This window comes from Arachis hypogaea, chromosome 17 (assembly GCF_003086295.3).
Source record: "Arachis hypogaea cultivar Tifrunner chromosome 17, arahy.Tifrunner.gnm2.J5K5, whole genome shotgun sequence".
Classification (NCBI taxonomy): Eukaryota; Viridiplantae; Streptophyta; class Magnoliopsida; order Fabales; family Fabaceae; genus Arachis; species Arachis hypogaea.
In genome coordinates, this window is record NC_092052.1 from 32,426,614 (window position 1) to 32,570,792 (window position 144,179).

Sequence of the window (144,179 nt, forward strand, 5' to 3'; positions counted from 1 at the left end):
CGCCGCCATGGCCATCTCCTTATTGCATTCTTTTTTGCTGTGTCCTATAACCCCACAGTTCATGCAGTAACAATCTTGAAGGCGCTCATATTTAAAATGAACCTAGATATTGGGGAGGTTTTCCCTAGCCATATAAAAACCTGTGACTAAAGGCTTGAGAATATCCACGGCTACCCTTACCCTTACGGCTACCCTTACCCTTAGAAAAGTTTTCATGAGTACATGGTTCCTCATCGGATCCTCCACATCAATAACAATCTCCATCATGTCTCCAAACTGTTTCACTATTCATGTTCTCCAAGGGTAGCCCATGTATCTGAACCCAAAACTCCATATATTGATGGCTGACCTCCGATATTGATTCATGCTGTGACCATAATTGGAGATTTAGGAGATGACCTTTTATACTCCATGGCCCCCCTTTCAATATCTGTAGAGCTTTTCACATATCCTTGAAATTTATCAGAACTTTGTTACGTCCCACTTCAGAGATGGAAACTCCTTCTGGATTTTTCCAGATTTCCATAATGGCGTTTTTGCTTCTTCTAAATGGGACCTCCTTGCTTGATATGATTTGTCCTACTAAATTGATTTTGTCAACTTTACGTTCCTTTTGGCTGTTTAGTTTGATAGTGATTGTTTTTCCTTCTATTGGCTCCCTTTCGAAGTTTGGCATGTTTTGTGACATATTGTGTATCTTCTTATTGATGCAGTGCTGCTGGTGAAATATGTGGTTGTTGGTTTATTGACTAGCGTGGTAAACTAGTTTGAAAAGAGGAGTGAATGTGTGATCACAGGCATTGGGTTGTGAGGTGGAGGTGATGGAAGGTTAAGATTTGTATGGTATTTAATGTAACTGTTTATGTTTTGGTTGAAATTGAAATTGAAGCAACTCCCTAATTGGAGTAACCCTGTAGTGGTACTCTCCTGTAGAGAGGAAAGGTGCTCTCCTGTTGAGAGAATCTCCATTTAGGATCCTTGATGCATGCTTAACAACATCAACAATCTTCCAATCAAAATAGTGTAGAAGAGAGGCCAAGATGAAATGCACTGTTCTATGAGCAAGTGGAAGTGCTGGACACATTCTTCTTCCAGCCCCAAATGGAATGAGCCCAATATCAAAACTCTTAACATCCATTTTGGACTCTAAGAACCTTTCTGACACAAAGGAATTTGGGTCACTCCAAGTGCTAGAATTTCGTCCAATGGCCCATAAGTTAATTAGAACTTGTGTGTCCTTGGGAACTTTGAAGCCACATATTTCTACCATAGACTTTGATTTGTGTTGTAAAACTAAAAAGGGAACTGGTGGCTGCAACCGAAATGTTTCCTTCACAATTGCATTTATGTAATGAAATTCAGAGATATTTGATTCATGTGGCTTGCCATCTTTGCCAAGGACTTGTAGGAGCTCCTCTTTGACTCTAGCCATCTTTTTAGGGTTGTGCACCAATTCTGTCATTGCCCATTCTATTGTGCTTGTTGTTGTTTCTATCTCAGCAACAAATAAATCCTGGTACATCAATACAACAAATTATATATTATGTGCATTCATAGATGTATATAAATATATAATTTTCTCTTTATTTTTTTTGTTAATAATTGTCCTAAATTTGCATTCAATAACTTAATTAAAATTTGTCTGAAAAACTAAGAATAAGAATTCATTCAAAAATTGAATTCTTTTCCATTTTAAAGCAAACAAAAGTTAATAATTTCAATTTCAATTAGAATAATTCTCATATTTATTCTATTTATAAATTAGACCAACTTGGTCTAATTTTCAATTCCAGTCTCATGGTTATAATTTTAAAAATTGAAAAATTTTAAATATCCTTACAAAAGTATTCAATCTTTTTTGTAGTTAAGGACAAATTAGTAAAATCAAAATAAAAAAATTCAATTCTATTAAAATTATGTATCATTCTAAATTATGGATTTGAATTAAAAATAGAATTGAATTCTTTTTTTAATAGAATTATAATTCTTTTCTCTAAAAAAAACTTTTCAAACACACTCCAAACATTTCAAAAGGAAAAGAATTTTGTGTAAAAATACTCACCACAAATAAATGTAGTAAATAATGACAACTTAATTCTGTCAAACTATTTTCCTTGACGATATTAATAAAAGAATCCAATACATCATCGTATACTTTAAAATTCTTATTTGATGAAGTTTTTAGTAGCATTCTTTTATCGAAAATATCACCAAAAACTTTCAACAACTTCTGAGTATCGTCATCTCCCCTCTTTCGGATGCCTTGTGGATCAAGAAATTGAAGAAGTGGAAAAAGATCCGCCATATTTGCCTTCCCAGCATCTATCATTATGGACTCTATGTCACGGTTTTAGTTTTCACCTATGCCTTTTTTCAGAAATAAAATAAAAAAAAATATATTTCCCCAACACGATTTTTGAACTTTAATTCTTCAAATACGATTTTTTTTTTTTTTTTCCGAGCAAGTTCGCCCCACCCCGGCGAACTCTTTTTTATAGAGTTCGCTTTACCCTCCGGCGAACTCCACTCAAGTTTTATTTTATTTCTGAATAAAAAAAAACCCTAAAGACATATTCCATTATCTTTTAATTTTCTTCATCCAAGATGAGATAAGCAATTTCATAACTTGTTAGACCCGGAAATATATATATATATATATATATATATTTTTTTTTTTTAATGTGCACATGCTATCTGATCTCAAGTCTCAATAACAATACTCTTAGTGGCTCTGTCCTTTCATCTTCTCAGCACTTTGCAAGTGATATCTTAACTTGCACATCAAACTACCTCTTCCCCACTATGTTCCTACAATCCTACCACCATTTTATAGTCTGATTTACTTTGGATGCAACATCTGACCCATTGACGAGATAATTGATAGTTTCAGATCTAATAAGCTAAAATTATATGCGAAACTACCGATATAATCTTAAACTGTTAATTTTCTTATCAACCGTTCAGATGCAACACTGAACCTGAATAGGTCCAAATCCTTAGAGGGCAGTCCGGTGTACAAATGTCCTGTTAATGCAAAGTCCGAGAAAGGACTGCACTAAAGGGTGTAATGTAAATAGCTTAACCTGATAATTGCATTGGTAGTTAATTCTAGGCTTGAATCCTTGATCTTAAAGTCACACAGAGACAATTCAACCGTTGCTCCAAGGCTCCCCTTCCATAGATCCAAACCCTATATTTTGCTAAAATTTCATTATTAATAAAGCTAGAAGAGCATACACACCTAGAACTGTTACTGAAGAGATACAAAAGCATCCCTCTAGAAATTAGGAGACTGCTATAGCAATATTAATACACACCATCTACTATGATCAGATTAGACCTGAATGTAAGAGAAACATAATTCTAAAAAAGAATGTAAATAAAACCAGATCAAGGGGCCAAGGCAAGTACTATAAAGGTCATTCACACTTGTATACATTCCTACACGTCACCGTTACCTTGCTGAGCCTTTGACTCGTAAAAGAGCCTCACAGTAGAATAAATGGTAGCTGGTTCAGCCATTGCACCATTGCCATAATCACCACAAGCTAACCTCTTTGTAACCGGGGGGATGAGAGATATACCGAGCTCGTCAATGGCAATGAGATGTCGTTCCGTGAAAGGATTGTTCCACATGAAAGTGTTCATGGCTGGTGCAACAAAGAATGGCTTACTGTAGTCCCATGCTCGAACAATACATGTCAGTAGATTGTCACACAACCCTCCGGCAATCTAGAACAGCACATATGATCGCGAAATAAGAAAAATAATAAAGCAATGATTGCCGATTGCTTATGCTGAAATAGAAATATATTTGTAAACTAATAAGATGCATAGTAAAACAAAAGATCATGGTTACAGTCGGAGACTATCCCGGGACAGAATATGAAGACTTTGAAAGCCACTAACTTGTTTGCAAAGAGATCGACACAAAGATAGGTGAAATGTTTCTGTCCCAGAACATGGTTTCTCTGTCTTTTCTATCCATCTAATATAGAGACAATGTGTACAGATTTTCTCCATGTATACTGTCCCAGTGCCTCTATGCTGAGACAGTTACCAAACGAGGCCCATGTGATGCATCGGAACACAGATAATATTGTGTAAACTTGCTAGAAATGTAATTTAAAGTCAAAGAGAAACTAGCTTTAAATTCCACATACGATAAAATATATTTTGGGTTTAGGGAGAAAATGTGCCAACATGTATAAATCTAATTACCTTGCCAAGAGTGTTTGCTGATAATGGAGCGATGACCATGATATCAGCCCATTTGCGAAGCTCAATGTGAAGCACACTATCTCCTAGTTTCGTCCAACTTGACCATTCATTCTCGTCGGTATATAAAATTATATCCTTAGGAATTGCTTCTCTGTCAATAAAATGCAGTGACGCACTCGTTGCAACTGCTCTTACTTCTGCCCACTCAGAAAAACAATGACAGAGATTTGCAAATTTGACAGCAGCCACACTCCCACTAGCGGCGAGTAGAATCCGAGGCTTCCTTGATCCATTATCTACCGACATATTATCTCCTACTGAACTTACAGCTTCTGAGCGCGCCATCATCCAGAGATTTCAACAACGATCTTGAATATCCATGATATAAACAAGATTTTTCATCTTTACTCATTAAAAACCTCCAGATTGTAAACTAGAAAATTTCTGTTCATGCCACATCAATGCAAAAAAGGAGAAATTTCCTTTGTTGTTCAAAAACGCCACAATAATACATCTAATTCATATAGCATATATGTGACTATGGCCCTGAATTGTTAACATATAATCATATATCTCCAAATCCATATAAATGCAACAAATCAGTGAACCCGTGATAACAATTTTCATTGAGAATAAGGAAAAAGAAAGAAGCAGTACACGAATTCAAACCAGATTTGAGACAACATTGTATAGAAACCGGAAAGGGGTTAACTTGAACATATTGTCAAACACGTAGTGGGAATAAAAAAAACCCATGATTTCTATTTTCAGGAAACGCGGAAACCCCAACAAAAGATCCAATTTTTACTCTCTAAAATTTTTAAAAGAGTAACAGAATGCATGAGTATCAGACCCTAAAAGGAAAACGAGGAATAGGAAGTGGCACCAACCTGTGAAATCTTGTCACAGACACAAAATCCTAAGTACTCAGCTTGAACCTCAGACCGAAACCTCGAGCTCTTGCCTCATGCGCGTGTTTTGTGCTGTTGAGAAGAGACAATTTGAGACAACATATGAACATAGAACAAACATAGTAAAAGTCGAAAACACGGGGTGTGTTTGGTAAACACGATGGGGGAGGAGAGAAGCCCGTTTGAGTTTTTTTAAAGTTTTATTTTGATGTGTGGCAATTTTTATTTTTCTAAAAGCAGAATTGATTCTGTCTTTGAACCACGTTTAGGAGAAGCTAAAATTTGTAGTTTTTACATTTTACGTTTTTGGTTGTTGATTATTATTAGAAAATTAGGTAAAAAAAATTTTTTTTTTTTTTACCAACCCTACCCTTCATTTTCTTCTATAAGAATGATACCAGTAACTATTATCTTTACAATCGTTTTTTGTAGTTCTTTTTACTTCTTCATAGTTTTTTCGTTCCAATTTTTTTCATCAAAATCGTTCAGATTTATTTCAATTACTAGAAAATTGAATATTTTAATTTTTTATTATTTTTAATACTCATTTTCATGTTTTAATTTTTATATTTTTTTATTGTATTTTTTATTTATATTTTTTTATTATATTTTTATTTATATGATAAATATTTTTATATTATTGGTGTAAGTCTTCTGATTTCTCATGTTATGTATTTATATGAGTTTTTTTATCATTTATTATATTATTTTTTATATGTATATTTTTTATGAAATCTTTTTTTTTATTTTTAGTTGGCTTTGTTTATATAATTTTTTATTTATTTTATTGTATTTCTTTTATTCATATGATAAATGTTTTTGACTTTTTTTTATTTTTTATAGTGTTTTAATTTTTCAGGTATTTTATTAATTTTTATTATTTTTTCATATGAATTTTTTTTCCTATCATTTACTGCATTGTATTTATGCTGTGTGTATGAAATTTTTTTATTTTTTATTTGATTTTATTCATATGAATTTTATTTACGTTTTATGATATTTTTTTGTTCATATGGTATATGTTGTTGGTTTTATGAAATTTTTATTATTTCTTATCTATATGATTTTTTTTTCTTTTCTTTGATGTACTTTATTTTGTTTTGTATTAATTTTTTTTATTTTTATTAATTCTATAAATAATGAAAATTTATAGTCTAAAATAATACTAAATTAAAGAGTACTGACGATACTAAAAAAATTTATAGAATATTTTTTTTGTCTGACATTATAAAATTTATAATACTCTCTTTTATATTTTTATTTTTTATTGTATTTATTTTATTTATATAATAAATATTTTTTATATTATTTTTTATAGTATTTAGATTTTGCAGGTATATAAAATTGATATCTCTTTTAGTAATTTTTCATCTAAAAGTGATTTTGAATAGTATAATCCAAACAACATTTATTTTACTATAATCAATTTTGATATAAAGATTGCCAAACATAAATCACGTTAACTCAAACTAACTTATCATCAAAATCAATTTTATACAAACTCTCATTTACAAACTGTAATCCAAACACACACCGAGGCTTTTATAACTTATAAGTCATAACGACTCAACCTCTGTTTCGGTTTTGCTATTGACTCAGGTCCACATGGACATTCAGCTGAATGATACACAATAAATTTTACTTTGGTTTTGAATACGTTTTTAAAATATTTTACTTTTGATATAAAAAAAACTTACGATTTGGCCGCGAAGTAAACAATATATATTGTAATTTATAACTATCAATTAGTCATTATTAATATTTTTAATGATGTAAAATTATATTTAATAATGTAGAATTGCTCACATTTCTTTTGATGGTTAAGTACTAACCAAATTTTAATAAAACTATTGACCCCTAGACTTTCTCTATTAACTATTGAGTATTAACACAAATTTATCTTGATCAATTTTTTATCAAAAAAATATCGTAATTAATTTATGTATATCAAAGAGTTAAAAAAATATTAAAAATGAATAATTTGTAGTTTGAGATAAAAATCATAAAGGCATTGTTAAAGTTCTTTTATGATAATTTATAATTTATAGTTTCGTAATTTTTTTATGGAGGAGTTTTTCGTCTATAACTCTATCATTATATCCATTTTTTCTGAATTTATACACATGCCATGCGCTTAAGCTAAAAAGTATGTTTGTGAAAGAAATTTTTAAATCCTCTATAGTCTATAGTGCATGTTTTTTCTTCTTTATATCATCAAAGTTCTAAGAACCAGACTGATTATCGAACCATTCTAACCACTAGTTTATTGGTTCATTAGTCCAACCAGTCCAAACGTGATTCAACTGAAAAATCGTTTTAGAATAAAATAATAAATAAATTATAAATAAACATCCTAAAATATAGCTCTACTCATTTTTGTCTCATGACAACACTATCATTGAGACAACAATATCTCTTTCATCTCTTTCCTAATGCAAAGAATTAAAAAAGATCAAACAAATTGAACAAATCTTGTAATACTAATGGTGAATCCATCTCCTTAATATTACAAATAATAGGAATTCATCACATAAATTCATTACTATTACAAAATATACTAATATACTTGACAAATAGGTAAGACATAATACAACAGTGTCTTTTGATAGATTTTAGAATACGTCAAGCAACATGTAGAGATGAATTAATAGCATAAAAATAGATAAGAAGACAACACTGGAGATTCAAATAATCATTGAATACAAACAACTTATTCACTAAGATCTCACATTATACAAACAACTTTCATGATTTATAGTACAAACAATTGTAACCAGTGTTATTTTTTATTTTACGATAATATGTACAAATCATTTATAGTACAAAACTACAAACTAACTGGAAATAGATATGAACTTGGATGCATGATTATATAGTGTAGTGAGGTGAATTTTGTTCTATGTTGTACGATAACTTGAATGCTTTCCTTGTGGATTTGTCTCCAAAAAACATAATATTCATGAATTCACAAATTTTTTACTCTAAGGAATAGAGAGCGTATATACTGGACTAGGCAAGTAATGTTTAACTACTTTGAATAAATTTGCATGGCCTTGACCATCACCACGAGAAAATTCAGTCGTAAATTTGTCTATGTCCCGAGTGGCATAAGATGCTAAGAGGCTGCAAGCACAGAGGAATCGTGAATGATTTTGACTAATAACACATATACAAATATGCATTGAAAATGTACAAAATTTCAATAAACATTACTAAACAGAGCCAAGAAAGAACAATCATCATTCAGCAACAAACATTACAAAACAGCAACAAGTAATCACACTACCAAATTTAAAAAGAATGAAAACTAAATAAACCCAATAATAAATACCATTACCAAATTAAATAAAAAATCAACCAAAAATCACCTTGCAAATCCAATTAAAAACAGCTTTTCACTTTGTACCCTAAACACCAATTAAATCACATGAACCAAAATTAATTTGAGGGAAAACACTAAACCTTCACCCAGCAAAACCAGCAAAACCAGCAACTACAAAACAAAGCCATTAGTAATTTTGAACAAAAAAATTAGGAGCCATCAGCAACTAGTAAAACACTATCAGAGCCATCGAGCACTTAGAAAACACTAAAGCAGAGTAACAGAGCCATCGAGCCATCAGTAAATTTGAAAAAAAATCTTACAAACATCAGCAACCAGCAAATACAAGACCAATCCATCAGCAACAGGCAATTACAATTTACAAAACAGTACAAGAAAAATGGAAAAAAATGGAAGAAGAAGACCGAAGAACAACAATTTCAGAACTTCAAACCAAAAAGAAGACCGAACATTCAGCGAAGATGAAGACGAGAAGCCACTAACCTGGGTTCCGTGCCGAGAAGCCAGCGAAGATGAAGACGACGTGCCGAGCTACTGGGTTCCAGACACAGGGAAGAGGAAGAAGCGGCGGCGCTGAGGACCTGGGGACGGCGGCGGCGCTGAGGACCTAGGAACGGCAGCGGTGATGAAGGGCTAGGGTTTTCCCTTTGCTTCAGAGTTCTTCAGGGAGTGACTAATGATTGGAGAAAAAGGGGGAAATGGATCATCTCCAGTTTTTCTAACACTTGAGGAAATGCAGTGTGATCTCTTACCATTAAATTTATAAGTGGGACCAAAATTAAATATGAGAGAGAGAGAACAATGAAGGGTGAGAGATCACAACAGTTTTTTCTTCACTGGAGAGGATCCACTCCCGGAAGAAGGGGGGATTGATTCACGAATGGATCTGCTTCTGTTTTGTTTTTTTTTTCAAATCAACAAAACGACGTTGTTTAATTCGAACCGGCCGGTTACCGATCTGATCCAACCGGCCGGTTCGGTGGTTTTCAAGTAGTTTTTCCTCCAACGGTTATAAGCAGCGGACCGAACCATTTTTATTGTCGGTTTTCGGTTCGATCAGTCGGTCCGATCCGGTTTTCATAACCATGATATTGATACTAATTATCATGGTTCTAAAAATCGAATCGGGCCGATTGGTCGAACCGATCCAACCGGAAACCGCCAACAATTTCGATTCGGTTTAATAGGTAAAACCGGCAATTTAAAAACCGTTCTGAAACTGTTGAACCGGCCAAAAACCGGCTGGTCGGACCGAACCGGGACCCGGCCGGTTTTCACTTTTCTGCCAAAAACATCACCGTTTTGGTATTAGAAGAAAAGGGAACCAGCCTTTCGGTCTCACGCATTTGCTTCCCTCTCTCAAACCTTAGCCTCATCACTCTCCTCTTAAAGCTGTGTCACCGCCGCCGTCCTACCGCCGCCGTCGAATTTGGTCCAGTCGTCGTCCCTACTGTTTCAGCGTCGTCGCAGCTCATCTCTGCGGTCGCGTCGCGCCGCATATGCTCCACCCTCTTCTGCTCGAACAATCACAGCTTATTCCTCAATTCGGTCTCAGTCCTCGTCTTTGTCTGCTTCGTCGCGCTACTGCCGCCGTCCATCGTCGTCGTAGTCATCGTTAAGTGACGAGAGAGAGAATGCGCTGCGAATGGGAAAGAAGGGTGGAGGTCGCAGGAGGAGGCGCGCGAAGGGTGAAGCCTTTGCTTCTTCCGTCGTGTTTGAGCTCGAAGACGGCCGCCAGTGCTGTTGCCTCTGTCGTGCCTTGCCATCATGTTACCACTGATTTCAAATGCCCTCATTCTTGTTCTACTTCAAAATCATGCTAAATTTGTGAGTGTCCCTCCTTTTTGAATGTATATAAATAATAATATTATACATTGATTTTTCTAATTATGGTTTTGGTCTGAATTTGATCTTGTTTAAATTTCATGATTTTGTTACTGTCTCCTAAAAGTTGAGTTTCTTTTTCTAATATACTTACCATTCTTTTTGTTTTTTTTTTTTGCTTGAATTTTAGAAGAAAGAGCAATGTAACAGTTGAGTTTCTTTTTCTAATATACTTACCATTCCTTTTTGTTTTTGCTTGAATTTTAGAAGAAAGAGCAATGTAATGTATTCCTATTTATGATTCTATAAGACCAAGGTTAAATTAACAATTCAAGTGGAGTTGAATTTTGTTTATGAGTAATTAAATGCAGGAAACAGGAATATAGTTGCCAATTTCTTTTGTGACTTTCATTGTTCTTTTCCCCTTGTTGGGCTGCTGTTTTGTTAACGCACTGTGATTCTGCTATCACTGATGAATGTTTTGAATTTGGAATTTCTGATTAGTGACTTGTTAAGCTGCTGATGTTGTTATGCTGCTGTTTTGTTATGGCACTGTGATTGTGTGATCACTTCGAATTTGGAATTTGTGATTAATGACTTGTTATGGCACTATTGTTGTTATGATGTTGTTTTGTTATGGCACTGTTGTTGTTATGCTGCTGTTTTGTAATGGTTGTTGCTGAATGCTAAATATGAAAATCAAATCAAATGCTGGTTGTTGCTGAATGAGTAGGGCAGCTATCTACCAATGCCATATATAAATAAACTGATGAATGATGATGATGGCAATGGAAGGAGAGTCAAAGTGTATAGGTAATTGGTGATATGTTATGCTTTCTTATTCAATGACTACTTGTTATGTTGATACCTCAACTTGGAAACAACACTAGATTCCGTTTATGGCTTGCTCAGCAAGAAGAATCTGTTGCTAAGAGAGCTCTCTTACAAGGTAAGAGGTGCATCCTTGGCTTAGCCAACCAAGGTGGGTTCTTGGCTACTTTCACCATAGTGGGGTTGTTAACCTCGCCAAGATTGGTGGCCCAAGCAGACGTCCTGGCGTCATTGATGTTGAGAAAAATTGGGAGGAAAGGTGCGAGCAACCAAGTAATTGGCAATAGGTGCATACCAAGGGATCACTTCGGATATTGCTAGCAAGACCTCAAGAGGAAATGTATTATTAATAGGAGTGGGATCGCCCTTTGTGTGCTCAAGGCGACTCAAGTGGTCCGCCACTAAGTTTTGCAAACCACTCCTATCTTTGATTTCTAGGTCAAATTCTTGCAATAGCAACACCCATCGGATTAACCTTGGTTTCAATTCCTTTTTGGCCAACAAATATTTCAATGCCGCATGATCCGAGTACACTACCACCTTAGAGCCAAGTAGATAAACCCAGAATTTATCCAAGGCAAAGACAATGGCTAACAACTCCTTCTCGGTGGTAGTATAATTGGATTGCGCTCCATCTAAAGTTTTAGAGGCATAGGCAATGACATAAGGATTTTTACCATCGCTCTGAGCTAGCGCCGCTCCCACTGTATAGTTTGAGGCATCACACATAATCTCGAATGGTCTAGTCCAGTCCGGCCCTCTCACTATGGGAGCTTGGATCAAAGCAATCTTGAGCTTATCAAAGGCCTCCATGCACTCTACACTCAAATCAAATTCCACATTCTTTTGCAACAATCGAGAGAGAGGTAGTGCCACCTTACTAAAGTCCTTAATGAATCGCCGGTAAAAACCTGCATGGCCAAGAAATGCATGGACTTCCCTCACAGAAGAGGGGTAAGGCATACTAGAAATAACATTGACCTTTTTTGGATCAACATAGATCCCTTAATTAGAGACAATGTGCCCTAAAACAATACCTTGTCTAACCATAAAATGGCATTTCTCAAAATTTAACACAAGGTTTGATTTAGTACACCTCTCTAATACTTTTGCAAGATTGTCTAGACAAAGATCAAAGGAATCCCCATAGACACTAAAATCGTCCATGAACACCTCCATGCAATGCTCCAAAATATTCGCAAATATACTCATCATACACCTTTGGAACGTTGCCGGTGCGTTGCACAAGCCAAATGGCATTCTTTTATACGCATACGTTCCGAAAGGGCATGTGAAGGTAGTTTTCTCTTGATCTTCCGGAGCAATGTGGATTTGAAAATATCTGAAATAGCCATCTAAGAAACAGTAATGAGATTTACTGCATAGGCGATCAAAAGAGATTTTTGATGAAGAGATTTTTGATGGTATAGAATTTCACAAATGAAATCTCGTTGCAAGTATAGTTTCTAAACCAACAAATAATCCTCTCATGCAAAAAATTGTTTGTCATAAGTACAAACCCCAATAAAAATAACCGAAGTATTCAAACCACGGGTCATCTCTCAAAGGAATTGCAGGGAAGTGTTCTTGCTATTGGTTATGGATAGTATATTTTGGGGTTTTGGATAAGAGACATGAAAGATAAATTGCAAAAGGGGTAAACTAATAACTAAGAAAGCTCTTGGCAAGGAATGAGAATTAGAAGTCCTATCCTCATTATCATCATCAATTGTGATAAAAATTGTCTATTGCTCCCACTTAGTCAACCTCTAACTATGAAAGAAAGTCAAGTGGATAAATCAGCTTGAGTTCACAAGTCCTAGTCAAATCATAGTGAAAGACTAGCTTTAGTGAACTTCAAGTCAACTAGCAACTTCCAATTATCAATCAACAAAAGAGTTTGATAACTCAAGAGTCTCTAATTACTCAACCAAAGCCAAGAGGAGAAAAATCTATACTAACATCCTTCCAAGCATTTAATCAAACACTTGGAAGGCATAAAAGGAAAGCAAAATAAGATTGCAAGAAAAGTAGATCTACAACTACTAATTGCAAGGAATTAAACATCAACAATTCAAATCAACAATAAAAGAAATAAAAAATGAAATTGCATAAAGAGAAGTAGAAGAAACAAGATTGCATCAACAATAAGGTAAACAATTACAAGAATTCAAATGCTAAACTAGGAAAGCAAAGGTAGAAGAACAAGAAATTGTAAAGGAAAAGTAAATCAAAGCATGAATTAAACCTAGATCTAAGAAATTCCAATCTACCTCTAACCTAATTTTAGAGAGAAGAGAGAGCTTCTCTCTCTAGAAACTAACTAAAGCATCATCCCAAACTCAACTATGTGTGTCCTCCCTTGACTCCTCTTGATTTCTGCTTGTAATAGGCTCTGGAATGAGTTAGATTTGGGCCTGGGAAGCCCAGAAATTGCCCCCAGCGTTTTCACTTTAATGAGGTCACGTGCGAGTATCGACGCGCACGCGTGGGTCACGAGTACGCGTCGTTTGGCATTTTTGCTCTCCACGCGTACGCGTCATGTACGCGTACGCGTCGCCATGCGACTTCATATTCCATGCGTGCGCGTCAGCTACACGTGCGCGTCGATGAGTGCATCCCAAATCCTTGATTTTCCATGGTTTCTCCACTTTGCATGGTTTTCTCTTCACTCCTTGGATCCATTCGTAACCTTTTCAATCTGAAATCACTAACACACACATCAAGGCATCTAGTGGAACCAAATGTGAATTAAAATTAACCAATTAAGGGCCTAAAAAGCATGTTTTCACACTTAAGCACAAATTAAGGAGAATTTATAAAATCATGCTATTTTATGGAACAAATATAGAAAAAGGGTGATAAAATCCCCTAAATTCAGTATAGAATGCACCACCAAATAATGGTGCATCAACTATCATAAGAATCATCTTCCAATGATTCTATTTTGAATCTTAGGGACACTCCTTTCTTTTTTGTGTCTTGGGTGAAGTGTATGGTTTCATAGGCTAAACATTTTTCACTCAACTCATTATAGGTCATTTTGTCAATTGTTACTCTCAACTATGATAGTACTTTTGGTTTTTCACTCTTTTGTAAGGCTTCTAAGAATTTTTCTCAGTAGCACCTGCTCATAATGAGCCATTCTTATAGCATCCAAATTATTTACTAGTGATTAATCTTTTATAATTAATATTTAAAAATATTTATTTAAAATTAATAGCAATTTGGTTTTTCCTATCATAATAATTAATAATAGGTTTAATTATTCTGTCGATACCTATAGTTTCACTGAATTTTCAATTAGGTCCCTATACTTTTTTTTCTTTTCAATTGGGTTTCTATACCATATTAAATTTTATAATTAAGTCTCTACGGTGACAAAAAAATTAATGTTAACAGAATATTCATTAAATAAAGGAATATACAACCTATAAAACAAGAAACACCTAAATCTTATTTCCTAAATTACAGAAAAACCCTTTACTCAAAGGCACCACGACTCTCCTCCCTTCTCAACCCATCAATCCCACTCTTGGCAGCATCCCATTTCCCTTTCTCTTCCAATAACCCACACTTCTCAGCTTCCAATTTAATGTTTCTCTTCATAAGATCCTCAACAACACCTCTCTGATTAGTCCATTTCTTCTTCTCTTCCAAGAGTTCAGACTTTTCAAACTACAACTGCATGTTCCTATCCCTAAGAGGCTCACTCACACCCTTCTCTTTTTCCAATTCATTCTTCATCTCCAAACAATGCATATACTTTCCAGCACCAATTGAATCAGAACCAACATTCTCCTCTTTCTTAGCCTCAACGACTATTTTTGATTTTTCATTTCTGAACTTCTTGTGCTGCAATTTAAGGGACGTGATTTCGTTATCCTTCTCTTGAATCGCCGCAATGAGGCGTTATTCCCTTTCAAGCAAGGCGCGTTCGACTCGGTCAAAATCGCGAGTGGTGGCTCGCAACTCGGACACGAGGCTGGGAATGGTGGTATCATTTTGGTTGGTGTGAGTGTCGTTTTGATTGGTGAGAGGCGAATTCTTTGAACATAGGACTGAAAGTGAGGCAAGCTAGTTCGAGCTCGACTCATTAATAGTTTGATAAGGAGAATTCATAAACTGGTAAGCCGAATTTGAATTTGAAATTGAGCTTATAAATTAAATAAGTTGAGTTTGAGCTTGGATAAGCTCAACTCATTAACTCATGAGTTAGCTTGATTATATATATAATATTAAAAGTTTAGATTGAATTCATGTAGAATATACGTATTAATAATTTAATATATATATAAAATAATAATATATAATTTTATATATATATATATATATTAATATTTTTATTTATTTAAAATTTTATAGTCATATTTTATAAATATAAAATATAAATAAAAAATTTATAATTAATAAATAAATAATATATAAAATTTATTTTTTAATATATATAATTATAATTTATTAATATAAAATTATAGATTATATTTTTATTATTTAAACCAACTCTAAGTTCGAATCAATTTATAAACTTTAATTAAACTGAACTTAAGTTTACAAAATAGACTTAATGAACCGATCTTTGAAACAAACTTCATTTTTGTAGCTCGCTCACTTCTAGCCTTATTTGGACACCCATTTGGGTATTACTTTACTTTATCACCTTGAAACTTCATCGAGCTCTTTGTCCTGTTAGCCATTTCTGCCTCAAGAGTCAAGATGCTGCTGCTTCAGTCCTCTTTGCATAAAGCCCTTTCCCTTTCATATGCCGTCTCTTATTCCACTGCTCTTCCCTCTAAAATTCCCACTCTCTCCATTGGATGTAGGGGTGTCACGTGCTTTCAGGGGCTCTCTGTCACGTGCTCCATCTCAAAGATCCATAGTTATGGCACCGTGGACTACGAGCGCAGACCCATCGTCAGGTGGAATGATATATACAAGAGAATATCGTTGATGCAGAACCCTGAAATCGGTTCCGCCGCTGTGTTAGAACAGTGGGAAGATGAAGGAAAGAGCTTTACTAAATGGGAGCTGTGTAGGGTTATCAAAGAGCTGAGAAAGTATAAAAGATATAAAAGAGCCCTTGAGGTAAGAATAATAAGGTATATTATCCAATGATTGATTTATTTATTTGGTACCTCTTTTCTGAATGGATAATGACATGCTTCTTATTTAGGAATTGAATGATGCTTTAGATGTTTTGATTATGTTACAATGAACAACCATGCCAGATGCACAAGAAAAATCAGCCATTGGTATAGAATACATATTAAAATACAAAATACTCATTAAAAATGAGTTAAAAAATATATAGCGGCTAATTTGGTGGCTGGTTTTTGGTGTGCTCGTAGCATTTTTGTATAACGAATGCCTGACTTCGCGTATTAGGTTATGGGATGTAGAGAGTAAGGCTCTTTGAGTATACAAATATGACGATAGAATTCGCAATGTTAACTGAAGCTAATAGGAGGAATTTGATTATCTTGTGCTTTGTTGTGGAAATATGCTAAACCAACAGTGTTTTCTGAATTTTCCTATATATATATATATTGAATGAAATCAAATCAATCATTTACAATATTTTGTCTCCCTAGCTTTAAGTATTTGTACAAGCATTCCTTTATTATCCTTTTGTATTGTAAATTATAAATTTTGCAATACTTACAATGCCATTTTTCCCACTTTTCTATTAAATGGAATGCTTCCTTTGAAATTTTGTGATTACAGATTTGTCTCTGCCTCATAATGTTTTAATATTAGCTGTTTATGAAAGCAATTTGTGTAATGTTACAGGTTTATGGTTGGATGAACAACAAACCAGAGAGGTTTAGTGTATCTTCAAGTGATGCAGCAATTCAGTTAGATCTGATTTCCAAGGTTCATGGAGTTTCGAGTGCAGAAGAGTATTTTCTGAGTCTGGCTGATAAGTTAACAGATAGAAGGACCTATGGAGCCCTTTTGAATGTATACGTGCGATATAGAATGAAGGAAAAGGCAGAGGCATTATTTGACAAAATGAGGAGTAAAGGTTATGCAGTACATTCGCTACCATTTAATGTAATGATGACTCTGTATGTGAACCTTAAGGTTTATGATAAAGTTGATATGTTGGCTTCAGAAATGAGAGGGAAAAACATACGGCTCGATATCTATTCATATAATATCTGGCTATCTTCATGTGGTTCTCGAGGATCAATAGAAAAGATGGAGGAGGTGTTTGACCAGATGGTGAAGGACCCGAAGATTGTTCCTAATTGGACTACATTCAGCACAATGGCTACAATGTATATAAATATGAATATGTTTGAAAAAGCAGTAGGCTGCTTAAGAAAGGTTGAGAGTAGAATCAAAGGCCGGGATAGAGTACCATTTCATTATCTTCTGAGCTTATATGGAAGTGTTGGAAAGAAAGACGACGTTTATCGTGTGTGGAGTACTTATAAATCAATGTTTGCCACTATACCAAACTTGGGATACCATGCTATTATTGCTTCTCTGGTTAAACTGGATGATATTGAGGGTGCAGAAAAAATTTATGAGGAATGGCTTTCAACAAGTTCGACTTATGATCCGAGAATAACAAACCTTCTGATAGGCTGTTATGTCAAGAAAGGCAATACTGACAAAGCTCTGGGTTTCTTTAGACAAATGACTGAGGGTGGTGGAATTCCGAATTCAAAAACTTGGGAGATTATTTGTTCTGGGCATATCGCTGATGAGAGGATTTCGGATGCTCTGTCCTGCTTTAAAGAAGCTTTTGTGGCCGATGTTTTAAACAAATGGAGACCAAGGGCGACAAACTTTTCTGCATTCTTTAAACTTTGTCAGGACAAAGATGATACTACAAGTGCTGAAGTGTTAACTGGGTTGTTGAGACAGTCTAGATTTATCAAGAATGAAGTTTTTGTGTCACTCATTGGCTTGTCAGAATCCGATGGTACCATCAACAATGGCGAATTGTGGACCGAAGTTGATACCGCGGATATAACTGATGATAACGATGATGGTGAAAATGCAGTTGATGACTCTCAAATGTTCAACCAATTGGAGAGTACCTTGTGATACACAATGTCTTTTTCCATTTGAAAAATGCAGAAAATGCATTGCTAGAAGTGTAGTTAGTCATTGAAGATGATCTTGTTCAGGATGCATAGTTTACATGACTAACCATGATAATGATGAGGAGGTAGCTAATGCTTAAAGTACAGAGCATGGAATTTATGTTGGCTTTTCAATTTCAAATTATTCATAAGGAAAGAGGCTTTATTAAACTGGTATCCATTTCTATCAAGGCCATTTTAAACAAACTAATAATATATGACCCTCCACCACCTTCCCAATTAGTGTTTGGAGAGAAATTCTTATCTACGGTGTTTTCTGCAGATATAGACAATTTTTGTAAATGTATCTTTAAGGGGATCATGCCTGCTAGGCTGGTGGAAATTATATTATTATTTTTTTAAAAAAAGCTTAGCTATATAGAATTAATAATATTTAGGGTCTGTTTAGATAGGTTTATAAGTAATTTTTTTTTAATTTTTAATTTATGAAAATGTATATTATTAATGTCTGATACAATTTTTAAAATTAAATTGTGACTTTTTAAGAAGCTATTTAAATACTTATGGAAAAATTAAAAAAATTTATTTCTCTCATAATAAAATTTTTTTTATTACATTTCGTTTAAAACAAGCACTTTTAGAATTAAAAAAATCGAACATAAAAACATAAGTATTTATTGTTTAAACTATTTTTTTAAAAAGAGTTTAATTAAACTTTTTACCCAAACTAGACCTTAGTTGTTTTTAGTTTCTTTTTGCGATTTTGAGGCAAAGTTGATGTCATGGAGATGATAATTTTATGATAAAGTAAATAATGATAATTTTATGATAAAGTAAATAATTATAAGAGGTGTCATTATTTTTTTATATTTAATGTGAATATTATAATGAATTTATTATTTTCAAAATTTGAATTCAAGATATTTTATTTAAATTAAAAATTATTTGTCATCTAAACTAATTCAATCTTTATTACTTTTATACACATTTAATAAACAAGAGAACAAATGAATATGATACATTAGTATTATATAATTGACGTGAGGTGCCAAAACATGTCAACACTATTGAGTGACGATTTTCTCATGTCTTTGTTGAGCGACATGCTTGGAGTTAATCTGGTTTCTCTAATGTTTTTCTTCTCTTCGTTTCACTATAAGTATTGCAATGGAATCAGGATTGGAAACACAGGCATGGAACTATGGAAGGAAGAGTCATAAAATGCCCTGTTTTCTTGAAAAATAAATAAAAATGTAAAACGATTCTAAGTTAGTACTAGATTAAAGGTGGGGCTGATTAAGGTCAAGGTGAGTAGGCGATTACGTTCCACGCGCCATATCACTTATTCACTTATGAGTTATGGTTATGACTTACCTCATCCATGTGTCTGACCGAAGCCGTAAAGACATAAACACCACACAACGACGCCGTTTGAAGGGCTTTAAATTAATAACTAAATTCAACGCATTCGTGTGTTAACAGTCAGAACCCAGAACCCTGATTCATCATCTTCTTCCATCTCTTGCCAGTTCCAATTTGAAGGAAGAAAAGAGATGCCTTCTCAACCGGAAGAGGCTTCGTCACGTCCAGTGAGTAGATTACTTCTAATTCTTTCTTGATTTTCGTAATGTTTGTAAACTTGGCTAATCTTCAACTACTCATTTTTGTAATGTCGCTATACTCCTGTGTGTCCCATTCTTCTTCTATCTCCTTGAATCTTTCTAAAATGTTTAACTGCATTTTCCTTGTTGATAGTAATTTAATTACTTTGATTATACCATATTTTCTGTACGGCAATAAGGTTTGAACGTATAACCAAAATTGCAGATTTTAGTGAATTGATATCTCAGTTAAATGCATGCTGTCTTAGTTTTTTCTTATTTTGTTTTTCTTCAACACTTGCTTCTCAGAGTGCTTCCCTTGCGAATGATATTGCTGTGGAGTGGAAGCAGAAATTAATCACACTTTTAGATGATGAGAGTAAGCAAGAGTTGATCTCGAGAGAGAAGAAGGATAGGCGTGAGTTCCAGCAAATAGCAGCTTTGGCAAGCAAAATGGGATTGTACAGGTGTGTGTGCGTTTTTCAACTATTAATGCTGGAGTTATTACACTTGCTCTGTTGTGGGGGAACTCAATTACATTTCCATCTAGCAGCCATGTGTATGCAAAAGTTGTTGTCATCAGTAAGGTTCCACTTCCCAACTACAGACCTGATTTGGATGATCGACGTCCGCTGAGGGAGGTATAGTTTTGTATTCATTGATGTGCCCTGTACTTTCTTGAACCATTTTGTTGAGGACAAAAAAGAAGAAAAAAAGAAAAATCTGAAGTGTATGTAATTCAGAAAATGTTGACAGAGATATGACAAAATGTCTATTTGTGCCTCCACTATTCCTAGGTTTTGGGTCCATAGAAAATTGGCAAATTTTATCTCAAGACAGAGAAATTTTGCTTCATTCTGTATTAGCCTTTTCTCCAAACATGTTATGTCTCCAAGGCTCTGTTTGGAAATTGTTTGGACTTTGGAGAAGGCAAAGGATACAGAAAAGGCAATCCAGGACAATGAAGCAGGATCAAAGACAAAATTTCTTTGTCTTGTCTCTATATTCTGCCTTGAGAAACTAACAAAATACAACAGAGTGTTCTCTACATTTATGTTCTAGGATAGTTACCAAACTGACCCTAAATGTTCTTTCTCTTCTAGCCTCTATTGTCTCAGTCACGACCTTATAAGATTTATATCTTGTTCCTTAGTACTAGTTTTAGCCTATATTTGGAAAATGGTTATAATTGATAGTGTTTCAGAGTAGATAGAAAGTGAGAGAAGGAAAGAACAGAAAGAAGATGGAGAAACTGAGAATTGTAGAAAATGAGAGTATCTTCACATCAGAGTGCTGAGTCAGTATTTATACATAGATAACAAGAGTGTTCAGCACTCTAGAACAAGGGGGTAAAAAGGTCTTTACAAACTTAAGTTAGTTAGGGACTGTTAGGGGGAATCTATCCTAGTTGGCAGCTCTTACAACTGCTCTTAAGAGTTTCTAGTTTCTAGGCTCTTCTAGATCCTTTAGTCAGCTTACTCTATCAATAATTAAGTTAGCATTTTGTTTTTGTTATTTTATATTTATTATTAAAATAAAAGTGTTCCTGAAATAAGTCATTTTGTTGGGCTAAAGAAAAGAAGCAAAGGGTTTATCAGAAATGCTAGAATTTTAATTTGAAAAATGTCTTTACTTATAAGCAAGTTTTTTTAGCTTTTGATTTTTAGTCAGATATATTTCTTTAGAATTACTTTTATGCTAATACATCTGAGAATAAATGACTTTTAGGTTAATACATTTAACTGGAAATTGATTTTCGCATAATCAATCTTACAAAATATACCTTAGTTAAAATCAAGTATTGAAATAATTTTAATATCATAATTTACCCAAATATACTCTTATTCTGTTGGACATCTTATCTCATAGAAATAAGCCTAAGTAAGGGTTTTTGGAATTACCAGGTAAGCATACCTATTTCTATGTTAAGGCGAGTTGATGCTTATCTTGAAGAATACCAAACCCAAAAATCCAGAATGAAGGAAACTTTTCCAGATTTGTCATTTGCAAGATCAACAAATAACGATAGTATTGGTGTGGATGAAAGGTTATTTGAGAAACCTCAGTTGCCAGCATTGAATAAGGCTGCTTTGGAGAAAATTCTCCGGCAGAGAAGCTTGCAAATGCGTGATCAGCAACAAGCTTGGCAGGTTGTCTTAATAAAAATATATGGTCATGGCAAATTGTTATTGTAATTTGAATTTGATATTTTATTTTAATATTTTTATTTTATCATCTCTGCTTAATAAATTTAGATATGCACCATTTTCTTTTGCAACTTATGTTTGCAGCTATATGAATTCTTTTACTCCCAAAAAAGGACGGTCACATGACTTTTATTCTTATTTTTATGCATTCCTTGTAAGATGCTGCAAATAGTTTTCCTTTGGATTTTCCGAGGGTAAAAGAAAAAGAAAGCTCACCTATGTTTAATGTATTGATGTGCATTGAATTTTGAGTTAGAACATGAAAGATTGCTATAAAAAAAATTGTAGTGCTGGTCTGTGAGTGATACATGAGGAAGATGGTATGAGGAGAGTAGTTTTTGAGGATATTGCAATCAGTGTATTCTATTTCTTTCTCTCCAAGGAATTTTGTATATTTTGCATATTAAGTAGAAATTTCATTAAGATTCACCTTTGAGTGGTTCAGGTAGTCATTCCATGTTTCAGCTTTATCTGAGTTTGACTATGAATCCACAATTTTCTTTTGTAGCCTTAGGAAATAGCTAAATGTTTGATGGGAACTAGAAGACTGATTGGTAGCAAAGAAATTCCTTGGTAGTTATGAAGGTAGGTGGTGTAATATAAGGTAGAGTTCATGAGCTGAAGTTGTTGGGCTACAATTTCTCTCATAAAAGTGAGGGTGGAAACTTGTTCAGGTTATCCATCGAGCACCACCATCGGAATCATTGTTATGTGAATTATTAGTTGCAGCAGCCTGTTGATGTGTGAGGTGCACATCCTGCTATCAAGGGCTCTATCCATCATGGGGCCAGTACCATTCTTCTTGCAGGTGCCTTCTAATTTGTTTCATTTCACGTGGTTTGTCATTTGAATCAGGCCTTTGTTTTTGGTAATATTTAGTTGCAAGGTTCTGCTGTCCTAGTAGAATCATGGCTGATGGGTTCTATTATTTCCTTTGGTTCAAATATTACTGAGTTTTAGGAGTACCCGTGGCTAAGGCTGCCAACTAATCTTTGTTCTCCATTACACTTCTTCATACAGAGAACCCTACAGCTTGTATTTCTCATTCTGGTAGTTGTCCAAGTCATGGGAGTACTTCAATTGGTATCTTTGGCATATGCGGGTATGTTCTAGAACTTTAGACTAGTTCCTGTTGAGTGGGTTTTATAGATTTGGGAAGGAAAGAAGCCTAACCTGTGTGCAATACACAGTCAATGCTACCATTTGGAGTTCTTTTGTCAAAGTGTAATTGATGACAGATTATCAGAAAAGTCAGTCTTGTGGGATGAGTTTATATGTTGACTGCTATTTCATGTAAAAGCTCATTGTCTTTTTAGAGGGATATGCTGAGAGAATGGAAAGCCTTGCTGTTTTCTCTCGTTAGCTATTGTTCTTTAAAAGTATCTCTTTTCTTCCTTTGTCTTTGTACTCTTCCTTTTGTTGTCTTAACTAATTTAATCTTTTAAGATGATGCTTCTCTGATCATGCTGCTAGTAGCTGATTTCATTTTACCTCTTTCTCCATGTTTTTCCTTTATTTATCAAAAGTTCCTGCTGAAGGAATTGGTCAAGTCTCACTTATTGAATTCAAATCTTTAACTAAGTTCTACATGTCCCTTGGAATCCTTTTAATTTAATTTCTTTCAATTATTTTATCACTCTATTCATTGTCCCATCACTTGTAATTTTGAATTCTTAATTACATAGTACCGACATATGGTCAAATGTGTGGGGAAGGACATAAATGTTACCATATGAGTGACTACTTAGATTTTATAGTGATAAAAAATTGTGTAATTATTTAATATATGCTTTATGTAATTTATTCTTCATTTATGTGAAAGATTGAGTTTTCCTCTTCTATTATATTAAAAATTAGTTCATATGAGGTGAAATTTATTGAAAAAGAAAATTATATATAATAGGTGTACTTGTAACCCACTTCTTACAAAATTTTTGTATCCCTTTTGCATATCCGTTCCAGGTACTGCTACCATAGCTCTGCCTATCTAACATATCCTTTCTTTTAGTATAGATAAGCTGTTAAGTGTGTCTTTCTTGTGTATTTTTTTTGGCAGCGAAATGAATATGAATATTATTTTTCCTATTACACACCCTTAATATACATTTTTAGACATTTCCTTATTTGAAGACATGTAGTTTGAACTTTCCATTGAGCTTATTCTAATTTCCAACAATTTACCTGTTCATTACCCTTTTCCCCCTTGAAAGTAAAGTTAGTGAAATCCCAAGAACTTTGAGCAACGTCACTTGGGATAAGTCATGAGAGTCCACCTCTATGGCCTCTCTTTACCTATAATATGCTCTCAGATATGCCTCCCGGTACCTTGAGGAAGAGCCTTATAGTGTAAATATGTCCAACTCCAACAACTTTCTTAGTGTCTATTGTTGGCCTCCCTATTTCTATTCAGAAAGGTCTTTGATTCACTAGGAATTGTCATCCAATGCCTTACCTCATAGGTTTTCAACATTTATGTATATTATACATTAGGCTTATATTCCTCTTCTGCAAAATGGCAAGTTCCACTTTTTTCCAGGGAAAAACATTGTTGGTTGCTGCTGGATCTATGCTGTCAAGGTTTGCTAGATGGTTAAATAGATTGTCTTAAGTCCTTTTAGATGCTAAGGGATATACATAGACCTGTGCTCTAGATTACAGAGATACTTGGTGCTCATTGTTGTAAGCATGTGGTCCATATTACTTTCTGGGTGGAACATGCTCATATTTTAAGGAGGATTATTTGGCTGACCAACTAATTCGGGATATGATATTCGGCTTCTCAACAGATATGTGTAGAGACGTTGTTTCTCATATTTTTATGGTGTTGGTGTTGTCTCTTGATATTGAGGATGTATTATCTTCCACTTTCCTTATTATATCCTTCTATTGTTTTGATGACTTCATTACCCAAAAATGAATAACAGTTGTTGTCTGGGTCTATGACAATTAGTCATCCTCTCCCATATTCTGTACAAATGCTTGCGGATAGAGGTTTTAGCACAGTTATTTGGTTCAAAAATGGGATCCTCTTAGTTCTTCATCTTAATTATTTACAGAGATCTCAACAGATATATCTGAAATACAAGAAGACTTCTTGATGTCTTAACTTTTCATTTCAGGAGTCGGCAGAAGGTAGAAGAATGCTAGAATTTCGTAGAAGTCTCCCTGCTTATAAAGAGAAGGAAGCAATATTGTCAACAATATTGAGGAATCAGGTTTGTTGAATATATGTATTTTGTTATTGATTGGGTATTAGTCATTAGTTAATAACAGCTTAGGTATATTACTAGGGCTATTTTCTTTCTTTAGTTTTAAAAAAGAAAAAAATGTTTAAGAGCCCAGTATGCCCGTTTGAGTTATGCTAAATTTTTTATGAGTTAATATGTTGTATTCTTCCATTGAGTTAGGAAATGCTTTCCTAAAAATCTCTCCAAATCCCAGCATGAATCTTATTCAAATCTTGTAATCATTGTGATTAGAATCTATTAGAATATGTACTTGGGGAAATTATCTATTTGTATTTGTGCATTTATTTCATATTGTCTATATATTCTCTTTTTCTTCCTCTTAACACATATCTTCGGCTTGCATATTTGATTCATCTGTGCCAGCTGGTCTGTTGTAAAAGTAGTTTGTAGTTGATTTCAATATCTCAAGGCTTGGCATTTTCAAATTCAAAGTTGTTAAGTGGCATCTTTTACAGGTGGTTATCATTTCGGGACAAACAGGATGTGGGAAGACAACACAACTCCCACAGTTTATTTTAGAATGTGAGATAGAATCTCTTCAGGGAGCTGCTTGTAATATCATATGCACACAACCAAGGCGCATATCAGCGATATCTGTTTCTGAGAGGGTTGCGCTTGAGAGAGGGGAGAAATTGGGTGAATCTGTGAGATTCTTTTAAAATAATTACTGTGAATGATTCCATCGACACATTTCTTCTAGTATAATGTGTTCAGGTTTTAAAATATGCCTTCTCTTTCACTCTGTTGTTCATCAAAGGTTGGATATAAGGTTAGATTGGAGGGTATAAAAGGGAGAGATACCAGGCTTCTCTTTTGCACAACAGGCATCTTATTAAGAAGATTAATAGCTGATAGAAAATTAAAAGATGTAACTCATATTATTGTGGATGAAATTCATGAGCGTGGGATGAATGAAGGTAGAAATTTTAAACTGATTGAGTCATTGATTTCTAAATTGATTGTTGATTTCATGTTCTTTCATTCTCCTGTGACAGATTTTCTTCTCATTGTCCTTAAAGATCTCCTACCTCGCCGACCAGAAATGAAACTGATTTTAATGAGTGCTACCCTTGATGCGGAGCTCTTCTCCTCATACTTTAATGGAGCTGCAATAATCAAGATTCCGGTGCGTTTAAAAAAAATTGAACTATATGAAGGGGGAAAACTTTATCTTTGTGAATTTATTATGATAAATGAACAAAATATTAGCGGACAAAAATATGAGTGTAATGGTGCAAGTTAGGGTTCATGTCACCTACAATGTTAATGGAATAACTGAAGAATCCTTGAAGAAAATTTCCACTAATTTCTTCTGTTATAGTAAATTCTTTTTCTCTGTCTTCTTCTTTTTAACAAAGTGTGGGGACTTGCGAGGTTTTAAATGGGATGGAGGTTCTAAATTATGTTTCTGGTATAGGATCAAAAGGAATCTTCATATATTTAGTTGGAGGTACTGAGCATTGCTATTTGTGTGCCAAAAGCTAAAAGTTCTCCGTTCTTTATTGATATTGATGTATGTCATTGATAATTTAGGGTTTCACGCACCCTGTCAGAACCTGTTTTTTGGAGGACGTTTTGGAATTGTCAGGCTACAGATTGACTCCTGATAATCAAATTGATGATTATGGTCAAGAAAGGATTTGGAAAATGAACAAACAGGCCCCTAGAAAAAGGAAAAGCCAAATTGCTTCTGTTGTAGAGGTATTGAAAATATCCAAACTATAATTGCTCCATTTCTTGACATTTTCCCCGTTTAATTAAGTTCATTTGCGGAAAATATTACCAGGATTCTTTAAGGGAAGCTGATTTCAAAGATTACGATCCACAAACACGAGAATCTTTGTCATGTTGGAATCCTGATTGCATGGGTTTTAACTTCATAGAATATATTTTATGCCATATATGTGAGGATGAAAGGCCAGGTGCTGTGTTGGTTTTTATGATTGGATGGGATGATATAAGTGCACTGAAAGAGAAGCTCCTTTTACATCCTCTTTTGGGAGATCAAAGCCGAGTTTTGCTTCTTATATGCCATGGATCAATGGCAAGCTCTGAGCAGGTAATTTGTTCCCTGTTGATGGCAGTTGACTTAACAATCTGCATACATTCCTTAGCATTTCATGCGCTCTATGCAAGCAATAAAAGTTACAATTTATGGTTAGAATAAATAAGAATAATGATGATGTTTCTAGAGACATGTTTACTCTTCAGAAATTTCTTGCATGCATAATCCTGTGTAGATGAAAGAAACATGTCAGATGTGCCTTACTGTCCTGCATACAAGTCATACTTGGATAATATCTTGTATATTGAATTTACAGAGATTAATATTTGAAGAACCTGAAGATGGAGTGCGAAAAATAGTGTTAGCAACAAATATTGCTGAAACGAGTATCACAATAAACGATGTTGTTTTCGTTCTTGACTGTGGAAAGGAAAAAGAATCATCATATGATGCTCTTAATAACACACCTTGTTTGCTTCCAACCTGGATCTCTAAGGTTTCTGCCCAACAAGTAAGGATATCTTCTAGTTGTTTTTCATCTTTGGCATTCATTATGTATAATGTGCTCAATATTACCAAAAAGCAATTTGCTTCTGCCATCTTTGATATATTTATACTGGGTTCTTTTCATGTTATTCTTTTCCTAGAGAACTTTGTGCAAAAGATCCATGTAATTCTGTAACTGTTGTGTTGGCTGAATGCTATCTTAACTGGGATACGCTATATAGACAATGTCCTAGTTTGTGTACGGATTCTTACATCACAACTCTTCATATTTGTGCTGCTATAGGCTTGGTTCATATTTAGTGAATAAGTAGGCATTGGGATGAGGGTAGCAGCCAGTTCTACTTGAATAGCAAGATTGGGGGGAAAGATACATACAAATAAATTAATAATCATGATACTCTTTCTTTTTAGATTTATATGATAAGTGATACTATTTGTATGTAATTATTATTATCATCTACGTTCAAGAAAATGAAGTGCCAATTACATAGAAAGGTATCAATCTACTTTCAGAGGCAAGGCATGGGGGGTGGGGGAACCGATATATAAGAGAGAAAGTTGGAGTAGGGTCTATTGTAGAAAAGATGGTAGAACCTCGTCTCAGGTGGTTTGGACATGTGGGAAGAAGATTAGCAGAGCACTTGGTTAGGAAGGTGGACAGGTGGCGAATGGTAGAGGAAGACCTAAAAAAATCATACATGAGGTGGTCAAAGAAAATATACGTGTCAACAGTCTCACTGTAGACATGATACATGATAGAGCACAGTGGCGTCATTTGATCTATGTAGCCGATCCCACCTAGTGGGATAAGGCTTTGTTGTTGTTGTTGTAGTTGTATTCTATTTTATTTGAAGCATATTGTGTGCATAAAGTATTCATGGAAAATGATATTGTATTCATGAACATCTAGGCAGATGCCAGTATAATTTTTGGGCCTAATTGAAGTTTCTCATTATCTGCTTAAAATGCCAGCTGCAGCCTAATTTATCAACTTTGTGGCAAACCTCAAATGCACCCAGTCCACTGAAACTTACTATCTAGTTTATTATCCTTATGAATATATATGATATAATATAACGTGAATCTTTGGGTTATAATGTTAAGCTATCTAACTGATTGCTTTGTTTGTGCCATTTTATAAAAGAGGAAATTGCCATTGGACTCAGATAGCATTATCTAAGTGCAATTGCCATCCTGGATATGAAGTGAGAAGTTTTTAGATCTCAAATGCTGATTTTATTGTCTTTTTAACTTGAAATTTTTATAGAGAAGAGGAAGAGCTGGTCGAGTTCAACCAGGAGAATGTTACCATCTCTATCCTAGATGTGTTTATGATGCTTTTGCAGAGTATCAATTGCCGGAAATTTTGAGAACACCTTTGCAATCTCTCTGCTTGCAAATTAAAAGTTTAAAACTTGGACCGATATCAGAGTTCTTGTCTAAGGCATTACAGTCTCCAGAGATTCTTGCAGTAAGGATAAAATAATAACCTCCGTTTCAGTTCTATCATTTTATCTCCAGCTGTACATGTGCAGTTTTTTACTCACTATTTCTGAAATGAATTTGCTTGTTCACGCTGTGTTGATTATTTGCGTTTGTATCTGCTTTGTTTACTTATTTTATTCACAGGTGCAAAATGCAATTGAATATTTAAAAATAATTGGAGCTTTTGATGACAATGAGAATCTGACTCTTCTAGGTTAATCTCTTACCAATACATGAAAGTCTGGCTTATTAATTGTTATTATTCAATTTGAAGCCTCATAGTTGATCTGTCAATTGATAGGGCACTACCTGACAATGTTTCCGATGGAACCCAAACTAGGGAAGATGCTTATATTGGGTGCTATCTTCAATTGCCTGGATCCCATATTAACTGTCACTGCCAGCCTGAGTGTGAGAGATCCATTTCTAGCACCGTTGGACCAAAAAGATGTAAGTTGTACTTGTGTTGAATGATTGCAGCTTTATCCTTTCAATAAGAGGTCATTTGACTCTCGCTTGTGTTTCTATGTTCCTCGGTTCTTCGGTTCTGGATTTCTACAGAAACATACAATTGAAGTGTTTGAATGTATTATATTATCAAATGTACAGGAAATCAGCCTCTTTATAGAGGAATTATAGAAATAGAAATAACTAGAAAATAGGAAAGAAGAAAAAAATACTAGCCTAAAATAAAGGAAAGATTTCTAATCATAAAATCTCTAAAATTAAGCTAAATCCAAAAAGGAAAAGATTTATAATTAATTCTATTTACATAGAAGATTCATGAAAGGAATTAAGAATCTGATTTTGATTTGATTTAGTCAACACTTCCCCTCAAGCTGGCTTGAAGATATCATTCATTGACAGCTTGCTTATTATGCTATCAAAAGTCTTCTTGGGTAATCCTTTAGTTAGAATATCTGCTAATTGTTCCGTGGTTGGAACATATGAGATGCAAATCTGTCCTCTCTCAATCTTTTCCCTGATAAAATGCTTGTCAACTTCAACATGTTTAGTTCTATCATGCAACACTGGATTATGAGAAATGAAAATTGCAGATTTGTTGTCACAATACAACCTCATTGGTGGAGAAATGGAAACTTTTAGTTCTTGTAGGATTTTCTCTACCCATATTGCTTCACATATTCCATGAGCCACTGCTCTAAACTCAGCTTCTGCACTACTTCGTGCCACAACACTCTGTTTTTTACTCCTCCAACTAACCAGGTTTCCGCCAACAAAAGTACAATACCCAGATGTTGACCTTCTATCCATGACATTCCCAGCCCAATCTGCATCTGTATAAGCTTCTACTTGAAGATGTCCATGCTTTTTATAGAGTAACCCTTTCCCAGGCGACCCTTTCAAGTACCTTAGGATTCTAAAGACAGCATCCATGTGTTCTTGACCAGGTGAATGCATAAACTGGCTTACCATGCTCACAGCAAAGGCTATATCCGGGCGTGTATGGGATAAATAGATTAGCCTCCCTACCAACTGCTGATATCTCCCTTTGTCCATGACATTTTCTGGTTCAGCTGGCTTCAATTTTAAGTTAGGCTCTATAGGTGTTTCAGCAGCTTTACAACCAAGTAATCCCATCTCTTTTAAAAGATCTAGGATATACTTTCGTTGGTTCATAAAAATGCCTTCCTTAGACTTTGCAAAATCAATTCCAAGGAAGTATTTTAATGAGCCAAGTTCTTTGATTTCAAATGCTTTGGCAAGCTTCTCCTTCAAGTCTTTTAGCTCCAAACAGTCATCACCTGTCAGAATAATGTCATCCACATATACAATTAAGATGGCAGTTTTATTAGCTGCTGAATGCTTATAGAAAAGTGTATGGTCAGCTTGGCTTTGAGTATAACCAAGTCCCTTCACCACCGTTCCAAGTCGTTCAAACCAAGCTCCTTGGGGATTGTTTCAATCCATAGAGAGATTTCTTTAGTTTGCACACTTTATTCCTCCCTAGTTCAGTTTCAAATCCAGGTGGAAGTTTCATAAACACCTCTTCCTCTAGTTCCCCATTCAGGAAAGCATTCTTTATATCCAATTGGTGTAAAGGCCAATTGTAATTCGCAGCAAGAGATAAGAGAATTTGCACAGAACTGAGTTTGGCAACTGGAGCAAAAGTCTCTCGATAGTCTACTCCATAGGTTTGTGTATATCCCCTAGCTACTAACCTAGCTTTATACCTCTCTATGTTTCCATCAGCATTGCACTTGATGGTAAAAACCCACCTGCAGCCAACCAACTTTATATTCTGTGGCAGATCTACAATCTCCCAAGTTTCATTTTTCTTGAGTGCATGCCACTCTTCCATCACTGCTAATTTCCAGTTGGGATCATCTAGTGCTTCCTCTATGTTCCTAGGCTCAAACAGATTTGTAATTTTAGAAGTAAAAGCTCGATGTTTTTGAGAGAGATTTTGGTAAGAGACATAATTGGAAATAGGATGGTTGGTGCTGGTTTTAAGTACCTTTTTGGTGCAGGTTCTGGTTTCTTTCCTAAGGGCTATTGGCAAATTATTATTAGAAGTGACAATTTCAGATTTACCTGGAAGTTCCTGAAGAGTTGGGCCGTCTTCCGGGTTTTCAGATTGGGTTGGTACAGAGATGATGGGCTGGTCTCTAGTCTTCTTGGGATATTTCCGAACATAACACCGAAGCTCCTTTTCTTGTGGTATTTCTTTTCCTGTTTGGATTCCAACTAATTCTGGCACAATTTCAGAATTGGTTTTCACATCTTGTTTTGCAATTGTTTCAGAATTTACTTGATTAGTGAAAGTTGTATCCTCAATATGTAAGATAGGAGTGGGTAAAGGTTCATGCAAAAAATTTTCTTCCCTTAGACTCTCCCCTTGAAGAAAATTTTTCTGAAAAAAGGTTTCATGTTCCAAAAAAGTAACATCCATTCTTACATGAAATTTCTTGGTGTGTGGATTGAAACATTTATAACCCTTTTGACTTGGGGAATAGCCTATAAAAATGCATTTTTCTGTCCTTGGATCAAGTTTACTTCGATATGAAGGTGTATGTAAAAACACAGTGCAACCAAATACTTTTAAAGGTAAGTCAGAATGCAACCTGCATGCTGGAAAATTCTTTTTGAAAGTATCCAACGGTGTGCAGTAATTTAACACACGTGTGGGCATTCGATTTATGAGATAGGCTGCTGTTAGAACAGTATCTCCCCATAAATACTTTGGAACATTACCCTCAAACATAATGGCACGTGCTACTTCAAGAAGGTGTTTATTCTTCCTTTCAGCAATGCCATTTTGTTGGGGTGTATTAAGGCATGTAGATTAATGTTGAATACCTTTTTTTTGAAGAAATTCTCCAAGATTTTTGTTAAAGTATTTAGTGCCATTATCACTTCTTAATATTGAAATTTGTGTGTCAAATTGTGTTTCTACCATTGTTGAAAAATACTGAAAAATTTTAGAAACCTCAGATTTTTCATGCATGAGATAGATCCAACATAGTCGTGTGTGGTCATCAATAAAAGTTACAAACCATTTTTTTCCAAATTGAGTTGTTATTTTCGATGGACCCCATACATCACTATGAATCAAGTGGAAAGGTTTAGATGCATGATAAGGTTGAGAGTAATAAGGAGCTCTATGACTCTTTGAACGAATACAACTTTCACATTTAAGTAAGGAAGAATCAATATTTTTAAACAAACTTGGAAACAAGTGTTTGAGATATGGAAAACTAGGGTGTCCTAGTCTATTGTGCCAGAGAATTATTTGGTCCTTTATAGGCATAGAACTTATACCACTAAATCCTTGAGCTATTTTATCCTCCGAAATATCCTCAAAGTGATAAAGCCCATCCATCATCTTAGCACTGCCAATCATCTTCCCCGAAGTCCGGTCCTGAAAAATACCATGAGTGTCAAAGAATGTCACAGCACAATTGGAATCCTTGCAAATTTTACTAATAGAGAGAAGATTACAAGAAAGCTTTGGTACATGTAGGACATTTCTTAGGTCAATGTTTTTGGATAGTTTAATTGTACCTTTTCCAGCAATAGATGAAAAACTACCATCAGCAACTCTAATTTTTTCATTTTCAAAGCAAGGAGAATAAGTTTTAAATAAAGGGGAGAGGCTGGTCATATGGTCAGATGCACCTGAATCGACAATCCATGGTGCATTCAAGTTTGAGGTGCAGTTAAGGAACATAGGAATACTAAAATTACCTGTTTGAGCCAAAGAACAACTAGGAGTACTAGACACAGAACTGGAATTTAACAGCCTTATGAGCTGCTCAACCTGTTCCTTACTCAATGATGATTTTTCAGCCTCATGAGCAGTTGGGGTAGGGCGTATTTTGGGACCAGGTTTGCTGCCTTTAAGATGTGCTGGTTTTCCATGAATCTTCCAGCAGGTTTCTCGGGTGTGACGAGGTTTGTTGCAGTGGTCACACCAAAGATTGGAGGGGTGCTTCTGATTTGATGAACTTTTAAGTGCAGCAGGTGCCACTAAAAGTGCATTAGACTCCAAAGAGGTCTGTTCAGTCTTGCCTTTTCCCATCATCACAGCTCTACGAGTTTCTTCTCTTCTAACTTCAGCAAATACTTCTCCAATTGAGGGTAGGATTGCTCTTCCAATAATTCTGCCACGAACTTCATCTAGCTCCACGTTGAGGCCTGCAAGAAACTGGAATATCCTCCCTTCTTCCACTGTTTGTTGGTGGTGTTTGGCATCAGCGGCTGAATTCCACTTGTAGTTATTGAAGTGGTCAAGATCCTGCCACACCCGCTTCAATGTGTGGAAATATTTGGTGACATTGTCACTCCCTTGTTGAATTTCTCTAGCTTTTAGAGTAAGTTCATAAATCTGGGATTTATTCCCAAGATCAGAGTACATCTCCTTGACACTATCCCACAATTCTTTGGCTATGGTATAGTACATGTAGTTACTGCTGATATCCTCCTCCATTGAGTTCACCAGCCATGTCATCACCATGGAATTTTCGGTATCCCACACATGATATTGTGGGTCAGTGATGTTAGGCTGGCTTCGCTCACCGGTGAGATATCCAATCTTCCCTCTTCCACGGATATACATCTGAGCTGATTGAGACCACCTAAGGTAGTTTGACCCATTGAGTCGAAATGTGGTGATCTGAACTGAATGGGAGTCACCACTAACTAGTATCCGTTGCTCAGATTTTAAATCTGATGGAGTAGGAGTGGTGTTCTCCTTCTGTTCAGGATTAATGACTGAGGAACTGTCAGCCATAGCTATAAATCAGAGGCACAGTGCAGAGTTCCTGCTCTGATACCAAATTGAAGTGTTTGAATGTATTATATTATCAAATGTACAGGGAATCAGCCTCTTTATAGAGGAATTATAGAAATAGAAATAACTAGAAAATAGGAAAGAAGAAAAAAATACTAGCCTAAAATAAAGGAAAGATTTCTAATCATAAAATCTCTAAAATTAAGCTAAACCCAAAAAGGAAAAGATTTATAATTAATTCTATTTACATAGAAGATTCATGAAAGGAATTAGGAATCTGATTTTGATTTGATTTAGTCAACACATACGGCATAATAATGAATTGGGAACTTTTTATGTTTGTTTTATATTTCAAACTTGAAACACCAAATTCAATTAAAATTATAAAATGGCAAACCAACTCTACCTATGTTATGTTCCTTTGTTGCATAGCTTTACATAATAAATCCTAAGGTTTGATAAATGAGGAGTTATGTTAGTTAGTCCTAGCCATGCAAGGCTTTGTTGATGCTTCATAATATGGATCACTAATGTCATAGTGTTAATGTTAGCATTGGTACCAGTGAGAATTAGGAGAATATAGGAATGTGTAGCAGGTGTAAGAATGGAGACATAAAAATTCTCATTAACTGCTTTTGTAAATAGTGGTGTTGATTAATATTTCTTGGGTATTCACTTACACCAGGGGTATGTCGTGAACTTCCATCCTCCAATAACTCATACGCTATGAGCTCCATTAATACAATTGAATTGAGACATTTCACCTTATTGATCAATTTTTAAAATTTCGTCAAAATTTTATCACCACCTACCCGTTTATTGGAGCTAATTAAAGCCAGTAAGCAGTGGCTATTTAGCTTCCGTTTAAGGGCCAACAATAATCTCACTTGGAAATGAATGCTTCTAAAATTGTTGTTTCTATGGGTGGTCAGTGATACTAGAATCAGTTTATGTTTTTTCTGACATTTTCTCAGTGTAAAGAGTTAGTTAAAAAGAGTAATATTTCAGTTCCGTTTAAATTATTCAATTTTGGACAGTATCACTACAGCAACAAGCATTGGTCCCTTAGGCTTGTCAGTCAGTGCTCAAGGACCTTATTACGAGGTTTTTATCTGGTATTTGATTTATCAAGTTTTTCATTATAGGTTGCAGCTGCAGCGAAGTCTCAATTCTCCCATGATTATAGTGATCATCTTGCCCTTGTGAGGGCTTATGATGGCTGGAAAGATGCTGAAATAGACCTCGCTGGACAAGAATACTGCTGGGCAAATTTCCTTTCTTCACAATCCATGAAAGCTATTGATGCCCTTCGGATGGAATTCTTATCCCTTCTCAAGGATATTGGAATAGTTGATAGCAATGCAACAAACTGCAATGCGTGGAGCTATGATGTGCATCTTATACGAGCAGTTATTTTTTATGGGCTATATCCTGGAATTTGCTCTATTGTGGTATTTTTTTTCTTTTTTCCTTTATTATTTTATATTTATATTGCATAAATAGTATAATTTATTATGGAAAGTAGAAACTTTTTAGCGAGTGTTCAAATTGCATATGGAGTCCATGTCTATGCGGTAGGTAATTAACTATGATATATTTTCATTTGCAGCATAAAGAGAAGTCATTTTCTCTGAAGACAATGGAGGATGGTAAAGTGCATCTTCATTTGGTTAGTCCATTCAAATTTATTAATTTGCCATGGGTTATAAAACTGTAGGCGTGTTTTAGATGTCATCATTTCAACCTTCTGTTCTTATTTTTTCCCATATTGATTACGTGTTTGTTTCATTTCCCTAGAATTCAGTGAATGCTCGAGAAAGCAAAATTCCATATCCGTGGCTTGTTTTTAATGAGAAGATAAAAGTGAATTCGGTGTTCCTTCGTGACTCAACTGCTGTGTCTGACTCAGTGGTGCTTCTTTTTGGTGGAAAGATCTCAAAAGATGGTGTTAGTTCCTTTTCTTTTTCTTGGGGTGCTCGTGTTTATTTTATAAAATATTGCAGTTTGGAATTAACCTCTAAAATGTTCTGTAGTGTTTTATATTGTTTACATTCCTGTTCTGGCAGGATGGTCAATTAAAAATGTTAGGAGGGTATCTGGAGTTCTTAATGAAACCTGCTGTTGCTGAAATGTTTCAGAGCATAAGGAGGAAACTAGATGACATCATTCAGAGCAAAGTAGGTGCAAATTTATTTCATTCTCATACAAACTACGTTGATGAAATTGAGTTAAAATTTTAATATACTATTGAACTTTGCAGCTACTGTTTCCGATGATGGGAATACACTTATTTCACGAGCTGCTTTCTGCTGTACGGTTGCTGATTTCCAAAGATAAATGTGAGGGCAGATTTGTGTTTAGCTGCCAGGTCATTAAACCATCGAAACCATCTGTGATGACCTTGCAACCAGCATTGGTTTCAAGGACAGACAGTGGACCTGGTGGCGATAATTCTAAAGGTCAGCTCCAAACTCTTCTGGCTCGTGCTGGATGTGCTGCACCCATCTACAAGACTATGCAAATACAGAACAATCAGTTTCAGGCTGCGGTCGAGTTTAATGGTATACAGATAATGGGCCAACCTTGTCACAATAAAAGGACTGCGGAAAAAGACGCCGCGGCTGAGGCACTGCAATGGCTTATGGGTAAAAGACAGGCAGAAAACGAGTACATGGATCACAATGCAGTGATGCTAAAGAAAAGCAAGAGGGATCATAATTAAGCAATCAACTGTAATGGGTTTTCTGTGAGGGTAACAAACGGTCCAAGATGGATGTACTTGTCTAGATTTTTAAGGTCCTTGCTCAAGTCTTTGAACTCCAGAAAAAATGGATTAGTTCCATTGTTGATATATAGCTCCGGGGCTTGAGCCAATTCATGCTCATACAACAACAATCTCCAATTTAGCGTGCATTGTGTTGATTCAATCCGAGGTTGGAGTTGCCTACCCTTGATCAAAGCAAATCATGGATGATTTATGAGCCTGAAGAAATAAATTGTGAATTGAAAGCCTAAGATAACAGTCTAATCTGAGCCGTTTGACAAAGGAAAATTTTTTGCAACTGTTCATGTTGTTGAGTTAATTTTGGGATAAGGTTCTTCTAAAGTGTTTTTATATTCAACATGACAAATTCGAAGGTCTCTTAGCTACACTCAATCAGTATTGTACACGAGAAATGTGAAGACTAATTTGATATCTTCTGCAACAGAAAGAGCTTCCATTCTATATTTAGGTGAAACATGTATGTGAAAATATAAAGAATGAATTTTTAAAGTATGTTTGGAATTGATATTCAATGAACTTGGCGAGGGAAACAAATTTTGGTCAAGCAGGAGTTCGCATTAATGTGATCTATGTTGCTTCACTTTCTTTTCCTTTTTTTTTTTTCGGTTTTCACGTCTGATTGTGATTTCTGTTTGAGAAATAATTTAGGTATAATGAATGTTATTTCGGCAGCGATAATTAAAAAGGAAAAGACTAAGATTAGGGGGCAGCAATTTTGTTAAATTATGGCTTGCATGTAACTAGCAAAAAAAAAATGAGTCACTGGATGAAATCTCACACCAATTTCACACCATTAAAACCATTATTGATGACTATTTGATGACTACAAATCACAAAAGTTGTTAGCCCCTAACATTTCTCAATTAAAAATTGTCTGGTTAAAAAGGGGCTTGGGCTTCATAGTGCATTGTTTGTATTGTCCTGTAATTTTTTTTTCATTTCATTGTCTTCAAGATATACTGTAACGAAGCGTGATTATGTTTTATAGTCACTTCTATTACTTATAAATGAAAATTCATAAAATTTGTCCAGTTCATTGTTCTCTTATGTTTATATTTTCATCATTTCACCACTTAACTTTTAGGATGCATCACTTGGAATATACTTCTAAAATATTTTAACTATTTTAGATACAAATACAATTTGTAGACAAATAAATTAAAGAAATATTAAAACAAGTTGATCACAAATCGTTTTAGGCACTGTCTTTAAAAATTTACTACCGTCTTACCTATAGATGGAATAACTTCGACAAAAATCTTTTAATATTAGATGTGGATCATTAAAATATAGTCTATACCAATATTCTCAAAACACTTTAACGATGCTCAACCAATCATTATTAATATTCAACCAACCAACTATCATTAATGTTTTCCAACGTTCATATTGCTTAGCTAGAATTCATTAATTTTTTTTTTTTTTTGGTAAGTTAGAATTCATTAATTTATTTTTATCAAATTAGCAAAATAGAGTCCCAATCTATCCATGTGCATGTGAGAACCATCAGCCATTCAGCCTATTTAATCAAGAATAGGGTACACACTAATATTCTCGAATACCTTTAGTTCATATTGCTTTTAGTTGGAATTCATTAATTTTTTGTTTTGGTAATTCATTAATTTTTTTGTTCAATTAGCACAATCAAAGCCTAATACCTAAGCAAGCCCAATCCATTCATGTGCTGTGAAAGCCCATCAACCTATTTTAATTTCATTGCCTGTAAGCATCACATTTTTTTCACTGACCCAGAAAATAAAAGCATCCCATTCCGTAAAGGTTAACTAGACCAGTCATCATATTCTGGGTTAAGTACTTTTTTCGTCTTTAAAGTTCGGGATGAAAATTCAAATTGTTTCCAACCTTTTTTTGTTATTAAAATTATCCTCAACGTTATAAAATGTTATAAAATCATCATTTTATCCATAAACAACATTTTAAAGACAATTTATCCTCTAAAAAAAAACCCTTCCCTTCCCCACTAATCCCCAACCCCCCTTCAGACTTCATCATCATAACCGAGCTTCTTTCTCTCTCTCTCTCTCTCTTTCTTTCAGTCTCCTTTTCTCCCTTATGACTAACTCCTAACCACTTTTTTCATCATCACCGAGCCTCTTTCTCTTTCTCTTTGTCCCAATCTCTTTCTCTTCCTCACCACTAATCCCACTCATCTTCTTCTCATCACCATCACCATCACCATTATCATAATCACCATCACCATTATCACAGAAACAAAGATTGAATCACATCACCATCACCATTATCCATCACCATCACCATTATCCACGGCGGAATTAAACGACGAATTGGAAGCATTTTTTTGAGAAGAAGGTTACTGAATTGAGAAATGAGAGAACGACTCTGGGAGGGGGCTATTGCGAATAGAAAGGGGATGACAAGTTCAGTTTCTGTCTCACTCCAAACTCGAAGAAAAAAACTGCTTTCGCATGTCATCGATGACAGTTTTGATCTTCTCCTATAAAGTTTCTTGTGATATTTTTAGCAGAGAGATTATATCAGTGAGCATCTTTGAAAGAGATGATGGATTTTCTTGTGGTTAATTTGAACAACATTCTTTGTGTTCACCTGAAGAACGAGAAGGGCACTAAAGAAAAGAAAAAAAAGGGTCGTTACTCTCTCAAAAGGGGGCTCTCTTTCTCTCTTTTTTGTTCTTCCTTTTTTTCTTATTTTTTTTTAATTTTTAAAGAACATATACATAATTTTTTTTTTAAATTTTTTTAATTTATGTTATTGCTAATTTTGTGGATCTTGTTGTTATTATTGGATTGTTAATTTATTTTGTGGTTAGATTTATGGTGTAATCACAGTGATGATAATGAAGCAGATTTATTTTGTTGTTATGGTGTAATTATGGTGATGATGAAATGGGATTTAATTTTTTTTGGGAGCTGATGATGGTGGTGGGATGGGATTTGGGATGGGTGGGAGGAAGGGAATTGGGGGGTGTGGGGAGGGGGGAGAGACGAAGAGATACTGGGAGTGGGGTGGGGTAGGTTTTTTTAATATTATCTTTATTAATAATTAAGGGTAATTTGGTCAAAAAATATAATTGAAGTAAAAAAAGACGATTTTATAACGTTTTATAACATTGAGGATGATTTTAATAACAAAAAAATATTGGGGACAATTTTGATTTTGGCCTTAGACCTTAAGGACGAAAAAAATACTTAAACCAACTATTCTAGTAACTGATTTACTGATTTATTAGTCTAACCGGTTCAACCGTAATTTAACCAGAATAACTATTTTATAATAAAATAATAAATAAAATATAAATAAACACACTAAAATTAACAAAAATTAACTATATTTAACTAAGATTAACAAAATTTTCAAACATAATTTTAACAAGATCAGCACAATAATTAACATGCTTCAACAAAAATTAACAAAATTTTCAAACTAATTTTAACAAGTTCAGCATAATGATTAACAGAAAAAAAGGCACTGAATGAACACTGTCAACTCTGCAATTGCTTTGTTTTTTAGAACGATAGTTCTGGAATAACCTCCTTTCCTTCCCAACAGCTTCAAAGTAATCTCTACCTCATCCCACAATAAGTTATATCCATTAGAAATGATCAAACCACATTCATTTTGTATGAAAAATAGTTTTAAGCATATCTTACACCCTGAACATGGAAAGCTTCATTGCAAGAAGTGCGGAGCTGCATACGACCGGACGAAGACACGGTGGTGTCTGAGAACAACGCACGGCGGTACTGAGTGAGACCCTTGCGACGGTAGGGGAGTAACCTAGTGCTTGTGTTTTGGGGGTAGGGGCTGTATACTTGTATAGGAGAAGGAGAAGTGGGAAACCTACGCTGCCCTGCTTGAGGGGAAGGAGAAAGGGTTTCTTTTTTCTTTTTAAAGAAAGTGCAAAATGGAGAGCAGATGAAGACGACAGCTAGCACGATGGCAAGACGACGAACGCTCGAGGAAGAAGCTGCGCGCTTGCGATTGGTGAGTCTGAGAGCGAATAAGGGTTGGAGAGGGTTACAGTGGAAGCTCGACAGACGGTGGCAATGCTCACTCCTTATGACGGCAGTGGAGGATAGGGTTACGGGTAGCTCGTTGTTGTTGCTTACTTGCTTTGAAGGAACTAGGAACTAGGAAGAGGTTTGGGGCAGGGCCATGGCATCTCCTTTTTTTTCTAGAAAGCATAAGAAACGGCATCGTTTTGATGAAACCGGCTAGTTCCGATTCTGGTTCGACCGATCGGTTCCTGACCAGTTTAGCGATTCAAATCCAATTTTTGATGGAACAATTTTAGACAATAAACTGAACCGTTAATACTACCAATTTACGGTTAAATTAGTCTGACCGGCTAATCCGGTCTGGTTTTTTAGAACCATGCATTCCATAATATCAAGACAGAATGATGGGGGATAGTCCAAGGCCTGAACCTAGTTTGGGAGTTAGGGCTAAAGCAAATAATTCTTGAAAGTGACTCCAGTGTTGTGATTAACCTGATAAATGGAGAGAAATGTTATGAGAAACAATGCAATTATCAGAATAATTTATGAGATGAATAGAAGAAATTGGACAATTCTTTTTGTACATACATTTAGAGAAGGCAATAGGAGTGTTAATTGCCTAGTATTAAAAATGAGCATACATTTGGAGAAGGGATTTTTGTTTTGGAATAATCCCATTTAGAATTTATTACTATTCTCTTGGAGGATGTTAAAGGTAGGGGTGTTCATGGTCCAACCCGACCCGAAGACCCGCTCCGGCCCCGAACCTTTTAGGGGCTAATTTGGTGTGATTTCACCAAGTCTAGGGTCGGGTAAGGGTCTCAAAAATAGACCCGGTCATTATTTTGGGTCGGGTCCGAGCCATAGCTCAGGTCACCCGAACTTGGCCCGGTGGCCCGGTCATCATACACAATTAATATTTTGTGTTATTAGTGATGGATGATGGCTATTCTTATGTGGAATTTAAGTATTATAAATCTTAATATTTTGTGTTATTAGTCATTATAAGACTATAAGTTAATTTTTTATGTTTAAAATGCATAAGACTTTAGACTAATGCATAATATTATATTATTTGTATTGATTTAAATATTTGGTGTTATTAGACAATATTAGTATTGATTGTGGTTATGCTTTAATTTTAGGAAAGGGTTAGTTCTTGTTATATTTTTCCAAGTGAATTTTACCATGTCCAATAATGGTTGGAGTCTTGGAAATTTAGATATTTTCACATGCTAGCTTACAAGAAAGTAATGTTAACGGCTCGGTTTTCACCCGGTTTTTACTCGGTATAATTATGGCCCGAAAGTGTGTAGGTTTTCTCGGGTCTAGGGCCGGGTTTGGGTCTAACAAATAGGCCCGATATATATTTCAGGTCGAATCTGAGTCACATCAAATCCGGTTTCACCCGGCCTATAAACACCCCTAGTTAAAGGAGCTACCTTATCTCGTCTTATTTGTAATTAGTTTTTTTTTTTTTACTTCTATTCCGTTTTAATACCAAAAAAGAAAAGATTTTAAGGTTTCATAATTCCCTTTTATATAGGACTAAGTTTAAAACACAATTACAATATTAGTGCATTTCAGTAATTCAAGTTTGCTTAGTGATTTAAGTACAAGTCAGAAAAAAGTTTGAAACTACGTTGCATAGGCAACCAAGGCGTATCTCTCTCTGAAAAACAAGAACGAAGCCCCTTGAGGGCCGCCGCCGCCTCAGTTTGGACTGCAGTGACCCTCCTCTACTTCCTTCCCTCTTTAAATCTTCTTCCATCTCTACTCTTCTTCTTTTCTTTCCCCTCCATAACTATCCATCATCTTCCTTTTTTACTATGTCACTCTCACATTTCGCCAATCACACTTTTTACCACTGTCATTCTTTTTCGTTGTCCACATCTTTCTACCATCGTTTTCTTGTTATCACCCATCTTTTTCCTCTCCTTCGTATCCCTTTTTTGTTTATTGTTTATTGTTCTGTGCTTGTTCTTTTTTTTTTTCAGAGATCTAAATTAAAGATCCAGATCTAGATCTAAAATAATTCGTTTGCAGTTGTTCTCTTTTTTTTGTGGTGTATTGGTCCTATTTATAGGTGTTTTAGATATGGTATTACAGATCTGAGATGAAGATTCAACGAGAAAAATTTTTTGTCTATGAAATTCGAAAAGCCTTTAGATCTATTTAGAAAAGAAGAAGAAAGGATATTTTTCTGTGTTACATTTTCTATGTAAAATTTAAAACAAAAGAGATTGTGATTCATCTTTGTTTCTATTTTATAAGATTATTTGTAATCAAACTCTGTGTTTCTTCTCAAATCATAATTCAACATAAAATTTATCTTATTTTCTTATTTAGTTTTAGATTTAATGTGTATTCTATAATTTATAAGTGTCTTGACTATTTCTTTAAATTAAAGTTTTTTTCCATAAAAAAAAGTTTGAAACACAATAACACAAGCGCATCACTAATTTAATTTATTTTAGTTACTTTTGGAGAGAAATTTTTTTGTATCTTTTGGACAATAACCGTAAAAACAATATCACATTGCTAAAAACAATTTTGACGAAATATAGCTGATGTGGCTGAAAATTACTCTAAAGATTTGTTCACAACTTAGATCTAATAGAAGCTTTTGTAAACCAACCAAGATCACCAATATCATGAACACATAGTTAATAAGGTAAATCTTTCCATTTGAAGTTAAAAGAGTAACTTTTTCTATTAATAACTAAAGTGCTCTAGTAGATGATGGGTACACAAATACTTTCTTTCAACATTATTGGGACATAATATTCTTAGGTACTGATGTTTATTCGGTAATTAAAAATTTTTTCTTTGGTGAAAAATTGCTAAAAAGCTTTAACTATACACAAATAAAGTTAATAGCGCTCAAGATATGATAGAAACTCCACCCATTAGTTTGAGTATAGTAACCTACAACTACAAGATAATCGCAAAGTTCATGGCTCCCAGGTTATAGAAATTCATTCACAAAATCATTAGTCTCAACCAAAGTATTTTTGTGAAAAGGTAGATTAATATTTCCTAACATTTTAATAGCCCTGGACTCATGAGTGCATGTATTATTTAAAAGAAAAAAGAAAAATAGAAATGAATAATGTGTTGAAATAGATATAAAGTTAGGTATGACTGAAATCTATGATTGCGTTGGATAAAGATTCTTAAAATTTATGATGAAGAAAATATACTTTGACTAATGTTTTTTTTTTAGAGAAAAAACAAATTTTCATTCATAAAAATAGCCAAACGACATTTATAAATAATAGAAAAAAACTTAATTTTACAACTAAAAAATAAGATAAATATCTTTTTATGTTAAAGTTAAACTATAAAATGGGAGGAGGCGCAATGTTCGATTACAAAGAATTTTAAATGATAAAAATGGAGACAAATTAAAATTTTTCTTGTTTCTAGAACTACACAGATGTGTTACAACATAGTTGGATATTTTGTCTTCTCCTCGTCAGAGTAAATCTGAACATTTTTCTGATTTGTAAACATCTTTATGGAAAAATTTTTTTTCTCTAAATTTTGTTCTCGCATATATGAAGATTTGCCACAACCAAAACACTCATAAAAAGGGACACCACAAAAAAAAGCATATTAACCACAAGAGGGTTATTGAAAACTAGATTCCTAAAAAAGAGACTGAAAACATAAACAGAGATAAAGAAAAACAAAAAAACAAAAGAAGAAAAAAGAGTAGGAAGAAAAGGATAGAACATAGGAGTAAAAATAAGAGAAGAAAGTGGATGAAAAGTGAAAATCTTTATATTGAAAATGCCCAAAGAACATGGAAGAAGGAAGAAGGGAACAAAGGGAATAAGGGAGAAGGTGAGAGATGAGAGAAATAAGGCAGAGAAGGTGGAGACTTGAGGGAGAGGAGGGAGAGTGAAGGGCCACCGCTGTCAAGGTAGGGGTGGCGGCGGCAGCCCTCTCACAGCAGCTGACTATGTGTTACCAGGAGAGAGAAGAGAGCTTTAGCCAAGAGAGTAAAGGAAGCTCTTCTAGTCAGTTGCTTTGATCGATGTTGAATAAAGGTTCTATGGAACGTATTTCTACTATTTCTTTTTCTGTGATAGTTGAAAGTCAACTATTTAATATTTTTCTAACCAAATAAGAGTATTTGTTAAGATAATCCTTTATCTTGGCAGCAAATTAAATGAAAGTTTTAATGGATAAAAAATTAATTTAAAAAAATCAGCATGCTTTTTTAACAAAAATATTCTTCACAAACATCGTACACAATTAGTGAATCTAATAAAAATTTTGTATGTTGGATCATAAGATAGATATGTAAGATTACACTAACAATTGACAATTAAAAAAATCTTTAACTTTATCTGTAATAAGGTGAATCAAAAGTTGCTAAGTTGGAAATGTAGTTTATACCCTAATGGTATATCAAATATCCTAATACAAGTAGTAAAAAATACAATCATGTATATACCATTTCATGTTTTAAACTACTACCTAATGAAATTGATAATTTACATAGGACTATGACTAAATTTTAAAAGGGTCACAGCGGTGATGAAAGAAGAATGATATGGGAGAGACGGGAAAAGACGATGAAATTAATAAATTTGTATAAAAAGAAGGTTGAATTGTATTTATAATTTTTTTTTTAAAATTTGAGATAAACACTTTAAAAACTTTTTAAATCTTAACACTATATTTGGATCAAAGAAATTTGAAAGGAAAGAAAATATAAAGAAGAAAAATAAATAAAAAAAAAAGTTTTTCTTTAATTGGATGAGAAGAGAAATTAGATGAAAAATAAAAAATGTGATGTGGAGTCCATGTCAAATTTTTCACCTCAACCATACAAAGAAAATTGATAGAGAGTTAGCAAATAAGAGTAAAATTACAGACTTACTCTTTGTGTAACATAGAAAAAGTAATAATAAATTATAATTTATATATAATATAAGTAAAAATATTAATGTAATTTTACTCTATTATAATTTTCTTTCTTCTTATTTTTCCTTTCAACTAAGTAAAAGAAATTTTTTTTTCTATTTTTTTTATTCATTTTCTTTTCATCCAAACAAAAAAAAAAAAAAAATTCACTTTTCTTTCTATTTTTTTTTTCTCATTTTTCATCTTATATCCAAACAATGTGTAATAATAGTTTGCAATGGAAAATGTTACAGCGTAAGTTCGAAAATTTTGTATAAGATTTTTTAAACTAAATATGAGATATATACTTATGTTTTAAAGCAAAATTTCCTAACGTATCTTAATAAAAAATAAAATGTACTTCCGAATTCAATATAAAAGATAAGTTATAAAAACAAATATATAAGGATGTGTTTGTTCCTAAGAATAGGATAAGACAAAACATTGAAAATAAGACATAAAAGATAGAGACACACAATTTAGTATTCTTGTATTCTATTTGATGATAAAATAGAATAAACTATAAAAATTTAATTTATTATCTTTTTTTTCATTCAAAAATTTGAGAAGAAAAATATAATAATAAAAATATAATTATAAAAAATTGACAAAAATAATAAAAAAAGAATAAAAAATAAGTTATTTCCCTTATTAATGTCTTTGTGTCCTTCTTGTTAGGATGGACACAAAATACACTAATTTAATGTCTCTAGATACAATATCTCTATTCATGTCTCATCTATCAAACATGATTTTGTGTCTCAGTGTCCCGTCTTTATAAATAAACGCAGCTTAAGAATTTAGATGTATGATGTATAGTGCTTTGGCCTAAAATATCTACTTTTAGTACTCAAGTAACTTGAGAATTTTACTATTAGAATGAGTATACATAAGATATTCTTTTCTTTTTTTTTTTGGTGACTATAAGATATTCTTTTCTTAAGTCTTCTTGGATTAAATTCTTACTTAGAGTAAATTACAACCTAACCTAAAAATCCTAGGGTGTATTCTCATTTTCTGTTTTTATTTTCAATATTTTTTATTTTCTGGATTTTGTAAAGGAAAAAAAATAAAAAAAATAAAAATCTATTTTCTGTTTTTACCTTCTATTTTCTCTTTTTTCTTTATAAAAATCTAAAAATAGAAATAGAAACAACCACCAATAGTTTTGCTACCCAATCGCATGTTGGTTTCTCGTAGTGCGTCTGGAAATTTCGAAGGCAACCACCAATCGGATCTCCATTTATACACAACCAAAGATGATATGTCACATCCTGGAGTGTGATGGAACACCATCCCATGATAGGTAAAACGTGTGCGTATTCGAATGCCATCTCTCCACAAATATGGATATCGGGGTGTTGCTGAAACAAAAGTCCCTGAGCCTTATCGCATGCTCAAATCCAGCCTCTCTAAAGTACGATAAGAGAATATTTGAAGGAGCCATGGTGTGAGAAATTTGCCTAAAATGAAGCACTCTCGGTTGCAAACATATCAAATAACTAAAGAATTCAGTTTCTTTAAAAAAAAAATAAAACTAATGCAAATAATAATAATAATAATAATAATAATAATAATAATTAAATAACATAAATTAAAACAAGTAATTTGTTTTATATTTACTAAAAATATAAAATAAAAACAAAAAATACTAAATATCTGAATCAAATATTTCAAACTCTTCGTTTAAAATAATATAAAGAAATAAATACTCTTTTGGTCCTGGTTTAGGATGAAAATTAAAATTGTCCTTAATGTTACAATTATTTTTAAAATTATCTTTTTATAAAAAATAATTTTTGGATAGATTTACTCTTTATAAAAATTAATAATTACAATTTTCTTAAAAAATGGCCATCGTCGTCGTTGTCCAGGCGTCCTTCCAACATAATCATCGCCCTTCCATCACCTTCATTCCATTATTAATACCTCAACACCAGGCGCGGCCCCAGAATTACCTCTCACCAACAGCAATAACAAAAGAAAAGTGAAAAAGGAAGAAGAAGACGCAGTGGTGGTATAGTAAAAATTGCCTGCAATTGTGGCCATGAGGAGAGAGATAGCTCAAAGAGAGATTGAGAAAGAGAAAGAGAGAAGCAAAGAACGGAGAAGTGAGTGAGGAAGAAATTGAAGAAGAGGGATGAAGAGGGCGTCGCCACCAACTGTCTCCCAGTGTCGCCCTTCTTGATGAGCTACTTCTTAAGCTTCGACATAAACAACAACTGCCCTCTCGGAGTTTGTGAGCGCTTGCGGCATCGCCAATCACCACCATCGCCTTCGTCCTCGTAATAATCAAGGAACGCATCGTCGTAATCAATCAAGGGTTCTCCATTCTCAACAATAGATTGTGATACTTTGCCTTAGGAGGCATGCATAGTAATCTATCAAGGATTCTCCACATCGAGGAGCTTATAATCATCAAGGTTGCATTTGTTTTATGGGTCTGGGCTGAGACTGAGGACTAGAACTGAGTATTGTGTTTAGTAATTAGAGACTGGAACTAAAATTTTAATTTTGGGACACAAAATTTCAGTCCCTTCAGTACCTCCAGAAATTGGAGACACATGGAACTAAAATTTTTAGGGATAAAGACTAAAATTTTTTTAAATTTTTTTTCTAAAATACTCTCATTTAACTTTTTAAATTCCAAATCTACCCCTCAATTTGTATATTTATCTTAAACCAAACATGATATTGAGACATAACTCAATCTAGTATACTTTACACTAAACACAATATAGAGATTTAATTTAGTATCTATCTTTGAGTTTCTGTCTCCAACTCTCTATCTCTCAGTCCTGGGAGAGGTCTCCCTTCCAAACGCAACCCAAAGGTTCTTTGTCGTAATCTTTTGCTTTGCGATTTCATATTTTTTATTAATTTTGCAATAGATTGTGATACTTTACTTGATACATATTCAATAATCTTCTGTATTGGTTCAAGTTTGCAGAGGCATTGAGAGGGGGGGGGTTGATCCTACTAAGGTGGATTGGTGATGCATCCGCATCTTTAGTTATTTTTCCTTTAGAATTTTATTCAATAAGCTAATGATTCTTGATAGAAAAGCAATGTTTTCATGATTTAATGTGCATTACTTTGAGTTAGTTTGAATTCATTTGTTATAGGAGAGTTTGGAGGAGAATTAGCAAAGATCAAGGAGGAAGAAGAGGTTAGGAATCATCATAAAGAAGAGACATAAGAAGGAGAATCAAATAGAGAATTCTATGGACCGAACAGAGATCTCCCTAGATAAGAAATCACCAAAGGAAGCTATGCGTGCAACATGGGAGGCCATGCGTGCAACATGAACATCAAACAGAGACCAATTGGTGCAAAGAAAAGCCATGCGTTGCACGTGGGACTCCATGCGTTGCACTTGAGGACCAAACAGAGGGCAATTGTACCAAGGGAAGCTATGCGTGCAATGTGAGACTCCATGTGTTGTACTTGGGGCATCAAACAGAGGCAAATTATGCTAAATAGAGCCATGCATGCAATGTGGATGATGGTGCATTGCACTTGGGGCATCAAATAGAGGCCAACTATGCCAAGGAAAGGCCATGTGTTGCACACATGAAGGGGTGCATTCCACGCACCAAATGGGCCACTCCCAGGGGCCTTAATTCACTCACCAAATTCTCTAATTCTTCAAACACTTAAGTGGGTAATTCAAGGCTTAACATAAGTCCATGAAGTCAAGAATTAATTGCAAATTATGGAGAAGATTAAGGGAGCTTATCTTGAAGAAAAAACTCTAAGAGAAGACTTAATTAATGAGATTTGATTTGATTTAATTTCCTTTTGGGGAATTAGTTTTGAATTCTGAATTCACTTTAGGGTTAGTATAAAAAGAAAAGGAGCCATATACATGGGTGGCTTCTTCCGGACATTTTACAATCTGAATTCTAGGTTTCTTTTTTATCATGAGCAATTAATCTCCTCTTGTTAAGGTTAAGAGCTTTGTTTATTATCATCGATTAATGTTATTACTTTTCTATTGTTGGTCTATGCATTGCTTTTTTTTAAAAATTTAGTTTTTGTTCTTCATGACAAGGGTTTCAATTTATTGGAAAATAGCTTGAATCTGAATTAAATTCTATGTGCATCTTGAAAAGGATTGTTTAATAGAATTAGGCTTGAAAACCTCTTCTAGTCTTCTCTCAATTCTAAAAGTTTTGAACTTGGCTTGATAAGTGACATTGAATCAATTGGGATTAAATCTTAAGAATTGTGTGGCTTATGAATCAGTACGTAGGCTTTATCTCTTATCATAATTGATGGATCAAGGAATTGACGATTTCTCAAGTTAAGAAAAACCGGATTGCCAAGGAATTAGGGTTTGGTTAATTAGGGTTCACCGTAAGATACATATATGCATGATCAAGATAGATAGTGAAAAATATTTTTCTTGAAGTTTTAAACATCTCTGAAACCTTAGCATTCCATTCATACTATTTTCTCAACAGTTTATAAATTGCCTTCATTTAATATCTTGTTTTTGCTATTTGATATTACTGAAACCCTAATTTGCAATTGTCTAATTAGAATAATCGATTAACTCTTGTGTGCTCAGTCCGTTAATCCTCGTTGGAACGATAACCCACTCCTGTAGTATTACTTGATACAATTCGGTACACTTGTCGAGTTATGGTTTTTGTGAAATTCAGCATCAAATTTTTGGCGCCGTTGCTGGGGATTAACCGAGATTGACATCAAACCGGTTAATGATTGCCTACATTAGACCTTTATTTTTCTGTCTTTTTAATTTTTTATCTTACTCGAAATTTTCTTCACTGTGACATTGGGAATTCTACCTTTTTTATTTGCTTTTTCTCACTTTTGCATGCAGAGAAACAAAGACAAATCCTTCAGCAATTAAGGAAGAAATCTAGAATTCAAGATGAAAAAATTCAAGAGGAACTTGAGCAAGAAAGCATGGCAAACAACAATGCCAATGCAAGGAAGACTCTTGGAGACTTTGTTACCCCCACAAGTAATATTTGTGGGAGTAGCATAGTGAAGCCCACTGTGGAGGCAAATAACTTTGAGTTGAATCTTCAACTCATCACTCTGGCACAACAAAATTGCCAATTCAGTGGGAGTCCTCAAGAAGATCCTAATTTGTTCATTTTTAAATTTCTACAAATATGTGACATAGTCAAATCCAATGGCGTCTTGGTTGAAGCTTATCATTTGATGTTGTTCCCATTCTCTGTAAGGGACCAAGCCAAGCAGTGGCTTGAAACTCAATCGAAGGAGAGCATTGCAACATGGGATGATTTGATCAATAAGTTCTTAACCAAATTCTTTCCACCACATAGGTTGGCAAAGCTGAGACATGATATCTAGACTTTCACTCAGAAAGATGGAGAATCTCTCTATGAAGCTTGGAAAAGGTACAAAGAAATGTCGAGAAAGTACCCTTAAAATATGTTTGCTGATTGGGTACAACTCTAAATCTTCTATGATGGACTCACTCCTGCTTCTAGAATTTTATTGGATTACTCAGCTGGAGGATCCATGCATATGAAGGTCACTAAAGATGCTTTGGAATTTATTGAGATTGTGGCCATAATTAATACTTGTATTCCTCTAAAAGAACCATAAAGAGAGGAGTGATGGAAATAGACACTCTGGATATTATTTTGGCATGTTCCAAAAGTAATATGTCAACAAATTTTCTCACTCACACAGCAAATGGGACACACACAAGTCTCAACAATAGCTATACAAGTGAGTTGTAACTTGTGTGGAAGAGCTCACAAGGAGGAAGAATGTGAGTTGTTCAAGGAGGAGCAAGTAAATTACATGAAAAATTTTCAAAAGCCACCATCCAGTGACCCCTTCTCAACAACTTATAATCTCAGATGGAAGAACCACCACAATTTTAGTTGGGGCAATTAAGACAAACAAATTCACTTCACCTCACCACAACAATCCTAGCCAATACAACAACAAATTCACCAAAGACTTTCTTCTCTTGAAACCAAATTCTCTGCTCTAGAAACTAATTTTTTTCCCTTAAAACCACCATTAAAAACCTATCTCAAGCCACTACCATACACTACAAGAAAAAGGCGCATTTGTAACAAAAAATATTGTTACAAAACGTCAAAATTTTGAAACAAAAGTTTTTTGTAACAAAAAGAGGGTCCATTGCAGTAAGTCCCGTTACAAAAAGTTTTTGTAACGAAAAATGAAACTGTTACAATTCAATACCATATTTTGTAACAATTTTTTCTGATACAAAAAACCAGAAACCGTTACAAAAGTGGTAACAAATTTTGATCTTGAAGGTATTTTTCGTGACAGTCAATTTTTTTCTATCAAAAAATTTTGTTACAAAATGTAACATTATTTTGTAACATTTTTTTTCTTTCGTTACGAAAGCAAATTAATTATTTTGTCACAACTTTTTTTTATTACAAATTACATGCATAATTTATTAAATTATTTTTTAAATTAACTAATATATTAACGATTTTAATAAGCAAGTTTACATGTATATAATATGCAAAAATATACATAAGTCAAACAAGATCCTTTTAGCTAAAATTGTCTTGAAACAAAATAACATTAGCTAGTGAGTACATTGATTAGTTCAATCAAAACATAAAAGTTCTAACATAAAAGTTCAACCAAAACATAAAAGTTCTAACGTAGATTAGTGTCTCTATGCATCAAAACATTCTTGAGCCCTCAAGGTAGCATATGGTCACCATTTCAGCACTCCTGTAAATAAGAAAAACCAAAACAAAAAAGTTAGAAACAAGATATAACACTAATTATAATTTTTTCACTAAGTTTTATCTAAAATGTTTAGAAAAATTTCGGCAAAACCTCCCCTAAAACTTGGATATTTCCACCGTCCACGGTTCCAACAAACACAACCAATTCACAACTTATGTCTCAGCCATACCCAACCAAATTTATCAAACCAAATAATAGGACATTTGTCATTTTTCAACCATGACACAAGTAAAATGTGATAAATAGATCCATATACAAATTAAAATATACTAATATAAAATGGGAATCATCTACGAAAATGTATTAAAACCATAAGCAACTTTAGGAGTACCTTTAAGGTCTAGTTTGTTTCATTGTCAAAGCGCGCTATGAGAGAGTTCACAACAGCTTGTTGAGCTTCCAATTGAGCTTTCACTCGAGCTTATTCTTCCTTTTGGCGTGTTTGTTGCTTTTTAAGTTTTTCTTTGAGCACATCTATTTTCTTTGTTAGCTCCTCACAATCTTGCATTGCCTCTTGAAGTTGTACTTAAATCCTTAACTTAGATTTCTAAGCCTTTATGCCATAACCTAGCATCACAGTGACTATCACTTTCAAAGGGCTCTATGTAAACTAAATTCTAAAGCGGTTCTCTATAACTCCACAATACAAACTATCCTAATTCAATGCATTGTAAAAAACACAAAATCAATAACAAAATTGAATTAATATTTCTATGTTAATAATGATGATGTAGTTACCTAAAAACACAAAAATTTAAGAAAACAAAAAGTATCAAAATCACCAAAAAAATGCAAAAAATAGAATCAAAATAATAAGGCACTAGAGTAAAATAATCAGGCACCATAGAATTGTCAACTTTCTGATAAAACATAATTGAAACAACAGAAATTGAAAATGCCATCAGGCTCCAAAAATTGACTACCGGTAGTAAATGCTCCGAGTGGTTCCAGAACCTTTTTCTGATTAATTATCAAAACGAAACATCAAATATTAAGTTTGGAGAAAGAGTCAAATGCACATTGCACTTCAGCATTAGGCCCATTGCCTGCATCAACAACTATATGGAAACCACCCAATGGCTTCTCTATCAGTAGACAATGCAATATAAAAGATTAGCAAATAGGATCAGAACATTAAAAAAAACGACAGAGGAAAAACTGTAAATGCTACAATAAAAATAATAACACATAATGTATCCCAATTAGAACTCCATTATTAACCACTCCATTTACCAAACAACTATTTATTATCATACCAATATCAAGACATACCTATGCTTCCCGCTGCTTTGCGAACTGCCTTTACTAGGTCAGATGTATATACATTCATGTAATCAACTTGCTTAATAGATGATGAAGCCTTTCTCTCAGAATTTGCTAAACTTTCAGCTGTAAATTGATTGTATATATCAGCAGCTCGCTCTAATACGTCTTTGATATCAGTCTTTCCAAGTCCACCAGCATTTGTGAAAAATTTGAATCCATTCCGGTTGAAGGGCAGATGACTCGCTGTTCACATATAGAGATGTTTCATAAACAATTGGTGAGTTAAACATTCAAAATTTCATTTTATCCATGAGAAATTATTTTTCAATTACCAAAACCAAACTAAACTAACATAAAAGTGTCTGTCAAAACCCATGGATGTTAATTATTAACAAACAGGAAATAGTAAAAACAATTCATGACCACCAATACAATAACAAGCTAGTAAGGAAAACCACTCAGTCTAGCAGCTAAGGGTTAAGGCATAAATAGTAGTTCCTTGACATAGTATATCAGGTTTCATGGCTAACTGATTTTGTTTGAACCCTCCTTTTAACATTCTCCAAGATTCATTATAGTTTCACAAGAAGAAGCATGTGCAATACCAATCTCTACAGATAACTCAAAAGGGCTTTTGCATTGAAGAGCATGTTACAAACAAAATCTAAAGCTTTCAAACAACTATGATGTCTTACAGTTAGAATAGTGACATTCAGCTACAACCTCATCATGTACCTATTATCATAATGGATCCATCAACAGGACACAAGAATGCTTCATCCTTTGTGAGTGTGCTATTGAACATGGCTGGTGTTGATGCTAATCTGAAAAGAGCAAACAATGGTATTAACTGACTAGGCCATTAGAATGGTCTTATCCATGGTGAAAACTACTAAATTAGGCAAACAAAAGAAAGACAACCAATTAGTATCATGTCTGACCCAATGAACAAATAAGGAGAAAAAAAACACACACACACACACTCACTCATTTGCAGACATTGCTGCTGGGAACCTAGGACAATGTGGAACTACAAAAAGGAAACACGGTTCAAGGCGCGGGCAACTCATTGTAAAAAGAAGAATGACAGAAGTGGAGCGGCGGCTCCGATGGCGACCTCCGGCAGCGGCGACGGAGACAGCTTCACAGTCGGCGACGTGGTGTGGCGATGGGCGGACTCGCGGCGACAGATCTGACGCGCATCTCCTCTCTCCGTGGCTGAGCTCCCTCGCGGTTCTGTTTCCTCCCTCGTGCGTCCTTCTCTTGTGACGAAACAGTGGCGGCGACGGCATGGAGCACGGCGCGGCGGTGGTGACGAGGCGTGGTGAAAACCGGCGACGACAGTAACGACGCGGCTGGCAGCGATGGCTTCACGGACTGCGATGGCTTCATGGACGGCGACGTGGCTGACGGCGCGACTCCCTCTCCTCACGGTTCTGACGGTGGCAGCAGCGCGACCCTCTCTCATCGTCGGATCTCCTTTCTTCTCTCTTCCCCTTTCTCCCTCTTCGTGCTTCCCCTCTTCCCCTTTCTTTCTTTTATTTCTTTTCTAATTGCTGTTAGGTTTCTTTTTGTGTGTATTGAGTGTGAGTGTGTGACCGTGGGTGAGTGAGTGAGGGGTGTGGCCGCTGTGTGGCTGCTGTTTGTGTGTTAGAGGGTTAGGGTAGAAAATTAGGTTTAAGTAGGATTGGGATTAAGTTAGGGTTTAGTGTTTTGGGAGTGCAAATTAAAGTTTTGTTTAGAGTAAAATTATTAATAAAATAATAAAATAAAGTAATAATTTAAAACTAAATTAAATATAAAGTAATTATCTTTGAAATGCCGTTTAATTACTAACTTAAAATCTATCTTCGAATAAATACTAATTTAATAAAAAATTTTAATAATTAAATTAATTCTCTTTTATTTATAAAATAAGGTTAAAAATTTAAATATTTAAAAGTAAGATATATAAAATATTTATTATTTATTTATTTATTTATTTTTTTTTATAAAAAATTATATAAACAAATTTTTTTAGCGTGTTTAACATTTTGAAAAAAAAATTGTTATAAAATATATTTACATTTTGTGATAAACAAATAACTTATTACAAATAATGTTGATTTGTGACAAATTAATTTTTTGTTACAAAACAATTAGAGTTTTTGAAACAAAAAGATATTTTGTTACAAAATATTACAAATTTTTGCAACTTCTTTGTTTTTTGTTACAAAATATTATAATATTTCGTAACAAAACAAAGGTTCGTTACAAAAACTAACATAATTTGTAACAACAAAAGTTAGATTGTTACAAAATATTAGCATGTTTTGTAACAACTTGTAATGTTATTACAAAAAATTATTCTTTTGTAACAATTACTAATTATTATTACAAAAAATAATTTTTTTGTAACAATTTTAAATTTGATACAAAATTTTTGTTACAAATGTTCCATTTTCTTGTAGTGATAATAGCCCAATCTACCTCCACATTCATGCAACAAACTCAAATTTTTATGGATGAGACAAGAGCCAACTTTTAAAATCAAGGTACATCCATTCGAAATTTGGAAGTACCAATAGGACAAATTGGCAAGCAACTCATAGAGAGGCCATCCAATATTTTTTCAAGTGACACAATTTTCAAGCCAAAAGAAGAATGCAAGGCCATTAGCTTAAGGAGTAGAAGGGTGATTAGCAAAGAGAATGAAGACCAAACAGTGACATCCAATAAAAGGAAACACGTGGAAGAAGAGAAGCAATAAAAGGAGGGAATTGTTCATGCACCAACAATTGAAGCTCCAAAGAAAAAGGAAACAGTGACTCCTTATCAACCAAAATTTTCTAGCCTCAAAGGTTCAAGGGGGAGAACCAAGAGAAGCGAAGCTTCACATTCTTGGAGGTGTTCAAGAAGCTACACATCAAGATTTTATTCATAGAAGTTTTGGAATAAATGCCTCTTTATGCTAAATTTATGAAGGAGTTGCTATCCAAAAAAAGGACTTTAAAGGGGGATGAAATAGTGGTAATGACCAAGAAATTTAGTGCAATATTTCAAAAGAATTTGCCAAGAAAAATGAAGGATACAAGGAGCTTCTAAATTCCATGCACCATTGAAAACATATTCTTTGAAAAAACCTTGTATAACTTGAGAGCAAGTATCAATTTGATGTCTCTCTCGTGATAAAGAAGCTACAAATTCAAGAGATGAAGCCTACAAGAATAGTTCTATAAATGGCAGACAAGTCAATAAAGCATGCACATGGGGTAATTGAGAATGTCTTGATTAAGGTGGAAAAATTTTTCTTCCTAGAAGATTTTGTTATTCTTGACATGAAGGAAGATGAGAATGCCTCCATCATTTTAGGAAGACCTTTTCTAGCTACTTTAGAGTCTTGATTATTGTTAAAAAGGGTGAATTAATGTTCAGGGTGCATGATGAGCACTTAGTTTTTCATATTTTCAAAACCATGTACCATTCAAGTGAGAAAGAAAATTGTATGAAGGTTGAATCAATTGATCCAAGCCTCCAAGAACCCCCTGATGAAGCTAACAAGAATTTACAACTCAAGCCTCCCTTGTGAAAATTAACTAAAAACTCCCTGACATCAAACCTAAGTTTGGTGTTCGAAGTGCATTATCACATGAAGAAAAGAAGGTGCTCAGGGGATGGAGAAACAAGAAGATCCCTACAAGTGACTTCTCACCTGGACAACAAGTGATACAATTGCCTTTTCCACCATGGATATGGCCAGACAAGTCCAACAAATAGTATGAACTTTACACAGTAAACAAGATCTTCTCTTTGGAACACATCGAACTCATAGATGAAGACAATGGGAGAAAATTCACAGTGAGAGGAGAGGTATTGGAGTACTATGATCCACTGTTGGGAATAAGTAGTATAACCACAATTCAATCAATCATGTGTCAAATAATTTGTTATTGTTATTATATTAAAATGTTAATATAATAACGTCCTTGATTAAATTTAGAGATTTATCATTGTGATAGTGATCATAATATTGAGAGATAAATCTTTTATAATTTAATCTAAATTGTTCTTGGTCATAGGATTATTAAAAAAGACATTAATAATCCGGAAAGATCAATATATATATAATGGTCTTCATTGGATGAAGATTAATAGATCTCATTTATTAAATTATATATATATATATATATATATATATATATATATATATATATATATATATATATATATATATATATATATATATATGGTGCATATAGAGATATGACCATTGAACTGACTCACTATGAGAATTCCTAATGGTTATAATTACCGCATATTTGTCAATAGGATATTCTCAAGATGAACATGGTAATAGAGTTTCCTTTGACCTGCGACTATCATAGTAATTAACAATGTATTTATTATACTTTGATTCCGGACACCTAATACCCTAGGGTGCTAGTTGAATGGATATTGGGTATGATTTAAATACTTGTAGAATTAATGATTAGTCAACAAGGAATCCGTCAACTCTCGGTAAAGAGTTTGAGCTCTATGATTATAATGACTGAGATGAATAAAACCAATTGTTGGGAATAAGTAGTATAACCACAATTTAATCAAGGACGTTATTATATTAACATTTTAATATAATAACAATAACAAATTATTTGACACATGATTGATTGAATTGTGGTTATACTACTTATTCCCAACATCCACCTCCAACTTAGCAAGACTCAACCGTCAAGCTAGTGACGTTAAAGAAGCACTTGTTGGGAGGAAACCCAACCGTTGGTAACCTTTTATTTTGTCTTTAATTTCAGTTTGTTTTTAATTTTGTTTGTTTAATTTGAATAAGCTTTTGCATCACTTAATTGCTTTTACTAGATAATCATGATTATTCATATTTCTATCACCATTGTTTTTTTTTTTTTGCTTGAGGACAAACAACCATTCTAAATTTGGCGTTGGAAGCTATGCTCTACATAACCTAGAAGATGATGAAGAGGGAAGTAACTCTATCTTTGAGTTCTTATTTCTTATATCTTGCATCTGTTTTTGTTATTAGCTAATAATCATGATTCATTCATAGTTCATACCACCTTACTTTTGAAATTTCTTGCACCAAATATCTTTAAGCATGCAACAAAGAGTTCTTGAATAGAAAAAGTTGAAGAAAAAAAGTGGAGGTTCTGATAATATGATTATATCATGAGGTTATATGTTTGTGAAAGCTTGCATAGGAAGCTCTAAGACATGGAATGAAATTTAAAAAAGTATTATGGAGGATCTCAAAAATTAATAAAACCAAAAAGCAGTAAGAAAAGCAAAGAGTAAGGCTCAAGGCTTTGAGCACCAATGACTAGAAAGATTAAAAAGAACCAAATTTCCTAGTTAAGTGCTTGTGGTGTGACTGTGTCGAGAAAATCTTGAGACAGAACATTTAGAGTTAAAGCCAAGTGCAAATAACCCCATAAAAGAGAAGCCAAAAGCTCTAAGCACCACTGACTGGAAAAAATAAAAAGAAGCACAAACTCAAAGAGTTTCCCAGTCAAGTGCTTGTGGTATTTCTGTGTCGAGCAAACTTTGAGACAAAATATTTCGAGTCATAACTAGGCACAAGGTGCAAAGCACCCAATAAGAGAAAAGGGGAAGCTATCTTCAAGGTGAAAATCTATGAAAAGACCTCCATAATATCATTCGAATAGAATTTCTAAATTCTAAGACTTTCAATTGTAAGCCTAGCAAGCACTGGAATTCATACATGATCACACATTTTGGAGTTCACCCCACTATCACTTGATCACTTCACTCACTGAAATATCAAGCAATTCTTCAACCCACTCAAATTTAGAAGACTCCTTTATGCAAAAGTTTTTTCTTGTTTGGGGACAAGTAAGATCTTAAGTTTGGTGTTGTGATGCATCAGCATCTTTAGTACTTTTTTCTTTAGAATTTTATCCAATAAGCTAATGATTCTTGTTAGAAAAGTAATGATTTCATGATTTAATGAGCATTACTTTGAGTAAGTTTGAATTTATTTGTTATAGGAGAATTTGGAGGAAAATTAGCAAAGATCAAGGAGGAAGAATATGTTAGGAATCATCATAAAGAAGAGACATAAGAAGGAGAATCAAATAAAGAATTCTATGGACCAAACAGAGAGCTCCATTGATAAGAAATCACCAAATGAGCTATGCATGCAATGTGAAGATCAAACAGAGACCAATTGGTGCAAAGAAAAGCCATGCGTTGCACGTGGGACTCCATGCATTACACTTGAAGACCAAACAGAGGGAAATTGCACCAAGGGAAGCTATGCGTGCAATGTAGGACTCCATGTGTTGCACTTGGGGCATCAAAGAGAGGCCAATTATGCTAAATAGAGCCATGCGTGCAACATGGAGGATGGTGCATTGCACTTGGGACATTAAATAGAAGCCAACTATGCCAAAGAAAGGCCATGCATTGCACGCATGAAGGGGTGCGTGGGGTCACTCCCAAAGGCCTTAATTCACTCACCAAATTCTCTAATTCTTCAAATACTTAAGCGGGTAATTTAAAGCTTAACATAAACTCATGAAGTCAAGCATTATGTGCCAATTGTGGAGAAGATTAAGGGAGCTTATCTTAAAGGAAAAACTCTAAGAGAAAACTTAATGAGATTTGATTTGATTTAGTTTCCTTTTAGGAAACTAGTTTTGAATTATGAATTTGTTTTAAATTCTATGTGTATCTTGGAAAGGATTATTTAATAGAATTAGACTTGAAAATCTCTTCTCTCAATTTTGAAAGTTTTGAACTTGGCTTGACAAGTGACATTGAATCAATTGGGTTTAAATCTTAAGAATTATGTGGCTTATGAATCAGTACGTAGGCTTTATGTCTTATCATAATTGATTGATCAAGGAATTGACGATTTGTTAAGTTAAGGAAAACCGGATTCACCGTAAAATACATCTATGCATGATCAAGATAGATAGTGAAAAGCATATTTTTTGAAGTTTTAAATATATCTGAAACCTTAGCATTCTATTCATACTATTTTCTCAACAATTTATAAATTGCCTTTATTTAATGTCCTGTTTTTGCTATTTGATATTATTGAAACCCTAATTTGCAATTGTCTAATTAAAATAATCGATTAACTCTTGTGTGCTTAGTTCGTTAATCTTTGTGGAAACGATAACCCACTCCCGTGATATTACTTGATACGATTCGGTGCATTTGTCGATTTGTGATTTTGCAAAATTTAGCATCAATTGATGGGAGTGAGGTTGAAATTAGGGTTGTCAATAGCAGTGATATTCCTGATGGTTGAATTGGAAGGAGCGATTGGTGGTTGATTTAGAAGGAGAGAAGAATTGAATTATGTGTGAAGAGCGGTGAAAGAGTGGATAGAGTTTTTTTTAATTTCTAATTTTAGTAGGTTTTTAGATTTTTTTTTTTAATTTTGTTTTATTAGGGACAATTTGGTCTACAAATTAAAAAATGATGATTTTAATACTAAGTTTAACTTTAAAGATGATTTAAAAAAAAATGTTAAAAACGATTTTGATTTCAACCAAAACTATAAGGATTAAAAAAAAAACTTTTTTTTTATAAATTAAATATTTTTTTTTCAAAAATCAGTTTTCTCTGACCTAATCTAACAAATTCAATCTAAAAACAATAGCATAAGTACCTGAATTAAACAACAATCAATATTATCTAATATAAAGTAGTGTAACTAACAAAATCTTAAACTAAATATTGTCTAATCTAAAATAGTGTAATTAATAGAATCAGTCAAATAACAATAATATTAAAATAATCGACTAATTCAATTACTATTTTTACGGTCGAACATTATGATAATGTATGTAGTTATATTTAATCAATTGATGTTTATATCTTGTGTTTATTGCATCATCGTGAATAACTGAAACCTAAAAAAATATTCTCTAAAAAAATAAGTGAAGATATTTGGTGAAATATAAAAAATAAACTTGTAGGTAATTTTTAAGCTTGTATTTTGTTTTTAGCATGGACCAAATATATTTTTTTTTAACTAAAAATAAGGAGATTCGAATTTTTAACTTTTTAATTGAATATGAAAAAATTATGTCATTTGGAATATAATTCATTGGTATGGACCAAATAGTTATGATCGAATCACATCTATTCAATATACGTTCATAAGGATTGCAATGTTTATTAACGTAATTTTAATATTTATTTTAATTATTAAAAAAAAATTAAAAACATGATAGAGAAATTATTGTTTTTTAATTTAAAAACCTTTGGATTCAAACACGCTGAAGCCGAGAGGAGTTAGGGGAAGGCGTCAGAAAAAGAGAGCGAGAGTGAGTGTGAGAAATAGCAATTTTCAAAATCCAGAGGGCGGGTGCGAGTGTGAAGTGGGTGAAGCCACCGAATCGATGAGCTCCAAAGAGAGCTGCAGAAGCGAACTCCGCATCGCCATTCGCCAACTCAGCGACCGTTGTTTGTACACTGCTTCCAAATGGTACCTCCTTCTTCTTCTTCTTCTTCCTTTTCTTGCTCCCTCCTAAAACCCTAAAAATTCCAACTTCAATAATCAAGCATTGAACTTCAAAAACGCCGTCGTTTGATGAAACTTTGTGTTTGCAGGGCAGCAGAACAGTTGGTTGGTATCGAGCAAGACCCCGCCAAGTTCACTCCTTCCAACACCAGATTCCAGCGCGGCAGCTCCAGCATTCGCCGCAAGTACCGCACCCATGAGATCGCTGCCACTCCCATCGCCGGCGTCTCGTACGTTGCCACGCCTGTTATGGAGGAGGACGAGCTTGTAGATGGTGATTTTTACCTTCTTGCCAAGTCATATTTTGATTGCCGTGAGTACAAGAGGGCCGCCCATGTTCTTCGCGATCAGACCGGCAGGAAATCCGTCTTCTTGCGCTGTTATGCCTTGTATCTGGTCAGTCATCTTCAAAGTTCATATTGATTGGTGGGATTTAAGTTTTATTTTTTATTCATTTAGTAAACTGTATTGGTATAATGGAGATAAAAGGATAGAAAGCATGTTATTCCTATATGTCTGTTAGCTTGTTTGATTAACATAATAATCTATTGTGGTTGGAGTTGGAAGGTGTTTCTGGGTGGGTGCTTTTGCTTTCTGATTCTCAAAGGTGTGATTTTACAGTTTGATTTCTTTCCATAACTGAAAAAAAAAAAAAGAAGCAGCTGAAAACTGACTTTAATTTGAGACTACTGTGTTTAGCTTTTTAAACAAGGATGTAGCTAAATTCAAGTTTCTTATTTATTGCTAAAAAGTGTCCTAGCAAGATGAAATTGATTTTTGAGTAAAAATAGTTTATTTTTTGAGATAGAGCTGAAATAAACGCACCCTCATTTATGCGCTATTGATGAAATTGTAATATATAGGCGGTAGATGTGAATGTACTGTAGCATTGTCCAACATGTGTTAGTTATAGTCGCGTTATTAGATTCTCTATTGCGGGAAGTAGGGGATGTGTTTTCTCTTTCAGCTAAACCCCAACAATTAGTTCTTGAGCCTTCTCTTTGATGAGGTTGGCCGTTGCAAAATGCAAAGATTTCTGAAACACAGCAATTCTTGCCAAAATATGGAAAGCAATCTTGTTGCTTTGGCTCTTTGCCCTTGATGATTTCTCTATTTGTGTTTTAGTTTTACCTTTTTTAAAAATGTCAGGGCAGCATCTGTTTGAATATTTAGCGCAATAAAAGCTATGGTGAGTCCAAAATTTCCAAAGTACGTGAGTGAAAATCCTCATCCTAAACATCTTATGTTAGAATTTGAAGTTTAATTATTTGAGTTGGAGAGTGGTTTGTAAAAGGTTAAAGCAAGATTTATTGATTATATTTTTTTCTCTGCTATTTTATGTTGCTCCCAGTACACACCCTCAGTATCAATTTTGGTGCTTTGATTTCATTGAATAAAATATCTCATCAATAAAGTTGAAGATTAATTTGATTCTTTATTCATTTTGGTGAACAACATTATCTTTCGTGAATGGAACTGATTTTAGATATAGATATAGCCTTAGTTTTATACCAAAAAGATATGCAAAGTAGGCTTTGTTTTCAATATGGTTTTCCCTTTTCTTTTCTAGATTTAATATGTTATGTTTCAATTATTTTTTCAATTTAGTCTCAGTTCATAATTTATGGAAAATACTAACAGGGCATAATCCACATCAAGTCCACATGTGTGCTACGTTAACACTGTCTGTTCCATGTAATCATTTCTAATTTTTTTTATTGAATAATAATTTGGAGCCAATTAATATTGATTGAAACATACGGGATCAAATTGAAAAATTAGATAACCATAAGGGACCAAAAAGCCTTCTTTTCCAAAGGAATAACTTAATAAAATTAAAGGAATGAGATCGTAATAGTTTAACTGCATGCTAGAGAGTAATGTATCTGTTAATTATTTTAACCTGTGGCTTGGTGATGAAAAATTGCAAAATTTTCTCTTGTTATGCAAATTCAAACTAAAAGCCAAATTTAGTAATCAACTTGCTACTGATATCTTTTCCATATTTTTTACTTGCTTTCTTAACCAACTTTGGGTCTCTCTTTGAGACAAAGACCTGAACCCCATTTTGAAGTGAAGCTCTCCTGCCAATTAGTTTATTATTAGATTTCACCTCCTGTTGTGATAAAGATTTCTATGTAGGGAATTTTATTTGAAAAATACAGACAAGCTGTTCCTCATGTGCTATTAGAACACTTGTTACTATCAGCATAATTTATAAATAATGTGTTGCACGTTTGTTACATGTTTTTAATTGTGTGTGCCATTAATTGAAAGAACTGATAATATTTTAGAACCATGTGTAATGTCTTACATGTTTTCTGCTTCCTAAAGGCAGGAGAAAAGCGAAAAGAGGAAGAGATGATAGAACTTGAGGGACCTCTAGGTAAGAGTGATTCTGTGAATCGTGAATTGGTTTCCTTGGAGAGGGAGTTGTCAATGCTTTGCAAGAATGGTACGATTGATCCTTTTGGTTTGTACTTATATGGCCTTGTGCTCAAACAAAAAGGTAGTGAGAATTTGGCACGTACGGTTCTTGTGGAATCCGTGAATAGCTACCCTTGGAATTGGAATGCTTGGACCGAGTTGCGATCCCTATGTAGTACAATTGATATATTGAACACTGTTAATCTCAATAGTCATTGGATGAAGGATTTCTTCCTTGCCAGTGCTTACCAAGAATTAAGGATGCACAATGAATCTCTGTCGAAGTATGAATACCTACTAGGAACCTTTGGAAATAGTAATTACATACAGGCCCAGATTGCTAAAGCACAGTACAGTTTGAGGGAATTTGACCAAGTTGAAGCATTATTTGAAGAACTTATGCGCAGTGACCCTTACAGGGTGGAAGACATGGATATGTATTCTAACGTACTTTATGCTAAGGAGTCCTTCTCTGCTTTAAGCTACCTGGCTCATAGAGTATTCATGACTGATAAATACAGGCCTGAATCATGTTGTATCATTGGGAATTATTACAGTTTAAAGGGGCAGCATGAGAAGTCTGTTATGTATTTCAGGAGAGCCCTTAAATTGAACAAAAATTATTTGTCTGCTTGGACACTCATGGGCCATGAGTTCGTTGAGATGAAAAATACTCCTGCTGCAGTGGATGCATATCGCCGCGCTGTAGACGTAGACCCATGTGATTATCGTGCCTGGTATGGGCTGGGACAAGCTTACGAGATGATGGGTATGCCATTCTATGCGCTTCATTACTTCCAAAAATCTGTGTTCTTACAGCCGAATGATTCTCGGTTGTGGATTGCAATGGCTCAATGTTATGAAACCGAACAGCTCCGCATGCTTGATGAGGCAATTAAGTGTTATAAAAGAGCTGCAGCTTGTAATGACCGAGAAGCAATTGCTTTATACCAGCTAGCAAAGCTACATGCGGAGCTGGGCCACCCTGAAGAGGCAGCATCTTACTACAAAAAGGATTTAGAGAGGATGGAAGATGAAGAAAGGGAAGGACCTAACATGGTTGAGGCTTTGCTCTATCTTGCAAGATATTACAAATTGCAGGATAGATTTGAAGAAGCAGAGGTATACTGTACACGTCTTCTGGATTATAGTGGCCCGGTAAGTCTAACATTTTCACCAATTATCAAGAATCTAAAATGTCAATTTTACTTAATTGTTTAGTTATTTGATGATTGGTTGATCTAAATCTGTTTTACAGGAGAGAGAAACAGCCAAGAGTTTGCTTAGAGGAATGAGATCTTCGCAATCGAGTTTACCTTCAATGGATGTTGAACGCTTTCCTCCTTAATATGAGACTGATCAAACACTGTTATTATGCATTCGTTGATTCCAGTTCGCATAGTGCTTGAGGGAAAGCATGAAAGGATTCAGTGTGTATGATTTGGTACCTGAATGCTGTACAATGCACTAATGCTTTCATTTTGAGCTGAACAAGTAGGCAAGCATTGCGGTAGAGAATTGAATTCCAAAATTGGTGATATGGTTTCCTAGCAGGAGTTAAGTAAAGCTTTTTCTTCTCTTTTATTCTTGTATGCAATGTGCAGATTTCCCTGGTGATTACTTGAATAGGAACGCTTAACATATCCAGGGGTGTAATCATTTATTTAGCTGTATCATATCCATATGATGCAGGAAGCCTAGCTATTCCTGTTTCATTCCTGTTCTCTTTTGTGATCAAACACTTTTTGGTCTTTGCTGCATTTATGATTTTTGGTGAGCAATGCTGACATGAAATGAAAATGATCCAAATTTCAGTCTGACTTGAATTTGTGTTGAACTAAACATGCAGAATTAGAAACCAAAATTGGTGATTATTTTTTTTAGATTCCTGCTCCACGCCATTATTTAGATTGATCAAGCAAAACTCTCATTCAAGCAATTGTAATTTCCTTTCCCTAGTCTTTATTAGACTGATGAGTCATGCACCAAACCGGAGAAATTTCCGATTTAATTGAATAATGAGAGTATTTTAAATTAAACAAAAGGAGCAAAGTAAAGAAAAAAGAAATCAAAGACGAAATTCCCATGAATAATAATAATACAGTTGAACTATTGATTGAAAAAATAAAAAATACAACAATAATAACAAAGTCTTGTCCCACTAGGTGGGGTTAGCTACATGGATCAAACGATGCTATTGAATTCTATCATGTATTATGTTTACAGAAAGACCATTTACATGTATATATCGTTTGACCACCTCATGGATGGTCTTCCTCTGCCTTTTACCATTTGTCCATCTTCCATCTCGTTTATCCGTTTGACTGAGTGCTCTGTTAATCTTTTTCTCACATGTCCAAACCACCTGAGACGTGATTTTACCATCTTTTCAACAATATGTGCTCTTCCAACTCTTTCTCTTATATCTTCGTTCCTTATTCTATCCAATCGCGTATAACTACTCATACATCTCAACATCTTCATTTCTACCACATTTAACTTATGTTCGTGCTCCCTTTCGGCCGCCCAACATTCTGTACCATAAAGTATAGCCGGTCTGATAGCACTGCGAGAGAATTTACTTTTAAGTTTTAAAGACACTTTTTTGTCACATATAAAACCAGACATACTCCGCCATTTTGACCAACCTGCTTGCTATGATTTACATCATGTTCAATCTCTCCATTATCCTATATGATGCACCCAAGATACTTAAAACTTTTAACTTTTTGTAGGATATTTTTCCAATCTTTACCTCTATATTAGGGTTTTTCCTTCGGCAGCCGAACTTACATTCCATATATTCCGTCTTGCTATGGCTTATGCGTAGACCATACACTTCTAGAGCTTCTCTCCATAGATCTAACTTCTTATTTAGGTCTTCCATTGACTCTCCCATAAGGACGATATCATCAACAAAAAGCATGCACCATGCTGTAATCCTATACCAATAGGAAATTTTTCTGTCACACTACCTTGAATCTTCACACTAGTTGTAGCCCCCATCATCCATGTCTTTAATTGCACGAATATATCGATCCTTACTCTCTTCCTTTCCAAAATCTTTCATAAGACCTCTCTTGGCACCCTATCATACGCTTTTTCTAAATCAATAAACACCATATGTAGATCATTTTATTACTATGAAACATCTCCATCATCCTTCTTAACAGGTATGTAGCATCAGTGGTGGATCTTCTTGGTATAAAATCAAATTGGTACTCTGTTACCTGTGTTTCTTGTCTCAGCCTCCGTTCTATCACTTTTTCCCATAACTTCATGGTATGGCTCATGAGTTTGATTCCTCTATAGTTTCTACAACCCTGTATAACCCCCTTATTCTTGTAGATAGGTACTAGTGTTCTTTTTCTCCACTCATATGGCATCTCTTTTTACGTTAAAATCTCATTAAAAAACTTAGTTAACCAACTGATGTCTTTCTCTCCAAGGCCCTTCCAAACTTCAATAAGAATATTATCGGGTCGTACTACCCTGCCATTTTTCATCCGCTTTAGAGCCTTTTTTTACCTTGAAGTCTCGAATCCTTCGATAGTAGTCAAAATTTTGATCTTCTTCCCTCGTGCATATCCGACCAAGACTCAGAAGAGTCTTATGTCCTTCATTAAATAACTTGTAGAAATAGCTCTTCCACCTTTCATTGATTTTCTCATCTTGAGCCAAAACCTTTTTCCTTTATGCACTTAACCTGATCCAAGTCTCTCGTTTTTCTTTCACGGCTCTTTGCGATTCTATATATACCTTTTTCTCCTTCCTTCGTGCCTAAAGACTGGTAGAGACTTTCATTTGCTCTTGTTCTTGCTTCACTTACAACCACTTTTGTCTCTTTCTTAACTGCCTTATATTTTTCGCAATTATCTGCATTGTGGTAAAATGATCACTCTTTAAAGCACTTCCTTTTTGCCTTTATCTTTTCTTGTACACTCGTATTCCACCACTAGGACTCCTTATCCCTTGGTCCTATCCCTCTAGATTCACCAAAACTTTCTTTTGCAGTTTTTCTAATAACTTCTGCCATCTCCTTCCACATCTCCTCCGCGCTTCCATCTCCTTCCCACTTTGCCTCTTTTCCTACCCGTCTTAGGAAGCTTCTTTATTCCTCACCTTTCATCTGCCAGCACCTCGTCCTTGGGTTCTTCGTATGATGTCTTTTCCTCAATTTTCGCTCAACTTGAAAATCCATGACAAACATCCTATGTTGTGTTGTTAAACTTTCTCCCAGAATAATTTTACAATTAATGCAAAATTTTTGGTCGACTCTCCTCAACAAGAAGAAGTCGATTTGAAAGCTTGTCATGCCACTCCTATAAGTTATAAGATATTTGTCTCTCTTTTTAAAGTATATATTTGCGATGAGAAGGTCAAAGGTTGAGGAAAAGTTCAAAATAGTTTTACCCTCGGTATTGACCACCTTAAAACCATAGCTTTCGTGAAGACTTCCACACCCATTCACTTGTCTTCCAACATGGCCGTTTAAATCTCCTCCTAAGAAAATTTTATCTTCCGAAGGTATGTCTTGGACCAAACTCTCTAGATCCTTCCAAAATCTTATCTTGTGTTGCTCGTCCGAACCTACTTGCGGTGCATAAGCGCTAATCACATGAAAAGTACCTCCTTCCACCACAAGTTTGATAGAGATGATCCGATCATCCACCCTCTTGACATCCACTACGTCTTTCTTCCACTGCTTATCCACGGTAATACCGACCACATTCCTATTTTTCACCTTTCCTATATACCAAAGTTTGAACTCGGAGGTATTTAACTCCTTAGCCTTCGCACCGATCTATTTTGTTTCTTGTAGGTACATGATGTTGATCGTCTTCCTTGTCATGGTATCTACCACCTCCATAGATTTTTCTATTAGAGTGCCTATGTTCCATGTCCCAAATTTCAATCTTCTATCGCTCCGACCTTTACTTTTACCTATTTCTTTGTGAACTAGCTTATTTACCCTCGTCCGTTCACAAAAATGTGGGAACCTTTGTTCATTTAACACTACACCTAAACACCGATGCAACGGCTCTTGCTCATTTGACATTGTATGCGAGCTATATATCGCGTTGCTTCTGGGTAACGACCTAGCTTTAGCGCAATAACGTCTTTAATCCATGTCATGAAGATTCAACTAAGTTTTTATGTTGGCTGTCGAAGGCCTAACACAACCTTCCTCTTTTATCCGAGCTTGGGACCGGTTTGTACCGAAAATGTAGCATAGGCAGAGTTTATTGATTGAAAAATAGATTGGAAAAAAAATCTTTTAAGTCCTAACAGCTCAGCAATTAGAGTTTAGCTTTAAAGCTGTTGAATATCCTACCGTGGTTTAAATATGGTTTTTTTTCTTGTAAAGTCTCTGCTTTTTGTATTTGTCCCTATTGTTATTACACTCACACTTTAGGCTAATAGTAAATATATATTATTCGGGTGATGCAAAATAAATAAATAATTAATTTTTACATACAAGTGATTTAAACAAACAAGTCCAAACAAATTAGTTTGACCTAATTTAACTCATGCGCCACTTTCTCTAACAAACTTTTCACCCAACGCACTAATATATAACTTACTTTTTCATGTGAATTTCGTTTCCTTTTTCGAATTTTCTCAGCATTTTCTGTGTCTCTACGTTCCGTTCCATCTTTGCATTCTCTGCGTTTCTCCTCATTCTCTATGTTCTCTTCGTTCTTTGTGTTCTCTTCGTTCAAGTTCAATGCTCTTCGTTCAAGTTTTTGAAATCAAGCTATGAAATCGGGTTTGAACAGTTATTTTGTTTTCGAAGATAATAAATGATTCAAGTTCAGACTATCAATTGAATCAAAGCAAAGTAGATTATTGTTTTGATTCGAATGAAGCGACTGAAGTGTGGTTCAATTCTAGTTAATATTATTCGTTAGTAGTTTATGATTCTATAGGTGAATAATGATGTTTTTCTTTGTAAAAATTACTGTTCATGGTTGATGGTTTGAATTTAATGTAACGTATCAGTTCTGAATTTGATTATATTATCTTGATGAATCTGTTTCCTCCCCCATTTCGGTGTATTTTAGTTTTTAATATGGTTTATTTTGCTCCGATTTTGGTTTATTTTCAGTTTCTGTACGATATTGATGAGCAGCTTGTTCCAAAGGTTTGAATGATTTTTAACACGCTTGAAGAAGATGAAAAATTCTACAATAATTATTCTAAATTTGTAGGTTTTTCTACGAAAATTCAGAGCACAAATAAAACGGAAAATAAAACTAAGAAGCAATTGATTACATGTATCAGAGATAAAAAATGGAAATCGAACAAATCTCCAACTGAGAAGACAAATTCCTTAGCTGGATTTAATTGTCCTGCAAGTATTTATATACATATATTGAAGGATATTGATGTTTGGATCATTTCGAAGGTTTGTTGCATCATTCACATCTGTGCTGTCCAAATCAAGTAGAGATGCTTAAAAAACACATGCAATTAAGCATGTCTGTACAACGAACAATAGAGAATAATGAGAAAGCTGAAATTAGACCATGCAAAACTTACCAATCATTTGTCGTAGCATCAGGGGGTCATCGTGAATTAAGTTTTATTGAAAAAGATGTAAGAAATTACATCACGAGAGAAGTGTGAAATATTTCAAAACTAGAGGATGCAAAAGAATTTGAAAAATATTTATTAAGAATGAAAGAGAAGAATCATAATTTCTTTTTCGAGCTTGAACCTGAGGTTGATCAATCAATTAAGATTGCTTTTTGGGCCGACACAAGAAGCAGTGCTGCCTGTAAGTATTTTGGAGATATTATTTCATTCGATACCACTTACAATATAAATAAGTAATATGCTGTTTTAGTTTGTGTGTATTTTGATATTACGTTCGGTGTACTTAGACAGTTTTTCGGTGTATATATGATTTTGTTTCTGTGTCGTATTCAAGTATAATATGGTTTTTGGTTCTTTTGTTGGGGTGAAAAACCACGGTCAATCAACACTTCTAGGGTGTGCCTTGATGAAAAACGAGGATATTCAATCATTCAAATGGTTATTTTAATGTTGGCTTCATTGCATGAAAGAAAATGCTCCGAAAGGCATTCTTACCGATCAATATGCATCGATGCAAAGGGCTATTGAGGCTTGTATGTCCACAACAATTAATCAGTGGTGTATTTGGCATATCATGAAGAAGATACCAAGTAAATTAAATGGCTACAAGTGACACGAAGAAATTGAACAAATGAGTCATGTTGTTTGAAACTCTTTTACAAAAGAATCATCTGATAGGAATTAGAATGATTTTCTGATGAAGTATGGTGTTGGGGACAACAAGTGGCTTTTAGGTAATGGTGTCTTTATTAGGATTAAGTGATGTTGTTTTTTTTAGTGTGTGGATATTTATGTGTTTTTCTTCTGTAGTAGAGGAGTCAAACTGTATGTCTTTCATATTTTGGTTCTGATTGGTATTTTTTTAATTTTTTAGAGCTTTTCAAAGATTGTCATTTATGGATTTCAGTTTATCTTGATCACCACTTCTGGGCCGGGATGAGAAGCACATAAAATAGCGAGAGCATGCATACTTTTTTTAACAAGTTTATTACGTGCAACAGCTCACTTATCCGATTCGTCAAACAATACGATAATTGCCTAGGAAGTAGAGAGCAGAGAAAGAGAATCGGATGCTGTAGATTTTCATACCGTCATTCCTTGTGCAACAAAATCCTCAATAGAAGTTCAATTTCAGCATGTGTATACTCACGAGAAGTTCAGAAAAGTCCAAACACAATTTAAAAAAAAGGTGAATTACATCACAAGATCAACGCAATCTGCTCTAGGTTATACGGTATATGAAGTTGTAGAATAGATTTTTAACTCAACATTCAACAAGTTTGGAGTTACATACCACACGATATCATCTCAAGTACGTACCTCAATAGGCGGGGTCTCCGCTCATAAAGATCTATTATAATTTCTATTTCTAATCTTTCACCCCACCTCACCTGTAGTCATCTCTGCTCGATCAGCTCAAGTAGGGGTGACAAAATGGGTAACCCTTCCCACCTAGGAGTGACAAATAGACTAGTCCACTCTGCACTGCCCAGCTTAGTGAGACGGTCCCGAATTTCTCTCCGCCCTGTCTAACGGTGGGTTGGCGGGCTAAGCTCGTCGATTCTCTTTTTTTTTTTTAATTAATTTTTTAATTTTTTATTAATAAATCATTAAATATTAAATAATATATATAATTTCACAACTATTTCAATAACTTTATAATTTCTAAAGACATAAAAAAAATTATAATTTCTAAGTTCATAGTCTTTATAATTCTAAATATATAATAAACATAATCATCAACCAAAATTTTTGAAATAAAATAATAAAACCAATATTGTAAAAAATAAAACAAACATTGTCCAAAACATATAATTAAACCTCTTCATGTCTCTAATCAATCAAATATAGAACATAATCTAAATTATAATTTAGAACATCTTCAATTACAAGAAAATGACGGGCCCATCGGGAAAGGCTGCCCCACCCCGCCGAAACCTGCTAAAGCCCACTGATTATAGGCGGTGCGGGTTAGGTAGGATTTTTAATTATAGCGGTTTCAAATTTTCAGTTGAGCCCACCTTTTTTGGCGAGTTACGCAGGCCAATCCGGCGGGTTTCGGTCCGTTTGCCACCCCTAGTTCCGGCCCACCAAGATCCGCCCCAAAAATAGGGCGGGCCAACCCTCCTTGCCAGAAAAAATAGGCTCAAAATGCTAGTCCGTTCTGCTTTATAGCGGGTTGGCGGGTCAGCGGATTAGTCTGCTTAACTCTTTTCTTAAAAACAATAAAATGAATTAAAAATATTAATTAAAAAATAAATATAAATAAAAAATAGACAAATTACAATATACTTTTTTATTATTTTCTAAATTTTTAACTTTAAAAAGAATTGTTCAAAATAATATCCGTCAATAAAATCTATTTTATTTTCAAAAATAAGTCACATAATTTGAGCATATATATAAAAGTGTAAAATAAAATAAAGGGTAAAGTACTATTTGGTCCTCAATGTTCGGGCCAAATCCTAATTTGGTCCCTAATATTTCAAACATCCTATTCCTGTCCTAAAAAATTTCAAACAGCTTTAGTGTAGTTTTACAATTAAATTTGACACTAATAGTAAACAGAATGAGTGACGTGAACGCTAATAATGTTACTAGTTAAGTCATATCTTCCATTTAAAAAAATATAACTAAAATCTTATTGTAACACTTATTCTCAATTTCTTTTTTATACGAAATTCCAAATTCTAAAAATCAATCATCAACGCTTCAAAATCAAAGGAAAAAATTTTTGGTTAGTGATCGTTGGTGGATTGGTTTACTTACATACTGAAATAAAATGTTGTTGGCTCTTCGATATGCGAATTGTTTGTGTTAAGTTTAATGGTAGGACTACATTGAACTCGCTTAAAACTTTTTTGGGATTGAAAAATGATGTTTGAAAGTTTTTGAGACTGAAATAGGACATTTAAAATGTTATGGACCAATTTATGGACTAGAATAAATAAAGTTGATAACTAAAAAAAGAATGAAAGAAAAAATAAAAAAAATTTGTTTGAAAATTTATATAATTATCAACTTTTATAGCACTAATCACTCTTTTATTTGATAAAAAATAAATAACCTTTGGCTCGACGGGCTAGCTCACTCCATCTTGCCAAAATCCACGAGTTTGGTGGTGCAGGTTTGACAAATTTTTTATTTGACAGGTTTTAAATCCTAACTTGACCCACTCTTTTTGGTGGGTTCGACGGATCAGCTAAAGCTATTAGAATTTTCATTAAATTAACAATGAGTTTTTGTCCTTAGAGCATGCACAACAGTAATAAAATTGAAGTCATACTCACTATTTATCTGGCAAAAAGCAAAAAGCAAAGATCTAGCATTGGAGGAGAGTGAAAAGAAATTTCTTTATATTATTCGAAGCATGTGGAGCTCTAATAAGAGGATTTCAAGCTTCTTAAAAAATAGCTAATAAAACTTAAACATGTGTCAATAAAAAAATAAAAAAATATTTTTAAAGTTAATAAAATTAAAAACACATTATATATATATAATGTGAAGTAACTGTCATATAACTGTTACTTTTAATATAATTTAGTATTATATTACTATATATAATACTATTTACATACACTTTTATTCTCAAAATTTTTTCTAATCTTCTTCAATTTTTTCTTAAATTTCTAAAAGTAAATTTTTTAATATTAATATTTCTTTAATAGTAAATTATTTCTGAATTTATAAATTTTAATGATATTATTATAAAAAATAGTAACTACATGGCGCTGTTGTCGCGAATTAACTGAGATTGACAACTACCACATTAGTTTTTTAAATTAGACTTTTTTATTTTCTTTTATTAATCACTAGAAGTTTCTCTACTGTGACGTTGAGAATTCCACCCTTTTTCTTCTTGTTTTCCATGCAGGGCAACAGAGACAAGGAACTCTTCCTATTTGATCCAAAAATTGAGAGAACTCTTCATCAATTAAGGAGAAAATCTAAGATTCAAGAGGAAGAAATTCAAGAAGAATTTAAAAGTATGGCAACCAACAACAACAATACCAATGCTAGAAGAACTCTGGTTTTTCATTAAACCCACTTCTAAAAATTGCAGAAGTAGTATAGTAGCCCCTGCGATGGAGGCTAATAACTTTGAGTTGAAACTCCAGCTTATCTCCTTGGTGCAACAAAGTCAATTTAGTGGGAGTCCTCAAGAAGATTCGAATTTGCATATTTTCACTTTTCTACAAATTTTTGGTACTGTTAAAACCAATGGAGTCTTTGTCGAAGCCTATAAATTGAGGCTATTCCCATTTTTTGGTAAGGGATCGAGTCAAACAGTGGTTCCAAACACTGCTGGAGAGTATTTTAACTTGGGGTGATTTAGTCAACAAGTTCCTACCCAAATTCTTTCTACCATAGAAGTTGACAAAGTTGAGGCATGATATCTAAACTTTCACTCAGAAAGATGGAGAATCTCCCTATAAATTTTGGGAGAGATACAAATAAATGTTCAGAATATTCCCCCAAGATATATTCTCTGATTGGGTGCAACTACAAATCTTTTATGATGGAATCACTCATGCTTCTAGGAATTTGCTGGATGTCTCAACTGGAGGATCCATGCACATGAAGACTACTGAAAAAACCTTAGAATTAATTGAGATAGTGGCCAACAATCAATACTTTTATTCCTCTGAAAGAACCATAAAAAGAGGAGTGATGGAACTAGACACACTGGATACTATTTTGGCAAAAAAAAAAAAAGGCTATGTCCCAACAAATCAGTGCACTCACTAAACAACTTGGGTACATGCAAGTTTCGGTAGTGGAAACACAAGGAAACACCTAAGACATAGGTGCTGGAAACCATCAAAATGAAGTATTTTAAAGTGAAAATTATGAGTCACTAAATCATGAACAAGCCCCTGTTGAACAAGTGAATTATATGGAAAATCCCTCTAGCCAACCACACAATGACCTATTCTCTAAAACTTACAACCCTAGATGGAAGAACCATCCAAATTTTGGGTGGAATACTCAAGGCCAAAGAAACAGCAACTTCAACAACATCAACACCCCTCACCAACCATAAACACCTCCCACACAACCACCCCAAAATCCACCAAGGACCTCCCCTCTTAAATTTACCCTAGAGAAACTTTCCCAACACACATCCACATTTATCCAACAAATATCCACTTTCGTGCAATAAAATAGGAGCATAAGTCTAAGTGGATTGAATTTGGGGATAGGAACACTAGATTCTTTTATGGCTCCACTATGGTGAGGAGAAGGAGAAATAAGGTGTTGTCTTTTCAGAATGATGCGGGTGATTGAATTTCTGATAAAAATGATTTAGAACAGCTCTCCTTTTCTTTCTTTGCTAATCTTTACCAGGATAGTCCCGAGGGCCCCCCTTTTGCTCTAAATAATGCCTTCCGACCCCTTTGTGAAGCTGATCTTAATATCATCGGACAGATGGTGACCCCAATGGAGATTAAGGACACCATTTTTGGTATCGAAAGTTTGAAAGCTCCAGGAAGAGATAGGATTCATGCCATGTTCTATCAAAATCAGTGGGATAGAGTTGGTATCGATCTTTACAATTTGGTCAACATATTTTTTCAATCCCACCTGTGTTAGTGACATCAATGAGACGCTCATTACTCTTATTCCTAAAGTTGAACATGTTTCAAACCTCAAACAAATGCGGCTGATTAGCTTATACAATGTCTCATATAAAGTGATCACAAAAGTTATTGCTAGCTGGATGAGAAGGATTATGGATAAGTTAATCAATCCCACCCAATGTAGTTTTGTTCCTGGGCGGCACAGTTCTGATAACATTATTATTACTCAAGAAGTCATTCACTCTATGGGGGGAATAAGAAGGGACAGAAAGGATGGATGGTTATCAAGATTGACCTAGAGAAAGTTTATGATAGATTGAAGTGGTCTTTTGTGAAGGATATATTAATTGATGTTGGGCTTCCTTCCGATATCATTGAGTTGATGTATTCCTGTATCTCCACTGCTAGAATGAGAGTCCTTTGGAATGGCGAGGAACTTGATGATTTTGCTCCGTCCAAGGGTATTCGGCAAGGTGATCCCATCTTGCCTTACATTTTTGTTCTTTGTATTAAGTGTCTCTCTCATCTTATCAACTGTGCTGTTGAGCACGGGTTTTGGAAGCCGATTTGTCTGAAGAGAGGGGGATCGAATTGTCTCACTTGTGCTTTGCGGATGATCTTATCCTTTTTTTCCAAAGCTACTATGGAACAGGCTGGTATTATTAATAAATGTCTTGATGCCTTCTGTGATAGTTCATGGCAAAAAGTCAGTCAAGATAAGACACGTGTCTTCTTCTCCAGCAATGTTGGGATTTCAGTCAGAACCAAAATCGTGAAACCCTGGGATTTGTTAGAACTGATAACCTGGAAAAATATCTGGGCGTTCCTTTGCTACATACTAGAGCCTCTAACAATACTTTTGAGAAAGTTATTAGTAAACTCAATAAAAGGCTCAACTCTTAGAAGGCTTTATTGTTGTCGCTTGCTGGAAGAAGCACCCTGGTGAATTTTGTCGTATCGTCTATTCTTTCTTACACTATGCAAACTACTTTACTTCTTATTACTACTTGTAATGTTATTGATTGTAAATGTAGAATTTTTTTTTTGGGAGAAATAGAGAACTCTAAGAAGATTCACTTCCTAAATTGGAAGAAAGCCGGTGAACCGAAGAAGAATGGTGGCCTGGGAGTTTGACATGCTTATACTGTGAATCGTGCTTTTATGATGAAGATTGGATGGGGGCATATTGAGAGAAAGGATGCCTTGTGTGCTAGAGTCCTCAGGTCTAAATATGGAGGAAGGAATGATATTATTCCAAAATTAGATCAGAAGCAAAGAAACTCTAATCTTTGGAAGGGTGTTTGCGCTAATTGGAATAATAGTGAGAAGAACAATACCATCTGGCGTATTGGGGATGGTTTGAAAATCAAATTTTGGGAACACAATTGGGTTCCAAATATGGGGCGCCTTGATATGCTCATTATTGGTGCATGGAATTAGAACTCGCACAACTTAATTGGCAAGTGCACCAGGTCATCCAAGTAATATCTTAGGTGAGTGAAGGTCGATCCCACGAGGATTGTCGGACTGAGCAAGCAATGGTTATTCTGTTGGACTTAGTCAAGCAAATATTAAAAGAGAGTTGTTGTTGTTGTAACACATAAACAATAAACAAGATAAATAAAGAATGCAATAAATAGTTCGGTGTGAAAATAATGTGGGAAAATAGTTAAGGTCTTGGAGATGTTCATCTTTCCGGATTAAAACGTCTTACCAACTATTTTAACATGAATGATTCATTCTATGGCAAACCATAAGTGATTAAACCCTAATCTCTTAGTGATTTAATCTCCTCTAGTCCTCATCCAATGCCACTCTCATGGTCACTCAATTTAGATCAGAAGGTGAAGTTCAGAAAACTAGTTTAATGCCACAAAAACCCTAATTATCCAAAGCTAACAGGATTATATGTCACATATCCCAATTAGTTCATGTAATTAGCAAATGGTCATACTCTCATTCCACCCAGTTCATAAGATTAAGAACGAAAACAACACCTTAGAATTGAATCAAACATAAATTAAAATAGAAGAATAATAGTTCTAATCCATAGAAATAAATAGAGCTCCTAACCTTAACCGGAGGTTTAGTTGCTCATAACTTACAGAGAAAACAGGATTCTGGAAAGTGCGGAAGGAAGAAGATCCTAAACCTACTTGATCTTTTCCCATAAATACTAACCTAATAATAAATGCTAGACCTAAAAGATATTATTTGTAATAAAAATTACAAAAAGAAAATAAAATAAAACTAAGAAGTTCTAAATCCACTTTGAGGCTCAAAGAGGTGTGAAATGGGCTACTGCTGGCGTTCAACTTCAGGAATGGGCGTTGAACGCCAAGGAGAGAAGTATAACGTTGCTGGCCTGTTCCCCCTGCTGGTGCTAAACGCCAGGTGGGCATTCAGCACCCAGGGAGGGTGCTGTCAGCATTTTTCTTTCTTACTCCAGGTTTCTCCAAACTACTCCAAATTTCACCTAATATCATAAAAACATAAGAAAAACTCAAAGTAGCATCCAAAGGTGATTTTTGCACTAAAACCAAATAAAAGTAAATAAAATCTAACTCAAAATAGTATAAAAATAACTAGAAAAAGGATATAAGATTTTTGCACTAACACCAAACTTAAACCGTTGCTTGTCCTCAATCAACTAGAAATAATTTAGGACCAAAGAAAAGAGAATGCTTAAGACCTTGAGTTGTCAATGAAGCTCAGGTCTAGTTACTGAATAGGGCTTATGACACTCTAATTCTGAATAGGTTTTGCATCTCACTATCCTTTGAAGCTCTAAAATATTGACATCCTTCAGAATTAGAACTCGTATGGTATTATTGATTATTTTCTTTAGGCTCTAATTGATTTTTGAACATATCTTTTCTTTTCCTTGGTGCTTTGCACCTTTGAGCCTAGCCGTGACCCTAAGTGTTTTATTTTCAAGCTTACTTGATACATAAATACCACAAGCACTTAACTGGGGGAACCTTTTGGGTTCGAATTTGTCTTTACTTTTTCTCCCAGATAGTGGTGCTCAGAGCCTTAGACATACTCGATAACAGCATTGGGTCACGACTTTAAGTGTTCAGTCTCAAGGTTTACTTGACACTTTCACACCACAAGCATATGGTTAGGGAAAACCACTCTTTTGAGCTTTAGATCACTTTTGGCCCTCCTAACCATTGATGCTCAAAGCCTTGGACTTTTTTCTTTTGATTTTTCTTTACTTTTCAATTCTTTTTGCTATTTATTTTGCTCCAAGAATCATTCTTTTCTTATTTCAGATAATCCATAATACTTTTTTAAGTTCTTGTTCCTCAAGAACCAATATACTCAACTCCAATATCAAATATGCACTGTTAATTCATACATTCAGAAGTAAAGATAAGGTCACCACATCTAGGTAACTAGAATAACTCATAATATAGCTTAAGATCTCATGCATTTTGCTACTTCTTTTTCAATAGATTTTTCTATTTAAGCTTGATACGTAATACATAAGTCATCTTGAAAAATTTTCAGAAATAAATTACTAAACTAGAAAGCAAAGAAATCATAAGAGTGATCGTGCAAACTCGGATAAAAAAATAGATAATACAATGAAACACTAGAAAAATAGAGATAAAACAAGGATAGGGAGAGTGAAACTAGACCACATCAGTGATGGTGGCTGCTGCTCCCTCCGAAGAATCCTCTGGAGCATTAAAGCTCCTCAAGGTCATGCCCCTGCCTCCTCTATTCCTCCATCATTCTCCTTTGATCTTCCATCATCTGATGGAGGAGAGCAGACTGGTCCTGATGCTCTAGTCTCAGCTGATCAACTGATGATGTCAGCTCCCCTAAAGATGTGGTCAATTGATCCCAGTAGTCATGGGGAGGGAAGTACATCCCTTGAGGCATCTCCGACAGATCCTGTGGAGGCGGTGGAACTGGCTCCTGTTGCGGTCCTTGCACGGGCTCCCTAGCGTGTTCCATACCCTTCTTCGTGATTGGTCTCTCCTCGTCGATCAGGGTATCTCCCTCTATGTGAGCTCCAGCTGCTGCACATAGTTGATAAATGAGATGGGGGAATGCCAGCCTTGCAAAGGTGGAGGAATTATCAGCTACTCGGTAAAACTTCTAAGGGATCACCTCATGCACATCCACCCTATTGCCGAGCATAATGCAGTGAATCATCACTGCTTGCTCGACTCTAACCTCAGAGCGGTTACTCGTAGGTATGATAGAATGTTGGATGAACTCCAACCATCCTCTAGCTACTAACCTAAGGTTAAGCCTACCCAGTTGGTAAGGCCGACTTTGAGCATCCCTCCTCTACTGAGCTCCAGGTACGCAAATGTCAGCAAGGACTTGATCTAACCTTTGGTCAGTGTTGACCCTGCAAGTATATGAGTGAGGGTCCTCTCGTAGCTCTGGCAATTGTAGCGCCACCCTCACACTCTCTGGGCTGAAATCCATGATATTTCCTCTAACCATGGTGCGCCAATTCTTCGGCTCCGGGTTCACACTTTTATCATGCTTGCTTGTTACCCAAGCGTTTACATAGAATTCTAGCACCATCAATACTCCAACCTCGTCTCAGAATCTAATATCAGATCTCTGAGTACTCATCATTCTTTTGCTTGAAGGGGACATCAGGAGTCACCTTCTTCTTCCTCACCACGTCATAAAAATGGTCTTGGTGGGTCTTGGAGAGGAATCTTGTGAAATCCCATGGCTCGGAAGTGGGGGGCTTTCTCCTTTATTTTCCTTAAAGACTCTCCGGTTTTTAGTGTCATGGAGGTAAGATTGAAGAAGCAAAAAGCAGAGCGTCCAACACCAAACTTAAAAGTGTTGTTCATCCTCGAGTAAAAGAAAAATAAAAGACAAGAAAAAGACAAGAAGATATAAGAAAGAGATAGAGGGAAGGGGGATAAGCTTTGGCCTTTGGATGGAAAGAAAGGGAAATAGGAAGGAAGGGAATGTGTATGATGAAGAGTAAGTAAGAGGGAAAGAGTAGTGTGAGGTGTGGTGAAAGTGGATGAAGAGGGGGGTATTTATAGGTGGGGGTGGGGTGAGTTCGGTTATGGGAAGAGAATGGGGGGAGGGGAAAATCAAATTTAAATGTGGGTTGTTGGAAAGAGAGATGGATGGGATTGATAAGAGGGGATTGGGTGGAGTGAAAGGTGGATTGAGAGAATCAAGGAAAATAATGGGTGATGGGATGAATGTGGATGGAAAAGTGGGTGAAAGAGGAGAAAGAATGGATAAGATTGAGTGGTTGGTGGTTGGGGTTTATCCATTGGCCAAAGGAACCTCAAAATTCAAAATCATCATGATGCCTTCCCCCTGGGCGTTGAACGCCGGGCTAGCGTTTGGCGCCACCAGCGGGATCTCCATCTCCTTTTTTTTCTGGCGTTTAACGCTAAGAATGGGCGTTAAACGCCCTAGGGGGACCGAAAATTGGTCTTGAACTGCTCCTTTTTGGACGTTAAACGTCCACTGCCCTTGCTCCCCATGGGCACTGAACGCCAGGCTGGCGTTTGGCGCCACCAGGGGGTCTCTTCCAGGGTGTGCTATTTTTCTTTCTACGCATCCTATTCCTTTTTTAAGTGCTATACATGATCACAAATGTTAGAAAAATGAAGAAAACTATGAAAATTAATATAGAATAAATTAATATGGAATCAAACTCAAATAAACTAAACTAGAATAAAGGAAAGTAAAAGTAAACTATAGGATACGTATGGTTGGGTTGCCTCCCAACAAGTGCTTCTTTATCGCCATTAGCTTGATGGACATCTGCTTTACGGAGGGTTATAGGGACTCAGATCTTCACCCCTCATTGTGAACTTCCTTCTTGTGCTCTCATGAATTAGTTCAACATGCTCCAGGGACAGAATTCTGCTCATAGTGTGTGGTATGACTGGACTTCTTGTGAATACTACTCTCATGCCAAGTGAGAAGTTCTCAGTAGAGATCTTCTTATTCCTCCAGCCTTTGGGTACTTTCTTCTTGGGGGCTCTTCCAATAATGGTGGGTGGTGAATGCCCAACACCAAACTTAGGTTTGATGTTAGGGGGCTCTGTATGGCTTTCCACTGAATAAGAAGGCTTGAGCACTGAGCTATGCATGCTAGTACCATCTTTGTTGGAGAGAGGTTGAGGCTTAGAAATTTTGAACAGCAAATGGTCCTCATACATCCTCAGGACTAGCTCTCCTCTCTCTACATCAACCAAGGCTCTCCCAGTAGCTAGGAATGGCTTTCCTAGGATGATGGAGTCATCCTTTTCCTCTCCAGTATCAAGTATCAAGTATCACGAAGTCTGCAGGGAGGTACAAGTCTTCAACCTTTACTAGAACGTTCTCCACCAATCCATATGCCCACTTTAGGGACTTGTCATCCATCTCCAGTGAGATTCTTGTAGGCTGCACCTCTTAAAATCCCAGCTTTTTCATCATAGAGAGAGGCATCATATTTATGCTTGATCCAAGGTCGCATAGTGCCTTCTCAAATGTGATGGTCCCTATAGTACAGGAAATCAGGAAGCTTCTGGAATCTGGAAATTTCTGAGTTAGCTTCTTTTGCACTAGTGCACTGCACTCCTTGGTCAGCACCATAGTTTCATCTCTCCTCAGGGCCTTCTTTTCAGAGAGTATGCTTTTTAGACAGGCCATATAGGAAGGCTTCTTCTCCAATACCTCAGCAAAAGGAATATTGACTTGTAACTTCTTGAAGACTGCCAAGAATTGAGCAAGTTGCTCATCCTTGGTCTTCTTTTGCACGTTTAGAATGTTTTGTACTTTTGGCTCCTTCATCATTACTGGGGTGTGTACTAGTGCACTTGATAAACCACTATTTTATGGTTTATAATGTGTTTAATTGTGTGGTTTTATCATGATCTTTACCCACTTATTCATATGATTAGCATGCATTTATATTTCCTTCCTAAAATTATTACATGATTGAAAACTTACTTCCTAGAGACTTTTAATTATGTATTTTAATTCTCCTTTATTCCATTCGATGCCGTGATCTGTGTGTTAAGTGTTTCAGGCTTTATAGGGCATGAATGAGATGGAGATTGGAAAGGAAGCTTGCAAAAATAGAAGGAACACAAGAAATTGAGGAGATGACCAGCGAGAAGTGATGCGGCCGCCTGGCTCACGCGACCGCGCGAAAGAAAGGAAATCGCAGTGACGCGACTACATGGTTCACGCGACCGTGCAGATTGGAATAGCACAAGTGACACGGAGGCGTGGACGACGGGCTCGCATGGCAGGGCAAAAGGCTGAATGACGCGGCCGCATGAATGACGCGATCGCGTGACGTGCGCGATCTGCATAATCTACAGAATTTGCTGGGGGCGATTTTGGGCCCTGTTTTGACCCAGTTTTTGGCCCAGAAAAGCAGACTAGAGCCAGAGAACATGCAGAAACCAACAACAACATTCATTCTACACAATTATTAGTTTTTAGATCTAGTTTTACTCCTCCTCTAGGTTTTCTCTCTACACATTCATAGTTCTTAGGATTTTATTTCTATTGCTCTTTGCATTGGGATATTGAGAAGAGTTATTACCTCATCAAGACTTCGTCATTCTAGTTCGTTTTCTTTACTTGGCTCTACTCTTCCATGTCCTTTAATTTACTCAATTTTACTATTGAATTATTTTTAGAATTTATTAATACAAGAATTACTTTTATTTTTAATTGATTTCTTTGATTTCTATTTATCATGTCTTTCTTTAATTCCCTTTCCTATGTTATGAATTCTACATTCACAATGAGCGAGTAGTTCCCTAACTTGATGGGGAGTTGATTGAAAGGAACCCTTGAGTTGGAATGCTCAAAAAGAAAAAATTGCAATTGGGTTTATTGTTGGATTGCCCTCTAGTCACTGACACCAATCCCTTTTAATTGAGTGGGTTGGAACTTGTGAATAGAAGTAGCATTCCAACTTGTTTGACTTTCCCTTACCTAGTAAGGGATAACTAAACATGGCAACCTTCAATTGTCAATTAATCTTGAAAGTACTCCAACAAGAATAGGGCTTCCAACTAATCTACTCCCAGTCAAGGCTTTTATTTAAATTATTTAATTCCCCTAATTTAATTTCCTGTTTATTCAACTCAAACCCTTTTTGAAAACATCTAATTAATAAAATAGCACACCTTTCTGCAACTCGTTGGGAGACGACCTGGGATTCATACTCCCAGTATTTTAATTTTAATTTTTGTGACACCTTTCTAAATTGATAAGCGGATTTCTGGTTGGTTAAGAACTATACTTGCAATGCATATCTTATAACAATTCTTGACTCGCCAATTTCCACCACGTCAGCACTCCTAGTCTCCACTTGAGCCCTTTTCTCCTGAGTGTTGCTTGGAAGAGTGTTGGGAGGTCTCTCAGGTATCCTGCTGCTCAACTGACCCACTTTTATTTTCAACTTCCGAATTGAAGACCGAGTCTTTTGCATAAAGCTGTGAGTGGTCCTTGAAAGATCAGAGACTATTGTGGCTAAGTTAGAGAGGCTATATTTGGATGTCTCCATCTGCTGTTGAGAGGGTTGGAACTGCCTGTTGTTGAACCTATTTTGATTGGTTCCACCCTGATTATTGTTGAAGCCTTGTTGAGGCCTCTGCTGCTCCCTCCACCCAAAGTTAGGGTGATTCTTCCATCCCTAATTGAAAGTATTTACATATGGATCATTATTGGGATTTCTAGAGGAATTTCCCATGTAATTTACTTCCTCTATGGTGGGTTGAGCAATGTCACACACGTCCCCTTGAGTGTAGCTCCCAGTCATGCTATATGATGCATCTTGAGTGTTGACAGCTGAAACCTGCATCCCGGTCAAGTGCTGAGAAATCATAGTTATCTGCTGGGACATGAGCTTGTTTTGAGCCAAGATTGCGTCCAGTGTGTCCACCTCCATGACTCCTCTCTTCTGAGAGGTCCTAGTGTTCACAAGGTTCCTCTCGGAAGTGTACATGTATTTGTTGTTGGCAACCATCTCAATAAGCTCATTTGCCTCCTCAGGCGTCTTTTTCATGTGTAAAAAACCACCTGCAGAGTGATCCAATGACATCTTGGCCATCTCAGAGAGGCCATCATAAAAGATCTGTAGCCTGGTTCAGTCTAAAACCATGTCAGAGGGGCATCTCCTGATTATTTGCTTGTATCTCTCCCATGCCTCATAGAGGGACTCTCCCTTTTTTTGTCTAAAGGTTTGGACATCCATTCTCAGCTTACTCAGCTTCTGGGGTGGAAAGAATTTAGTCAGAAATCCAGTGACCACCTTGTCCCATGTGTCTAGGTTCTCTTTGGGTTGAGAATCCAGATACAACTTTGCTCTGTCCCTTACAGCAAAAGGGAAAAGCATGAGCTTGTAAACTTTAAGGTTCACTCCATTCGTCTTAATAGTATCACAGATCTGCAGGAAGTTGGATATGAATTTGTTGGGGTCCTCCTGCGGGAGTCCATAAAACTGACAGTTCTGCTGCACTAGAGTGACCAGTTGAGGCTTAAGCTCAAAATTATTGGCACCAATGGCAGGTACAAATATATTGCGCCCATAGAAGTCAGGTGAGGGTGCAGTGTATGAGCCAAGCACCTTCCTTGCTTGCTCTTCAGCGTTCGAATTCCCTCCATTAGCTGCCATAGTGGTTTCTTCAACTTTCTTCTCAAAGGATTCCTTGAGATTTTCTCTGATTTTGTAAGCTTTAGCCTGTTGCAAACGCCACCTCAAGGTTCTTTTAGGTTCAGAATCAAACTCGAGAAGAGGTTCTTTGTCCCTGTTTCTGCTCATAAACAACAAGAAACAAAGAAAAAGTGGGAGTCTCTATGTCAGAGTATAGAGAACTTCCTGTGAGGTATCCTAAAAGAAAGAAAGAAAATAAAATAAAGTAAGCAATTTACAAAAAAAGTTCGAAAACAAAGATGAACAAATAACCTAAAAATATTTTCGAAAATAAATTAAAATAAAATAGGGAAACAAAAATTAAAAATTTTTTGAAAAGAAGAAACCAAACCCTAAAGGGACACCAAACTTAAAATCAGAAACTAAAAGAAAATAACTAAAGCAGAGAAAATTTGAAAATAAGGAAAAATAAATAAATATGAAAAATTCGAAAATTAAAAGAAAAGTAATTAAAGAAAAATAATTAAGATAAAAGTAAAAAATTAGGAAAAATAAATAAGATAGAAATAAAAAATTAAAAAGAGAAACAAATGAAAAAACTAATAAAAATACCTAATCTAAGCAATAAGACAACCGGTGGTTGTCAATCACGAACAATCCCCGGCAACGGTGCCAAAAACTTGGTGCGCAAAATTAGAACTCACACAACTTAACCGGCAAGTGCACTGGGTCATCCAAGTAATACCTCAGGTGAGTGAGAGTCAATCCCACGAGGATTGTCGACCTGAGCAAGCAATGGTTATCCTGTTGGACTTAGTCAGGCAAATAGTAAAAGAGAATTGTTGTTGTTGTAACGCAAAAACAATAAACAAGAGATATAAAGAAAGCAATAAATAGTTCGGTGTGAAAATAATGTGGAAAAACAGTTAAGGTCTTGGAGATGTTCATCTTTCTGGATTAAAATGTCTTACCAACTATTTTAACAATGAATGATTCATTATATGACAAATCATAAGTGATTAAACCCTAATCTCTTAGTGATTTAATCTCTTCTAATCCTCATGAAACGCCACTCTCATGGTCACTCAATTCAGATCAGAGGGTGAAGTTCGGAAAATTAGTTTAACGCCACAAAAATCCTAATTACCCCAAATCTAACAGGATTATCTGTCACATATCCCAATTAGTTCATATAATTAGCAATTTAGGAGGAGTGTTTTCAAGCTATAGTTCAAGCGAGATAACTCTCTCGAGAATCATAAGAACTCATGTAGAAGAAGGTCATACTCTCGTTCCACCCAGTTCATAAGATTAAGAATGAAAACAATACCTTAGAATTGAATCAAATATAAATTAAAATATAAAAATAATAGTTCTAATCCATAGAAATAAATAGAGCTCCTAACCTTAACCAGGAGGTTTAGTTGCTCATAACTTACAAAGAAAATAGGGTTCTGAAAAGTGCAGAAGGAAGAAGATCCTAAACCTAATTGATCTTTTCCTTTAAATACTAACCTAATAATAAATGCTAGACCTAAAAGATATTATTTGTAAATAAAAATTACAAAAAGAAAAATAAAATAAAACTAAGAAGTGCTAAATCCACTTGGAGGCCCAAAGAGGTGTGAAACGGGCTACTACTGGCGTTCAACTTCAAGAATGGGTGTTAAACGCCAAGGGGAGAAGTATAATGTTGCTGGCCTGTGCCCCCCTGCTGGCACCAAATGCCAGGTGGGCGTTCAGCTCCCAAATTGCTCCGAATTTCACCTAAAATCATAAAAACACAAGAAAAACTCAAAGTAGCATCTAAAGGTGATGTTTGCACTAAAACCAAGTAAAAGTAAATAAAATCTAACTCAAAACAATATAAAAATAACTAGAAAAAGGGTATAAGATGCTCACGCATCAATTATGCAGGTAAGTAAAGTTCCTGATTACTCTAGTATACTGACAGATTTCCTTTGTGCTTCAGGTCATTGGGACATAGAAAGAATAAAGGAATGGCTGCTGGATGGAATCGTGGACAAGGTTGTAGTACTCCCCCCACCTTTTCCCTGGAAGAATGAAGACCAGATCACTTGGGAGCCTTCCCGAGATGGTTCCTTTAACCTCATAATAGCATACCAAGCTCTCCAGGTTAACCCAAGCAATCCCAACAAAATCTTCAATCTTGTTCAGAAGTGGAAAGTGCCATAATGCACCCACCTCTTCCTCTGGTTGGTTGCCCATAATTCCATCTGACCAATGCTGAGAGAAGAAGATGCCACTTGACAGCAGATGCCCGATGCCCTAAGTGCGGAAGTCCTGAAGAATCCACTTTACATGTCCTCCATGACTGCTTCTTTGCAAAGAACCTGTGGAGAAAATTTATGCCACCGGACCAGTTTATTCACTTTTTTATTTGGATCTCCATGTATGGCTTTGGAAGAACCTCTCTGAGCGAAATACCTACTCAATTTTTTCGGTATTGCTATGTCCCATATTTGGTATTGTCGAAACAATCTTGTTTTTGAGAATGTGGCCATCTCCTCAACTTCAGCTTTAATGCAAATTAAAGCTCGGCATGATGATGTTTCACGCACTATGAATTTCCAATGGAATCTAAATTAGGGGCACACAACCCTAGCTACCTGATCCAATGGCTCCGCCCCCAAGAGAATGAGATCAAACTTAATGTGAATAGTTTTTTTTGCTAATCAAAGTAGTGCCGCTTGTGGTAGAGTCGTTAGGAACCATATAGGACAATATATGATTGGCTTCTCCTGTAATTTTGGGAGTTGTTCAATCATGCAAGCAGAGTTGTGGGGTATATGTAAAAGACTTCAAATTGCAGTTGCCAATGGATTTCAAAGGGTAGTAGTTGAAACTGATTCCTCCCCTGCATTAAAACATGTGAAGGATGGGTGTGCAGCTTCCCATCCTTGTTCTTCAATTGTTGATGAAATCAAGGTGCAAATTGAGTGTATCTCCTTTTTTGGATAGTCTCATACTCCTAGGGAAGCAAACTATGTGGCAGATATCCTCGCTAAGAAAGGGTAGCTCCTTCCGATTGGTCTTCATATATTTGATATTCTCCCTTTTGATATTAAGATAGCGCTGGATTCTGATTGTATGGGTGCTCTACACTTGAGGGGCACCTGATCTAGTATTTTTTTGTTTGTTTCTTGCTTGGGGTCTGATGAGCGGATAATTTATACCCTTTTTGACATTGTTTTTACATAGTTTTTAGCATGTTTTAGTTAATTTTTATTATATTTTTATTCAAAAATCATATTTCTAGACTTTACTATAAGTTTGTAAGTTTTTCTGTGATTTCAGATAATTTTTGGCTTAAATTGAGGGACCTGAGCAAAAATCTGATTCAGAGGCTGAAAAAGGACTGCAGATGCTGTTGGATTTTGACCCTTCTTCACTCGAAGTGAATTTTCTGGAGCTACAAAAGCCCAATTGGCGCGCTCTCAATTGCGTTGAAACGTAGACATCCTGGGCTTTTCAGCAATATGTAATAGTCCATACTTTTTCTGAGATTTGATGGCCCAAACTGACGTTCAAAGTTAGCCTAAAACATCTTGGCGTAAAACGCCCAAACTGGCACCAGAATTGGAGTTAAACGCCCAAACTGGCACCAAAGCTGGTGTTTAACTCCAGAAACAGCCTAAGCATGAAAAAGCTTCAATGCTCAGCCCAAGCACACACCAAGTGGGCCCCGAAAGTGGATTTCTGCACTATCTGCACTTAGTTACTCATTTTCTGTAACCCTAGGTTACTAGTTTAGTATAAAAACTACTTTTAGAGATTTATTTAACAGCTTATGACATTTTTACATGCCATATTTTTCACGTTTGGAGGCTGGCCTCACGGCCATGCCTAGACCTTTCACTTATGTATTTTCTACGGTGGAGTTTCTACACCCCATAGATTAAGGTGTAGAGCTCTGCTGTTCTTCATGAATTAATGCAATTACTACTGTTTTCTATTCAATTCACGCCTACTTCTCCAAGATATACTCTCGTACTTAATTCATTTAAGTTTGAATGAAGGGGGTGACCCGTGACAATCACCCAATCTTCGTTACTCGCTTAGCCAAGGTCGCGTGCCTGACAACCACAAAGCGATCTACATGATGTTCAACGTAGTCATTGGACGACAGCTCGAGTATATTCTCTTGGGTTTCTAATCTAAGATTAGAACCTTCGTGGTATAGACTAGAATCATTGGCAGCCATTCCTGGGATCTGGAAAGTCTAAACCTTGTCTGTGGTATTCCGAGTAGGATCCGGGATCCAGAAAGTCTAAATCTTGTCTGTGGTATTCCGAGTAGGATCTGGAAAGGAATGACTGTGACGAGCTTCAAACCTGCGAATGTGGAGCACAAGTGACAGTGTGCAAAAGGACAATGGTCCTATTCCGACGCTAGCGGGAACCGACAGATGATTAGCCTTGCGGTGACAACGCAGATGGATTTGTTTTCATCCGAGAGGATCATACAGCTTGCCATGGAAGGAGGTAACGCATGGTTGGAAGAAGGCAATAGGAAAGCAGAGGTTCTGAAGCAACAAAGCATCTCCAGACGCTTATCTGAAATTCCTACCTATGAATTACATAAGTATTTCTATCCTATTTTATATTTTATTTATATTTTAATTATTAAAACCTCATAACCATTTGATTCTGCCTGACTGAGATTTACAAGGATGACCATAGCTTGCTTCAAGCCGACAATCTCCGTGGGATCGACCCTTACTCACGTAAGGTATTACTTGGACGACCCAGTGCACTTGCTGGTTAGTTGTGCGGAGTTGTGAAGAATAATTGAGATTACAATCGTGCGTACTAAGATGTTGACGCAGTTGAGATCATAATTTCGTGCACCAAGTTTTTGGTGCCGTTGCCGGGGATTGTTCGAGTTTGGACAACTGACGATTCATCTTGTTGCTCAGATTAGGTAATTTTATTTTATGTTTAAGCATTTTATTTTTAATTTTATTTTCGAAAAATAATTCAAAAAAATTTATGGTTTTCAAAAAATTAAAAAAAATTTAATAATAATAAAATATATGTTCTTCAGAATTTTTAAGAATGAATTCTAGAGTTTCATGAGATATGTTGAATCCTGGCTGGCTGTTAAGCCATGTGTAATCTTTTGGACCGAGGTTTCACTTATCCTTAGAAGAGCTTCTCTGTCTTTCTCATCAATTTAGTTGTTGTATGTAATGTCCTACTGACGCTTGGCTAGCCATGTCTAATCTTTTTAGACTGAAGCTTTAGACTAACATTGCATGATTCCTGGAATTCCTATTAAAAATTTTGAATTTATTTATTTTTCTTTTTCCAATTAATTTTCAAAAAATTACAAAAAAATAATAAAATCATAAAATCAAAAATATTTTGTGTTTCTTGTTTGAGTCTAGTGTCAAATTTTAAGTTTGGTGTCAATTGCATGTTTTAAATTTTCAAAAAATTTTCAAAAACTCATGCATGTGTCTTTCATGATCTTCAAGTTGTTCTTGATGATTTTCTTTGTTTGATCTTTAAATTTCTCTTGTTGGTGTCTTTTCTTGTTTTTCATATGCATTTTTTGAATTATTAGTGTCTATAGATTAAAAATTTTTAAGTTTGGTGTCTTGCATGTTTTTGTTTTCTTAAAAATTTTTCAAAAATATGTTTTTGATATTCATCCTGATCTTCAAAGTGTTCTTGGTGTTCATCTTGACATTCAAAGTGTTCTTGCATGCATTATTAGTTTTAATCTTAATTTCTTGTGTTTTGCATTATTTTTATGTTTTTCTCTTTCCTCATCAAAATTCAAAAATCAAAAAAATATCTTTTCCTTATTTCACTCATAAATTTCGAAATTTGAATTGATTTAATCATAAAGTTTTAAAATTTAGTTGTTTCTTGTTAATCAAGTCAAATTTCAATTTAAAAATTCTATCTTTTTCAAATCTTTTTCAAAATCAAATCTTTTTTCAATTTCCTTTCATGTTTTTCGAAAAATTTTAAAAATTGATTTTCAAAATCTTTTTCTTATTTTTATTTCATATTTTCGAAATTAATGCTAACAATTAATATTTTGATTCAAAAATTTTAAATTGTTACTTGCCTATTAAGAAAGGATCAATCTTTAAATTCTAGAATCATATCTTTTAGTTTTTTGTTAGTCAAGTAATCAACTTTAATTTTCAAAATCAAATCTTTTTAATTTCCTTTTCAAATATTTTTCAAAATAAATTTCAAATCATATCCTTTCAAAATCAATTTCAAAATATTTTCTAACTTCTTATCTTTTCAAAATTGATTTTCAAATCTTTTTCAATTAACCACTTAACTTTTTTTGTTTGATTTTAAAAGTTTACTATTTCAATCATATCTTTTTCAAAATCACCTAACTACTTTTCTCTCTCCAATTTTCGAAAATCACTAACCACTTTTTCAAAAATCTTTTTAATTAAGTAATTTATTTAATTTTCAAATTTTATTTTATTTCTTTTTTTTAATTTTCGAATACTAACCAATAATTAAAATAAAAACAAAAATATTTTTCTTTTATTTTAATTTAAATTTCGAATTTTCCCTCTCTCTCATCTCTTTCTATTTATTTATTTAATCACTAACACTTCTATTCTTCTTAAAATTTGAACCCTCTCTCCCCCTCTGTGTTCAAATTTCTCTCTTCTCATTCTTCTATTCTTCTCTTCTTCTACTCACATAAGAAATCTCTATACTGTGACATAGAGGATTCCACTTCTTTTTTCTGTTCCCTTCTTTTTCATATGAGCAGGAGCAAGGATAAGAACATTCTTGTTGAAGCTAATCCGGAACCTAAAAAGACTCTAAAGAGGAAGCTAAGAGAAGCTGAAGCACAACACTCTGGAGAGGATCTGACAGAATTTTTCAAAAAAGAAGAAGACATGGCCGAACCCAACAACAATGGTGGAGATGCAAGGAAGATGCTTGGTGACTTTATTGCACCATCTTCTGACTTCTGTGGAAGGAGCATCTCAATTCTTGCAATTGGAGCAAAAAACTTTGAGCTTAAGCCTCAATTAGTTTCTCTGATGTAGCAGAATTGCAAGTTTTATTGACTTCCATTGGAAGATCCTCATCAGTTCTTAGCTGAATTCTCGCAAATCTGTGACACTGTTAAGACCAATGGGATTAATCCTGAGGTCTATAGACTTATGCTTTTTCCCTTTGCTATAAGAGACAGAGCTAGGATATGGTTGGACTCACAACCTAAAGATAGCCTGAACTCTTGGGAAAAGTTGGTCAATGCCTTCTTGGCCAAATTTTTTCCACCTCAAAAGTTGAGCAAGCTTAGAGTGGAAGTCCAAACCTTCAGACAGAAGGAAGGTGAATCCCTCTATGAAGCTTGGGAAAGATACAAACAATTGATCAGAAGGTGTCCTTCTGGCATGCTTTCAGAATGGAGCATCATACGCATATTCTATGATGGTCTGTCTGAATTGTCCAAGATGTCATTGGACAACTCTGCTGGTGGATCTCTTCATCTGAAGAAGACGCCTGAAGAAGCCCAGGAACTCATTGAAATGGTTGCAAATAACCAATTCATGTATACTTCTGAAAGAAATCCTGTGAATAATGGGACAACTCAGAAAAAAGGAGTTCTGGAGATTGATACTCTGAATGCCATATTGGCTCAGAAATAAAATATTGACTCAGAAAGTCAATATGATTTCTCAGAGTCTGTCTGGAATGCAAGCTGCATCAGGCAGTACTAAGGAAGCTTCCTCTGAAGAAGAAGCTTATGATCCTGAGAATCCTGCAATGGAAGAGGTGAATTACATGGGAGAATCCTATGGAAACACCTATAATCCTTCATGGAGAAATCATCCAAATTTCTCATGGAAGGATCAACAGAAGACCAATCAAGGCTTCATTAATAATAATGGTGGAAGAAACAGGTTTGGCAATAGCAAACCTTTTCCATCATCTTCTCAGCAACAGACAGAGAATTCTAAGCAGAGCCACTCTGACTTAGCAACTGTAGTCTCTGATCTATCTAAGACCACTCTCAGTTTCATAACTGAAGCAAGGTCCTACATTAGAAATTTGGAGGCACAAGTGGGCCAGCTGAGTAAAAGAGTTACTGAACTCCCTCCTAGTACTCTCACAAGCAATACAGAAGAGAATCCAAAAAGAGAGTGCAAGGCCATAAATATAACCAACATGGCCGAATGCATGGAGGAGGGAAAGGCAGTGATTTTCAGTGAGGAAGACCTCAATGGACGTCCACTAGCCTCCAAGGAGTTCCCTAATGAGGAACCAAGGGAATCTGAGGCTCATACAGAGACCATAGAGATTCCACTGAACTTACTGTTGCCATTCATGAGCTCTGATGAGTATTCTTCCTCTAAAGAAGATGAAGATATTATTGAAGAGCAAGTTGCTCAATATCTAGGAGCAATTATGAAGCTGAATGTCAAGTTATTTGGTAATGAGACTTGGGAGGATGAACCCCATTGCTCATCAATGAACTAAGTGATCTGGTTCAACTGAAATTACCTCAGAAGAAACAGGATCCTGGAAAGTTCTTAATACCTTGTACCATAGGCACCATGACCTTTGTGAAGGCTCTGTGTGACCTGGGATCAAGTATAAACCTCATGCTCCTCTCTGTAATGGAGAAACTAGGGATCTTTGAGGTACAAGCTGCTAAAATTTTACTAGAGATGGCAGACAATTCAAGGAAACGGGCTTAAGGACTTGTAGATGATATCTTAGTAAAGGTTGAAGGCTATTACATCCCTGCTGACTCCATAATCCTAGATACTGGGAAGGATGAAGATGAATCCATCATCCTAGGAAGACCCTTCCTAGCCACAGCAAGAGCTGTGATTGATGTGGACAGAGGAGAGTTAGTCCTTCAATTGAATGAGGACTACCTTGTGTTTAAGGCTCAAGGATCCTCTTCTGTAACGATGGAGAGGAAGCATGAAAAGCTTCTCTCAATACAGAGTCAAATAGAGCCCCCACACTCAACTTCTAAGTTTGGTGTTGGAAGGCCAATATCAAGCTTTGAGTCTTTGTGAAGCTCTCTAAGAGCTTCACTGTCAAGCTACTAACATTAAAGAAGCGCTTGTTGGGAGGCAACCCAATATTATTTAATTATATTTATTTATTTTCCATTGCTATTTTGTGTTTTCTTTAGGTTGATGATCATGTGAAGTCACAAAAACAACTGAAAAATCAAAAACAGAATGAAAAATAGCATTAAAAATAGCACACCCTGGAGGACAGGCTTACTGGAGGATAGCAGAATGGGCGTTTAACGCCCAGCCTGGCAGTATTCTGGGCGTTAAACGCCAGAATGGGCAGCACTCTGGGCGTTTAACGCCAGAAAGGGCTGTCTGGCATCTGGCTGGCGTTAAACGCCAGAAATAGGCATCTGGCTGGCGTTTAACACCAGAAATGGGCAGCAGACTAGCGTTTAACACCAGGAAAGGTAGCAGAGCTGGCGTTAAACGCCAGATTTGGCACAGAATGGGCGTTTGAACACCAAAATGGTGCAGGGACTCAAATTCCTTGACACCTCAGGATCTATGGACCCCACAGGATCCCCACCTACCCCACTTCTTCTTCTCTCCTCTTCACACCTTTCTATAACACTCTTCTCCAAATACCATTGACCAATCCCATCAAAAACTCTTCCCCAAATACCCTTCACCTATCAAATCTTACCCTCTTCCCCATATCATCACCATTCAAATTCAAACCATTTCCCTCCCAAACCCACCCACACATGGCCGCATACCCTCTCTCCCTTACCCTATAAATACCCCTCCTTACCACCTTCATTTTCACACAACATACACACTTCTCTCCCTCTTGGCCGAAACACATACCCCCCTCCATCTCCTCCATTTCTTCTTCTTCTTCTACCACTTTCTTTCTTCTTTTGCTTAAGGACGAGCAAATCTTCTAAGTTTGGTGTGGGAAGTGCTAAAGCTTTTTGTTTTTCCATAACCATCAATGGCACCAAAGGCCGGAGAAACCTCTAGAAAGAGGAAAGGGAAGGCAATTGCTTCCACCTCCGAGTCATAGGAGATTGAGAGATTCATCTCAAAGGTCCATCAAGACCACTTCTATGAAGTTGTGGCCAAGAAAAAGGTGATCCCCGAGGTTCCCTTTAAGCTCAAAAAGGGTGAATATCCGGAGATCCAACATGAAGTTCGAAGAAGAGGTTGGGAAATCCTCACCAACCCCATTCAACAAGTCGGGATCTTAATGGTTCAAGAGTGCTATGCTAATGCATGGATCACTAAGAACCATGACCAAGGTATGAACCCGAACCCAAAGAATTGGCTCACAATGGTTTGGGGGAACTACTTGGATTTTAGTCCGGAAAATGTGAGGTTGGCATTTAACTTGCCAATGATGCAAGGAGATCCTCACCCTTTCACTATAAGGGTCAACTTTTATCAAAGGTTGGACCAAGTCCTTAGGGACATTTGTGTGGAAGGCGCTCAATGGAAGAGAGACACAAGAGGCAAGCCGGTTCAACAAAGAAGGCTTGACCTCAAACCCGTGGCTAGGGGATGGTTGGAGTTCATCCAACGCTCTATCATTCCTACTAGCAACCGGTCTGAAGTTACTGTAGACCGGGCTATCATGATCCACAGTATCATGATTGGAGAGGAAGTAGAAGTTCATGAGATCATATCCTTAGAACTCTACAAGGTGGTGGACAAGCCCTCCACTTTGGTAAGGTTAGCTTTCCCTCATCTCATTTGTCACCTATGCAATTCAGCTGGAATTGCCATAGAGGAAGATATCCTCATTAAAGAGGATAAGCCCATCACTAAGAAAAGGATGGAGCAAACAAGAGAGCCCACTCAGGGACCTCAACAAGAGCATGAGGAAATTCCTCATCATGAAATCCCTGAGATGCCTCAAGGGATGCACTTTTCTCCACAAAACTATTGGGAGCAAATCAACACCTCCCTAGGAGAATTAAGTTCCAACATGGGAAAACTTAGGGTGGAGCACCAAGAGCATTCCATCCTCCTCCAATAACTTGGTGCACGAAATTGTGATTACACTTTTCACAATTCCGCACAACTAACCAGCAAGTGCACTGGGTCGTCCAAGTGATACCTTACGTGAGTAAGGGTCGATCCCACAGAGATTGTCGGCTTGAAGCAAGCTATGGTTATTTTGTAAATCTCAGTCAGGAGATTAATGATAATAGTAGTTATATTTATGAAAATAATTAACATGAAATAAACAGTACTTGTAATTCAGTAGTGAGAAACAGGTTGAGGTTCCGGAGATGCTCTGTCATCTGAATCTCTGCTTTTCTACTGTCTTCTTCTCCAAACATGCACGGCTCTTTCCATGGCAGGCTATATGATCCTCACAGATGAAAATAAATCCATATGCGTTGTCACCGCACGGCTAATCATCTGTCGGTTCCCGCTAGCGTCGGAATAGGACCATTGTCCTTTTGCACACTGTCACTTGTGCCCCACATTCGCAGGTTTGAAGCTCTTTACAGTCATCCCTTTCCAGATCCTACTCCGAATACCACAGACAAGGTTTAGACTTTTCGGATCCCAGGAATGCTGTCTATTGGTTCTAGCCTATACCACGAAGGTTCTAACCTCCGGACTCGGTCCATGGATTAGAAACCAAAGAGATACGCATTCAAGTTGTCGCCCAATGACTACGTTGAGCTCAAATAGAACGGAAGTGGTTGTCAGGCATGCGTTCATAGATTTGAGAATAATGATGAGTGTCACGGATCATCATCTTCTCTGGATTGAAGTACGAATGAGTATCTTAGAATAGAATCAAGCGTGATTGAATGGAAAACAGTAGTAATTGCATTAATTCATTGAAACACAGCAGAGCTCCTCACCTCCAACCATGGGGTTTAGAGACTCGTGCCGTCAGAAATACAATATGAAGTGTAAAAATGTCATAAGGTTCTCAATGAATCTCTAAAAGTAGTTTTTATACTAGACTAGTAACGTAGATTTACAGAAAATGAGTAACTAAGTGCAGATAGTGCAGAATTCCACTTCTGGGATCCACTTGGTGTCTGCCTGGGCTGAGCTTTCAAGCTTTCACGTTCATATGCCTAAAGTTGGCGTTAAACGCCACCCCAGGTGCCAGAATGGGAGTTTAACGCCAAAAAAGGTGCTAGTTCTGGCGTTTTACGCCAGACAATTTTAGGTTGACTTTGGACGCTGGTTTGGGCTATCAAATCTCGGGCAAAGTATGAACTATTATATATTTATGGAAAGCCCAGAATGTCTACTTTCCAACGCAATTGAGAGCGTGCCAGGTGGACTTCTGTAGCTCAAGAAAATCCATTTCGAGTGCAAGAGGATCAGAATCCAACAACATTTGCAGTCCTTTTTCAGCCTCTGAATAAGATTTTTGCTCAGGTCCCTCAATTTCAGCCAGAAAATACCTGAAATTACAAAAAAGTACACAAACTCATAGTAAAGCTCAGAAATGTGATTTTTGAATCAAAACTACTAAAAATATAATAAAAAGTAACTAAATTATACTAAAAACTACTTAAAAACACAACCAAAAATGGTATAAATTATCCGCTCATCACAACACCAAACTTTAATTGTTGCTTGTCCCCAAGCAACTAAAAACAAAATAGGATAAAAAGAAGAGAATATACAATGAATTCCAAACTTATCAATGAAGATTAGCTTCAATTAGATGAGCAGGACTTGTAGCCTTTTCGCTTCTGAACAGTTTTGGCATTTCACTTTATCCTTTGAAGTTCAGAATGATTGGCATCTATAAGAACTCAGAATTCAGACAGTGTCATTGATTCTCCTAGTTCAGTATGTTGATTCTTGAACACAGCTACTTTATGAGTCTTGGCCGTGACCCTAAGCATTTTATTTTCCAGTATTACCACCGGATACATAAATGCCACAGACACATAACTGGATGAACCTTTTCAGATTGTGACTCAGCTTTGCTAGAGTCCCTAGTTAGAGGTGTCCAGAGCTCTTAAGCACACTCTTTTTGTTTTGGACCACGACTTTAACCGCTCAGTCTCAAGTTTTTTTTTCACTTGACACCTTCACGCCACAAGCATATGGTTAGGGACAGCTTGGTTTAGCCGCTTAGGCCAGGATTTTATTCTTGTAGGCCCTCCTATCAATTAATGCTCAAAGCCTTGGATCCTTCTTACCCTTGCCTTTTGGTTTAAAGGGTTATTGGCTTTTTCTGCTTGCTTTTTTTTTTGTGAGCTTTTTTATTCACTGCTTTTTCTTGCTTTAAGAATCAATTTTATGATTTTTTAGATTATCAATAAGATTTCTCCTTTTTCATTATTCTTTCAAGAGCCAACAATTTTAACATTCATAAACAACAAATTCAAAAATATGCACTGTTCAAGCATTCATTCAGAAGACAAAAAGTATTGTCACCACATCAAAATAATTAAACTAATTTCAAGATATAATTTGAAATCATGTACTTCTTGTTCTTTTGTAATTAAAAATATTTTTCATTTAAGAAAGGTGAAGGATTCATAGGACAATCATAGCTTTAAGACATAGACTCTAAAATTTATTAATCATGAAATAAAATAAAATAAGACATAAAATAAACATAAAAGCAGACCAATAATAATAAAAGAAAGAAAATAAAAAACATAAAAATAAATGACTCTTAAAATAGATCCCTAAGAACAAAAGTTATCACAGAGTTAGGACTTAACGACCTGCATTGGGAGAGGCAAGTACTCCTTCAATTTGTGGAACGCCTGGCTCCTTAAGGGACAGCTTCTGGCGCTTTAGCTCCTGTATCTCATGCCCCTTGCTTCTCTTGTTCTATGAACAGTTTGCAAAGCATGCTGGTTTGATTCTGCTGCTCCTCTTTGAGTTGATTTACAGCTTCTTGCAGTTTGGTGACAGATGCTTCTAAGCGAGACCAATAGTCAAATTGAGGAATTTCTGGAAGGAGCTCATGCGCCCTCCTCTTGATGAGGTTTTCTTGAACTTGCTGTCCATCTATCACCCTTTTGGTGATTGGGTGTTCGACTGGGATATACTCATCAACACCTATTTGTACTCCTGCATCTTTACATAACAGACAGATCAAGCTTGGGTAGGCCAATTTGGCCTCAGTGGATTCCTTGTTTGCAATTGTGTAAATTTCACAAGGAATTAATTGATGGACCTCCACTTCTTTTCCCAGCATAATACAGTGGATCATCATTGCTCTTTTCACAGTGACTTCAGAGCGGTTACTAGTGGGGAATATAGATCGCCCAATGAAATCCAGCCAGTCCCTAGCAACTGGCTTGAGGTCTCCTCTCTTCAGTTGGTTTGGGACACCTTTTGAATTGGTTATCCACTTGGTTCCAGGGAGGCATATGTCCTCTAGAACTTGATCCAACTTTTTATCTTTAGCCATTCTCCTATTAAAGGATTTCGGATCATCCTGCAGTTGAGGAAGTTTGAGGACTTCTCTCACTTTGTCAAGATGGAAATAGATAATCCTGCCTCTGACCATGGTTCGAAAAGTGTTGAAGGTAGTTCCCTCCATTCTTTGCTTATTTGTCAGCCATAGATTTGCATAAAATTCCTAGACCATGTTTCTTCCCACATTCATCTCAGCATTAGCTAGGATTTCCCAGCCTCTGTTTTGAATCTGATCTTGGATCTCTGGATATTCGTCTTCTTTTAGATCGAACTTGACTTCTGGGATCACTAATCTTCTGCACACTATTTTGAAGTAATGATCTGCATATTCTTTAGTGCAGAAACTCTCATGCATCCATTGTGGTTTTGGATTGTTTTCTTTCTTGCCTCTTGGAGTGGTTTGTTTTCCTTTAGGAGCCATGATCTTGGTCAGTGATCACGGAAAATCACACCAAACTTAGAGGTTTGCTTTTCCTCAAGCAAAAGCACAGAAAAAAGATGAGTAGATGGAGAGAATGATTTGAATGATGGAGGAGGGGTGATGGCCGAATGTATAAATAGAGGGGAGGGAGGGTATGGTTTCAAAAATTTAAAAAGAAAAAGATATGATTGAAAGATATGATTGATAAAAGATAAACATGATATGCAAAAGAGAAGATTGTTTTCAAAATTTAAGAGATATGAAGAAGATATGAGGAAGTTAAATTTGAAAATTTTTTTGTTTATGTATCTAAAAAAATAAAAGATAATATGAATGAATTGAAAAGATTTGAAAAGAAATTGGGAAGATAAATGAGTTTTTGAAAAATATTTAAAAAGAATTTGAAGGAAAATTAAAAGGAATTTATAAGATTATGAATTTTTGTTAATGAAAGTTAGAAATTGAATGTTTGTAATGTTTAGATGCAGAAAATTTTGAATTAAAACAAGAAAATTTGAAAAAATTTGGATTGAAAACAAAATTACCTCTCCCCTGTCTGTTCTGGCGTTTAACGCCCATCTGGTGGCCATGTTGGGCGTTTAACGCCCAGTCAGGTACCCTGGCTGGCGTTAAACGCCAGAAATCCTTCTTCACTGGGCGTTTTTCTGAACACCCAGTATGCTGCCTATTCTGGCATTTAACGCCCAGAATGCTACCTTTTCTGGCGTTAAACGCCCAGAATGGTATCCATTCTGGCGTTTAACGCCCAGTTTGCCTCTTTACTAGCATTTTGACGCCAGTGAGCTCCTTTCCTTTGTGATTTTGCTGTTTTATGTCTTGAATCTCCATTTTCCTGACTTTTTCACTGAAAATATCCTAAATAACAAGAAAAACAAAATTAAAAAGACTTATCTAACTGTTACAAACATCTAATTATTGATAATGGCTGGGTTGCCTCCCAGCAAGCGCTTCTTTATTGTCTTTAGCTGGACTTTACTGAGCTTTTAACTCAGTCTCAACTTTGAGCATTCTTGCTCAACATTGCCTTCAAGATAATGTTTGATTCTTTGTCCCTCAACATTGCCATATGGTGACACACTTGTAATCACATATGGGCCCCTCCACCAGGATTTCAATTTCTCGGGGAACAATCTGAGCCTAGAGTTAAACAGCAGGACCTTCTGTCCTATCTCAAAGACTCTAGATGACAGAATTTTGCCATGCCATCTTTTTGCTTTCTCCTTATAAATCTTGGTATTTTCGAAAGCATTGAATCTGAATTCTTCCAGCTCATTCAACTGGAGTTATCTCCTCTCTCCAGCTACCTTAGCATCAAGGTTTAGAAATCTGGTTGCCCAGTAGGCCTTGTGTTCCAGTTCCACTGGCAGATGACAGGCTTTTCTATACACAAGCTGGTATGGAGAGGTCCCTATAGGAGTCTTGAATGCTGTTTTGTATGCCCACAGAGCATCATCTAGACCTCTTGCCCAATCCTTTCTACGGGCATTTACAGTCTGCTCTAGGATCCGCTTTAGTTCTCTATTTGAGACTTCAGCCTGCCCATTTGTCTGTGGATGATATGGAGTTGCTACTTTATGGTTGATTCCATATCAGACCAGAGCAGAGTCAAGCTGTTTATTGGAGAAATGAGTGCCTCTATCGTTGATTAGTATCCTAGGGACACCGAACCTGCTGAAGATATTCTTCTGGAGGAACTTCATCACTGTCTTAGTATCATTAGTGGGTGTTGTAATTACCTCTACCCATTTAGATACATAGTCTACTGCCACCAGAATATAAGTGTTTGAGTATGATGGTGGGAAAGGCCCCATGAAGTCAATACCCCATACATCAAACAACTCAATCTCTAAGATCCCTTGCTGAGGCATGGCATAACCGTGAGGCAGATTACCAGCTCTCTGGCAACTGTCACAGTTACGTACAAACTCTCGGGAGTCTCTATAGAGAGTGGGCCAGTAGAAGCCCCATTGGAGAACCTTTGTGGCTGTTCATTCACCTCCGAAATGTCCTTCATATTGTGATCCATGGCAATGCCATAGGATCTTCTGTGCCTCTTCTCTAGGCACGCATCTATGGATCATTTCGTCTGCACACCTCTTAAAGAGATATGGTTCATCCCATAAGTAGTACTTTGCATCAGTGATTAATTTTTTCGTTTGCTGCTTATTGTACTCCTTTGGTATGAATCTCACAGCTTTATAGTTTGCAATGTCTGCAAACCATGGTACTTCATGAATGGCAAAGAGTTGCTCATCTAGAAAGGTTTCAGTGATCTCAGTAGAGGGGAGGGATGCTCATGCTACTGGTTCTATCCGGGACAGGTGATCTGCTACCTGGTTCTCTGTCCCTTTTTTGTCTCTTATTTCTATATCAAACTCTTGTAGAAGCAACACCCATCTTATGAGTTTGGGTTTTGAATCTTGCTTTGTGAGGAGATATTTTAGAGAAGCATGATCAGTATACACAATCACTTTTGATCCCACTAAATAGGATCTGAACTTGTCAATGGCATAGACCACTGCAAGTAACTCCTTTTCTGTGGTTGTGTAATTTTTCTGTGCATCATTTAAAACACGGCTGGCATAATAAATGACATGCAGAAGCTTGTTATGCTTCTGTCCCAATACTACACCAATGGCATGGTCACTGGCATCACACATTAGTTCAAATGGTAATGTCAAGTCTGGTGCAGAAATAACTGGTGCTGTAACCAGCTTAGCTTTCAGAGTTTCAAATGCCTGCAGACACTCTGTGTCAAAGACAAATGGGGTGTCAGCACCTAGCAGATTGCTCAGAGGTTTTGTAATTTTTGAAAAATCTTTTATAAACCTCCTAATGAATCCTGCATGTCCCAGAAAGCTTCTAATTACCTTAACATTGGCAGGTGGTGGTAATTTTTCAATTACCTATACCTTAGCTTGGTCCACCTCTATCCCCTTGTTGGAAATTTTGTGCCCAAGAACAATTCCTTCAGTCACCATAAAGTGACATTTCTCCCAGTTTAAAACCAAGTTAGTCTCTTGGCACCTTTTCAGAACAAGTGTTAGATGGTCAAGACAGGAGCTGAATGAGTCTCCAAATACTGAGAAGTCATTCATGAAGACATCTAGAAATTTTTCTACCATATTAGAGAAGATAGAGAGCATGCACCTCTGAAAGGTTGCAGGTGCATTGTACAGACCAAATGGCATTCTTCTGTAGGCAAATACTCCAGAAGGACATGTAAATGTTGTTTTCTCTTGGTCCTGAGGATCCACTGCAATTTGGTTGTAACCTGAATAGCCATCCAAAAAGTAGTAGTAATCATGACCTACTAGTCTCTCTAGCATCTGGTCTATGAATGGTAGAGAAAAATGATCCTTTCTGGTGGCTGTATTGAGTCTTCTGTAATCAATACACATATGCCACCCTGTAACTGTTCTTGTAGGAACCAGTTCATTCTTTTCATTATGAACCACTGTCATGCCTCCCTTCTTGGGGATAACTTGGACAGGGCTCACCCAGGGGCTATCAGAAATAGGATAAATAATCCCAGCCTCCAGTAACTTAGTAACCTCTTTCTGCACCACCTCCTTCATGGCTGGATTTATCCACCTCTGTGGTTGAACCACTGGCTTAGCATTATTCTCCAATAGGATTTTGTGCATGCATCTTGCTGGGATAATACCCTTAAGATCACTTATGGACCACCCAAGAGCTGTTTTGTGTGTCCTTAGCACCTGAATTAGTGCTTTCTCTTCCTGTGGAGTTAAAGCAGAGCTTATGATCACCGAAAAGTGTCACATTCTCCCAGAAATGCATATTTCAAGGATAGTGGTAGTGGTTTGTGCTCGGATTTAGGAGGCTTATCCTCTTCTTAAGGAATTTTCAAAGGTTCTTCTATTCTCTCTGATTCCTCCAGATCAGGCTGAACATCTTTAAAAATGTCCTCTAGCTCTGATTCGAGACTTTTAGTCATATTGACCTCTTCCACCAAGGAATCAATAACATCTGCACTCAGGCAGTCTTTTGGTGTGTCTGGATGCTGCATGGCTTTGACAGCATTCAACTTAAACTCATCCTCATTGACTCTCAGAGTTATCTCTCCTCTTTAGATATCAATGAGGGTTCGTCCAGTTACTAGGAAAGGTCTTCCTAGAATGAGAGTTGCACTCTTGTGCTCCTCCATTTCCAGCACTACAAAGTCAATAGGAAAGGCAAATGGCCCAACCTTGACAATCATGTCCTCAATTATGCCTGATGGAATTTTAATGGAGCCATCAGTAAGTTGGAGGCATATCTGGGTTGGTTTAACTTCATCAGTAAGACCAAGCTTTTTGATAGTGGATGCAGGTATTAGGTTGATACTTGCCCCAAGGTCACATAGAGCTGTCTTGGTACAAGCATCCTCTAATTTGCATGGTATCATAAAGCTTCCGGGATCTTTAAGCTTCTCTGGTAAGCTTTTCAGAATGACTGCACTGCATTCTTCAGTGAGAAAAACTTTTTCAGTTTCTCTCCAATCCTTCTTATGGCTTAAGATCTCCTTCATGAACTTAGCATAAGAGGGTATTTGCTCAAGTGCCTCTGCAAACGGAATCTTTATTTCAAGAGTCTTGAGATAGTCTGCAAAGCGGGTAAATTGTTTATCCTATTCCGCTTGGCGGAGTTTCTGAGAATAAGGCATTTTGGCTTTATATTCTTCAACCTTGGTTGCTGCAGGTTTACTTCCTACAGAAGTGGTTGGAGAAGCCTGCTTAAGGGGGTTGTTATCAGCACTTGCAAGTGTCTGACCCCTTTGTGGCGTTTGAACGCCTGAATTGGGGGTTGCATGGGCGTTTAACGCCAGATTGCCACCCTTTTCTAGCGTCTGGACGCTAGGATTGGCTGTCCCTTGGGCGTTTAACGCCACCTTTTCACCCTTTTCTGGCGTTTGAACGCCAGAATTATTCCTCTCTGGGCTCTTTCTGTCCTCAGAGGAATTTTAGGTAGTGGTTTGGTTATCCTTTATTAGCTGTTCCTTTCTTGGCTTCCTGCGACCTTGGATTGATACATTCAGTGTTTTTCCACTTCTTAATTGAACAGCTTGGAATTCTTCTGTTATCTGTTTAGATAGCTGCTGTCTTGTCTGATCCAATTGTGCATCCATATTCTGGTTAGCATTTTTAGTGTCTTGGAGCATCTCTTTGAATTCTGCGAATTGTTTTGTTATGATAAGCAATTGCTGATTGAGTTCAGCAACTTGTTCTTGAGGACCAAGTTCAGTGGATACTGCTTTAGCCTCTTCTTTCAGGGAGGACTCACTACTCCAGTACAGATGCTGATTTGTAGCAACTGTATCAATGAGCTCTTGAGCCTCTTCAATTATCTTTCTCATATGTATAGATCCACCAGCTGAGTGATCTAGAGATATTTGAGCTTTTTCTGTAAGCCCATAGTAAAAGATGTCTAACTGCACCCACTCTGAAAACATTTCAGAGGGGCATTTCCTTAGCATCCCTCTGTACCTCTCCCAGGCATTATAAAGGGATTCATCATCCTCTTGTTTAAATCCTTGGATGTCCAGCCTTATATTGATTCAGGAATTTGTCTGATAACTGTTTCCATGTTTTTATGCTTGCTGTGGGTTGGTTATTTAACCACCTCTTAGCTTGATCTTTTACAGCAAATGGAAACAGTAATAATCTGTAGACATCCTGATCCACTTCTTTATCACGTACTGTGTCAGCAATTTGTAAGAACTGTGCCAGAAACTCAGTAGGTTCTTCCTGTGGAAGACCAGAATACTGGCAATTTTGCTGCACCATGATAATGAGCTGAGGATTTATCTCAAAACTGCTGGCCTTGATGGGGGGGGGGTATACAGATACTACTCCCATAAGCAGCAGTAATGGGGTTAGCATATGACCCCAGAGTCCTTCTGGACTGTTCATTTTCACTAAGGTCCATGATGGAGAAAGGGAGATGATGTTGATTGCAAATAAAATATATTTTTGTTTTTATTTTATTTAATTAAAAACAAACTGAATAAATAAATAAAAAAATAAGATAAAATAAAATAATTAGAAAATAAAATATAAATTTCGAAAACTAAAAGAAAAAAAGGAAAAGAAATTCGAAAACTAAGATAATCAATTAATTAAGAGGAGTTGAAAAACTTTGGATATGATTTTTGAAGAAGATTTTGAAATTTGAAATTTTAAAGCTTAAGATAAGATAAAATAAAAAAAAATTTTAAAATAAAAATTTGAATTTTTAATTAAAATTTTCGAAAATTCAATTAAATAAATAGAAAAAATATTTTTGAATTTAATGAAGAAAGAGAAAAAAAATAAAATGACACAAAACTTAGAATTTTTAGATCAAAACAAAGAAAACAACAAGAAGATTTTGAAGGTCAAGATGAACACCAAGAACAAATTTTAAAATTTTTAAGAAAATAGAAACACAAAGGACACCAAACTTAAAAATTTTTATATTTTGGACACTAATAATTCGAAAATGTATAAGATAAACAGCAACAATTACCACACAAGAAATTTTAAAGATCAAATAAGGAAAATTATCAAGAACAATTTGAAGATCAATAAAGAACTAAGAACATATAATTCGAAAATTGAAAGAAAAATAAAATCATGCGATTGACACCAAACTTAAAATATGAAACTAAACTCAAACAGAAGACTAAATTATGAAGTTATTGGTTTTTTTTTTTAAAAATATTTCGAAAATAAATTAGAAAAAGAAAATAAGGATTTTAAAAATTTTTAACCAAAAACAATAATAGAAGACTCTAAACCAAAAAGATAAATTTTTCCTAATCTAAGCAACAAAATAAAACGTCAGTTGTTCAAACTCGAACAATCTCCGGCAATGGCGCCAAAAACTTGGTGCACGAAATTGTGATTACACTTTTCACAATTTCGCACAACTAACCAGCAAGTGCACTGGGTCGTCCAAGTAATACCTAATGTGAGTAAGGGTCGATCCCACAGAGATTGTCGACTTGAAGCAAGCTATGGTTATTTTGTAAATCTCAGTTAGGAGATTAATGATAATAGTGGTTATATTTATGAAAATAATTAACATGAAATAAACAGTACTTGTAATTCAGTAGTGAGAAACAGGTTGAGGTTCCGGAGATGCTCTGTCATCTGAATCTCTGCTTTCCTACTGTCTTCTTCTCCAAACACAAACGGCTCTTTCCATGGCAGGCTATATGATCCTCGCGGATGAAAACAAATCCATATGCGCTGTCACCGCACGGCTAATCATCAGTCGGTTCCCGCTAGCGTCGGAATAGGACCATTGTCCTTTTGCACACTGTCACTTGTGCCCCACATTCACAGGTTTGAAGCTCTTTATAGTCATCCCTTTCCAGATCCTACTCCGAATACCACAGACAAGGTTTAGACTTTCTGGATCCCAGGAATGCTGCCAATTGGTTCTAGCCTATACCACGAAGGTTCTAACCTCTGGACTCGGTCCATGGATCAGAAACCAAAGAGATACGCATTCAAGCTGTCGCCCAATGACTACGTTGAGCTCAAATAATTCTCCGGATTGAAGTACGAATGCGTATCTTAGAATAGAATCAAGCGTGATTGAATGGAAAACAGTAGTAATTGCATTAATTCATTGAAACACAGCAGAGCTCCTCACCCCCAACCATCGGGTTTAAAACTTGGTGCATGAAATTGTGATTACACTTTTCACAACTCCGCACAACTAACCAGCAAGTGCACTAGGTCGTCCAAGTAATACCTTACTTGAGTAAGGGTCGATCCCACGGAGATTGTCGACTTGAAGCAAGCTATGGTTATTTTGTAATTCTTAGTCAGGAGATTAATAATAAGAGTGATTGTATTTATGAAAAGTAAATAATATAAAATAAGTGGTACTTGTGATTCAGTAATGAGAAATAGGTTGGGGTTCCGGAGATGCTCTGTCATCTGAATCTCTGCTTTCCTACTATCTTCTTCTCCTAACACGCATGGCTTCCTTCCATGGCAGGCTGTATGATCCTCTCGGATGAAAACAAATCCATATGCGTTGTCACCGCACGGCTAATCATCTGTCGGTTCCCGCTAGCGTCGGAATAGGACCATTGTCCTTTTGCACACTGTCACTTGTGCCCCACATTCGCGAGTTTGAAGCTCGTCACAGTCATCCCCTTCCAGATTCTACTCAGAATACCACAGACAAGGTTTAGACTTTTCGGATCCCAGGAATGCTGCCAATGATTCTAGCCTATACCACGAAGGTTCTAACCTCCGGACTCGGTCCGTGGATTAGAAACCCAAGAGATACGCACTCAAGCTGTCGCCCAATGACTACGTTGAGCTCAGATAGAACGGAAGTGGTTGTCAGGCACGCGTTTATAGATTTGAGAATAATGATGAGTGTCACGGATCATCATCTTCTCCGGATTGAAGTACGAATGAGTATCTTAGAATAGAATCAAGCGTGATTGAATGGAAAACAGTAGTAATTGCATTAATTCATTGAAACACAGCAGAGCTCCTCACCCCACCTATGGGGTTTAGAGACTCATGCTGTTAGAAATACAATATGAAGTGTGAAAATGTCATGAGTTACAAAATGAATCTCTAAAAGTAATTTTTATACTAGACTAGTAACTTAGGTTTACAGAAAATGAGTAACTAAGTGCAGATAGTGCAGAAATCCACTTCCGGGACCCACCTTGTGTTAGCCTGGCCTGAGCTTTCAAGAATTCACGTTCATATGCCCAAAGTTAGCGTTAAACGCCACCCTGAGTGCCAGAATGGGCGTTTAACGACGAAAAAGGTGCCAGTTCTGGCTTTTTACGCCAGAAAGTTTTAGGCTAACTTTGGACGCCAGTCTAGGATATCAAATCTCATGAAAAGTATAGACTATTATATATTGATGGAAAGACCAGGATGTCTAATTTCCAACGCAATTGAGAGCGCGCCAATTGGACTTCTGTAGCCCGAGAAAATCTATTTCGAGTGCAGGAGGGTCAGAATCCAACAGCATCTGCAGTCCTTTTTCAGCCTCTGAATCAGATTTTTGCTCAGATCCCTGAATTTCAGCCAGAAAATATTTAAAATTACAAAAAATACACAAACTCATAGTAAATTCCAGAAATGTGATTTTTGAATAAAAACTAATAAAAATATAATAAAAAGTAACAAAAAACATACTAAAAACTATATAAAAACAATGCCAAAAAGGGTATAAATTATCCGCTCATCACAACACCAAACTTAAATTGTTGCTTGTCCCCAAGCAACTAAAAACAAAATAGGATAAAAAGAAGAGAATATACAATAAATTCCAAAATATCAATGAAGCTTAGTTCCAATTAGATGAGCGGGACTAGTAGCCTTTTTGCTTCTGAATAGTTTTGGCATCTCACTTTATCCTTTGAAGTTCAGAATGATTGGCACCTATAGGAACTCAGAATTCAGATAGTGTCATTGATTCTCCTAATTCAATATGTTGATTCTTGAACACAGCTACTTTATGAGTCTTGGCTGTGACCCTAAGCATTTTGTTTTCCAGTATTACCACCGGATACATAAATGCCACAGACACATAACTGGATGAACCTTTTCAGATTGTGACTCAGCTTTGCTAGAGTCCCCAGTTAGAGGTGTCCAGAGCTCTTAAGCACACTCTTTTTGTTTTGGACCACGACTTTAACCGCTCAGTCTCAAGTTTTTTTTTCACTTGACACCTTCACGCCACAAGCACATGGTTAGGGACAGCTTGATTTAGCCGCTTAGGCCAGGATTTTATTCCTTTGGGCCCTCCTATCCATTAATGCTCAAAGCCTTGGATCCTTCTTACCCTTGCTTTTTTTTGTGAGCTTTTCTATTCACAGCTTTTTCTTGCTTCAAGAATCAATTTTTATGATTTTTTAGATTATCAATAACATTTCTCCTTTTTTATTATTCTTTCAAGAGCCAACAATTTTAACATTCATAAACAACAAATTCAAAAATATGCACTATCCAAGCATTCATTCAGAAGACAAAAAGTATTGTCACCACATCAAAATAATTAAACTAATTTCAAGATATAATTCGAAATCATGTACTTCTTGTTCTTTTGTAATTAAAAATATTTTTCATTTAAGAAAGGTGAATGATTCATACGACATTCATAGCTTTAAGACATAGACTCTAAATTTTATTAATCATGAAATAAAATAAAATAAGACATAAAATAAACATAAAAGAAGACCAATAATAATAAAAGAAAGAAAATTAAAAACATAAAAATAAATGACTCTTAAAATAGATCCCTAATAACAAAAGTTATCACAGAGTTAGGACTCAACAACCTGCATTGGGAGAGGCAAGTGATGAGCGGATAATTTATACGTTTTTTGGCATTGTTTTTACATAGTTTTCAGTATAATTTAGTTAGTTTTTAGTATATTTTTATTAGTTTTTAAATAAAAATTATATTTCTGAACTTTATTATGAGTTTGTGTGTTTTTCTGTGATTTCAGGTAATTTCTGGCTGAAATTGAGGGACTTGAGCAAAAATCAGATTCAGAGGTTGAAGGACTGCAGATGCTGTTGGATTCTGACCTCCTTGCACTCAAAGTGAATTTTCTGGAGCTACAGAACTCCAAATGGTACGCTCTTAATTGCGTTAGAAAGTAGACATCTAGGGCTTTCCAGCAATATATAATAGTCCATACTTTTCTCGAGTTTAGACGATGCAAACTGGCGTTCAACGCCAGTTCCATGCTGCATTCTGGAGTTAAACGCCAGAAACAGGTTGCAAAGTGGAGTTAAACGCCAGAAACAGGTTATAAACTGGCGTTCAACTCCAAGAAAAGCCTCTACACATGTAAAGCTCAATGCTCAGCCCAAGCACACACCAAGTGGGCCCCAGAAGTGGATTTCTTCATCATTTACTCATTTCTGTAAACCATAGTAACTAGTTTAGCATAAATAGGACTTTTTACTATTGTATTTATATCCTGAGTTTTATCTTCGGATCTATCTTTAGTTTTCATCTTGAGATCACGTTTGGGGGCTGGCCATTCGGCCATGCCTGAACCTTCATCACTTATGTATTTTCAACGGTAGAGTTTCTACACACCATAGATTAAGGTGTGGAGCTCTGCTGTTCCTCATGAATTAATACAAAGTACTATCATTTTTCTATTCAATTCAAGCTTATTCCGATTCTAAGATATTCATTCGCACCTCAATATGAATGTGATGATCGTGACAGTCATCATCATTCCCAACCTATGAACGCGTGCCTGACAACTACTTCCGTTCTACCTTAGATTGAATGAGTATCTCTGGGATTCCTCAATCAGAATCTTCGTGGTATAAGTTAGAATCCATGGACGATCGTTCTTGAGATCCGAAAAGTCTAAACCTTGTCTGTGGTATTCCGAGTAGGATCTGGGAAGGGATGGCTGCGACGAGCTTCAAACTCGCGAGTGCTGAGCGTAGTGACAGACGCAAAAGGATCAATGGATCCTATTCCAGCATGATCGAGAACCGACAGATGATTAGCCATGCAGTGACAGCGCATTGGACCATTTTCACTGAGAGGACAGGATGTAGCCATTGACAATGGTGATGCCTAACATACAGCTTGCCATAGAAAGGAGTATGAATGATTGGATGAAGACAATAGGAAAGCAGAGGTTCAGGAGGATCCGCCTGACTGAGATTTACAAGGTGACCATAGCTTGCTTCAAGCCGACAATCTCTGCGGGATCGACCCTTACTCACGTAAGGTTTATTACTTGGACGACCTAGTGTACTTGCTGGTTAGTTGTGCGAAGTTGTAACAAAGAACTAAGATTACGAACGTGCGTATTGAGTTTTTAGCGCCGTTACCAAGGAATGGAACTGTCACGATTTCCGTGCACCAAGTTTTTGGCACCGTTGCTGGGGATTGTTCGAGTTTGGACAACTGACGGTTCATCTTGTTGCTCAGATTAGGTAATTTTATTTTAATTTTAAGCTTTTTGTTTTTACTATTTTTATTTTCGAAAAAATTTAAAAAAAAAAATTTATTCTATGTTCTTCAGAATTTTTAAGAATGAATTCTAGAGTTTCATGAAGTACGTTGAAGCCTGGCTAGCTGTAAAGCCATGTCTAATTCATTTGGACCGAGGCTTCCACTTATCAGCATATGAAGTTGGATGAAGTATCAGCTGTTGTATGTTTGATTTGTATCTGCTGAAGCTTGGCTGGCCATTGGCCATGTCTAGTATTTTGGACCGGAGCTTTCACTGAAAGCTTGGCTGGCTAGTAAGCCATGTCTAATTCCTGGACTGGAGCTTTAGACTAACATTGCAAGATTCCTGGAATTCTTATTAAAAATTTTGAAATCCTTATTTTTCCTTTTCCAATTAATTTTTGAAAAATACAAAAAAATTAATAAAATCATAAAAACCAAAAATTTTATGTTTCTTGTTTGAGTCTAGTGTCAATTTTTAAGTTTGGTGTCAAATTGCATGTTGTTATTTCTCTTGCATTTTCAAAAATTCATGCATTGCATTCTTCATGATCTTCAAGTTGTTCTTGGTAAGTCTTCTTGTTTGATCTTTAAAATTTCTTGTTTTGTGTCTTTTCTTGTTTTTCATATGCATTTTCAATTTGTTAGTGTCTAAAAATTAAAAATCTTTAAGTTTGATGTCTTGCATGTTTTTCTTCTCTTCAAAATCTTCAAAAAGAAGTTCTTGGTGTTCATCTTGACATTCAAAGTGTTCTTGGTGTTCATCTTGACATTCATGGTGTTCTTGCATGCATCATGAGTTTTGATCCAAAATTTTCATGCATTGAGTCCTTTTGATGTTTTTCTCTTTCATCATTAAAAATTCAAAAATCAAAAAAATATCTTTCCCTTTTTCACTCATAAATTTTCGAAAATTTGAGTTGACTTTTTCAAAACTTTTTAAAATTTAGTTGTTTCTTATGAGTCAAATCAAATTTTCAATTTAAAAATTCTATCTTTTTCAAAAATCAAATCTTTTTTATTTTTTCTTTCATGTTTTCGAAAACTTTATGATTGATTTTCAAAATCTTTTTCTTATTTCTAATTCATATTTTCGAAATTAATGCTAACAATTAATGTGATTGATTCAAAATTTTTAAGTTTGTTACTTGCCTAGTAAGAAAGGTTCAATCTTTAAACTCTAGAATCATATCTTTTTAGTTTCTTGTTAGTCAAGTAATCAACTTTAATTTTCAAAATCAAATCTTTTTAAATTTCTTTTTCAAATCTTTTTCAAAATAAATTTCAATCACATCTTTTTCGAAATCAATTTCAAAATCTTTTCTAACTTCTTATCTTTTCAAAATTGATTTTCAAATCTTTTTCAACTAACCACTTAACTTTTTGATTGATTTTAAAAGTTTACTATTTCAATCATATCTTTTTCAAAACTATCTAACTAATTCTTTCTTTAATTTTCGAAAATCACCTTCATCTTTTTTTCAAAATTCCTTTTTAAATTAACTAATTATTTTAAATTTAATTTAATTTGATTTAATTTTTCTTTCTTAATTTTCGAATTTTTTATTTTAATTCTAATTTAAAAACAAAAATACTTTTATTTTAATTTATCTAATTTTTGAAAATTCTTCTCCCTCATCTCTTTCTAATTATTTATTTATTTACTAACACTCCTCTTCATCTAAGAATTCGAACCCACTCCTCACCCTTGTGTTTGGATTCTCATCTTTTCCTTCTTCTATTCTTATCTTCTTCTACTCACGTAAAGGAATCTCTATACTGTGACATAGATGATTCCATATTTTCTTTTCTGTTTTCTTCTTTTTTATATGAGCAGGAACAAGGATAAGAACATTCTTGTTGAAGCTGATCCTAAACCTGAAAGGACTTTGAAGAAGAAGCTAAGGGAATCTAAAGCACAACTCTCTGGAGAAAATCTGACAGAAATTTTCGAAAAAGAAGGAGACATGGCCGAAAATAATAACAATACAAGGAAGATACTTGGTGACTTTACTGCACCAAATTCCAATTTACATGGAAGAAGCATCTCAATCCCTGCCATTGGAGCAAACAATTTTGAGCTGAAACCTCAATTAGTTTCTCTGATGCAACAGAACTGCAAGTTTCATGGACTTCCATCAGAAGATCCTTTTCAGTTCTTAACTGAATTCTTGCAGATCTGTGATACTGTTAAGACCAATGGGGTTGATTCCAAGGTCTACAGGCTTATGCTTTTCCTGTTTGCTGTAAGAGACAGAGCTAGAATATGGTGGGACTCTCAACCTAAGGATAGCCTGAACTCTTGGGATAAGCTGGTCACGACTTTCTTAGCCAAGTTCTTTCCTCCTCAAAAGCTTAGCAAGCTTAGAGTGGATGTTCAAACCTTCAAACAGAAAGAAGGTGAATCCATCTATGAAGCTTGGGAGAGATACAAGGAACTGACCAAAAGGTATCCTTCTGACATGCTTTCAGAATGGACCATCCTGGATATATTCTATGATGGGTTGTCTGAATTATCAAAGATGTCATTGGACCATTTTGCAGGTGGATCCATTCACCTAAAGAAAACACCTGCAGAAGCTCAGGAACTCATTGACATGGTTGCAAATAACCAGTTCATGTACACTTCTGAAAGGAATCCTGTGAGTAATGGGACGCCTCAGAGAAAGGGAGTTCTTGAAATTGATACTCTGAATGCCATATTGGCTCAGAACAAAATATTGACTCAGCAAGTCAATATGATCTCTCAGAGTCTGAATGGTTTGAAGGAATCACCCAACAGTACTATAGAGGCATCTTCTGAAGAAGAAGCTTATGATCCTGAGAACCCTGCAATAGCAGAGGTGAATTACATGGGGGAACCCTATGGAAACACCTATAATCCCTCATGGAGAAATCATCCAAATTTCTCATGGAAGGATCAACAAAAGCCTCAACAAGGCTTTAATAATGGTGGAAGAAACATGTTTAGCAATAGCAAACCTTTTCCATCATCCACTCAGCAACAGACAGAGAATTCTGAGCAAAATTCATCTAGCTTAGCAAATATAGTCTCTGATCTATCTAAGGTCACTGTGAGTTTCATGAATAAAACAAGGTCCTCCATTAGGAATTTGGAGGTACAAGTGGGCCAGTTGAGTAAAAGAGTCACTGAAATCCCTCCAAGTACTCTCCCAAGCAAAACAGAAGAAAATCCAAAAAGAGAGTGCAAGGCCATAGCCTTACATGATGTGGCCGAACCCAAAGAGGAGGAGGAGTGATGAGACGCAGAAGCTGGTGAATTAAAAATTATTAAAATGGTTATGTTGCAAGTATAGTTCTTAACTCACTGAAAATCTGCCTATCAATTTAGAAATATGTCACAGAGAATTAAATTAAAAATTACTGGGAGTTTTAAGTCCCAGGTCGTCTCCCAACGAGTTGCAGAAAAGTGTGCTATCTTATTAATCAGATGTTCCAAGAAGTTGAGCTAAGTAAATTGGGATGTAAATTGAGGAAAGTTAAATAATATGAATAAAAGCCTTGACTGGGTGTTGATTGGTTGGAATTTCTATTATTGGTGGAGTGAATGTAAGATTAATTTATAATTAATGGTTGTTCTGTTTGGTTATCCTTTACTAAGTAAGGGAAAGTCAAACAAGCTGGAATGCCAGATCTGTTCACAAGTTGCAACCCACTTAGTTCAAAGGGATTGGTGTTGGTGACAGGATAGCAATCCAACATTTAACCCAATTACAAATTTTTCTTTCAATCCTTCCAACTCAAGAATTCCTTTTAATCAACTCTCCATCAAGTAAGGAAACTACTCACGCATTGTAAATAAAGAATCCATAGCACATGAAAGGGAATTAAAAGAAGACATGATTATTGGAATTGAAATTGAATTAAAAAGAAATAATCCTTGCATTAATTAATCATTAAAGTATTCAAATAACAAAATTGAACAAAATAGGGAACATGGAAGAATGAAACCAAGTTAAGAAAACAAACTAGAATGATGAAGTCTTGATGAGAAAATAATTCTTCTCAATGTTCCAATGCTAAGACCAATTGAAAATTAAAATTCTAAAACCTAGAGAGAAAAACCTAAGAGAGTAAAACTAGATCTGAAACTGTCTCTGAATGAATGTGTTAATTGTTTCTACATGTTCTGTGACTCTAGTCTGCTGTTCCGGGCCAAAAACTGGGTCGAAATAGGGCCCAAAATTGCACCCAACGAATTCTGCAGATTATGCAGATCGCACATGTCACGCGATCGCGTCATCCATGCGGACGCGTCATTCGCGCTTTTCCTCGCCACGCATTCGCGTCGTCCACGCTACCGCGTCGCCAGAGCTTTTCCAATTCGTGCGGCCGCGTGAGCCATGCGGCCGTGTCACTGCGATTTGCTCTCCTTCACGCGGTCGCGTGAGCCACGCGACCGTGTCACTTCTCGCTGGTTATCTCCTCAAATTCTTGTGTTTCTTCCATTTTTGCTGGCTTCCTTTCCAATCTCCAACTCATTCATGCCCTATAAAGTCTGAAACACTTAACACACAGATCATGGCATCGAATGGAATAAAGGAGAATTAAAAATAAATAATTAAAGTCTCTAGGATGCAGTTTTCAAACATGTAATAAATTCAGGAAGGAAATCTAAATGCATGCTAATTTAATGAATAAGTGGGTAAGGATCATGATAAAACCACCCAATTGAACACAATATAAACCATAAAATAGTGATTTATCAACCTCCCCACACTTAAACATTAGCATGTCCTCATGCTTAATTGAAGGAGATAAGGAAATAAGTATGAACATGTAAAAATTCATGAAATGCAATGCAAACTCATATATATATAAATAAATGCAACTATATGATTCTTCTCCACTTGATCAAAAATAAATAAGCTCTTCAAAACAATTACAAATCAAATCCCACTAATTTTATCATTACACAGTAAAATGGATAAAAGTGCAAGAAGATAGCTCATGAAAGCAGGGAACTTGAAAATTCAAGTGCTGAACCCTCACTGATAATGTATGTACGCTCTAATCTCTAGTGTATAGGGTGGTCACTCTATCCTTCTCTAATCATGCTTTCTAACTTTTGTTCTTCTCCTAACCAATCAACAATAGTTAATATACCAATGCAAACATCATGAGGTCTTTTCAAGGTTGTAATGGGGCTAAGGTATAGGTAGGGGTGTATATTTGGTCAAGTGAGCTAATAAATTGAATCTTTAATTAACCCAAGCTCTAATATAACTTGTATACACTTAATGTCATCTTTAAAGTTCATACCTAACTACCCAGAATTCCCTTTTTCAATCCATACTCATGCATCAACTTATATTTTGGTTCTATTGTATGTGCACTGATCTTTGAATTCTGAATTTAACATTGGGATAATTTTGTCCCCTTATTTATTGATTTTTTTTATATAAATAAATAAATCTTATCAATGCACATAGATTTTTCATTCTTATATTTTCACATGAGTAGGTATCCAAATTCCCCTTAAATTTTTATAACACATTCCCTTAACAACTTCTGTTCCCACAATTTCCCATACTTAACTAGCACACACAATTCTATCTTAAGCTAACCAAAGATTCAAATTGGGATATACAATTGTTTTTCGGCTTAAGGTTAGTAATGTGGTAAAATATCGAACAAATGGGAATTAAAGGCTCAAAGTGGTTAACAAAGGTAATTGAAAAGGGTAGGCTTAATTTGGATGAGTGAGTTTAAACAAATAATGGCCTCAATCATGTGCAAGCATGCAAATATAATAACTATTGGACATATAAGATAAAACAAAATATAGATTACAATCATAGAGAAGTAAACACACAAGAATGAAATAATTATGGTTAAATAATGTAACCATTCATAAAGGCTCAAATCTTTCACATGTTGTGTGTTCTTTAACTCAAATATCATGTTCCAAATACAACTCAAGCAAATTTATCATAAAAATTTTGAAAAATTAGTGAAAGTTTGTTCCAAAGATAGATTTTTAAAAGAAACTTATTGTCTTTTCAATCAAGTAGAACATGCATGCAACTATCCTAACCTATGCAATTTATTCTATTCTATAAAGGAAAGAAAATCTAACTAAAATATCCTAATTATTGGTGCCAGAGAAGAGAATTTACCTCCAGAAGTCAGGTACTGACCGACCTCCCCACATTTAAGGCTTTGCACCGTCCTCGGTGCCATCTGTCAGAAACAAGGGTGGGCTGGTAGCAGTATCTCCACAGGCGGGGCCGTCATGGCTCCCTGTGCTGGTGAAGGAAGTGGAGTCTGGGGTGTCTGAGTCTCTAAAATGTCCCTTGAGTAGCTCCTTGAGGTGTTTGAATCGGTGCTCGTTACGACACTCTCTCATCTTTGCTTTCTGTTCTTGCCGATCCAACCGTTCGATTATCCGCTGGAGCAATTTCTCAGTTGTAGATGCTTGTGGTGTTGAGGAAGGATTATCTTCAACTGGAGCAGTAGAAAGGCTTGTAGTGGCTGCTGAGAGTCTGAGATATTTCCCGTTAGGGACATACTGATCGTCCCGTGGAAGCATGGCTTTGGTGTCCCCAGCTCTGTAGGAGACTCTGGCTGCTGAGACAAGATCTGAGACCAGGGCGGGAAAAGGTAAGTTGCCCGCAATTTGTACGTGTTCCATAGCATTCCAGATATATCTTGAGAGATTCAGAGGTTGGTCTGTAAGGATGCACCATAGTAGAACAGCCATGTCCGCAGTGAAGGAGGACTCATGAGTGCTCGGAAAGACATAATGGGACATGATCTATGCCCATACGCGAGCCTCCAAGGTAAGTGCGGAAGCCAAGATTCCCTTAGGGCGGGTACGGTGGTATCCGTAGATCCAACGACTGCCAGGTAATGCGATGACTCCGAGAACGGAGTCCCAGTTGAATTGGTATCTCTGGTGCTGAAGAGTGGCTTCTTGAAAAGCGTCCATTCCTACTGGAATAGGGGGAAGACTCAGAGCTTGCTGAATGGCCTCTTCTGTGATGGGGACTTGCTTTTGCCGGATATAAACAGACTGCAAGGTCGGCATGTATAAGTTGGAGTAGAACTCAACTACCCAAGAAAGATTGACCTGCCTCGGCTGTCTCCGTAGGAAACCCCATTGTCTTCGCTCAAGTTGCGGCTCAACAAAGGTGGCAATATTGGACGGGAGGATAAGAAGGTATTCATTGTTATAATTCTTTTCTGCCATGATAGGGAACATCTGCTCACAGTAGCGATTGGGAAATCGCGCAGTGTCCTTTGCTGGAAAGGCTTTCTCCTTTTTGTCAACTTTTATTATCCGCTTAACTCTTTTTGTTGAGGGCTTGACGGTGGTTAAAGAAGGCTCTGCCACTAATGCTCTTTTAGTTCCTCTTCTTGCTGGTGGTTTGGAAGTTGCTTTCTCCTTTCCTTTCTTGGTGGCCATCCTGAAAGAAGGGAAGAGAAAGAAAATTAAATTTAAGGAGACATACAGCAGGGAAGGAAACGGAAAAGAGGGTGAATGATGCACAGCAAAATGTAGATGACATTAACACATGCTCTCGAGTACATATGAAAAGCCATTAATGGAAAATAGCTAGTGCAGATAAAAACAAGTGAATGCAAGGTGTTTATTGGCATGCTGGCAAAGGGCATGAGTAGCATAGACCAAGCATTACTTCGTAACAAACCATCACGTTTGTATTGACAATTGAATTTAATTAATAAAATAATAAGGAGAATTTGTGAAAAGCAAGCATTAAATAGTAGAGTAAAGTAATGTAGAAAAGTGCATAGGGCTATATAGGCTTTTTCACAAACACATGGCATGCATGGTAAGTAAGATATAAAAAGTATGAAATTGAACATGCAAGCAATCCCCTTAAAAATAATAATAATTGTCAAATAAATTGTAACAAGTCACAAGCATATAATGAGGGATAATGACTCAAAAATTTTCTAGCACCATGTAAAAAGGGAAAGAAGAAAATGAAATACAAAAGTGAAAAGAAAAAGGAGGGAAAAAGAAAATAAAAATGTATATAATATAATAAGAATGATGGAAAAGAGAAGAAGGAAGAAGAAGGTAAAACCTTGTTAATGGTGGTGAGAAAGATAGAGAGTGAAAGGTGAGATAGAAGGGGGAAGGAAGAAATAAGGAGGGAAAAGAAAAATTAGGATTTGGGGGAGAGAAAGATAAGATAATTTGGCAATTTAGGTTGAGCTGTGCGGCGCATGCGACGCGGCTGCGTGGGGCACGCGTTTGCGTGGGTGCGCCTCAGGTAAGGGGACGCGATCGCGTCAATCACGCGGTCGCGTGATCCGTGTTACGCTGCTGGCGCGAGTGCAGCCTCGCTCCAGCACAACTCTCTGTTCGATTTATTTTAATTACCAAATTAGGGTGACGCGATCGCGTGGGTCACGCGATCGCATGAGTGTGCGTTATAAAATGGGTGACGCGGTCACGTGAAAAGGATTGTGCTTCCAGCACCAATCCAGCACTACTCTTGCACAATATCTCAGTGTGCACCCTTTTACGTCGAAAATTCAGGGCACGCGGCCGCGTGGGGCACGCGGTCGCGTGGGAGGCCAGGATTCCCATGCGACGCGAACGCGTCAGGTACGCGGTCGCGTGGGTCGATTTGTGCCATTGGCACGCTCCAGCTAGACTCCAGCCGAACTCTCTGTTCGTTTATTTGTTTTCTCCACCCTTTTTGCGACGCGGACGCGTCGCTGATGCGATCACGTCGCGTGGCGAAAATTTTTTTTTTGAAAATATAAAGACATGTAAATGAAAGAGTACGAAAGCACTAATAAAGAGAAGAGTTATTAAAGAAGAAAAACTAAAAGTGAAGAAAAGAACGATCATACCGCGGTGGGTTGTCTCCCACCAAGCACTTTGCTTTAACGTCCGTAAGTTGGACGCTCCACTAGCTCAATCGGCTGCTATGTGGGGATCTTCCAGGCAGAAGATCTCAAGCTCCTTATTTTTCTGCACCTTCTCACCATGGTACAGCTTCAGGCGTTGTCCATTAACCTTAATAAGTTCAGAGCTTGAAGGATGGCTTAGGTGATAAACTCTGTACGGTTCAGCCTTCTCTACTCTGTATGGACCTTCCCATTTTGATCTCAACTTACCGGGCATGAGCCTTAGTCGAGATTTGTAAAGGAGGACAAAATCTCCAGGTTGAAACTCTTTCTTCTTGATGTTCTGATCATGCACAGCTTTCATCTTTTCCTTGTAAATTCTGGAATTCTCATAAGCTTCTAGGCGAAGGTTCTCCAGTTCCTGCAGTTGCAACTTCCTTTCAGCTCCGGCGTTCTCAATTCCCATGTTGCACTCCTTAACTGCCCAGAAGGCTCTGTGTTCTATTTCAACTGGGAGATGACAAGCTTTTTCATAAACCAAGTGGAAGGGACTCATCCCAATGGGCGTCTTGTATGCTGTTCTATATGCCCACAGTGCATCTTGTAGCCTGGTGCTCCAGTCTTTTCTGTGAGGCTTTACTATCTTTTGCAAGATACGCTTAACTTCTCTGTTTGATACCTTGGCTTGCCCATTAGTTTGGGAATGGTAAGCTGTTGCAACTTTATGGATTATCCCATGCTTCTTCATCAATCCTGTTAGTCTCCTGTTACAAAAATGGGTGCCTTGATCGCTCATGATTGCTCGTGGTGATCCAAAGCGACATATAATATGGTTTCTCACAAAGGAAACAACAGTGTTAGCATCATCAGTGCGGGTAGGAATTGCTTCTACCCATTTGGAAATATAATCCACAACTAACAATATATAAAAATATCCATTAGAATTTAGAAATGGACCCATGAAGTCAATGCCCCAAACATCAAAAATTTCACAGAAGAGCATATATTGTTGAGGCATCTCATCCCTCCTGGATATATTACCAAATTTCTGGCATGGGAGGCAGGATTTACAAAACTCAGCAGCATCTCTAAAAAGAGTAGGCCACCAGAATCTGCAGTCTAAGATCTTTCTAGCTGTTCTTTGAGGGCCAAAATGTCCTCCACTCTCAGATGAGTGACAGGCCTCTAAAATGGACTGGAATTCTGATTGAGGCACACAACGTCTAATTATCTAGTCAGCGCCACATCTCCATAAATATGGGTCATCCCATATATAATATTTAGACTCGCTTTTCATCTTGTCTCTTTGATGTTTAGAAAAATGTGGAGGAAATGTGCGGCTAACTAAATAATTAGCAACAGGTGCATACCAAGGGATTACCGCAGATACTGCTTGCAGGTTGTCAAAAGGAAAATTATCATCTATAGGAGTAGAATCATCCTTAATATGTTCAAGGCGACTCAAGTGGTCTGCTACTAAATTCTGATTACCACTCCTATCCTTTATTTCTAAATCAAATTCTTGTAACTGCAGTATCCAACGTATAAGTCTTGGTTTGGATTCCTTTTTAGCTAATAGATACTTTAGAGCTGCATGGTCCGAATACACTACTACTCTAGTACCAAGTAAATAGGCTCGGAATTTATCCAGTGCAAAAACAATAGCCAGAAGCTCTTTCTCAGTAGTAGTATAATTGGACTGGGCAATGTCTAAAATTCTTAGACGCATAGGCAATAACAAAAGGATCCTTAACTTCGCGCTGAGCCAGCGCTGCTCCTACTGCGTGGTTGGAAGCATCGTACATGATTTCAAACGGCTGACTCCAGTCTAGTCCTCTCACAATTGGGGCTTGAGTTAGAGCAGTCTTCAGCTTATCAAACGCTTATTCGTAATCCTCACTTAACTCGAACTCAATATCCTTCTGCAGTAATCTGGACAAGGGAAGTGCCACCTTACTAAAGTCCTTAATAAATCTCCTGTAGAAACCTGCATAGCCAAGGAACGAACGGACTTCCCTCTCAGAAGAGGGGTAAGGTAAACTAGAAATAACATTCACCTTTGCTGGGTCTACAGAAATACCATTATTAGATACCACATGTCCTAACACAATCCCTTGTTTTACCATAAAGTGGCATTTTTCGAAATTCAATACAAGGTTTGTGTTAACACATCTATCTAATACTCGAGATAATCCATCTAAGCAAAGGCTAAAAGAATCACCATAAACGCTAAAATCGTCCATAAAAACTTCCATACAGTCCTCAATAAGATCAGAGAAAAGACTCATCATGCACCTTTGGAAGGTAGCTGGTGCATTGCACAAGCCAAAGGGCATTCTCTTATAAGCATAGGTCCCAAAAGGACATGTAAAAGTAGTCTTTTCCTGATCCTCAAGAGCTATATGAATCTGGAAATAACCTGTGTAACCATCTAAAAATCAATAATGTGATTTACCTGGCAGGCGATCCAGCATTTGATCAATGAATGGAAGTGGGTAGTGATCCTTACGGGTAGCTTGGTTGAGACGCCTGTAATCAATGCAGACTCTCCAAGCATTCTGAACTCTAGTTGCTATGAGCTCTCCATGCTCACTCTTCACTGTAGTGACTCCAGATTTTTTGGGCACCACTTGTACTGGGCTTACCCATTCACTGTCTGAAATGGGATATATGATACCTACTTCCAATAGTCTGGTCACTTCCTTTTTGACAACTTCCAAGATGGTGGGATTCAATCTTCTTTGGGGTTGACAGACATGTCTTGCTCCCTCTTCTAGAAATATTCTATGCTCGCATACTTGAGGGTTGATTCCCACTATGTCTGCCAAACTCCACCCAATTGCCTTCTTATGCTTCCTCAGTACATCAAGTAACTGCTCTTCTTGTTGAGAAGTCAGTTCCCTTGCAATAATAACCGAAAGCTTCTGCTCATCCTCAAGATAAGCATATTTGAGATGTGGAGGGAGAGGTTTCAATTCTAACTTTTGATCATGGGCAGGCTCTGGATTATCTGGGGCTTGTGAAAATGGTGAAGTGCCCTCACTGTCAGTTAAGAGGGTCCCTACACTGGGACCTTGTCCAGTGTGCCTCTCTTCAAACTCTTCCTCTTGAATTTCAGCCACACTTTCATCTATGACATCACACTGGAAGATAGAACGATCTTCTGGGGGATTGTCAATGACTCCATTCAGATTGAAGATTACTATGCGGCCATCTATTTCAAAGGAGTATGTTCCTGAAAAAGCATCTAATTTGAATTTTGATGTCTTCAGGAATGGTCTTCCAAGTAGGATTGATGATGGCTTATCTGAATCATTGTGGGGCATCTCCAAGATATAAAAATCAGTGGGAAATGTGAGCCCTTTAATGTTCACCAAAACATCTTCAGCAACTCCAGCCACTGTAATAATGCTTTTATCTGCTAACACAAAATGAGCTGCCGACCTTTTTAAGGGAGGGAGCCTCAAAACATCATATATAGACAAAGGCATTATATTGACACATGCTCCTAAATCACACATGCAGTCATAAATTACTACACCACCAATAGTACAACTAACTATGCAAGGACCTGGATCACTACATTTTTCAGGTAATCCTCCCATTAAAGCAGATATAGAACTACCTAAAGGAATAGTTTCTAATTCATTAATTTTGTCTTTATGGATACATAAGTCTTTTAAAAACTTTGCATATTTAGGTACCTGCTGAATAACATCAAAAAGGGGAACAGTTACCTCAACCTTTTTGAATATCTCTACCATTTTAGGATCGGGGTCCAGCTGTTTCCTGGGCTTCCTTGCAAGTTGTGGAAATGGAACGGGAGTAGTGTTTTCTGTGGTGCCTGCGCTTTTTGGTGCTTTCTCCTGTGGTTGAGCTATCTCTTCTTCAGCTATGTCCTGTATATCCTCTTCCTGTTCAACATCTTCGATTTCTACCACCTCTTCAGCTGAGGCGTATTCTGGTGAGCTTGGTTCCTCCTGAATCCTCTCCTGCAGTGTGGTTCCAGACCTCAGGGTGATAGCATTAATGCCTCCCTTTGGGTTGGGTAATGGTTGAGAGGGGATCCCAGTGGTGCTTGAAGGTTGGTTATTGGAATTTTGTGCTGGTACAAACTGTGTCATAAAATCTTGCATAGTAGAGGTGAGACCATTCAGACTGGCATTAATACTATTCATGATGTTACTTTCCATGGTCTGTTGTCTTTTCTCAAAAGATTGCAGTAGGTCTTCAGTAGAAGGTGAAGAAGAATGGATAAATTGAGAGGTCTACTGCTGATTGTTCTGTGGTCCTTGGTTCTGCCTCAGGTGAGGTGCTCTGTAAGGTTGATTTTGCTGCCTGTTGTTGTTATTGTTCCACCTCTGATTTCCCTGATTATCTCTGCCTCCTCTGTTATTGTTGTTCTTCCAATTCTGGTTTGAATTGTCCTGCCATCCCTTGGTTGGGGCGGTCATAGAAGTTGTGAGTGGATGCCACCATGTTGTCTTCTTGTTGGAGCTGTGGACATTCATCAGTGTAATGGCTGTAATCAGCACAGATTCCGCAAATTCTTTGTGGGACTAGTTGTTGGTTTTGCTGTGGTGGAGGTAGTTGAGCTTGCTGAGCTTGTTGATTCAACTGTATTTGCTTCAGCAAGTTGGTCATTTCACAGATGCCTTCACGTAGAGCAGCAGTCTCGCTGCTAGAAGATACTTCTGCAACAGCTTTTGAACAGCCTTGCTTCTGTCTGTGGTTCCTAGTGGATTCAGCTAAATCACTGATCAATTGCCAAGCTTCATCAGTGGTCTTGTACTTCTTCATAGACCCATTGCTGGTACTTTCCAGTATGGTCTTATCTTGGGGCCTCATACCCTGTGTGATATAGCTGAGTAGCACGATCTTGTCAATCATGTGGTGGGGGCATGCTTCCAGAAGATTATTGAAGCGCTCCCAGTATTCAAAGAGAGTCTCATTGTCATCCTGAACAATTGTGGAGATATCCTTCCTTAGCTTATCAGTGACTTCAGATGGGAAGAATTTCTCCAGAAACTCCTTTCTGAGTGTATCCCAGTTGGATACATTTGCTAGAGGTTGAGTGTAGTACCACTCTCTTGCTTTTCCCTCAAAGAGAAAACGGAAAAGCTTTCAGCAGTATTGAAGTTTCATCAGTGCCATCACGCCTGACAGTAGAACAGGCTGCCTGAAAATCTCTCAAGTGCTTGATAGGCTCTTGAGCAGGTAGGCCATGAAACCTGGGCATCAAATTTAGCAGTGCGAGCTTTATTTCAAAATCTGTAGCTACCGCTGGATGATGCGCTTAAAACGGTTGCATTGTAAAATTAGGGGCTCCTTCCTCCTGGATGGTAACTCTCCTAGCTGCCATGTTTTCTGCACGTAAAACAACCAAATCAGTAGAACGGGGGCTGGTTTCTTCCTCAGATTCACTTTCAGATCCGCCCTCAGAGCGGGCTAACCGACGCTGTTCTCGCCTTATTCGTGAAATTGTCCTTTCAATTTTGGGATCGAATATTAGCAAGCGCGGATCAGGAAGTGAACGCGTCATTTAACGGAAGAAACATGCAGCTCATAGTAGAAAAATAAAATAAAGTGCAAATAAATAAATTCTAATTAATAAAATTAGCACTCTGTTGCACCTCCCCGGCAACGGCGCCAAAAATTGATGAGACGCAGAAGCTGGTGAATTAAAAATTATTAAAATGGTTACGTTGCAAGTATAGTTCTTAACTCACCGAAAATCTGCCTATCAATTTAGAAATATGTCACAGAGAATTAAATTAAAAATTACTAGGAGTTTCAAGTCCCAGGTCGTCTCCCAATGAGTTGCAAAAAAGTGTGCTATCTTATTAATCAGATGTTCCAAGAAGTTGAGCTAAGTAAATTGGGATGTAAATTGAGGAAAGTTAAATAATATGAATAAAAGCCTTGACTGGGAGTTGATTGGTTGGAATTTCTATTATTGGTGGAGTGAATGTAAGATTAATTTATAATTAATGGTTGTTCTGTTTGGTTATCCTTTACTAAGTAAGGAAAAGTCAAACAAGCTGGAATGCCAGATCTGTTCACAAGTTGAAACCCACTTAGTTCAAAGGGATTGGCGTTGGTGACAGGATAGCAATCCAACATTTAACCCAATTACAAATTTTTCTTTCAATCCTTCCAACTCAAGAATTCCTTTTAATCAACTCCCCCATCAAGTAAGGAAACTACTCACGCATTGTAAATAAAGAATCCATAGCACGTGAAAGGGAATTAAAAGAAGACATGATTATTGGAATTGAAATTGAATTAAAAAGAAATAATCCTTGCATTAAATAATCATAAAAGTATTCAAATAACAAAATTGAACAAAACAGGGAACATGGAAGAATGAAACCAAGTTAAGAAAACAAACTAGAATGATGAAGTCTTGATGAGGAAATAATTCTTCTCAATGTTCCAATGCTAAGACCAATTGAAAATTAAAATTCTAAAACCTAGAGAGAAAAACCTAAGAGAGTAAAACTAGATTTGAAACTGTCTCTTAATGAATGTGTTAATTGTTTCTGCATGTTCTTTGACTTTAGTCTGCTGTTTCGGGCCAAAAACTGGGTCGAAATAGGGCCCAAAATCGCACCCAACGAATTCTGCAGATTATGCAGATCGCACATGTCACGCGATCGCGTCATCCATGTGGATGCGTCATTCGCGCTTTTCCTCGCCACGCGTTCACGTCGTCCACGCTACCGCGTCGCTAGAACTTTTCCAATTCGCGCAGCCGCGTGAGCCATGCGGCCGCGTCACTGCGATTTGCTCTCCTTCGCGTGGTCGCGTGAGCCACGCGACCGCGTCACTTATCGCTGGTTATCTCCTCAAATTCTTGTGTTTCTTCCATTTTTTGCTAGCTTCCTTTCCAATCTCCAACTCATTCATGCCCTATAAAGTCTGAAACACTTAACACACAGATCACGGCATCGAATGGAATAAAGGAGAATTAAAAATAAATAATTAAAGTCTCTAGGAAGCAGTTTTCAAACATGTAATAAATTCAGGAAGGAAATCTAAATGCATGCTAATTTAATGAATAAGTGGGTAAGGATCATGATAAAACCACACAATTGAACACAATATAAACCATAAAATAGTGGTTTATCAAGGAGAACGTGAATCCTAGTGAGAAAGACCTCCTGGGACGTTCAGTGACCAATAAGGAGTATCCCTTTGAGGAACCAAAGGAATCTGAGGCTCTTCTAGAGACCATAGAGATTCCATTGAACCTTCTTCTGCCCTTCATGAGCTCGGATGAGTATTCTTCCTCTGAAGAGGATGAAGACATTACTGAAGAGCAAGTTGCTAAATACCTTGGTGCAATCATGAAGCTGAATGCAAAATTATTTGGTAATGAGACTTGGGAAGATGAACCTCCCTTGCTCACCAATGAACTAAATGCATTGGATAGGCAGAAATTACCTCAAAAGAAACAGGATCCTGGCAAATTCTTAATACCCTGTACTATAGGCACCATGACCTTTGAGAAGGCTCTGTGTGACCTGGGGTCAGAAATAAACTTAATGCCACTCTCTGTAATGGAGAAACTTAGGATCTTTGAGGTGCAAGCTGCCAGAATCTCATTAGAGATGGCAGACAACTCAAGAAAACAGGCTTATGGACAAGTAAAGGACGTGTTAGTAAAGGTTGAAGGCCTTTACATCCCTGCTGATTTCATAATCCTAGACACTGGGAAGGATAAGGATGAATCCATCATCCTTGGAAGACCCTTCCTAGCCACAGCAAGAGTTGTGATTAATGTGGACAGAGGAGAATTGGTCCTCCAACTGAATGAGGACAACCTTGTGTTTAAGACTCAAGAATCTCCTTCTGTAACCATGGAGAGGAAGCATGAAAAGCTTTTCTCACTGCAGAGTCAACCAAAGCCCCCACAATCAAACTCTAAGTTTGGTATTGGGAGGCCACAACCAAACTCTAAGTTTAGTGTTGAACCCCCATATTCAAACTCTAAGTTTGGTGTTGGGAGGTTCCAATAATGCTCTGAACATCTGTGAGGCTCCAGGAGAGCTCACTGTCAAGCTATTGACATTAAAGAAGTGCTTATTGGGAGGCAACCCAATGTTATTTAATTATATCTATTTTATTTTCCTTTTGTTATTTCGTGTTTTAGTAGGTTGAAGATCATGTGAAGTCACAAAAACTACTGAAAAATCAAAAATAGAATGAAAAACAGCATTGAAAATAGCACACCCTGGAGGAGAGCAGTCTGGCGTTTAAATGCCAGAAACAAGCATCTGTCTGGCGTTTAACGCCAGAAACAAGCAGCAGTCTGGCGTTAAACGCCAGGATTGCACAGCAAGGGCATTTTACACGCTTAATTGGAGCAGGGATGTTAAGTCCTTGACCCCACTGGATCTGTGGACCCCACAGGATCCCCACCTACCACACCTCTTTTTCTCTCCTCTTCACACCTTCTCATAACACTCTTCCCCCAAAATAACCTCCACCAATCACCTCCATTACTCCTCCAAAACCATCATACAACCCACCTACACCTACCCACTCAAATTTAGACCATCACTCCTTCCTTTTCACACATCACAACCCACCTACAACCCCCCTTGGCCGAACCACTCCCTCCTCTTCATCTCATCTATTTTCTTCTTCTTCTACTCCCTCCTCTCTTCTTTTGCTCGAGGACGAGCAAATCTTCTAAGTTTTGTGTGGTAAAAGCGTTGCTTTTTATTTTTCCATAACCATTTATGACACCTAAGGCCAGAGAAACCTCTAGAAAGAGGAAAGGGAAGACAAAAGCTTTCACCTCTGAGTCATGGGAGATGGAGAGATTCATCTCAAGGGTCCATGGCTCAGTAGTAGAGCATTTGACTGCACAACAAGAGAGCCCACTCATGAACCTCAACAAGAGCATGAAGAATTCCCTCACCAAGAAATCCCTGAAATGCCTCAGGGGATGCACTTTCCTCCACAGAATTATTGGGAGCAAATCAACACCTCCCTAGGAGAATTAAGTTCCAACATGGGACAACTAAGGATGGAGCACCAAAGAGCACTCCATCATCCTCCATGAAATTAGAGAAGATCAAAGAGCTATGAGGGAGGAACAACAAAGACAAGGAAGAGACATAAAGGAGCTCAAGAGCACCATTGGTTCTTCAAGAAGAGGAAGACGCCACCCTCACTAAGGTGGACCCGTTCCTTAATCTCCTTGTTCTTATTTCTCTGTTTTTCATTTATTATGCTTTATGTTTTATTTATGTTTGTATCTTTACTATATGATCATTAGTATTTAAGTGTCTATGTCTTAAAGCTATGAATGTCCTATGAATCCATCACCTCTCTTAAATGAAAAATGTTTTAATTACAAAAGAACAAGAAGTACATGGTTTTGAATTCATCCTTGAAACTAGTTTAATTATTTTGATGTGGTGACAATATTTTTTGTTTTCTGAATGAATGCTTGAACAGTGCATATGTCTTTTGATATTGTTGTTTATGAATGTTAAATATGTTGGCTCTTGAAGAATAAGGAAAAAGGAGAAATGTTATTTGATAATCTGAAAAATCATAAAAATGATTCTTGAAGAAAGAAAAAGCATTGAATACAAAAGCTTGCAGAAAAAAAAAAGAAAAAAAAATAGCAAAAAAAAAGAAAGAAAAAGAAAAAGCAAGCAGAAAAAGCCGAAAGCTCTTTAAACCAAAAGGCAAGAGCAAAAAGCCAATAGCCCTTAAAACCAAAAGGCAAGGGTAAATAAAAAGGATCCAAGGCTTTGAGCATCAGTGGATAGGAGGGCCTAAAGGAATAAAATCCTGGCCTAAGCGGCTAAACCAAGCTGTCCCTAACCATGTGCTTGTGGCGTGAAGGTGTCAAGCCAAGAGCTTGAGACTGAGCGGTTAAAGTCAAGGTCCAAAGCAAAACAAAAAGAGTGTGCTTAAGAACCCTGGACACCTCTAATTGGGGACTTTAGCAAAGCTGAGTCACAATCTAAAAAGGTTCACCCAGTTATGTGTCTTTGGCATTTATGTATCCGGTCGTAATACTGGAAAACAAAGTGCTTAGGGCCACGACCAAGACTCATAAAGTAGCTGTGTTCAAGAATCAACATACTGAACTAGGAGAATCAATAACACTATCTGAACTCTGAGTTCCTATAGATGCCAATCATTCTGAACTTCAATGGATAAAGTGAGATGCCAAAACTATTCAAGAGGCAAAAAGCTACAAGTCCCGCTCATCTGATTGGAGCTAAGTTTCATTGATATTTTGGAATTTATAGTATATTCTCTTCTTTTTATCCTATTTGATTTTCAGTTTCTTGGGGACAAGCAACAATTTAAGTTTGGTGTTGTAATGAGTGGATAATTTATACGCTTTTTGGCATTGTTTTTACATAGTTTTCAGTATAATTTAGTTAGTTTTTAGTATATTTTTATTAGTTTTTAAATAAAAATCACATTTCTGGACTTTACTATGAGTTTGTGTGTTTTTCTGTGATTTTAGGTAATTTCTGGCTGAAATTGAGGGACTTGAGCAAAAATCAGATTCAGAGGTTGAAGAAGGACTGCAGATGCTGTTGGATTCTGACCTCCCTGCACTAAAAGTGGATTTTATGGAGCTACAAAACTTCAAATGGCGCGCTCTTAATTGCGTTGGAAAGTAGACATCCAGGGCTTTCCAGCAATATATAATAGTCCATACTTTGTCCGAGTTTAGACGATGCAAACTGGCGTTCAACGCTAGTTCCATGCTGCATTCTGGAGTTAAACGCCAGAAACAGGTTGCAAAGTGGAGTTAAACGCCAGAAACAGGTTACAAACTGGCGTTCAACTCCAAGAAAAGCCTCTACATGTGTAAAGCTCAATGCTCAGCCCAAGCACACACCAAATGGTCCCTAGAAGTGGATTTCTTCATCATTTACTCGTTTCTGTAAACCCTAGTAACTAGTTTAGCATAAATAGGACTTTTTACTATTGTATTTATATCCTGAGTTTTATCTTTGGATCTATCTTTAGTTTTCATCTTGAGATCACGTTTGGGGGCTGGCCATTCGGCCATGCCTGAACCTTCATCACTTATGTATTTTCAACGGTAGAGTTTCTACACACCATAGATTAAGGTGTGGAGCTCTGCTGTTCCTCATGAATTAATACAAAGTACTATCATTTTTCTATTCAATTCAAGCTTATTCCGATTCTAAGATATTCATTCGCACCTCAATATGAATGTGATGATCGTGACAGTCATCATCATTCCCAACCTATGAACGCGTGCCTGACAACCACTTTCGTTCTACCTTAGATTGAATGAGTATCTCTGGGATTCCTCAATCAGAATCTTCGTGGTATAACTTAGAATCCATGGACGGCCATTCTTGAGATCCAGAAAGTCTAAACATTGTCTGTGGTATTCCGAGTAGGATCTGGGAAGGGATGGCTGCGACGAGCTTCAAACTCGCGAGTGCTGGGCGTAGTGACAGACGCAAAAGGATCAATAGATCCTATTCCAGCATGATCGAGAACCGACAAATGATTAGCCATGCAGTGACAGCGCATTGGACCATTTTCACTGAAAGGACAGGATGTAGCCATTGACAACGGTGATGCCTAACATACAGCTTGCCATAGAAAGGAGTATGAATGATTGGATGAACAGTTTGCAAAGCATACTGGTTTAATTCTACTGCTCCTCTTTGAGTTGATTTACAGCTTCTTGCAGTTTAGTGACAGATGCTTCTAAGCGAGTCCAATAGTCAAATTGAGGAATTTCTGGAAGGAGCTCATACGCCCTCCTCTTGATGAGGTTGTCTTGAACTTGCTGTCCATCCATCACCCTTTTGGTGATTGGGTGTTCAACTGGGATATACTCATCAACACCTATTTGTACTTCCGCATCTTTACATAACAGACTGATCAAGCTTGGGTAGGCCAATTTGGCATCAGTGGATTCTTTGTTTGCAATTGTGTAAATTTCACAAGGAATTAATTGATGGACCTCCACTTCTTTTCCCAGCATAATACAGTGGATCATCACTACTCTTTTGACAGTGACTTCAGAGCGGTTAGTAGTGGGGAGTATGGATCGCCCAATGAAATCCAGCCAACCCCTAGCAACTGGCTTGAGGTCTCCTCTCTTCAGTTGGTTTGGGACACCTTTTGAATTGGTTATCCACTTGGTTCCAGGGAGGCATATGTCCTCTAGAACATGATCCAACTTTTTATCTTTAGCCATTCTCCTGTTAAAGGATTCCAGATCATCCTGCAGTTGAGGAAGTTTGAGGACTTCTCTCCCCTGTCTGTTCTGGCATTAAACGCCCAGAATGATATCTATTCTGGAGTTTAACACCCATCTGGTGGCCATTTTGGGCGTTTAACGCCCAGACAGGTACCCTGGCTGGCGTTAAACGCCAGAAATCCTTCTTCACTGGGTGTTTTTCTGAACACCCAGTATGCTGCCTATTCTGGCGTTAAACGCCAAAAATGCTGCCTATTCTGGCGTTTAACGCCCAGTTTGCCTCTTTACTGGCATTTTGACGCCAGTGAGCTCCTTTCCTCTGTGATTTCGCTGTTTTATGTCTTGAATCTCCATTTTCCTGACTTTTTCACTGAAAATATCTTAAATAACAAGAAAAATAAAATTAAAAACACTTATCTAACTGTTACAAACATCTAATTATTGATAATGGATGGGTTGCCTCCCAGCAAGCGCTTCTTTATTGTCTTTAGTTGGACTTTACTGAGCTTTTAACTCAGTCTCAGCTTTGAGCATTCTTGCTCAATATTGCCTTCAAGATAATGTTTGATTCTTTGTCCATTAACAATGAACTTTTTCTCAGAATCAATATCTTGAAGTTCCACAGAGCCATATGGTGACACTTGTAATCACAAATGGGCCCCTCCACTGGGATTTCAATTTCCCGGGGAACAATCTGAGCCTAGAGTTAAACAGCAGGACCTTCTGTCCTGTCTCAAAGACTCTAGATGACAGCCTTTTGTCATGCCATCTTTTTGCTTTCTCCTTATAAATCTTGGCATTTTCGAAAGCATTGAGTCTGAATTTTTCTAGCTCATTCAGCTGGAGTAATCTCCTCTCTCCAGCTACCTTAGTATCAAGGTTTAGGAATTTGGTTGCCACTAAATAGGATCTGAACTTGTCAATGGCATATACCACTGCAAGTAACTCCTTTTCTGTGGTTGTGTAATTTTTTTGAGCATCATTTAAAACACAGCTGGCGTAATAAATGACATGCAGAAGCTTGTTATGCCTCTGTCTCAATACTGCACCAATGGCATGGTCACTGGCATCACACATTAGTTCGAATGGTAATGTCCAGTCTGGTGCAGAAATAACTGGTGCTGTGACCAGCTTAGCTTTCAGAGTTTCAAACGCCTACAAAAACTCTGTGTCAAAGACAAATGGCGTGTCAGCAGCTAGCAGATTGCTGAGATGTTTTGCAATTTTTGAAAAATCCTTTATAAACCTCCTATAGAATCCTGCATGTCCCAGAAAGCTTCTGATTGCCTTAACATTAGCAGGTGGTGATAATTTTTCAATTACCTCTACCTTAGCTTGGTCCACCTCTATTCCCTTGTTTGAAATTTTGTGCCCAAGAACAATTCCTTCAGTCACCATAAAGTGACATTTCTCCCAGTTTAAAACCAGGTTAGTCTCTTGGCACCTTTTCAGAACAAGTGTTAGATGGTCAAGACAGGAGCTGAATGAGTCTCCAAATACTGAGAAGTCATCCATGAAGACTTCTAGAAATTTTTCTACCATATCAGAGAAGATAGAGAGCATGCACCTCTGAAAAGTTGCAGGTGCATTGCACAGACCAAATGGCATTCTTCTGTAGGCAAATACTCCAGAAGGACATGTAAATGCTATTTTCTCTTGGTCCTGAGGATCCACTGCAATTTGGTTGTAACCTGAATAGCCATCCAAAAAGCAGTAGTATTCATGACCTGCTAGTCTCTCTAGCATCTGGTCTATGAATGGTAGAGGAAAATGATCCTTTCTGATGGCTGTATTGAGTCTTCTGTAATCAATACACATACGCCACCCTGTAACTGTTCTTGTAGGAACCAGTTCATTCTTTTCATTATGAACCACTGTCATGCCTCCCTTCTTGGGGACAACTTGGACAGGGCTCACCCAGGGGCTATCAGAAATAGGATAAATAATCCCAGCCTCAAGTAACTTAGTGACCCCTTTCTGCACTACCTCTTTCATGGCTGGATTTAGCCGCCTCTGTGGCTGAACCACTGGCTTAGCATTATCCTCCAATAGGATTTTGTGCATGCATCTTGTTGGGCTAATACCCTTAAGATCACTTATGGACCACCCAAAAGCTGTTTTGTGTGTCCTTAGCACCTTAATTAGTGCTTTTTCTTCATGTGGTGTTTGAATGCCAGAATTGGGGGCTGCATGGGCGTTTAACGGTAGATTGCCACCCTTTTCTGGTGTCTGGACGCCAGGATTGGCTGTCCCTTGGGCGTTTAACGCCACCTTTTCACCCTTTTCTGGCGTTTGAACGCCAAAATTATTCCTCTCTGAGCTCTTTTTGTCCTCAGAGGGATTTTGGGTATTGGTTTGATTATCCTTTATTAGCTATTCCTTTCTTGGCTTCCTGCTACCTTGGATTGATACATTCAGTGTTTTTCCACTCCTTAATTGAATAGCTTAGCATTCTTCTGTTATCTGTTTAGATAGCTACTGTCTTGTCTGATCCAATTGTGCTTCCATATTCTGGTTAGAATTTTTAGTGTCTTGGAGCATCTCTTTGAATTCTGTGAATTGTTTTGTAATGATAAGCAATTTCTGATTGAATTCAGCAACTTGTTCTTGAGGACTAAGTTCAGTGGATACTGCTTTAGCCTCTTCTTTCAGGGAGGACTCACTACTCCAGTATAGATGCTGATTTCTAGCAACTGTATCAATGAGCTCTTGAGCCTCTTCAATTGTCTTTCTCATATGTATAGATCCACCAGCTGAGTGATCTAGAGATATTTGAGCTTTTTCTGTAAGCCCATAGTAAAAGATGTCTAACTGCACCCACTCTGAAAACATTTCAGAGGGACATTTCCTTAGCATCCCTCTGTACCTCTCCCAGGCATTATAAAGGGATTCATCACCCTCTTGTTTAAAGCCTTGGATGTCCAGCCTTAGCTGTGTTATCCTTTTTGGAGGGTAATATTGATTCAGGAATTTATCTGATAACTGTTTCCATATTTTTATGCTTGCTGTGGGTTGGTTATTTAACCACCTTTTAGCTTGATCTTTTATAGCAAATGAAAATAGTAATAATTTGTAGACATCTTGATCCACTTCTTTATCACGTACTGTGTCAATAATTTGTAAGAACTGTGCCAGAAAATCAGTAGGTTCTTCCTGTGGAAGACCAGAATACTGGCAATTTTGCTACACCAAGATAATGAGCTGAGGATTTAGCTCAAAACTGCTGGCCTTGATGGGGGGTATACAGATACTACTCCCATAAGCAGCAGTAATGTGGTTAGCATATGACCCCAAAGTCCTTCTGGACTGTTCATTTCCACTAAGGTCCATGATAGAGAAAGGGAGATGATGTGGATTGTAAATAAAATATATCTTTATTTTTATTTTATTTAATTAAAAACAAACCAAATAAATAAATAAAAAAATAAGATAAAATAAAATAATTGGAAAATAAAATATAAATTTCAAAAACTAAAAAGAAAAAAAGGAAAAGAAATTCGAAAACTAAGATAATCAATTATTTAAGAGGAGTTGAAAAACTTTGGATATGATTTTTGAAGAAGATTTTGAAATTTGAAATTTTAAAGCTTAAGATAAGGTAAAAATTTTTTTTTTTAAAAATAAAAATCTGAAATATTAATTAAAATTTTTGAAAATTCAATTAAATAAATAGAAAAGATATTTTTGAATTTAATGAGGAAAGAGAAAAACAATAAAATGACACCAAACTTAAAATTTTTAGATCAAAACAAAGAAAACAACAAGAAGATTTTGAATGTCAAGATGAACACTAAGAATAAATTTTAAAAATTTTTAAGAAAATAGAAACCCAAAGGACACCAAACTTAAAAATTTTTATATTTTGGACACTAATAATTCGAAAATGTATAAGATAAACAGCAATAATTACCACACAAGAAATTTTAAAGATCAAATAAGGAAAATTATCAAGAACAATTTGAAGATCAATAAAGAACTAAGAACATATAATTCGAAAATTTAAAGAAAAATAAAATCATGCGATTGACACCAAACTTAAAATATGAAACTAAACTCAAACAGAAGACTAAATTATGAAGTTATTGGTTTTTTTTAAAAAAATTTCAAAAATAAATTAGAAAAAGAAAATAAGGATTTTAAAATTTTTTAACCAAAAACAATAATAGAAGACTTTAAACCAAAAAGATAAACTTTTTCTAATCTAAGCAACAAAATAAACCGTCAGTTGTTCAAACTCAAACAATCCCCGGCAACGGTGCCAAAAACTTGGTGCACGAAATTGTGATTTCAACTGCGCCAACATCTTAGTACGCACGATTGTAATCTCAATTATTCTTCACAACGCCGCACAACTAGCCAGCAAGTGCACTGGGTCATCCAAGTAATAAACCTTACGTGAGTAAGGGTCGATCCCACGGGGATTGTCTGAATAGGATCTGGGAAGGGATGACTGTGACGAGCTTCAAACCTGCGAATGTGGGGCACACGTGACAGTGTGCAAAAAGACAATGGTCTTATTCCGACGCTAGCGGGAAACGACAGATGATTAGCCCTGCGGTGACAGCGTAGATGGATTTGTTTTCATCCGAGAGGATCATATAGCTTGCCATGGAAGGAGGTAACGCATGGTTGGAAGAAGGCAATAGAAAAGCAGAGGTTCTGAAGCAACGTAACAAAGCATCTCCAGACGCTTATCTAAAATTCCTACATATGAATTACATAAGTATTTCTATCCTATTTTATATTTTATTTATCTTTTAATTATCAAAACCTTACAACCGTTTGAATCCGCCTGACTGAGATTTACAAGGATGACCATAGCTTGCTTCAAGCCGACAATCTCCGTGGGATCGATCCTTACTCGCGTAAGGTTTATTACTTGGACGACCCAGTGTACTTGCTGGTTAGTTGTGCGGAGTTGTGAAGAATAATTGAGATTACAATCATGCGTACTAAGATGTTGGCGCAGTTGAGATCACAATTTCGTGCACCAAGTTTTTTATGTGATGAGCGGATAATTTATACCCTTTTTGGCAGTGTTTTTAAGTATTTTTAGTATAATTTAGTTATTTTTTATTATATTTTTAGTAGTTTTTATTCAAAAATCATATTTCTGGGCTTTACTATGAGTTTGTGTGTTTTTCTTTAATTTCAGGTATTTTCTGGCTGAAATTGAGGGACCTGAGCAAAAATCTGATTCAAAGGCTGAAAAAGGACTGCAGATGCTGTTGGATTCTGACCCTCCTGTACTCGAAATGGATTTTCTCGAGCTACAAAAGTTCAATAGGCGCACTTTCAATTGCGTTTGAAAGTAGACATCCTGGGTTTTCCAGCAATATATAATAGTCTATACTTTTCCCGAGATTTGATGGCCCAAACCAGCGTCCAAAGTCAACCTAAAACTGTCTGGCGTAAAACGCCAGAACTGGCACCTTTTTCGTCGTTAAACGCCCATTCTGGCACCTGGGGTGGCATTTAACGCCAACTTTGGGCATATGAACGTGAAAGCTTAAAAGCTCAGCCCAAGCACACACCAAGTGGGTCCCAAAAGTAGAATTCTGCACTATCTGCACTTAGTTACTCATTTTCTGTAAACCTAGGTTACTAGTCTAGCATAAAAACTACTTTTAGAGATTCATTGAGAACCTTATGACATTTTTACACTTCATATTGTATTTTTGTCGGCATGAGTCTCTAAACCCCATGGTTGGGGATGAAGAGCTCTGCTGTGTTTCAATGAATTAATGCAATTACTACTATTTTCCATTCAATCACGCTTGATTATATTCTAAGATACTCATTCGTACTTCAATCCGGAGAAGATGATGATCCATGACACTCATCATTATTCTCAAATCTATGAACGCATACCTAAAAACCATTCCGTTCTATTTGAGCTCAACGTAGTCATTGGGCGACAGCTTGAATGCGTATCTCTTTGGTTTCTGATCCACAGACCGAGTACGGAGGTTAGAACCTTCGTGGTATAGGCTAGAACCAATTGGCAGCATTCCTGGGATCCAGAAATTCTAAACCTTGTCTGTGGTATTCCGAGTAGGATCTGAAAAGGAATGACTGTAAAGAGCTTCAAACCTGCGAATGTGGGGCACAAGTGACAGTGTGCAAAAGGACAATGGTCCTATTCCGATGCTAGCGGGAACCGACAGATGATTAGCCGTGCGGTAACAGCGCATATAGATTTGTTTTCATCCTCGAGGATCATATAGCCTGCCATGGAAAGAGCCGTGCATGTTTGGAGAAGACGACAGTAGGAAAGCAGAGATTCAGATGACAGAACATCTCCGAAAGCTCAACCTGTTTCTCACTACTGAATTTCAAGTACTGTTTATTTCATGTTAATTATTTTCATAAATATAACCACTATTATCATTAATCTCCTTATTGAGATTTACAAAATAACCATAGCTTGCTTCAAGCTGACAATCTCTGTGGGATCGACCCTTACTCACGTAAGGTATTACTTGGACGACCCAGTGCACTTGCTGGTTTGTTGTGCGGAATTGTGAAAAGTGTAATCACAATTTCGTGCACCAAGTTTTTGGCGCCGTTGCCAGGGATTGTTCGAGTTTGAACAACTGACGGTTTATTTTGTTGCTTACATTAGGAAAAATTTATCTTTTTGGTTTAGAGTCTTCTATTATTATTTTTGGTTAAAAATTTTTAAAATCCTTATTTTCTTTTTCTAATTTATTTTCGAAATTTTTTTTAAAAAAAAACCAATAACTTCATAATTTAGTCTTCTGTTTGAGTTTAGTTTCATATTTTAAGTTCGGTGTCAATCGCATGATTTTATTTTTCTTTCAATTTTCGAATTATATGTTCTTAGTTCTTTATTGATCTTCAAATTGTTCTTGATAATTTTTCTTATTTGATCTTTAAAATTTCTTGTGTGGTAATTATTGCTGTTTATCTTATACATTTTCGAATTATTAGTGTCCAAAATATAAAAATTTTTAAGTTTGGTGTCCTTTGTGTTTCTATTTTCTTAAAAATTTTTAAAATTTGTTCTTGGTGTTCATCTTGACATTCAAAATCTTCTTGTTGTTTTCTTTGTTTTGATCTAAAAATTCTAAGTTTGGTGTCATTTTATTGTTTTTCTCTTTCCTCATTAAATTCAAAAATATCTTTTCTATTTATTTAATTGAATTTTCAAAAATTTTAATTAAAATTTCAGATTTTTATTTTAAAAAAAAATTTATTTTACCTTATCTTAAGCTTTAAGATTTCAAATTTCAAAATCTTCTTCAAAAATCATATCCAAAGTTTTTCAACTCCTCTTAATTAATTGATTATCTTAGTTTTCGAATTTCTTTTCCTTTTTTTCTTTTAGTTTTCAAAATTTATATTTTATTTTCTAATTATTTTATTTTATCTTATTTTTTATTTATTTATTCGGTTTGTTTTTAATTAAATAAAATAAAAATAAAGATATATTTTATTTGCAATCCACATCATCTCCCTTTCTCCATCATGGACCTTAGTGGAAATGAACAGTCTAGAAAGACTCTGGGGTCATATGCTAACCACATTACTACTGCTTATGGGAGTAGTATCTATATACCCCCCATCAAGGCCAACAGTTTTGAGCTAAATCCTCAACTCATTATCTTGGTGCAGCAAAATTGCCAGTATTCTGGTCTCCCACAGGAAGAACCTACTGATTTTCTGGCATAGTTCTTACAAATTACTGACACAGTATGTGATAAAGAAGTGGATCAGGATGTCTACAGATTATTACTATTTTCATTTGCTGTAAAAGATCAAGCTAAAAGGTGGTTAAATAACCAACCCACAGCAAGCATAAAAATATGGAAACAGTTATCAGACAAATTCCTGAATCAATATTACCCTCCAAAAAGGATAACACAGCTAAGGCTGGACATCCAAGGCTTTAAACAAGAGGATGATGAATCCCTTTATAATGCCTGGGAGAGGTACAGAGGGATGCTAAGGAAATTCCCCTCTGAAATATTTTCAGAGTAGGTGCAGTTAGACATCTTTTACTATGGGCTTACAGAAAAAGCTCAAATATCTCTAGATCACTCAACTGGTGGATCTATACATATGAGAAAGACAATTGAAGAGGCTCAAGAGCTCATTGATACAGTTGCTAGAAATCAGCATCTGTACTGGAGTAGTGAGTCCTCCCTGAAAGAAGAGGCTAAAGCAGTATCCACTGAACTTAGTCCTCAAGAACAAGTTGCTGAACTAAATCAGCAATTGCTTATCATAACAAAACAATTCTCAGAATTCAAAGAGATGCTCCAAGACACTAAAAATGCTAACCAGAATATGGAAGCACAATTGGATCAAACAAGACAGCAGCTATCTAAACAGATAACAGAAGAATGCCAAGCTGTTCAATTAAGGAGTGGGAAAACACTGAATGTATCAATCCAAGGTAGCAGGAAGCCCAGAAAGGAACAACTAATAAAGGATAACCAAACCACTACCCAAAATCCCTCTGAGGACAGAAAGAGCCCAGAGAGGAATAATTCTGGCGTTCAAACGTCAGAAAAGGGTGAAAGGGTGGCATTAAACACCCAAGGGATAGCCAATCCTGGCGTCCAGACGCCAGAAAAGGGTGGCAATCTGGCGTTAAATGCCCATGCAGCTCCCAATTTTGGCGTTCAAACGCCACAAAGGGGTCAGACACTTGCAAGTGCTGATAACAACCCCCTTAAGCAGGCTTCTCTAACCACTTCTATAGGAAGTAAACCTGTAGCAACCAAGGTTGAATAATATAAAGCCAAAATGCCTTATCCTCAGAAACTCTGCCAAGCAGAACAGGATAAACAATTTGTCCGCTTTGCAGACTATCTCAAGACTCTTGAAATAAAGATTCCGTTTGCAGAGGCACTTGAGCAAATACCCTCTTATGCTAAGTTCATGAAGGAAATCTTAAGCCATAAGAAGGATTGGAGAGAAACTGAAAAAGTTTTCCTCACTGAAGAATGCAGTGCAGTCATTCTGAAAAGCTTACCAGAGAAGCTTAAAGATTCCGGAAGCTTTATGATACCATGCACATTAGAGGATGCTTGTACCAAGATAGCTCTATGTGACCTTGGGACAGGTATCAACCTAATACCTGCATCCACTATCAAAAATTCTTTGTCTGACTGATGAAGTTAAACCAACCCGGATATGCCTCCAACTTGCTGATGGCTCCATTAAAATCCCATCAGGCATAATTGAGGACATGATTGTCAAGGTTGGGCCATTTGCCTTTTCTACTGACTTTGTAGTGCTGGAAATGGAGGAGCATAAGAGTGTAACTCTCATTCTAGGAAGACCTTTCCT

At 36.3% G+C, this 144,179-nt stretch overlaps 6 protein-coding genes and 3 non-coding genes across 16 annotated transcripts in view; 3 read left to right on the forward strand and 6 right to left on the reverse strand.

Moving 5' to 3' along the window:
* Nucleotides 1-2,329, reverse strand: part of LOC112763127 (cytochrome P450 76T24-like) — a 2,552-nt gene extending 223 nt beyond the window's left edge. The window contains exons 1-3 of the mRNA XM_025808875.1: nucleotides 2,144-2,329; nucleotides 911-1,513; nucleotides 1-44 (exon numbers count right to left, since the gene is read on the reverse strand). The exon at nucleotides 1-44 is cut by the window's left edge and continues 223 nt beyond it. Of these exons, the coding sequence (XP_025664660.1) occupies nucleotides 1-44; nucleotides 911-1,513; nucleotides 2,144-2,329 (833 nt within the window). The remainder of the gene's footprint in view (nucleotides 45-910; nucleotides 1,514-2,143) is intronic.
* Nucleotides 2,330-3,195: 866 nt separating this feature from the next.
* On the reverse strand, nucleotides 3,196-5,312 carry LOC112765432 (probable phosphopantothenoylcysteine decarboxylase). 2 transcript variants are annotated; one of them, XM_025811332.3, is made up of 3 exons: nucleotides 5,112-5,312; nucleotides 4,222-4,665; nucleotides 3,196-3,732 (listed from the first exon to the last, which is right to left on the reverse strand). In XM_025811332.3, exons 2-3 carry the CDS (start codon nucleotides 4,567-4,569, stop codon nucleotides 3,442-3,444), a joined length of 639 nt encoding a protein of 212 aa, XP_025667117.1. In that variant the 5' UTR covers nucleotides 4,570-4,665; nucleotides 5,112-5,312; the 3' UTR covers nucleotides 3,196-3,441. The 2 variants fall into 2 exon arrangements, with proteins under 2 accessions (XP_025667117.1, XP_025667116.1); XM_025811331.2 differs by having other exon boundaries at nucleotides 4,222-4,589; nucleotides 5,112-5,301.
* A 10,390-nt stretch (nucleotides 5,313-15,702) lies between these two features.
* On the forward strand, nucleotides 15,703-18,398 carry LOC112765188 (pentatricopeptide repeat-containing protein At1g02150). The gene is made up of 2 exons (XM_025811069.3): nucleotides 15,703-16,215; nucleotides 16,921-18,398. The coding sequence occupies exons 1-2, from the start codon at nucleotides 15,847-15,849 to the stop codon at nucleotides 18,187-18,189; spliced, it is 1,638 nt and encodes a 545-aa protein (XP_025666854.1). The 5' UTR covers nucleotides 15,703-15,846; the 3' UTR covers nucleotides 18,190-18,398.
* Nucleotides 18,399-19,573: 1,175 nt separating this feature from the next.
* On the forward strand, nucleotides 19,574-37,824 carry LOC112764418 (DExH-box ATP-dependent RNA helicase DExH5, mitochondrial). Of its 5 annotated transcripts, XM_025810000.3 has the most exons (19): nucleotides 19,574-19,777; nucleotides 20,099-20,256; nucleotides 20,343-20,430; nucleotides 21,694-21,939; nucleotides 25,116-25,211; nucleotides 25,700-25,888; nucleotides 26,002-26,161; nucleotides 26,240-26,370; nucleotides 26,778-26,945; nucleotides 27,031-27,303; nucleotides 27,566-27,760; nucleotides 29,024-29,227; nucleotides 29,386-29,455; nucleotides 29,543-29,691; nucleotides 35,641-35,946; nucleotides 36,105-36,164; nucleotides 36,293-36,442; nucleotides 36,562-36,672; nucleotides 36,756-37,824. In XM_025810000.3, exons 1-19 carry the CDS (start codon nucleotides 19,742-19,744, stop codon nucleotides 37,215-37,217), a joined length of 3,252 nt encoding a protein of 1,083 aa, XP_025665785.1. In that variant the 5' UTR covers nucleotides 19,574-19,741; the 3' UTR covers nucleotides 37,218-37,824. The 5 variants fall into 5 exon arrangements, with proteins under 5 accessions (XP_025665785.1, XP_029150312.1, XP_072078793.1 ...); XM_029294479.2 differs by lacking the exons at nucleotides 19,574-19,777; nucleotides 20,099-20,256; nucleotides 20,343-20,430; nucleotides 21,694-21,939 and adding exons at nucleotides 22,505-22,581; nucleotides 22,671-22,804; XM_025810002.3 differs by lacking the exons at nucleotides 19,574-19,777; nucleotides 20,099-20,256; nucleotides 20,343-20,430; nucleotides 21,694-21,939 and adding exons at nucleotides 22,531-22,804; nucleotides 23,017-23,098.
* Nucleotides 37,825-51,523: 13,699 nt separating this feature from the next.
* LOC112767736 (small nucleolar RNA R71) lies at nucleotides 51,524-51,631 on the reverse strand. The gene has a single exon (XR_003185177.1). It is a non-coding gene; the product is annotated as a small nucleolar RNA R71 (small nucleolar RNA).
* Nucleotides 51,632-52,682: 1,051 nt separating this feature from the next.
* On the reverse strand, nucleotides 52,683-55,890 carry LOC140180934 (uncharacterized). 3 transcript variants are annotated; one of them, XR_011875120.1, is made up of 5 exons: nucleotides 55,199-55,890; nucleotides 54,947-55,035; nucleotides 54,218-54,454; nucleotides 53,277-53,512; nucleotides 52,683-52,927 (listed from the first exon to the last, which is right to left on the reverse strand). XR_011875120.1 is itself a non-coding variant. In XM_072222694.1 (4 exons), the coding sequence occupies exons 1-4, from the start codon at nucleotides 55,501-55,503 to the stop codon at nucleotides 53,930-53,932; spliced, it is 732 nt and encodes a 243-aa protein (XP_072078795.1). In that variant the 5' UTR covers nucleotides 55,504-55,858; the 3' UTR covers nucleotides 53,833-53,929. The 3 variants fall into 3 exon arrangements, 1 of the variants encoding a protein (XP_072078795.1); XR_011875121.1 differs by having other exon boundaries at nucleotides 54,202-54,454; nucleotides 55,199-55,858; XM_072222694.1 differs by lacking the exons at nucleotides 52,683-52,927; nucleotides 53,277-53,512 and adding an exon at nucleotides 53,833-54,030 and having other exon boundaries at nucleotides 55,199-55,858.
* Nucleotides 55,891-62,373: 6,483 nt separating this feature from the next.
* Nucleotides 62,374-66,964, forward strand: LOC112764534 (anaphase-promoting complex subunit 8). The gene is made up of 4 exons (XM_025810195.2): nucleotides 62,374-62,681; nucleotides 62,807-63,113; nucleotides 65,052-66,302; nucleotides 66,403-66,964. The coding sequence occupies exons 1-4, from the start codon at nucleotides 62,596-62,598 to the stop codon at nucleotides 66,490-66,492; spliced, it is 1,734 nt and encodes a 577-aa protein (XP_025665980.1). The 5' UTR covers nucleotides 62,374-62,595; the 3' UTR covers nucleotides 66,493-66,964.
* A 27,290-nt stretch (nucleotides 66,965-94,254) lies between these two features.
* Nucleotides 94,255-94,358, reverse strand: LOC112767891 (small nucleolar RNA R71). Its single transcript, XR_003185332.1, has one exon. It is a non-coding gene; the product is annotated as a small nucleolar RNA R71 (small nucleolar RNA).
* A 21,775-nt stretch (nucleotides 94,359-116,133) lies between these two features.
* On the reverse strand, nucleotides 116,134-116,241 carry LOC112768676 (small nucleolar RNA R71). The gene has a single exon (XR_003186077.1). It is a non-coding gene; the product is annotated as a small nucleolar RNA R71 (small nucleolar RNA).
* Nucleotides 116,242-144,179: the final 27,938 nt, after the last annotated feature.

Bases quoted from the DNA above. Each gene is read 5' to 3' on its own strand.
- LOC112765188 (XM_025811069.3), top strand. From the start codon at position 15,847: ATGCTGCTGCTTCAGTCCTCTTTGCATAAAGCCCTTTCCCTTTCATAT. The intron at 16,216-16,920 runs GTAAGAATAATA...GTAATGTTACAG, and splicing joins GATATAAAAGAGCCCTTGAG to GTTTATGGTTGGATGAACAA.
- LOC140180934 (XM_072222694.1), bottom strand. From the start codon at position 55,503: ATGCCGTCGCCGCCACTGTTTCGTCACAAGAGAAGGACGCACGAGGGA. The intron at 55,036-55,198 runs GTGAGTGTGTGT...TGCTCTTTTCAG, and splicing joins GCAGCAATGTCTGCAAATGA to ATTAGCATCAACACCAGCCA. The intron at 54,455-54,946 runs GTACATGATGAG...ATATGTGAACAG, and splicing joins TGGATCCATTATGATAATAG to CGAGTCATCTGCCCTTCAAC.
- LOC112764418 (XM_025810000.3), top strand. From the start codon at position 19,742: ATGCCTTCTCAACCGGAAGAGGCTTCGTCACGTCCA. The intron at 21,940-25,115 runs GTTGTCTTAATA...TTTTCATTTCAG, and splicing joins ATCAGCAACAAGCTTGGCAG to GAGTCGGCAGAAGGTAGAAG. The intron at 25,889-26,001 runs GTGAGATTCTTT...TGTTCATCAAAG, and splicing joins GGGAGAAATTGGGTGAATCT to GTTGGATATAAGGTTAGATT.
- LOC112764534 (XM_025810195.2), top strand. From the start codon at position 62,596: ATGAGCTCCAAAGAGAGCTGCAGAAGCGAACTCCGCATCGCCATTCGC. The intron at 62,682-62,806 runs GTACCTCCTTCT...TTGTGTTTGCAG, and splicing joins TTGTACACTGCTTCCAAATG to GGCAGCAGAACAGTTGGTTG. The intron at 63,114-65,051 runs GTCAGTCATCTT...TGCTTCCTAAAG, and splicing joins GCTGTTATGCCTTGTATCTG to GCAGGAGAAAAGCGAAAAGA.
- LOC112765432 (XM_025811332.3), bottom strand. From the start codon at position 4,569: ATGATGGCGCGCTCAGAAGCTGTAAGTTCAGTAGGAGATAATATGTCG. The intron at 3,733-4,221 runs GTAATTAGATTT...GTGCTGTTCTAG, and splicing joins CAGCAAACACTCTTGGCAAG to ATTGCCGGAGGGTTGTGTGA.